Genomic DNA, 144,179 nt, shown 5'->3' on the forward strand with positions numbered 1-144,179 from the left:
ACGAGGAACAAACTGAAATGGAACACTGAGCCATTAGACATTCTGTCACCGTGACAGATGATTTTGAATGTAGAGACCGTCAATCACCTTCAGACAGCAGTTTGGAAATGCCCCACAACACAGCTAAACTCTTCCAGTTTCCATATGTTTGACTGGCTTTTATTTAAAGTCGTAGAGTGTGTGTGTTGTGGTAGCAGTAGCAACTTGATTACACCATGCAACGTCTAGTTCTCTGTGAGACGCAATGGATCAAAATGTGTTAATGTCAATTTAGAACCTGACACAGACCTCGAAGTCGTGGCGAAAAAAACAAAATGTATGGCATTGTACAAGGCGTGTTACATCAGAAAAAACACTGTATCAAACAACAAAACAGGGACCCTCTCTTGCAACTGATAGTCTGTGGGATATGGTGGTACTACAATACAGGCAATGAAACTTTACACTACTTTGATCACTGGCCACCTGCTCCAATGAATCAATACCTGTAGATTCAATAGGATCACCACATATGCTCGATGCCGGCATGCAGACGGTGTTTGTTTTCGATTTATTGGAAGACAGATGCGATGTAAATCTTATCGAGTTCTCTGTCGGATGAAGTTAGTGAAGCTTTTATACACACATTAAAAAAAGTTTTGCATCACCTCGGTTCCGGATCCTGTACGGAAAATTGGAAGAGAGATCAACATATACATCATTTCCGCCCTTTTTATTGCTGATGAAAACCACACATTGCATGTTTTACCACCGTACAGCGATACCTTCAGAGGCGGTGGTCCCAATTTGCTATACATACAGATACCTCTAAAACCCAGTAGTACATACTCTTGCATTGATGCATGCCTGTATTCGTCATGGCATACCATCCACAAGTTCATCAAGGCACTGTTGGTCCAGATTGTCCCACTCCTCAATGGCAATTCGGCATAGATCCCTCAGAGTGGTTGGTGGGTCACGTTGTCCATAAACAGCCCTTCTCAATCTATCCCAGGCATGTTCGACATAGTTCATGTCTGGAGAACATGTCATTATCGTGAAGGAAGTTATTCACAAGATGTGCACAATGGGGGCACCAATTGTCATCCCTGAAGATAAATGCATCACCAATACACTGCTGATACGGTTGCACTATCTGTCGGAGGATGGCATTCACGTATTGTACAGCCTTGACGGCACCTTTTATGTACAGCACTGCATGGGGATGTGGTCGCAAAGATCCACCTGACCATGGACATCATCAGGAGTGAAGTTGGGCATCAAACAGCCTATTGCGCACAGTTTGAGCGGTAACACGACGTTCTGTGGCTGCACGAAAAGTATTATTCAATATGGTGGAGTTGCTGTCAGGCTTCCTCTGAGCAATAATCCGTAGGTGGCGGTCATCCACTGCAATAGCAGCCCTTGGGCAGCCTGAGCGAGGCATGTCATTGACTGTTGCTGTCTCTCTGTATCTCCTCCATATCCGAACATCGCTTTGGTTCAGTCCGAGAAGCCTGCACAGTTCTCTTGTTGAGAGCCCTTCCTGGCACTAAGTAACAATGCAGACGTGATCAAACCGTGGTACTGGCCATCTAGGCATGGTTGAACTAGAGACGACATGAGCCCTGTACCTACTTTGTGGTGGAATGACGAACTGGTTGGCTGTCGGACCCCCCCTGTCTAATAGGCGCTGCTCATGCATGGCTGTTTCCATCTTTGCGTGGGTTTAGTGACATCACTGAACAGTCAAAGGGACTGTCTGTGATACAATATTCACATTCAACGTTTATCTTCAGGAGCTCTGGGAACTGGGGTGATGCAAAGCTTTTTTGATGTGTGTAGTTCCTAATTTTTCATGTTGGATGGTACAGAATAACGTTGATAGACTGTTTGGGTGATAGACGAGAATGGACCTTGAGGTTTGAACTGTCTTTTATACTACCTAGTGTTGCAGGAGTGAGGTTCATTTGGTGCTGACCTTACACGCGGTACATGGTTGGCAGAGGTATGACGAAATGTTCCTATTTCCACCGAGTGGTCAAACCACAGTCCTGTCGCATTAACTCAGCTCTCACTGTTTCTACACAGTCTGCAGGATGGGGTAGATATAGTGATCTCAAACTTCTACTCAGTTCCGACTTAAATTGGAATGGTCACATGTGCAAGGCTGCAGGGATGGCAGGGCAGAGACTGAGGGGCAATTACAAGATACGGAGTCCTGACAGCTTATTGCTATGGACTCGACCATGTTTTAAGATTGTCATGTTTAGTGCTTCTCAATTAATCACATGGGCTCTGCCTTGCAGTAGTATTTACTGTTGTCTCTATTCTATCACACAATTGAACCTTCCTCCCTCCTGAGTGTAGTGGAGAGAACCAATTTAGGAATCCAATAGTACTTTTCAAAACCCCATCAAGTTTCTGATAGTTTTATTGCGCGCACGGATGCATTCGGGTATGGGTCTCTTTCCTGGCTTGTGCCGACGGGGACTTCGCTGTAGACGGCGAATGGTGCGTGCCTCGAGATCGCTACTTTGTGTGATCAATAGTATTTTTTTTTTTCACCAGATATGTTTAGCGGAAGGTTGTGGTGGAGGAGTGTGTTTGTGATCTCAAATGCTGGAGCGTACAAGACCTCGAATATATTTAGCTCTACACTATGTGGTAGAAATTTCATTTCTTGATTTGCATAATGTTTGAGTGTGATACTTAAATGCTGAAAATACGTTTTATTATGAAGAAGAATCAGCATAAGACTGAGGTGAGTGTTTTAAGCGATCTGTGACTGGTGTAAATTGTTAAATGGCCATGCGGTCTGTGGTGCCTTGTCACGGTTTCGCACCACTGCCCCTTTCAGAGGTTCGAGTCCTCCCTCGGGAATAGTTGTGTGTGTGTGTGTGTGTGTGTGTGTGTGTGTGTGTGTGTGTGTGTGTGTGTGTGTGTGTGTGTGTGTTGTCATTAGCATAAGTTAGTTTAAGTTAGATTAAGTGGTGTGTAGGCTTAGGGACCGATGACCTCAGCAATTTGGTCCCGTAAGACCTAACCATAAATTTCCAAATTTTTTTTTTAACCAATTAATTTGAAAAGGTAGTGCAAAATTGCCTATTTCACTCCATTTTTGATATCGAAATTGTATCAGCTCTCCTTTTGCCCCCAGCCTTAGCCAGTAGGAACATGTACACATCTTTCTCCATGTTTCTGGACATTGGTCCACACAGGCAATCAGGGAATGGCCTCTGTAGAAAGACAGAGTCAGGAATAGGTGGAATTAAATAGGTCTAGTACCTCATCCGTCATGTCAGGCATATCTGGTAAAAATTTGGTCTCCTTCAAATGTATAACATTGGATTATATGGTACCTCAATTTAAGGCAGCATTTTGGGGGGGGGGGGGGAGCATCTTTTTCTTTGTAATTTATTTAATAACCCTAAGCAGGTTCAAAAATATTCAAAATTTGTTTAGAAAGTGTGCTGCATTACCTGATATAAAAAAACAAAAATCTGTGAAACATACACATTATAAACAGTGCCTCAAAGAAATAGGTGTTGATTTTTACACAACATTGAGCCGGAAAAGTACCCTGTATCCTTAAACAATATTTCATACACTGCAATCAATTTCCTGACAAATTCTTTAACTAAATAAATAAATTATATTTCATACACTGCCCTTAATAAACAAACAATATTCCACACAATGTATAAATTGTTTAAACAATCATCCGGGCTGTCCGGTAGACTGGCCCTCGTCGTCAGTCCACCGGGTGGATTCGATCCGGGGCCTGTGCACCTACCAGAGTCCAGGAAGCAGCGCATTAGCGCTCTTGGCTACCCTGGTAGGTATGAGACAGGATGACTGACTGCTATTAAATGGTCTATTTTATGCTGTCACCCCTAGAGGTCAGAGTAGAACAGTTAACCGTGTTTTGTTTTACCGCGCAGCGAAATTCAAGTTGAGACAATGTGTTTTTGCGATAGTGATATGCATATATGCAGATGGCCGTAGTATCGCGTACACATGGAATAAAAGGGCAGTGCATTGGCAGAGCTGCAGTTCATACTCAGGTAATTCATGTGAAATGGTTTCCGACGTGATTATGGCCGAACGACGGGATATAACAGGCTGAATGCAGAATGGTAGTTGGGCCAAGGACAAATGGGGCATTCCATTTTGGAAATTGTGTGGGAATTCAATATTCTGAGATCCACTGAGTCAAGAGTGTGCCGAGAATAGCCAAATTTCGGGCATTTTCTCTAACCATGGACAATGCAGTGGTCGCCGGCCTTCACATAAAGACAGAGCAACAGCATTTGCGAAGCGATGTTAGTGCTAACAGACAAGCAACACTGCATGAAGTAACTTCAGAAACCAATATGGGACCTTCAAAGAATGTATTTTAGGACAGTGTGGTCAAATGTGGAGCTAACAGGCTATGGCAGCAGTTGACCAACGCGAGTACGTTCGCTAATAGCACAACATCGCCTGCGGCGCCTATCCTGGGCTCATGACCACATCGACTGGACCGTTGATACGGCACTGTGCAAGCTAGTTGTGGCTCCAAAATGATGGCGAATGTGTTTATATGGAATGGACTGGCTTCTTTAGTCCAACTGAACTGGTCATTGACTGGAAATTGTTATGTTCGGCTACTTTGAGACTGTCTGCAGCCATTGATGCATAGACTTCATGTTCTCAAACAAAGACTGAATTTTTATGGATGATAATGCACTATGTCAGAACATTCTCAGCAATTCAAGTGAATAATTTGGCCATCCAGGTTGCCCGACATGAATCCCATCGAATATTTATGGAACATAATCGAGGGGTCAGTTCATGCACAAACTCCTGCTCTGGTAACACTTTCGCAATTATGGATGCCCACAGAGGCAGCATGGCTCAAAATTTCTGCACGGAACAATGACTTGCCGAGTCCATGACATATCAAACTGCTGCACCACACCAGGCAAAAGGAGGTCCAACACGATGTTAGGAGGTACCTCACTGTATAAGCAAACACGTGGATTAGCACAGCTGTCACCAGGTGATAAGCCAGCAATGGCTAGAACTTTTCTTCCCCTTCTGTGCGCTGTAATGAGGTCTAGTTTTCCTACGATATAGGCTTCCAGTGAGCAAAAACTAACTTCATGGGGAAATTATTCCATCACCTTTTCAACCATCTTTTGACTACTGTCTGTGTTTTAAGTCTTAGTTTTTCCGTGACTATTAATTTGTTTGAGACAATGCACTTACTCACTTGACTATTATATTATAGTGCTTAATCTTTAAGTAATTGTAAGTCAGCGTTGAAAGTTTTGTAAGGAGGATGGCCCAGGTGCAAGTCTACTTGTATTTCGTGAAGAGTTTAAGTTTTAATTAAGATTTTGAGGTGTCTAAAGGTTCCCTCTCTCATCTATTGTATACGTCTGTCATTTGATGATATTAGGCTATTTGCATCACTCAGCTTTGTTGTAGAATTTTGATGTTATTTCCCATGTAGATATCTAGTGTTGACAAGGATTTTGTTTTGCCTTTCAAAAGAATGCATTACGTTTGCCATTTATTTTTTATTTATTTTTTTTTACAATGCTACCTTTTGCAAGCTTACTTTGAGTGTTCCATTTTGTTGTAAAACCCACATTGTGCAAAACCTCTTTGCTGTGTCTATTCTGTTCGTCTTACTGATCAATGGACCGTTACATTTTGAACTTTCATCTGACTTTTTAAATTTATGTTCCACTCCTCTGCAGAGGAGCTAATTCCATTGTCAGTTTGGAAACATTTATTTGCGTTATTTCCACTCTAGGCACCACTCTTAAGGGTTAATAGCAGTTTTGCATTTTTAATTCTTATGTCCAGTGAACAGACCGTTTCCCTTCAGTCAAAAATTTTCCTAGCTATGCCCAGTTAAATTAATACGAATTTTTTCCTTAAGTACGTGTTTTACACAGCATACAAGTATGTAGTCCAAATTACAGTACTTAGGTATTGAAATTTTCGTTTTGAAGTGTCTGTTGTGGTTTTTATGAGGACAACAAATTCCTAAAACAGATGGCCAGCATTTTTGGAACCTTTTATGTGCTGAAAGTCAACACAGAGATGCACTCTGTCATCCTATTTCTGTTTCAAATTTAAAACAACTACTGTACCAACAATTTTAACTAAGCCGTCTTAAAACTAGTTTTTTCCCATACAAAAGTTAAGATTCTTTCATATATAAACTTTGGTGTCACTCTGTGCCGATTGTTATCGGTGTTTAACCTGTCACACAGGGTTGTCTTACTCTGTTTTTAAGCGTACTTAGCGTCATACTGCTGGAACCCATCACCTGCTCTGCTTAAAAAACATACTTAGCTCGCTTTATTTTCCCTCTCCTACAGCATTCCTGCATCTTCATTCTTCTCCCCCTGCGCTCTGCGGAACCTACTCCTCAGCTCAGGTATAATGTGGTTTCTTGACTGAAAATGAATTAATGCAATTTTTCTTTCCACTATTAAGTACACTGGTTTTCCACTTCCAGGTCATTTTCCACTTTTATCTTGTGGAGATTTATCTTCTTTCAAGAAATTGCACACATGCATTATTCAGTCACTGCAGACACCCAAAACACTTTGGAAGGCAGTTTAACAAATCTGAAACCTACATTCAGAGCCTGATAATCACTGAACATACCACTGTCCTTTTGATTTCTTCCTCTCAACTTTCTTATTGTTACTGGTTGGCATAGATGAGTTTAACATGTCAGCTTTAACACACCATTGTCATGGCAATAAATTCATTAACATTATAATTTTAGAATGTTAATGCATTTATTGCCATGACAAGGGTGTGTTGTGTTATCATTTCATCCTCCTCATCAGCCACAAGTCACCCAATGTGATGCCGACTGAAATAAGACTTGCACTTGGCACCTGAACCCAAATGGGGCCTCCCGGCCATCAATGCCATATGATCATTTCATTTCATAATTTTAGATTTACCCCATAAAGTAGAAACAAAAATTGCTTACAGAACGATAAACTTTTTAAAAGAGCATGCCTGAGATTAAAATAAAATACACAAGTCATTTAATTCTAAATTCGACATTTTACTACCCTAAATTCTACAGAAAAGGCATGAACAAAGAATTATAATACAACATTCAGTAATAAACAAGAAGGGGGTGGGAGAGCAGGTAGCAATGTGTCAATACCTAAAACATAATTGAACATGGATGTTCTGGCTTTCAAAACTTTCACATTTTGGACGACTGATGGTTTAGATCTTCATCATAAATCAACACCCTGTATCATTTACAAATCAACGAGTTATGATTCACCCACATCTTTTTCTCAAGCGGTTTATTTTATTTACCGCATGTATCTGTATTAAATTACCTTACAGGTGTTATTACAAGTTTTCAAGTTTTGTACAATTTGTGACACGTTCAATGTATGCATTCCTTTGCCCATGATCATTTTTGCATATTAAGGAAATTCCTTCAAGTTAGCGTCATTGGCTAGGTCATGGAAGATACTTTCAGACATTAATACAAAACTACTGTAGATATTGTGGCAAAACAATATACACTGTATAGTGTTTGAGGAACATCTTATCACTTACCAACATTTTACTGACTTAAGTACTTGCAAATGGAACGTTATCACCAGCAGCAAGGCAGCAAACATAACATTACACAACAGAAATAATCTATACTTCATTCATCATAAGAATAAATCTGATGTAAACAGACACAAATGCAACAATTTGTCAGCAGCCGTAGCTCTCTTACACTGGCGTTGTTCGCTCTTCGAAGTAGGTCCAACTTGTGCATTGGAAATCTTATTACTATGTCACTGTAAAAGAAACTAAGACATTCTGATTTATTAACAGCCATCAATGTCTTTTCTGAATCGCACTTTAGCTATGCAATTTTTACTTCAAAAATCAGGTACAGTCACAGTCTCTGTAAGCACTACTTGTGCTCTGATTGTATAATCGTTCGTATGTACCGTGGAAATGGGTTACACTGCTTCTTGCTTCATAGTGAAATGTGTACGGAACACCGTTAATGGCTAGAAACTAGTAGCTCTTAATGTTTTTCACAAGATTACAGAGAAAATCCATCCGACGTTTTTTGTGAAACACTATGTAATAAATATAAGGGACAGTAATTTAATATATGTGTGGTGTATTCAGTAGCGCCATAGCTGGCAGCAGATCAAAACCTGTTGTGGTCTACAACTTTTTTTTCAGTTTGAATACCTAAATCATTTAAATATGAAATTCATCAAATATAGGGTACTTAACTCATCATTAACCATCATTTTTTCCAAGAAAAATGCATGTCTTATTTTCTAATTACTAAGGACTAGAAAAATTTGCATTTTGCAATAAATGCAAAATAGATGTGAACTCTGCCTCAAACTGTGAAAACACAAAATTATGTAATCAACTGTTTCATAGTGAAATGAAACCACATGAGCTATTTATCAGAGATAGTTCGAAATAGTTTTATTTTCTGCGTATAATACGGGTAATGTAAGCCATTACTGGTTTTAAATCATCTGGCAAAGCCCAATTTTGGAAGGTAATGAGCGCAAGAACGTACTTGCAAAATGAAGTGTATGAACTCAAGTATGTATCAATGCGCTCAATGATCTGATGGCATGCCAATTGTGGGCGGTTGAATGGTCTGTTTAAGGCACATGTCACGTAATGCAATGTAGTACTCAGTGATGGGACCTAGCATTTTACAAGAAAGAAACATATACATTTGTTACCTATAGCTCGAAAGATAGTATAATGTGGACAGTTTTAACGTGGCAAATTAGGTGGCGGATGTTTTGAACTGTAGTTGCATCTAATACCGCTAGAGATTGGGCCTGAACTACATCGTTAACAATACTCTGCTCACTTCAACAATCCACTGCACGATAGCCGTCCCCAAATGCTTTGTGTTGAGTGTTTCCCATTGTTTTCTTTTCTTCTTTTGAAATAGGTGAAGTGACTAATCCTGGTCCATCAAGTCTTCCAATTACAACCTTTACAACACCAGAAGAGATTGGGCCATCCCTGTGACAATGTGCCAGTTCTGTTGGAGGGTGCTGCCCAGTGAAATGGAGGCGGGGCTTGTTTCCCTGCACCAGCACTCCTCATTTGGTGAGCAACATTCTGTTCTGTTTACGCTTGCGGCCATCTGTGACTATAGCCTGTAACTCCTGCCCACTGCGCTATAGTGACTGGGAAACAAAATCTGTAACATTTTTTGATGTCACTGGAATTCTTCCCCTAATGCTAAAATCGAGTTGCTGTTCTTTCAGTTCTATTTCTAAGCTAAGTATTAGCCAGTTCTAGCCGTGGGATTGTCAAGCAGGACAACAGCCAGTTTTGAAAGCTTAAATACACCCAAACGAAGAAAGCAAAGGTCATTTCAGAAGAAAAATGTGTAAGTTTTTGCAAAAACAGACATTCCAGTCAAAAAGTTCCCTATCAGCACTTTTTTCAATAGTAGTTTTAAAGAACTAATAATTTAATCTTCATCCATGTAGCACAACAGCCTTTTAAATTTGTGCCTCTAATCATTTACAAACAAAGAAAACAGTTGCAAATCTCGACAAAAATATACGCGAATTTTGCAAAACATAGGTGCTACATTTTCTGGTCCCTACTAATTACATAGCACATGCAAAATTCTGGTTTTCATTGCAAATGCACAATCTTAATTATCGATATTTTATGAAAGATTTTTAAATATTGTTGAAGTTAAGAAAAAAAGAATCACAAATTTTTTTGGAGAAAAATGAAAAATCAGATATTCTTTGTTTGAATATGCCCATTGTTTTGTAGGACAGATGTGGTCTCTCACAAGCCCGAGTGATAAGCATAATTGAAACATGGAAAACAGCAATTTTCATATCAACTACCACACTGTACAAATGCTGCATTTTAACAGTTGTCACCTTCACACTGCAATCTGGACTAAATAGAATTGATCTGGAGTTCAGTTAACAGATTTGTTGCAAAAAATAAGGTATTTAAGCTGCCAAATGTACTAGAATTAATTCACGAAGCTACTTGACACGTTGCTACCAAATGATGGCGAAATGCAGAACAGAAAGTCATAGAAGAGGAGTAGGAGGACATGGGGACTTTTTGGTGGCCTGAGATTCTGTTGCTGATCACCTGATCATCAATGTAGCAGTACTGTATTCCTTGGATTTCGATATGGAGGGAGTTCAAGATTACCAGGCAACTGACAGTAATACCTTCAGTGGCTTCAATATTTAACTACATCGTTAACTCCCATCAGAATGCTTTTACACCATACATAGCTCAAGGAGAAAAATTACCCTTGTTAAAGTAAGGAATTTTCATCACTCTTGTTTTTAATTACAATACTATGTTTGCTAAGATCGTGAGCATGTTATGTGTTCCATCAGATCACATAAGATGCGTATTGCTCGAGTTTTACCATTATTTCCTTCTGTTTTAAAATTAAATGACATTCAAAGCTACATTGTTCTCTGCTCATCTTTTTTTACATCTTTACTGCAACTGTTCACATCACTGCAGGTTAGTTAGACCAGGTGGCTGGGCAGTGCTGTCCATGTTAAATGTGCCAGTAAAGCTGTTGTCGCGTATTATCACCGAGTTGATGTATGCGTAACACGCAGCATATAATGTATCCTCATTATTGTACTCTACTGTACTTTAGACAGCTTGGATTCAATTCCACGTGAAACGAAATCCAATGAAGTTCCAGCAAATGTGGAAGAATACATAGTGTATTGTTTACATGAGGTTTATTCTTATGATGAATGTCGTATAGTACAATTAAACGCACAACAGTACGTTTTGCAAACATCTGTTTTCTTCTCGTAGAAGGCTGCAACCTACAAGCCAACCAGTCCAAATACTAATAATGTCCTCAAGCAACAATAACTTAACAGACTCGCAATAGTTTCATATAAATTGTAGCGCAACACAACAGGGCACCATTTATTATTGCCCACAAGATTTAACACACAACTGATCAGTCTCTAAAGATTAAATAATAAAAAAAAAAGAATGCATGAATGGTCAGTTCCTCCTGCAAACTTTGTGATTAATATCCGCCAGTCACACGAAGAATGCTCCAAATCCAAATGTTTTCCTCATAGCATCCCAGTAGTACCGATTCCAGTTTTCTTTAGTAGTATCCATTTCACTGAAAACAAAATAGTAACATTAATTCAGCCACCAAAGTAGTAGGTGACTCAACTTTTACAGCTAAGGTCTTTCATTATAGAAACTAGAACCAAAGTTATTACTAGAAATGAGAAGGTAGATACGAAACGATTTAAAACATAGTTTGTACCACACAATAGGCAATTAATTCTTGTGCAACATGTTATTTTCAGGAATCCCTTTAACTAAAAGTAGAATATTTGGAAAAAAAAATGAATTTTACTCTTGAATACTTGGGGATTTATTAACCATGAATAGTATGAAGCAAGAAGTGAATATACAGTGAAGTGACTGAAGACCAATTATAAAGTACTTTTACTGTTTGTCAGGTTTCATTATTTGAGCAGTCTCACATATCATACCCAAAATCACACATTTCAAAACCAAAAGTTTTATCTACTTAAGCCAGTCCACACTATCATATCTGCAATATCTTCAGTTACAGAAGATTTTCGTTCAATAGTGGGAGAAGTGTTGCATAGACAGCCCATATTTCATTTCAGTCTTCTACTTGTCATAAAAATAAACAAAGTACATGAAATCAAATTAACACTGCTTTCAAAGTTGCAAATCAGTTTTTATTTAAAAAACTTTTGGTTGGGAATGAAAAACCTTTAAGGCTGAGGAGCCCTTCTGTCAGTGTCACTGCTTCCACTGCAAAAATGCAAATTCTAGTCTCACAAAATGGGCTGGAATTTACACCACAATCTCACAAACCATGAAGCTAAAGATTATATAGTCAAAACAAAATAAGCCTGAAAGAAGTAGAGGACGATGTGGTATAATCTAATTGGATTGGATTGGAGTGATGGAGTTAAAGCGATCAAACTATCATGTTATGAGTCCATTCATTCTATATTCATCAAGCCAGGAAGAGTCCTCAGAGAGAAAGGACACCCAAGACAAATCCTGATGAAACTGACTGATCAAGATTCAATAATACCAAGAGGCAGAAGAAAGTAGAAGTGAGAGAGGGGTAAAAGGGCGAATTTGGGCAAGTTGCTCCACCCAGAAAGCAGGTTGAGGTCCTCAGGGCATGTTATGCAATGGGAGACACACCCTCTGCATCCAACCATCTTCTCCCTCCATTAGCACAAGAAAGCTAGCAACGCAGACAAGTTCATAAAATCTCAACAAGGAGAACAATGGGGATGAGACATTTAACCAATGGCAGATGTAAAAGAATAAGAAGAATAACTAGGATGAGCAGGAACCATGCTGGAGCACCAAGCAAGAGCAGCCATCCCCCCCCCCCCCCCCCCCCCCACCGGGTCACAGGAGGTGACAAGATACCTCTTTAATCCCTCAAGTGGCTGATGGGGCTAATGTGGCCTACCTCACAGAGGAGAGTGGAAACCACCTACATAAGTAACACACAAAACCAGATCAGCTGCTCTGGCGTCATCCAGTAGCACCCGGAGACAGCGTGTCAGCAAGCTTAATATTCTACCAGAAGGTGGTCAAATCCAGAAGGCTGTGGGCCACCATCAGATAGGCACTGCATCAACAATGGGGTCTATTCCTTGTGAGGAGCACAAAGGGAAGACTGCCACATGTCATGGTCATGGTCCCCTTTATTGCTTGCAGTTTGTTCAGAGAAACTGGGCACACCAATTTGTGTTCCAAGCCTCAAAAAACTGATGGCTAGAGTTGGCCATAGGTCTGATTCCATCATCTCCAAAGTTGGCATTCCGATAGCTAACTGGTCAGCATGTTCGTTCCCTGGAATTCCAACGTGACCTGAGGACCAGAAAAAGACAAGCAACCATCCAGTTTGATGGATATCAGGAAGGAGATTCTGGATAACGAAACTATGGGTTTTGAGGGTAGCACTGGTCAATAGTCTGAAGACTACTCTGGGAGTCACTGCTGATTAAGAACATCTTGCCTGTTCAAGAACGAACAAGACTGAGGGCTCGAGTGAGGGCCACCAATTCTGTGGTGAATACAGTGCATCCATTCAAGCAGGGAGCATAGTCTACTGCAACCCGCATGTAGGCAAAACCAGTTCATCCATTGACCTTAGAGCCTTCAGTGTATTACCAGTTCTGAACCCAGAAAATCATGAAGAATGGCCAGGAACAGACAATGAAAAACCATGGTATTAGCAGTGTGTTCAGTCAAAAGGGCAGGTTGAGCCACATCCCAGGACATTTGGGCTTAAGTGACTGTTCCAAGACAAAAGATGACAGTGGGGGAAGTTATTTCAGAGTAGAGAAATTGTATGCTAACTTCGATCATGACTCGGGTTGAGTCTCTACAATGCTGCAAGCAATGCCGAGACATATGCCACATTCACAATAACAGAGATGGGACAGGATCAGATCCTTGTAAAGTCTCAAACATATACTGCTGTCTGCCTATGGCCAGCAACATGTGGCTCCTTCAGTCACTGAATGGTCTCCGGTTGCAGATCCGCAGACTCCAGAAGGAAAGAGTCCTGAGGGACTCCTTCCTGATGAGGGATACTGAAGGTGTGTTGCTTCTCAAACTGGGGCTTAACGGTAGTAGGAAGGTCGCCAACCACCAGGGAAGCGAGGTAGGTGAACAGCCCCAAGGGTCAGATGTAGAAGGCGCAGAAGGGTGAGGGTACTGTCACGAGATATGATGACATTGTCATAGATGTAGCAAATGTCATGTCCATACATATAGTATGCAAACAATCATATTTCTTCCTAATCTCCTGAAAAGGTGGAGAGTCAAGAGCCTAATGTTCTTGGGAGGCTCTATGGACGACAGACTGCAGGGCTGTGCAGCCACAAGCAGAAAAAAGTCTGAGCCACTTCATTTACAAGCCACTTACCTTGGTGCCATCCACTCCAAATGGAGGCTCTCTCCACAAGCGTCACACAACCACATCAATGGCTATGTGACCAGATACCCACTGCATGGAGTCCCGACAGGCACATACTCCTTGGCATATGCAGGGAGTTACCTGTGCGGACACCAACTGCGCGATCTCCACATAGTAAGATGGGTACCACCATTAAGGTATTTAATCCCCACAACAGAATGACTACCATGTATTACTCCTGCCAGAAAAGAAGGATAAAAAGGCAGAAAGGCACAAAAAGTGGAATGTACACCACATTCAGCACCCTTCCCTGCACAAACTGCACTTCTGTAAAATATGGAAGAGGAATGGTAGGTCAAACTCCCCAAAGGAGAAAATGTAGTGAAGGATTGAAGTGCTGTATGAAGTAAGTGAATGTCTAAAATCATAAACCAAATCCAAACATGGTTGGTACCGAGTAGACCATCCAAAGGAGTGTCAGAGGGGAACAAATTGTAGTAGGAGAATGAACATGCAGCTCAAAAAGGGAAGTAGTGCTGCATGGGGCAGAGTCCTGTGACAGTCAAGCACTTGCCCATAAAAAAGATATGTGGATCCCATGGGAGGGGAGGGGAGGGGAGGGGGGGGGGTTATTATCTGAAATGAATAGTGTTGAGGGGGAGGCAGAGGGGGAGGGGGAGGGGGAGAGTAGCAGCAGCAGCAGCAGCCGCAGGAGCAGCAGTATTCCACTTTGAGAAAACTGTAATTTTTTCATAAGAAATGCCCCATGTGCCAATACATCATTGCACATCACAGTTATATGCATATGTTCAAGAACTATGACGCTTTCAACAAAGCATTCCATTTTAATGGATGTAACCCAAAAAGGCAGGAGCAATTCACCATCTTGTGATGGTTGAACACCTAGCCTTTTTCTTCAAGGTTACAATTATATTGTCTCATTCACCAGTCATTTCTTCTGAATACATTTTTTAGATATTTGAGCTTGCTATTCAGGTAGGATTTGCTGGACATTACTTTAGTTCCACATATCAACATATTTGAAACTGCTCTCTTCTGGAGTGGATGACAAGAACTCTGCACAACTACATATGTTTAGACTGAGTATACTTTCAAACAAGATGGGAGTGTGTACACACAGTATAACCCCACTTTTATGTTCCCAGAATTAACATTTTACCACTGTTTACAACATTTTTTATCGGTTCCGTCAAATTTCCTATGCCCACAATGTTAATTTGCATCTGATTTTGCATCAAAATATTTATAATTTTCCCGCGATTTATGCATTACGAAAAAATGTTTGTGGAGAAAATATGATGCTGGTATAATGTTGGCCGTGCAGTAGTGTTTATAAATATTAAGAGGTTAAGTTTCTTGACACCAGGGTACTCCATTCAGAGGATTTGAACAGGTAAACGAGTAAACTTTGTAACAATTTGTGCCGTATCTCCCGCCACTGCCAAGCTGTAGGTGGCGTGGTGGCTGATGGGAGTAACTAGGTTCGTTCGAATCAAGGTATCATGACCAATCAACCATTTTCAAACTGTCTCCAATGCGCAAATGCACTTTCTTGATTGTTGTGATCATCGTGACACCTTTGTCGAACCATATTCAGCGCATTTTGGCATATGGCCACGTGGAGCGGTAGTTGACTCTGTCCTTCACTTTGTGTTGCTCAAATGTTTTTAGTGTAAACACATCGCCAGTTACGTATTGTATTCATGCTGAGCAAAATGTGTTTCGAGAATTTATTCTCATTGTCAAGTGTAGTATTTACGTATGCATTTTTTCTGATGTTACACAAACAAACAATTGTGTATATATATATATATATATATATATATATATATATATATATATATATATAGTCTTCTCCGTAACTGATGAGGCACAGTACCTGATAATCTCAAAAAGGTGAGTACAGTGCAAGAGACGCAGAACAACTACATATTCAAACACTATACAAAATACTTTTTTACATATTTGCACCTGACAATGAGAAAAATTCTCGAAACGCGTCGTGCTAAGCATGAAAAAATATGTAACTAGTGCAGTATTTCATTATTTAAATAATGAATGACAGCTGCAGGCTTTCCAAAAGCATCGATTATGACATTTGAAATTAAGTCAAATGTTTCCACTTCCCAGACAGTTATCAATTCCAGTTACATCAGCGGTTTTTATTAGCTAACAAACCTTTATTGGATAATAAAAAAAAAGTCCCTGACAAGTCTTTTGATGCCTGTTATGTACATATATCATACATAAAGTGCAAGGAGGGTATCACATACACAACTTTTACAGCTTAAAACTTTATTTCCCGCATTTCACACCATTTTCTTGAAGTCTCTTGAAAAGTGTAAAAGTGGGGTTTCACTGTATATTCCTTCACCACAGATCACGATAATCTTGTGTAAAGTATGTCAGCTCATTAGTCTCTACAAGATCTCTACAAGACATCGTCATTATGTAATTCAGCTGATTACTGAGGATACAACACTGCCCACAGCCAGCATCTGAGTACGACAATGGAAAATGCTTAAGGTATCATTTCGATCTAATGTGACAACAATATAAACATTTTAGGCACGAAAAATATTCATATAATGGAAACACTTTATGGAATCAAACTGACAGAAAGAGGCAACACCTCGACAATTTGTAACAGCGATGGACCATATTACCATTTGTAATCAGAATAAATGATTGACAGAGTTATTAAAGTGCACCAGAAGGCATTTTAATTATGCCAAAATGAACACAACAACCATAGTGGGATATTAGTGACAAAATCTAAATTGAGCACCATTCAAGCACTGTTACTAAAGATGTCAAGCGAAGACTGACATAACATGTCAAATGCTGCAGGATAATTCTGTAGACCATCGTTTGGTAGAATAGACACCCTACAAGAAATAAAAACCACCAAGTTGCTTTATATGGTGGCAGAATCGCCACCACCGCCACCGCCACCAATAATAATAATAATAATAATAATAATAATAATAATAATAACAACAACAATAATAATAACCTTTCTGGCACATCCTCCTGTACCAGTTTCACCTCCGTACAGTCCGACAGCTCCTCTATGTCCATTGTGACGTCAGAGAAATGACCATCGGGCCATCCCTTGAACCTCCATTTCTGACAGATTTTAGCATTAGGAACCTGTGAACACACATCAGTTCCATAAAATAATATGGCATAATGGCAATGCAACTGTTTCCTTTGCATTGCACCTGTATTAGCCTGCACAACAATGTTTCATTAAAATTATTTTCTCAACAAATGCAGTAGAAGTTCAACAATCTGAAAATTAACAGAAGACGAATAATATTTAGTTACACATTCACTGCACTAATGCCACCCTCCAACTGCCAAATTATGCCTGGAAATTAGCAGCACTGCAAGTGGGTGTATGTTAAATTTCATTTTATTTAACAATGATTTGCCCGGAAGTCTAATGTGTTAGTACAATTATCACAAAAATTTACTTGTAGAACAAAGCAATGCTTGACCAGACAAATCTTTAAATATGCTATTTTATTACAAACAGTACTAGAACATGAGCATTTGAAAATATCAGTACAGTAACACATGTATGACAACTATATAATGATTGCATGGCTCATTCATGAACATGTTGGCAGTTGGGGAAGGAGGATGGGGGAAGAGAGAGTGTGTGTGTGTGTGTGTGTGTGTGTGTGTGTGTGTGTGTGTGTGTGGGAGGGGGCGTAAATGAAACTTTATGAAAAATATTTATTTTGTAAGCTCACAATTGCAGTATCGTACATGGACTGTTTAAACAGCAACTTGAAACTGGATTCCCTATTTTTCAAGCATTTGAGCTTTATGGGAAGAGACTTTAAAATATTGTTATCTGCAAACTTGTCATTGGTGCAAAAGAGGTGTTAATTCTTTGTGAATGTCATGCACGTGTCTGTGGTGTCTCGTGGACATTTGCACTTCTTCCATAGAGAGTAGGGTGAATTATAAATTGTGTATTGTGAAGCAGTGTTAACTATTCCAAACTAATTAAATTTGTGAAAGTGAGAAATTCCCCTAACAAATAATTACCAACATATAATGGACCGTACATAAACAAAATGATGTCTTTTAGACTTCTGGTTACCAATGCAACCAAGTAGTCAAAGGCCAAAACCAGCAAAGTTCAGTTCTAGCAATGTGTAAAGAATATGATGTTCCAGTTTGCAGTCCTAACAATTAGTGAATACCCATATCATGCAATATTTGTTGGGGGTGTCTAATCCAAGAAGTGTAGACTGGGACACCTATGGATTCACTGCAGGTGATATAGACATTGTTGTGAAGTACTTAAACAGATTTTCCAAAAATTGTCTTTAACCACTAGTTAGACAACCCATACCCATTGAAAATATTTTAGACCTTGTAGCTATGAACAGACCTTACCTTAACAGTGTCAGTATAGAAAAAGGGGTTAGTGAGTGTGATGATATACTGACAATTTTTACTAGTTAATAAATCCATCAAGAAGGCTAGGAGGGTATTTATGCTAGAAAATGCAGATATGCAGTAGTTAACATTCCACTTAGACAATGAATTGACATCATTTAATTCGAATATGACAGATGTAGAGGAATTATGGGCAAAGTTTAAACTGATTTTAAATTGTGCTTTGGAGATGCATGCGCCAAGCAAATGGCTTAATGACGGAAAAGACTTACTCTGGTGTAATAATGCTGAGGAAGCAGCTAGTGTTGAGCTCTCAGTTCAAAAATGAATGCGCAGCTGTCAACTGGCAAAGCGTGCAACAATCGTGATTACAATTTTGGACCAAACATCAATATCTCTAGTCAGACTCATGCAAACCAAAGTGAACCAAACATACATATCACTAGACACTCTCATAGGAACCAAAATCTGGCCAAACATAAGCATCACGAATCTAACTTGTGAGATAAACACTTGTCAGTTACAATTGCGGATTAATTCTTAGCATTATATTTCAAGAACTGGTTTCAGTTTGTTAAATCAACATTACAAATCAAGTGTACTAGTGGTTTTGTACTATGATTTTTGAAGAAAAATTTAAAAAATCATTACAGAATGTTAAGAGAGGAGCACTTACATGGTCAGTGATGTTTAATCCAGTGACATGACTGTAGAAAATAAGAAGCATGCAAAACCCTTTGTTATAGGCAACAGTAGGGAAGAGGAAAATTGGATACCTAAATCCTGTGTATTGTGGATTTGGCAGTAAGCAAAACCCACATAAATGATTTGGAAATATTCCGAGACTCTTGGCATAAAAGTATCCATTTCAAATTACTTAACTGAACACATAGGATTATTAGAACCATTTTCTGTTCTGTTTGATGACAAAATTTTGGGAAATACTAATTACAGAAACAAATCATTTTACCTGTCATGTAATAGACAACAAATGGAAAAAACAGAAAGTGGATGACACTTGGTACCCTGTTACCTTCAACAAAATAAAGGCTTACCATGCACTGTGCATTTTGATGAAGTCATAAAAACCATGACCATGACCGGCTTCAGATTTTTCTTTACAAATCCATCTTCAGATGGCAGTTACAAGCATTCTAAGTTGGATCTAGTTTTGTTTTTGTTATTCATTTGCTGCACTGGGAATGTATTGGTCTAAAAGCCTTGTAGTAGAAATGCTGATTTTTAAAAAGTTCATGACTTACATTTTTGCAGAAAACAAAACAGCTGACTAGTGGCTGGCATCGAAAGTCAGTACTTGAGACAGGATTTGTCGACCTTTGGAATGAGAAATTTACCCACTACATGAAAATGACAGTATAGACGAATTCTTGATGAAATAGTAAGAAGGGCACAGCCAGGTTCCTGCTCTGGTCTTATTTTATTCCAGCTTGTGCTCTGTCTGCTATAAACTTTTTGACAAGATGTTAGTCACCAATATTTTTATGGTGTCTGTTGTTCGTTAGGTAACGCACTGAACACTTAAATCACAAAGAGGAAGTAGGAAGTAATGTCGGAAGCAATAAACTGCAAATTGTATCTATTGTTTGATATTGAAGAGTTACTCATTGAGGTCCCTCGTGTTGTATTTTGGATCTCTTGAATGTTTCTGATTTGACCTTCCCACAGTGGAGTATAAAATTACTATGTCTGCTGATGGCACTAGCACGGTGTCTGAAAAATTTGGCAGCTACAGTAAATACCCAGAGGAATTAAGTGACATTGTCAACCCCTTGCTATTCTATTTAATTAGACGAAATCCATGCTCAAGCTGTTGGAGATTACACATGTGAAACGGGCCGGAGTGACTGGCGAGACAGTTGCAATACAAGCAGACATACAGATTCCTGTGATGTAGACACACACTTAGGTCTCAAAATATAAACATAAATACAAATTTTTATATGCAAACAGTACTTTAATAGAATATAATCTTCTTGGGGTTCTTCATGTGTGACTTCTTCAGGAGGAACGTAATAACAAGATGCCAAAAAGTAGATAAAAAATTTAATTACGGCAAGAAATGTTCCCCTGGTATGAATTTCTAATAGGAAAATACCTACAACTCTTAAACATTAGTAGAGGTGTTTCCTTATTTGACTGTTGTTTTAATGATAATGTACATACTTGAACAGAACCACATCAGACATTTTATATATATATGCTTTGAGTATTTTTCTTGCGATTGGAAAAGAGGTTAACGTCTGATTTTAACACTCAATTTCACCCATTTCCTCATTGTATTAAAGGACATGTTTGGGCTCCCTTGCTGTTCTAAACTCTTTGATATGTTTATAATTTATAAAAAACAGCTACCAGCCACATGTATGGTTTAAAAAGGTTTATTATCTTCAGACCATGACCGGCTTCAGATTTTTCTTTACAAATCCATCTTCAGATGGCAGTTACAAGCATTCTAAGTTGGACCTAGTTTTGTTTTTGTTATTCATTTGCTGCACTGGGAAAGAAAAGAGATATTTTTGTTGTCATATCGGTAATGGTATTTTTACAAAAGATTTACTTCTTTTACAAAATCTAATTGCTCATGAGATAGTTTTTTTGTTTTAAACTTAGTAAACGTGCAGGTTAGTGTACCTACGAGCTATGTAGTTCTGCCTGACGAAATATTTGTGCGTTTATGTTTTCGAACGCAAGCTTAATACACTTTTCAATATGCACTATGTGAGTGCTATTCCAGTCAATGGACGTCACTTTCAACCTCATCATCTTAATTACACACACAGCACACACGAATAATGTTTACAAAACGTGGCCCAGCTTCATATTACAAATGAGAACAATATTTGCAAAGAGCTTACAGTCATAACGATGTTAACTTACAGATGCTGTATAGTCGATATAGGTACAGTAAAATATTGCTTTGCTATTGTATGAAATTAATCTAAAATGGAATAAATAAAATTACATACAAATAAGATTACAAACATTATGTGTAGTACAGAAATACTGTGTGTTGCTAATTAGTTGTTACAATTTTAGGAGATAAATTCTAATATATGACATAATAAGCAATGCACATGTTTTCATTATGCAATGTTTCAATGACACATAAGCAGTTTTTGGGGGCCTTTATATTGAATGTTTTTTATGGAATATTAGGCTTAAGTTATTTTAAAAAAGTGAAAGCTTCTTCAAAGTTATTTAGGAAGGGGGTGTTAACTGACACTGTCTGTTCATTCAGAATGAGATCAGGGAACCTGTTTTTATGTGTATGAATCTCAATCTCCTCTAAGAGATTCAATGTGAAACCCTTGTCTTTGAGGTGTAATATCTGCAGGTTGTTTTCTATATTCTCAACTGTATGATTGTTTTCTGCAAGATGGGTGGCAAAAGCAGATTTGCTTAGGTTTTTCAGAAGTAGGGCATCAAGGTGTTCCTTGAATCTTGTTTCAAAAGCTGTACCTGTTTGGCCAATGTAGAATTTAGGACAGTTGTTACACTTGAGTTTATAAATTCCAGATCTTTTATGGGGTATGCTATTATGTGGAAGTGAGTGTATGACTCTTTGTTGGAGTTTGTTATTGGTAGAGAAACTGATTTTGACATTCTTCTTCTTGAATAGGTTGGAAATTTTGTATGAAAGTGGGCCTATATATGGTAGGGCTACATATTTTACTGATTTTTTGTCTTTCATAATTATTGTGGCTGTTGCTTGTTGCAAAGACTTATTGCTAGCAATTTTTTCTTTTGTTTTTTGAGAGAGTGTGTCTATGATTGAAACATCATAGCCATTATTTTGGGCAATTGATTTGATTATGCTGATTTCTTTGTGCTGTTCAGTGGGGGTGAGGGGGACTTTATGCATACGATGTAGCATTGACCGGAAATTAGCCATCTTATGTTGGTTCGGGTGGCAGGATGTGTTATTGATGGTAACATCTGTGGTTGTTGGTTTTTGAAAGATACCAAAATGGTGTTTGTTATTTATGTTTGATATTTTGAGATCCACAAAATTGATGCTATTATTTATTTCATGCTTCACTGTGAATTTGATGTTGTGTAATTTGTTCAGATCTTCAGCTAAGGTATCAATTTCGCTGCTGTTACCATCAAAAAGTAATAGAGTGTCATCTACGTATCTCTTGTAGTAAATTATTTTACTGTTCATTTGGTTATTGGGTGAGAAGAACTTTTGCTCAAGATGGTTAATGTAAATATCAGCTAATAATGGAGCAAGACTGCTACCCATTGCAAGGCCATCATTTTGTTTATAGACTTTATTATTGAAGGTGAAGTAATTATTAGACAAGACGAGTGTGAGGATCTCTATTAACTCATATTTCTGGTAGATTGATCTTTTTGTGTTTTAAGAGGTTACTTTTTATTATGTTAATTGTTTCATCTACTGCGATGTTAGTGTATAGGTTTACAATATCTAGTGAGGCAAATCTAGCTGTCGGTGGTATGTGGATGTCTTTGATATGTTCTACAAGGTCCACTGTGTTTTTAACTGTATAACTATGTTCGAACATGTAGTAGGTGGTAAGGAGATCCTTCACTTTTCTGCTTATGTAGTATGCTGGGCTGTTTCTTGAGTTCACAACAGGGCGTATGGGGGAATTTTCTTTGTGGATCTTAGGCTGTGACCGAAGGTTCGGTGCAGTTGGATTCATGGTAATGCAGTCCCGAATTTCATATTTATTTAAGAGGGATTCAAAACTGTTGAGTAATTTACGAAGTTTAGCTTGAAATTTTGCTGTGGGCTCTGATTCTAGTTCTGTGAAATTATTGGACTGAAAAAATTCTACAGTTTTTTCAATGTATTCCGATTCATACAAAACAACAACTGAATTTCCTTTATCAGCCTTTACCATGAGAGCTTTGTTAGCAGTAAGTTTATCATTGATATCTTTAAGAATTTTTTGTTCATTATTAATTATATTATTTTTTGAAAGCACGTGTTTAGTGATGAGTTTGTTGGCTTTAAATGCCTACGCATTTTTCTCATTGGACTTAAGTTTGGCAGTGTCACATGCCAGTTTTGTAGCTGCTATTAGGTCTTTTATGTTCTTATTAATTAATCTTGGGGTAATATTATGCTTTAAGCCTTTATCTAAGAGGTTAAGTTCATTGGGATTGAAAGAAATATCTGTTGTGTTTACCACTCTGTTATAGAATATGTGCAATTGAGTGTTAAAATCAGACGTTTACCTCTTTTCCAATCACAAGAAAAATACTCAAAGCATTATATATATTTTTAAATGTCTGATGTGGCTCTGTTCAAGTATGTACATTATCATTAAAACAACAGTCAAATAAGGAAACACCTCTACTAATGTTTAAGAGTTGTAGGTATTTTCCTATTAGAAATTCATACCAGGGGAACATTTCTTGCCGTAATTAAATTTTTTATCTACTTTTTGGCATCTTGTTATTACGTTCCTCCTGAAGAACCCCAAGAAGATTATATTCTATTAAAGTACTGTTTGCATACAAAAATTTGTATTTATGTTTATATTTTGAGACCTAAGTGTGGGTCTACATCACAGGAATCTGTATGTCTGCTTGTATTGCAACTGTCTCGCCAGTCTCCGGCCCGTTTCACATGTGTAATCTCCAACAGCTTGAGCATGGATTTCGTCTAATTAAATAGAATAGCAAGGGGTTGACAATGTCACTTAATTCCTCTGGGTATTTACTGTAGCTGCCAAATTTTTCAGACACCGTGCTAGTGCCATCAGCAGACATAGTAATTTTATACTCCACTGTGGGCAGATCCTTAGCACAAATCAGAAACATTCAAGAGATCCAAAATACAACACGAGGGACCTTAATGAGTAACTCTTCAATATCAAACAATAGATACAATTTGAAGTTTAATGCTTCCGACATTACTTCCTACTTCCTCTTTGTGATTTAAGTGTTCAGTGCGTTACCTAACGAACAACCGACACCATAAAAATATTGGTGACTAACATCTTGTCAAAAAGTTTATAGCAGACAGAGCACAAGCTGGAATAAAATAAGACCAGAGCAGGAACCTGGCTGTGCCCTTTTGAAAGAAAAAACATTCCGGCATTTGCCTTCACTTTAACATATATCCACTGTCTCAGAGAGCGTATCTGGTCAATGATACTGAGTAACTGTTTCATTAAGATCTATGCACTCTTCTGTTTACCATTCATTTCAATATTATTAATATTAAGGGTGATATTGTAGGCCATCAGAAAACAACGTCAGTCTCACTCCCTAACACATTTCACGTAACTTCGATTTTGTATTCTTAATTTCGTTCAACAAAGAAAGTTCTTATCTAATTTAAATTACTTTGTTCAGAATTTTATACCTGTGTTTGTATATGTTAACTTTGTCTGGGTTATTTCAAGCTTTTGATTCAATATACCATAGAATATTTTGGTGCCTACTGTAATCCAGATTCTTTTTGCAATCCAACTCTATTACCCAATCCAACTCTATTACCCAATCCAACTCTATTACCCAATCCAACTCTATTACCCAATCCAACTCTATTACCCAATCCAACTCTATTACCCAATCCAACTCTATTACCCAATCCAACTCTATTACCCAATCCAACTCTATTACCCAATCCAACTCTATTACCCAATCCAACTCTATTACCCAATCCAACTCTATTACCCAATCCAACTCTATTACCCAATGTCACTCTATTACCCAATGTCACTCTATTACCCAATGTCACTCTATTACCCAATGTCACTCTATTACCCAATGTCACTCTATTACCCAATGTCACTCTATTACCCAATGTCACTCTATTACCCAATGTCACTCTATTACCCAATGTGATTCTATTACTCAATGTGACTATTACTCAATGTGATGAATTTAGAATAGGAATAATATTCTAAGTGAATACGCTCCCTGTCTGATAGCTAAGGGCACTGCTTGTCTCACACGCTGAACGTTGTTCTGTGTTCTGACCAACATTGGATGTCTTTTAGCCTCTTGTTTTAATGTTGAATCAGTTGATCTGAAGTTCTTTACCACAAACTTGATCATGTTACAGGATGGAATTTGTCCCCTGCTACTCACATGACAATGTCTGCGAAACTGTGTGACAACAGTATAACTGCCACTTTTCAAATATGTCTCAATGATGAACACTCGATGCTCACTGGACCACTTCTCTAAGGCAACAAACTGCCTTGAGCAACCTTGACAACACCATGCTTCCCATCACCCTCGTCCATGTGACTGCCTACTGTGCACAAATGAAAACTCAGGTATTTCTGCTGCTCACAGTACACGACACACACAAGCCTTCCCCGAGAATCAGTCTACCTATTAATGACAACAATGTCAATATCCCCCAGAAGTTCCCGAGACTGGCCTGAACGTAGACAGAAGCAAGAAAGGGACTTTAATTTAAATATATAGATACTTATTCTTTACTAAGGTTTCAGTGACATTGTAATTCTGTCAGACAGCAAAGGACTTGGAAGAGCAGTTGAACTGAATGGACAGTGTCTTGAAAGGAGGTTATAAGATGAACATCAACAAAATCAAAACGAGGATAATGGAATGTAGTCGAATTAAGTCGGGTTATGCTGAGGGAATTAGATTAGGAAATGAGACACTTAAAGTAGTAAAGGAGTTTTGCTATTTGGGGAGCAAAATAACTGACGATGGTCAAAGTAGAGAGGATATAAAATGTAGACTGGCAATGGCAAGGAAAGCGTTTCTGAAGAAGAAAAATTTGTTAACATCGAGTATAGATTTAAATGTCAGGAAGTCGTTTCGGAAAGTATTTGTATGGAGTGTAGCCATGTATGGAAGTGAAACATGGACAATAAATAGCTTGGACAAAAAGAGAATAGAGGCTTTCAAAATGTGGTGCTACAGAAGAATGCTGAAGATTAGATGGGTAGATCACGTAACTAATGAGGAGGTATTGAATAGAATTGGGGAGAAGAGGAGTTTGTGGCACAACTTGACTAGAAGAAGAGATCGGTTGGTAGGACATGTTCTGAGGCATCAAGGGATCACCAATTTAGTATTGGAGGGCAGCGTGGAGGGTAAAAATCGTAGAGGGAGACCAAGAGATGAATACACTAAGCAGATTCAGAAGGATGTAGGCTGCAGTAGGTACTGGGAGATGAAGAAGCTTGCACAGGATAGAGTAGCATGGAGAGCTGCATCAAACCAGTCTCAGGACTGAAGACAGCAACAAGGTTTCAATGCGTTTTGTACACACTGTCTAGTAACTCGACACTTGCCCATCACATCACTCAAATACTATCTTTAATGGCAGTAATACTGTTTATTTCATATTTATCTAAACAGGCACCACCACCACCACCACCACCACCACCACCACCACCACCACCACCACCACCAAGGGTGAGGAAATCCAGAACTGTCCCATGGGCACAGACACCAACAAGCACCCATCAAGCTCATTCATCGATAGGCACACGTAGTACAGGCTTCCTGCTAAGCACGGTTTCTGCACACGCGTGACACTCTTGCTGACTGTAAGCATATCAGCAGTTTGCCTACTACTGCCCGTAGGCACCCTAGCTGGAACAGCATGATTTAGGGCATGACCTGTTTACAAATTGCAATGAAAATTATTTTGATATGAGGGAAGCATTCAGTTATCTACACATTCTAGTAAAAATGTCATACTTCAAGTAGTTTCCCAAGTAAGGAAGTGCGACATTTCAGAATAAGCCATAATACAGGTAAACTACTGTAACACAGTTGGTCTACACAAACCTATATAGGCAAAAATTTAAATTTAATTATGAAGGACCAAAACAGTACAGTTGATGTGCAGGAATTCTGTCTTACATCAACATAAAAACCTCTTGTAATATTGGTAGAATAATATTAACAGACATTTATTTTCAAACAATCTTACCAACTCCAAAAATTCTCCATGTATGTTTCCACCAAAGAGCTCGAACTTTCCACCAGGTTTCATTTCCATCACAACAGGACCATTGGTGAAAGCCTGTACTAGCTGTAACAATTAAAAAAATGTCAGAACAGCAGATTATAATTTTACTTCAAAGCTAACCAATGGTACATTTTTTACCTCAATATTTGTGAGAGCATTGTAAACTTCTTCCTTCCTGCACTGGAGCTTCACAGACATTGTCAAAGTAGTTGTGCTCAGTTTCTTTGATGACCCTTCTTTGCTTGGACTGTCCATTTTAACCTGAAAATTATTAGATATATTCGACCACATTACAGTACTGAAACTGTATTTCAATTTTTTTATATTTACTGCAATTACCCAAATAAATCTAGATAACACAAAAAACCACAGTACCTTGCTTTTGAAACCAGCAGTTAAGCTAGCAAGGCTGTCTTGTTTTGTTGCTTGCTCATCTTCTTTCTTTGGCAGTATCATGCCCTTAGCAAATTCTGTGGAAATTTAAAGGACTATAAGTTTGAACATTTATTTTATAAATATGTGATACAAAACTCTTGATACAATACTGATAACACAGTCTTACCTTCCCTTAATGCTTTTATATATTTTGCCAACTGACTTCGAATAACATCCCTTGCATCTTTGGCGATAAGTTCCTTCAGTCTGTCAGCCTCCACACTGCGAGTTCTTACACTGAAGTCTACCTGTAAGTTTAACAGTGAACTACAATGTTAACCAAGTCTGGGATGATAATTCAAATCAATTGCTGGCCAACATTTAAAGTGCCACAGACTAATGCTAGGACTTTTAATTAAATGTGTGCAAGACTAGTGTACTTTCAGTTACAAAACAGTTGTTTAAAATAATAATGGTCATATGGAAAGAAGCACAAAATTCTGAGAACCAGCTGAAAAATGAAAGTACATTTAAATTTGAGACAAGAACCTATTTCTGCCTGAAATAATATTTAGTCATTAAAGGAGCTCTCTTTAGAGTAGCGAGAAATGGCATGTGGAGCATCACATGCCTGCACAAATGCAGAACTTCTTACATGCAAATCCAGGTGGGTCATGGGACATTTGAGTCAGTTAAGACTTTGGCAGTAGCATATATATAATGAGACGGATAAAATTGTCAAGTTCTAGCGAAGTGACACATTGTTTCTTTAGCTGTACGGCATGTCTGTTCAAAGCGATACCACATAAATGGCATACAGCAGGTGAGACAGTTTGAGACTCAGCACTCTTTCACTTGCCAATCTCTGCAATCAATAGTGAAGTTGGACTGAACGGGTGGGAAGGGGAGAGGAGGGGGGGGGGGGGTGTATATAGATAGGCACTATAACTGACAAAACCAAGTATAACAGCAGTGTCTGACTGAAAACAGTGGGGTAGGAGGAAAATTATTGTTTACCAGTACTGTTCAATCGAAATGATTCTAGCATCCAACTGACAGGCAAATTGAGAAAATTTCTATCTTCCCACAAATTAATGGTTTAAGTGGTTGGAAAGCAAATTACACAGTTTGGTGGATGTGGATGAAACAGATTAAGAAACTATTTAAGCTCATACTGACACCATGTTCTTGCTGCCTGTGAGGGATAGTTTCAATTTCACAAAGGCATAACAAAAATTGCAGCTGATGACAGTGCCTCCAGAGTGCAGACCGATTATGAAAAAGTCTTTTCAAAGGCAAGGGCTTTGAAGTGTTGTGTAGTGATTGGTTTAAACTAAAAATGGGGACTTAATGACCAAGCCTTGATCCAAGTAAGAAATTATATTTTCACACAAGAGGTGGTTTCCTTCAACTATCTTAAGCAGCCTAGAGAGTAAATAAAATGACACACATAATAAGACTACAAAATTATTTATTTATCCATGTGAAAAGCATCAGACTTCGGTACACAAGATAAGACTACATAATGATAGCAAATGACACAAAGGTTGTGTCCAAATGTAGATGGAGACGGGGAAAAGCACGATTGTGTGTGCTGTGAATGTGTTAGAAGTTCACATGATCCAGATAACTCATGCTGATTTTCATGACCAAAAATCTCTCAAACAGTATTAAAATATTTTCCTGGCACATTGAAACTATGTGCCAGACCAGAACTCAAACCAGGGTCTTTTGCCTTTCACAGGTAAGTGCACTACTAACTGACCTATCCAAGGAGGACTCAAGACCTGCCCCCATAGCCTTACTTTCATCAGTTCGACTTCTGCCACTTTCCGAAAGGCAAAGGCCACATTCGAGTCCCAGGTCTGTACACAGTAACAATATGCCAGGAAAGTGCAAAATTAGGGCATATTCTGTTCCAAAGTGAAAATTCACTATTGAACATTAAAATAAATGGATGTGAAAGTTAAAACTGTGGAGTGAACTGGGATTCAAACTCTGACACCTGCCTTTCAGAGCAGTGCACCACCAGTTTCATCATTTGAGCACATTTCCCAGACCAACTGAAAACTTCACCATCTCCCAGGCTCCTCCCATTTAATTCAGAACTCTGTATTGACTTCTCCACAGTGCTGTGACTAGGGCCACGAGCAAGGCTACAGTGCAGGGTTTTGGCTTACCCACAACTCAACTCAGGGTTGTCGCTAACAATTATTCTAATGTGAATAATTTCTGTACTTGTATGTGAAAGTCTTAGCTTTCAGATCTTCATACCATAACAATTCACTTTGTGTACGTTTGTATTAATAAAACAAAGTAGTGTGTTGACCGATTTAATTTTTGACACAATGTTGCATTCAAATATGCACATTAAATCCATTTCATTTCTTTCCAGTTGAGTGTTGTCTGTGTTTTCGCACAGAAAGCGTCAAAAAACCCGATATCATGGCTTGGATTTCACAGAAGCACCATCTTCATTAAGTGCTTTGTCTTGCAATGTGTGGCAAGTTGTTGGCACCACAACAACTAATCAGTCCATCAAAGCAAAATTTGACATAACTGCTCAAGAACCCAATCATACGGCTGAAATGATTTACAGCCCTCGTTGTTGTTGTTGTTGTCGTCGTCTTCTGTCCAAAGACTGGTTTGATGCACCTCTCCACGCTACTATGTTCTATGCCTGCTCATATCCAAATAACTACTGCAACTTACACCCTTTCGAATCTGATTACTGTATTCATCTCTTGGGCTTCCTCTATAAATTACAAATTTTACAACCCTACCTCCCCCCCCCCCCTCTCCCGCCCCAAAATCCTCCAATACTAAATTGGTGATCCCTTAATGTCTAAGAATGTGTCTTGTCAACCAATCCCTTCTTCTAGCTAGGTTGTGATATGATTTTTTTTTTTCCCTCTCCAGTACCACCTCATCAGTTACATAATCTACCCATTCAATCTTCAGCATTTCCTGCAGCACCACATTCCAAAAGATTCTATTCTCTTCTTGCCTCAACTGCTTATTGTCCATATTTCACTTCCATACATAGCTCCACTCCCCACTAATACTTTCAGAAAAGACTTCTTAACACTTAAATCTATATTCGATGTCCACAAATTTCTCTTCTTCAGAAACGCTTTTCTTGCCATTGCCAGTCTACATTCTACCAGTGGAAAAATGCTCCCATCAGAGCACAAGAAAGGCAAATATGCCCTTACTATTAAAAGACAGATTGAAAAGTGCGTACCAACTGCCTCATTCTACCTTCCTCAACGCGTTTAAAAATTTTTACAAAAATATTGGCATGCAAACATTCACAAAATTTTTAACATGTGTCACCTCTCACTCTCACACACTAGTCGATCACTGGAAGTCTCTCACGCTCATCCACTCTTAATTGCTCAGTCAATCTCACTCATTCGGCCCAACTCATTCTCATATTCTCTTTGTGGCTCTCCAACTGTCACTGCCTCTTGTCTCTCAGCCACAGTTGCTTTCATTCTGTCCTTGTACTACAGTCTCCTCTCACTGTCACTGCCTCTCTCTCATTATCTCTTAGTGTTAATATCTTACTCACTGCTACTGGCTTCTCTCTCTCTCTCTCTCTCTCTCTCTCTCTCTCTCTCTCTCTCCCCCCCTCCCCCACCCCACCCCACCCCGTTGTCATATACTCTGTCATGTACTCTGTGCAGGGTTTATATGCCGAAAAGGAAAAAAATTCCCGGATTTTTCCCAGATTTCCCAGTAAAAAATACACTTTTTCTGTGTTAAGTAAAATATACTTTCCCTCAGAACTGGGAAACTTATCAGTCCTTTGAATGGTTAAATGGTTAAGGTGTTATTCATTGGTGTATAATTTTCCCGCACTTTAGAAAAACGTTTTGGAAAAATCTGATGTGTGGCAACATTTTTCTGCATATTTTCATATTACAAAGGCGTAAATTTGAATTCCATGCAACACCGGTTATTTAACACGGCAACTCCAGCCTTCCTCCACAGATTCCGGAGTGATGATTGGCGGCTGTTGGCGATCTCTGACTGGTGGATGGTGATATCATAATGTGACCATCTGCGCCAGAAAAAGGCTTGTGCGTGTGTGTAGTTCGTGGCTGAATGAATGTTTGGCAGGAACGACTCTAGCGCCGGCTGGCGGAACGCGCCAGCACTAAGTTGTAGGCGCTGCTTAACTCTGCTGCGGTAGCCGACCGTTGTGTTTCTGCGGCTGTGCGCGCCATGGCAATTACAGTCAAAATTGCATTAGAAGGAAATTGGATTTTAAAAGGCCAAATTTGTCGACGTTATGCGACCCAAACTTAGAAAATGGTTTGGACTTGCTATCCTTATAGGGATTGTAAAAAAAGCAAGGACTGATTACTTGTCAACAAATCCATTGATAGACACACTGATATTTCGCAAAATTATGTCCCCACAACCGATTCAGACAAATATCATTTTTACATTTTTCCGACAACAACAATAAACCGGCTTTTCAAAGTGAAATTCGTAATTGATTATTTTTCCAAAAAGTTTAAAGAAACATTTAATCTAAGTCAAAACATCTCAATTGATGAAGTAATGACACCATGGTGTGGACAGTTAAATTTTAAAGTTTACAATCTGTCGAAAATTACGAAATACGGAATACTCATTCAGATGCTGTGCGATTTGAGTGGCATCGCCGCTACATGGAAAATTATTATAACAGTGTAGAACTTGCAGAGAAGTTACTTGAAAAGAAAATTCGAGTTTGTGGTACAATGCGGCAAAATAGTGGATTTCCGGAAAAATTAAAGTGCGCAAAAGTCAATGTGTTTGAAGCTTGTCATCAACAGAAAGGTGACAAGCGGCTGGCGACAAGCCAAGTAATCCAAATTAGCGCTGCCAGCGCCAAGCGAATAAATTTGTACGAGAAATGCAGCCGGCAAAGTGTTAAGTAGTGTGAAAACACAAATAGGTAAAGTTAATGGTTTAAATTAATATACATAGTGTAGATAGAAGAAAAGCTACACATTTACTTATAATATTTGTCTTTCTTGCTTATGTTACACTTTAAGATACATCACCCAAATGTGCCAGTAAAATTTTAAATGACATGTCTGGTCTTCTGGGCTCTAAATTCTTCTAAGTGACTGGTCCTCAAAGTGTTAAGTTTTATATGATAGTCACAACACTCTGCGATTTAAGAAATTCATCGTACATTCTCACACATAACAATTCATCTTGCGTAAAAGGAAATTTACTTTAAAAGTAACACTTTTCAAACCACTATTCGCAATATTTTCCTGCTACCTGTTAGAAATACGTTTGTTTTAACAGTTCCTAGAGAGCGTCAGAAACCAAGTGTTACCACGCGTGTGAAAAGAGGAGAATATTTGCCTTTTTTGTGCTCCAACAGGAGCATTTTTTCTGTTGCTTCCCTTCTTTTCCCTGCCACAGCAGGGAATTTCGCTAACAGGAAAAGAACTTTACGGGCCTGTAAAATTTTTATATTTTACTTATATGAAACTCAAATAACACAGAACTAATTTTACACTTTAGACTGGATTTTATATGCAAAAAAAATTTGGCATGTGTTTCAGCACTACAATGTGGAGTTCCCAGAACTGTTCTGATGATAACAGAGACATTTTACATCATATTTCACTATACTACATCACTTTATAAACTACCCCTTTGCCTCACACTGCATTTTATATGCATATTTTATGTGCATACGTAGCGTAACTTTGAACCTCTGTATCTCTGAAATGGATAGAGATATCTAGAGAATTTTCAAGGCTGTTAAAGACCAGAATGTTAGAAATACATCATAAATATTACAGCCATTTGCTGTGCACAGCCGTCTTGGAACCTGCGACTTGGGTATGGCCCACTACTGACAGAAAAAGAAGTGAAAAATGCTTTTTCTGGTGTTTTCTCAGGAACTGCCCATGAATTTCTGCAAAGGGTATATCTGTCAGTTTATTTAAATCATGGGTATACCCCTCTTCAACCAAGTTATTTAATTTTTACATGCATGAATAGGGTAACTTTGAACCTCTATATTTGGCAAAGGGATACAGATGTCACAAATATTATCAAGGTTTTTCTAGATCAGGATCTTAGATATACATTTTGAAAATTTCAGCCATTTGCTGTGCATAGCCATATCTTGGAATCCTCGGTTAGGCTTTGATCCACTGGTGACGACCCTCTTTGGGGTTTGCTCTATTTGCGTAAGCAGGAGGAAGTATGTAATATTGCTACTATGACCCTGTAACGTCAAGCAGTTATTAAAACAATCACTCTGTTGGGTATACAAATGATCCCTAGCCGAAGGGCTATCCAAAATACATGACCCTGCCTTTTTATCACCAATGGATCCAAGATATCAGCACCAGAACATCAAATTTTTATGCACAGTGTTTTGAAAAGTACTGCTAAGTGTGATGCTCCATGTATCCCAATACCCTCTCTACTTTGGCCATCATCAGTTATTTTGTTCCCCAAACAGCAAAACTCTTCTACTTTAAGTGTGTCATTTTCCTAATCCAATTCCCTCAGCATCAACTATGGGAAGATATAACCGTCATTTGACTATGATACACTTTATTACATGATCTAGATTTCAGCCTTGGGCCATTCTTAAGTGTCAAAAATGTCAAAAACCATCTGACCTGTGTTCCACATAAAACTAGGTCATGTAATAATGCGTACCATACAGTCAAATGGCAGTTAGATCTTAAGTTTTATACAGCTAGCTCCACATGAAGGAATAAATCATTATTTTTACTAAATTCCATTACCTTTGTTTTGCTTTTGCTTATGCCCATCTTACATACTCCTTGCAAGATACTGTCCACTCTGTTCTTCCAAGTCCTTTGCTGTCTCTGACCGAATTACAATGTCACTGGCAAATCAAGGTTTTTATTTATTTTCCCTAAACTTTAATTCCTACTCCAAATTTTTCTTTGGTTTCCTTTACTGCTAGCTCAATATACTAAGTGAAGAACATTATGGATAGGCTACAACCCTATCTCACTCCCTTCTCAACCACTGCTTCCCCTTCATGCCCCTTGACTCATAACTGCCATCTTGTTTCTGTACAAATTGTAATTAGCCTTCCACTCCCTGTATTTTACCCCTGCCACCTTTACAATTTGAAAGAGTATTCCAGTCAACATTGTCAAAAACATTCTCTAAGCCTGCAAATGCTACAAATGTAGGTTTGCCTTTCCTTAACCTGTCTTAACGTGAGTCATATTGTCAGTATTGCATTGTGTGTTCCTACATTTCTCTGAAATCCGAACTGATCTTTCTCAAAGTTGGCTTCTAGCAGTTTTTCCATTCTTCAGAAAACAATTAGTGTTGTTATTGTACACGATTTATTAAACTGATAGTCTGCGCCAGATGGACGAGTTTCGTCATGGCTAGCTGTCCTGAGGCTAACCATAGTTCTCACAGAAAGCTGTATACTCCTGGGGCCTTGTTTTGGCTTAGTACCTCCAATGCTGTCAAATTATTCTCTCAGTATCTTATCTCCCACCTCATCTTCATCTACCTCCTCTTCTGTTTCTAAAATCCTGCCCTCAAATTCAACTGTTCATCGAATAAAACACCCTGAAACTCCTTCCAGAACAAAAGATAACATTTGACACCACCATATAAGCTGCGGCCAACCAATCTCGTGAACTGCACTTTTTGGACACCCAAAGTACTAGAAAAACTTACGTTTTGGCTAAAACATGTTCCAATGGCCATACTGTATTAGCTCTTGGCTCTTCAGGCACTGCTACCATGCTGATGGAAGGAGGCTAAAAGCACATTTGAATATTAAACTGTCACTAAACATGCAATTCACAGAAAACCCAACATATAACATTTCAAAAACACACACAACATTTCGAAAACACACACAACATTTCGAAAACACACACAACATTTCGAAAACACACACAACATTTCGAAAACACACACAACATTTCGAAAACACACACAACATTTCGAAAACACACACAACATTTCGAAAACACACACAACATTTCGAAAACACACACAACATTTCGAAAACACACACAACATTTCGAAAACACACACAACATTTCGAAAACACACACAACATTTCGAAAACACACACAACATTTCGAAAACACACACAACATTTCGAAAACACACACAACATTTCGAAAACACACACAACATTTCGAAAACACACACAACATTTCGAAAACACACACAACATTTCGAAAACACACACAACATTTCGAAAACACACACAACATTTCGAAAACACACACAACATTTCGAAAACACACACAACATTTCGAAAACACACACAACATTTCGAAAACACACACAACATTTCGAAAACACACACAACATTTCGAAAACACACACAACATTTCGAAAACACACACAACATTTCGAAAACACACACAACATTTCGAAAACACACACAACATTTCGAAAACACATATAACATTTCGAAAACACATATAACATTTCGAAAACATCAGGAACGAGAAAGGTTCTTCAGGCATGCCAATCATTGTATGGGATGAATGTACAATGGCTCACAAGAGGTCACTGGAATCATCAGTCGATACACTGAACGACTTGGGAAATAATCAGGTTCCATTTGGTGGAGCATTGGCATTACTATCCAGTGATTTCAGGCAGACGTTTCCAGTCATTGTCATGTCCAATTATGCCTCACACAATACCAGCTGATAAATTGCATGCCTCCTTGAAATATTCAACTTTCTGGAGTGCAGCGAAAAAAATGCATTTAATAACAAATATGAGAGTTTATCTTCAAACATTTTGAAGATAATTACTCAAGGTCAGTAACGGCACAGAACCTGTAACTCCAGAAATAGGAAACATCACCTTCCCATCTACTTTCTGCAACATAATGAATTCCAAAGCGCCAAAATGAATTATCAAAAATCACACATGGCTGAGTGAAGAAATATTCTAGTGGCTAAACAATGTGGACTTCTAAACAGAATTGCAGGTGAAATAGTGATGCACAACTCCATTGGCTTTCTAGTGAGCTAAAGTGAAGTAGTGAATTTTTCACAGCAATTTCTTAATTCTTTCTCTGTTTCCAGATCACCATCGCACATCTGAATTTGAAAATTGGAGTACCAATTATATTACTCTGAAACTTCAATTAGCCGAAGTTACGCAATGGCACCCAATTAGCAGTTAAAATTTTATGAACAATCCAACTGAGGCAACAATTCTGAGTGCATCTCATAAGGGTGAAGACATACTACTTCCACGAATACCACTCATTCTAAACAACATGGCATTCGAGTTCAAACGAGTCCAATTTTCAATATGTCTTGTGTTCACCATGACTATTAATGAAACACAAGGGCTCTCTTTGCAAATGCGCAGTATGAATTTTAAAAAAATTGCTTCTCTCATTGGTAAATATATGTCACATGCTGAGTCTGTAAACCATGTAATCTTTATGTTTATGTAGAAAATAAATAAACAAAAAATTGTCAAACCACTTTTTTTTTACAATAAAAAATGATTTTCTGAGAAAACATTCTTTTTCCTTCCTTTCCTTTCCTTCCACACAGTCACAGTAACTTAAGACAGGATATTGAACTGAATGATGTGCTTTCACAGTGAATTTGTCTTCACTGCGTTTAGGTAGCTTTTAATAGTTCAGCCTCAGGTAACACAAATCATTCATTACCAGTCCTGACTTGTTAGCAGGTTTGCTTTTAAAAAAGAATATAGTGAAAAAACTACATTTTACAAATGAGTTACTGTGTAACATTCAAGTACATGTAGTTTTGAACAGAAATTAGTTTTATTTTGCAATATAGTTTCCTAATGCTGTATTTTTTTTTCTTTTAAAAAATGTGTGATTACTTGCTACGAAGATGGAACTGGTAATGATACCACATTTGTTTGACCTGAGACTGAAATGTTACAATAGAAACTGTTTAGATGTCTGTTATTGTGTTCCCCTCAAGTAGAATGACTAGTTCGTGTTGAGGCTTTGAATCAATAGGGGAAGCATGCTCAGATGGTGTAATTTGTAGTGCACATTTCAAGAAATTTGGGGATCTAGATTTGCATCCCACAGTGGCACACAGTTTTAACTTATCACATACAACCTCCATAGCAAATACTCTGCTTGGTTTAAATGTATTTATTTTAATCCTAAAACTGAAAATACTTTTACTCGGTTTTAAAATGTACATCAAACAAACTTTTGCACTACTTATCAGCATACCAATTTGTAAATTTAAGCTTCCTGCATGTAAAATTATCAATACCTGAGAAACTACAAATGTGAAATCTAAGCAGTGCTATTACCTGTAGACCCTGCTATGAATCACATCTCTCATCACAGATCTTCAAGCAAAATATTTATGTCAACTACTACTGACCATAAAAACATTTTTAACATACATCAAAAATGCTTTTAAATAGTTCTCACACTTCATCATCAATAAAATGTCAAAAAACTCAACATTATTATAAATATAAAACTTACATCAACTTCTGATGCATCATACTCTTCGCTCAAATTAGGAATTTCTGCCGTGCCTTCTATTTCTGTCTTCTTTGAATCAAGAAGACAACCTTTCCATTTTAGCTTCAATTCCCATTCATAAAAAAATATTAATTTCCCTTTTCTGTTGTTTGCTACTGCTTCTCCCTCACATTTCTCCACCTCTGTTATACAACATTTAGCTGTGAAATAAATAAAACTTTACTGACGTCTTGCTGCTCATTTGGCTACACATACAAATGTTCGACATTAAGATAAAAATAAGTAGCACATAACTTTTGATACCTTGTGTTACAGCAGAGGTATCACAAATTTTAATTATTTTAAGATAGCTGAAAGAGGGGGGGGGGGGAGGAGGGGGAGGAGGAAGAGGAGGGGGAAGAGAAGAGAGAGAGAGAGAGAGAGAGAGAGAGAGAGAGAGAGAGAGAGAGAGAGGCAGGCAGGGATCTTTTGCTTACAAGGGAGAGAGCACAAAGAAAGCATAATAAGGATCCAGTCCAGTAGTTGCCTAAACTGGTTTAGGTATAATAGCAAAGATTTAGATGTGTGTTCAAATGGGGAAGTCAGTCACACTCTCCATAAATGGAACTGAAACCTTACTTGGTTTCAACACTAGATCTGAACAAAATCTAATAAATAAAGCTTTAGAGCAATAAAAAGCTTACCACAGTTAGATTTTCAGTTGAAGACCATTTCAGGTACAGTTTTATATTTTCTTTCTTACACTGATCAACTGAAACGTCAAGCCTTCCCTAACTAATACGAGCCTTAAGTTTCCTAACCATGTAATACTGTAAGTACAGTATTTTGGTGGATACCACATAACAGAAATTGAATACTACACTTTAATTATTCAATAATATCATTGAATGGCAGCAGAAGCACTTTCTTTCATGACAGAAAAATGATAATTTGCATAATTTCTTACAGTAATGAGAGCAGAGAGATTGTGAGGTACTGCTGTTTATTATTTGTGGCAACTTCTTACTCATCTACATCTACATCCATACTCCGCAATCCACCATACGGTGCATGGTGGAGGGTACTTCGTACCACAACTAGCATCATCTCTCCCTGTTCCACTCCCAAACAGAATGAGGAAAAAATGACTTCCTGTATGCCTCTGTACGAGCCCTAATCAGCATAAAGAGTCTTTTCCCCCTTTGGTGTAGGAAGCACAGTTGCAACATTGCATATGTTGTGTCCTATGTTTTCATACTAAGACATGCCAATATTTTATCAGTATATGCCACTATTTATGATACCAGAACAAAATGAAATGAATACTTCCACTATTTGGGGCACAAAAGGAGTACAGCTTCTCTGCAACATGGAAACAACTGCTGTGGGGCTGACAGACAACTTTTTCAAAAATCCCTTCATTAGGAGAAAAATGAAAGACAACAGGAAAATGAAACAGTAAAATGAATCTGTTCCTGGATCGAAAGGAACACTGAGTACAGAAGTAATAAAGGACATCCAGTAAAGTTTAAAATTTCAGCATACTACTAACAAACAGCTGTTGATAACAGACAGTTTCCAGTACAATAACTGAGGAGGGGAAGGAACAGGGAAGCAAGGAAATTCATGATGAGAATGTAGAAGCCAAGAGAGAAAAATACTAGTGTCAATGAAGACAAAGAGAATGGCAACAGCTGTAAAGCTGATGTTATCATCTCTCAACATTTAGAATGCTGGTATTGGGAGGAGGAAATGCCATGTTCCCGCTGTTATATTTCACAGTGTTCTCTGTAAGCAATAATTAAAAGGTGCAGAAAGTATCATGCTCACCCATAACCCAGCCGTTGTATGTCAAATACAGGAAAACATTTGCTGTCCAACTGATGCATCACATGTTGCAGCTCATCCTATTGTTAATTAAACAGTGTGGATCATCCACCACCTTTCATCTCTTCTGAAGGAAGATTTGGGTTTAACGTCCTTTTGACAATGACATCACTGGAGACAGAACACGCTCAGATAGAACTGGAGTTAGGTATAGGAAATCGAAAATGTCCTTTTCAAAGAAACCATCCTGACAACTTAACAGATTGAAGGAAACTACATCAAATCTAAATGTGGATAAGTGGACAGGGATATGGACTCTTGCTCCTTCTGAATTAGAGTAATTCTGCAAAGGGACTTCACAAAGCAAGTTACACATTATTAAGTGAATTAACTTTTACTGAATGCTGCACTACACTTCAAAGTGACAAATACACGATGCTGTTTTTCAACTTAGTCACAAAGTATCTGTAAGCAAAGGACTGCATGTTCTACCAATCACTCAATTCCTCATTCATTCACACAAATCTGCTCCATGGTCACAGAAGCATTAGGTGAGCCTTCCCAAAATCTCTTCTCCCTCATACACACTTTCAACTTGTCAAAAAGATTGTGCAAGATCTGGGCTTCCCAACTGGCAACACCCACATCTGTGTGGCCTTGTAATGAAATGGCGCCAACAATTTGACCAAATGGAAGCAATACTACATTTGGCCCAAATACAGGCAGAATTTCACAGTGGATCTGTGTGTAATTTTGACAGAAAGAATCTTACTGTCCCATGTACTTCAACTTTGGAGCATGTTTCCAGCTGCCACATCATTTCATTTGTACTTTATGATGCATCTGTTAACCATTATGTAGCAGAAATGTTTCTGCAGAAAACTCTAAAAATATACTCTTCTAACAATAAACCACTCTTGTTGCACAATGCTCTTAGTGTGGGACAAGGGTAACTTACTTTCTGAAATCAAAATTATGGGGGGGGAAAAAAAAACAACAACTCTCACACCTAACCACTGCCTCTGGCTGCCAGAAAAAGCACTCGTGTGTGTGTGTGTGTGTGTGTGTGTGTGTGTGGGCGCGCGCGCGCGCGCGCACGCACACACACACGCACACACACACACGCGCGAGTTGAGCTTGCATGAAAATGGGTGTGTGTTGTCTACTTCCTAAGAAGGCCTTTTGGCTTACATAATGAGTAGCAATCTGTCTTCTTAAAAAGACTAATTATTCCATCCTGGATTTCCCACTGTTTTACTTTTTGAAGTCCCTATACATGACCACTGCACCACTTCAACACAGCATTTTTTTCCCCACACAATCCAACACTCATTGCTTTTTACAAACCAAATTAATACAGCAAGATAGGTTGGTTTAAATACCTAAAGGCAAACTATAAAGTCAGCTTTGAAAAACGAGTGATCTTCAAACAGTGCCAAAATGAATAACTTACAAGTAGATATCCTTGGTGCAACAAAGCAGCTAACTCAATAAAGGCAAAACTTCTGATCCAGACTGTATACTAATTAGGTGCCTTTCAGAATATGCCAATACAATAGGTCCACACTTAGCCATCATATACAACCATTTGCTTGACAAAAGACCTGTACCTAGAGACTACAAAGTTTAGCAAGTCTCACTAATACTCAGGGAAGAGCACAGGAATAATCCGCTGAATGACAGAAACCTGTCACAGACGTCTATTTGCAGTAGGATTTTGGAATACGTTCTAAGAAAAATAGGTATTAAGCAACTTCTCATCTAATTGCATGCCTACAGAGTATCATCTCAGTTGTGTGACTGGATTTGTGATTTCCTGTTGGAGAGGACACAGTTCGTAATAACTGACGAAGTCATCAAGCAAAATGGAAGCAATATCTCCTGTTCCCCAAGGAAGTGTTATAGGTCCTCTGCTGTTCCTGATATACATAAACAACTTATGAGAACCTGTGCAACCCTCTTATATGATGATGTCATTTACCATTATATGATGCTGTCATTTACCATGTAGTGAAGTCTTCAGAAGATCGCCGGCCGAGGTGGCCAAGCGGTTCTAGGCACTACAGTCCGGAACCGCGCGACCGCTACGGTCACAGGTTCGAATCCTGCCTCGGACATGGATGTGTGTGATGTTCTTAGGTTAGTTAGGTTTAAGTAGTTCTAAGTTCTAGGGGACTGATGACCTCAGAAGTTAAGTCCCATAGTTCTCAGAGCCATTTGAACCATTCAGGAGATCAAAATTGCTTGCAAAATAATTTGGACAACATATCTGTATGGCACGAGAAGTGGAAATTGAACTTAAATAATGAAAAGTGTGAGGTCATCCGTATGAGTACTAAAAGGAGTAAATTGAATTACAATTAAAATGCATGACAAATCACACAAACCTGAAGGCTGTAAATTCAACTAAATACCTAGAAATTATCATTACAAACAACAAATTGGAACCATCATATAGATAACGTTGCAGGGAAGGTGAAACAAAGATTGTGTTTTATTCGCAGAACCTTTACAAGATGCAACAGATATACTACAGATATTGCCTACACCACTGATATGATTTGCAAGTTGGGGTGGCAACATTTAAAACAAAGACTTTTTTGTTGTGGTCAGATTTTTTCACAAAATTTCAAGCTCCAACTTTATCTTCCAAATGAGAAATATTTTGTCGATGCCCATTCACATAGGAAGAAGTTACCATTGTTACAAAATGAGAAATCAGAGCTCACATGGAAAGATTTAGATGTTTATTTTTCCGCACTATCATAGTGGTTCAATGAACCCTCTACAGGCTCTTGAGGGTGAAATGCAGAGCAGTCACGTAGATGCAGATTATAACCGAGATTTGCCCACTGGAAGAAAAGTTTCGCAATACCTCCATTTGGTAGTGGTGTGACTGACAGTACAGTTTTACATGATGCCTCATTCCCAAAGGAGCAAATAGTGTAATTTTTTTTCCTGTAAACTAAGTGAGCTAATGGAAGCATTTTGTGAATATTATGGATAGAATCAAGATCTATGACACAGCCACAGGAAATTACTTACACAGAACAGTGAACTGAAAGCATCTATACAAGGTGTAGGACATGTACAGGTGGAGTTAGAGAAGCGACAGGAAGTGTATGGGTAAAGGTTCTTCCAGAATCAGAGCAGAGGCAGAAGATGTACTCCACAACTCACTCTTCCCTTTTTGCACCAACGCCATGAGAAGATAATATAAAGGAAAAAGGCAGTAATGTATTATGAATGACAAGAACAAATAACACAGATTTCAAGTACTGGGAGGTAAAGATCTGGGTGAGGAAAGGAAGAACTCCCAACGCAGGTCTCTTACTCTAATTGTTGGTGTTTCCTCATTTTCTAATGGATCATAAGAGGATAGTAATTAGGGTTCTCGGAAAGTAGCACATAACAATAATGTAATTAAAAGTTCTTAACAACATATCTTAAGATGTAAAACTTGCTTCTACAAATCCTACCAACAGGGTGCGCAGAAATCTCCGGTCACAAAGTGGACTCAGCAACAGCCAGGATCCAGTAGGTCTAAAACAGAAGGTGCTTCTGCCCCATAAGACACAAATCCATCATGTAATCAAGTCAAAATTAAAGACTGGTAAAATTTTACAAGGACCAGTAGATATCCTCTCCAATAACGATCTCCACGTAAGAGTAGGAAATTTAATTTACACTTACAGGTTGTTTCCATCCATGTTACTTGCAGTAACTATGTCAGTTTATTGTCAAACATCAGTGCTAAGAAGTAAGTCTTTCACGACTTTCAGTCACCGATTACTCAGATATAATTCAGTGTATGGGTGCGCAGACTGAATTCTGCAGAAGTTTGCATGGGATTCTTAGTTGCAAAACAATACCCATATCCTTACAAATGGCCCTTTAAAAATTACATTCTGCTGGGCATGGCAACTTAAAATTTCAATAAAGACAGAAGCTCGCAACAAATGAGGCCAATAATACATTCAATCCCACAATAGCAGCAATTCCATTTATGGCAATTGCTAAGAGGGTTGGGTTCTAGGTAAAACCCTGTAGAACCCCCCACCCCTTCAATACATATACATATTTATTGTATAGGACAATACAAACTCTTAAACTGGAAATAGTAATGGGAACTTTTTTTTTTTAATTAAAAGTTAGTGGAATACCTCAGAAACACAATTATGTAATGAACCTGAAATGCAAGACTGTCACCTGGAGTCAAGTAAGTGCAAAGGTCTCCTTGACACAGGACTACAGTCTAAGGTTGTGGATCTGAACATTCAAGCTCTGCACAGCAATGGGAAAAGCATTTGTTGTTTACACACAGTAACAGAATTGGATGGACCATTGGCTCCAGAAGGTTGCCTAAGATAGAAATTAAACTGAATAGTCTGCAGCTTTTCTTTTTTATCAAGTTCCAATATTGGTAAAATAATACCTTTTGTCCACAGGGTAAAGAAAAACTCCCTCTTGCTTCATCTTGTGAAAAAACATCATATGTTTCCAGAATGAGATTTTCACTCTGCAGCGGAGTGTGCGCTGATATGAAACTTCCTGGCAGATTAAGGCAAAGATCCCGAGTTCGAGTCTCGGTCGGGCACACAGTTTAAATCTGCCAGGAAGTTTTAACATCATATGTTGTTTGCTGGTCATTTAAGTGGTTAAGCATTTGAGCTTGGGAAGATATCTTTGCACTCTGCTAGTCCACAGTTGAATCAATCTATAAAACGGTTGTCATGTGTTAAAGCTACAATACTACATTCTGTTAGAAAGTGGCGGCAAGTAAAATCTTGTTGCAAGTGATATTTCATCATAGTACACGGATAACAATTGGGTTGTATTGAAAGGATTGAAGTACTGCTCAGTTGTCCAAACCCTCAGGTATTCTGGCTGGTGAATATTGTCATTGATGTTTCAGTTTTGCCCACACCTAGGCAGTTGCTGTATGTGTATTCATTGTTCACCGAGTCAAGATATTGTTACCAAGAATCGCACTTCCATTAATTTAATAATATGCTTTTACTCTTAGTCATTTATATCAAATATTATTAGTGGAGGGACCTCTTCATCACTTTACTGCTCTGTCTGTTTCTGACAGTCTCAGTTATTTCTGGAGAACATCAGGCTACGAACTTGGACCGGGAAGGTCCGGAAGACTAGCATATTATATTATCTGTTGAATGAGTAATCAAATTTGTTGTTTCTTGCACTATCATGTCAATATCCATTTCTTGAAATATCACGATACAGGCTTCTGAGGAGTGGGTTTCCCAACTGGCTGTTCACAGGGACCACCTCAATGGATATGTGGGGGTCTAGTGATCGTCATTGCTCCACAAAATATTGAGGTAGAGAGATGCTCAGTGTTTGGGGAAAGATTCCAGCTATTAAGCACTCCTCATAGTGAATCCCAGCATAATGAAACCACATCCAGTAGTAGTAGTAGTGTTGTTGTGGTCTTCAGTCCTGAGACTGGTTTGATGCAGCTCTCCATGCTACTCTATCCTGTGCAAGCTTCTTCATCTCCCAGTACCTACTGCAACCTACATCCTTCTGAATCTGCTTAGTGTATTGATCTCTTGGTCTCCCTCTACGATTTTTACCCTCCACGCTGCCCTCCAATGCTAAATTTGTGATCCCTTGATGCCTCAAAACATGTCCTACCAACCGGTCCCTTCTTCTAGTCAAGTTGTGCCACAAACTTCTCTTCTCCCCAATCCTATTCAATACCTCCTCATTAGTTACGTGATCTACCCACCTTATCTTCAGCATTCTTCTGTAGCACCACATTTCGAAAGCTTCTATTCTCTTCTTGTCCAAACTAGTTATCGTCCATGTTTCACTTCCATACATGGCTACACTCCATACAAATACTTTCAGAAACGACTTCCTGACACCTAAATCTATACTCTATGTTAACAAATTACTCTTCTTGAGAAACGCTTTCCTTGCCATTGCCAGTCTACATTTTATATCCTCTCTACTTCGACCATCATCGGTTATTTTACTCCCTAAATAGCAAAACTCCTTTACTACTTTAAGTGTCTCATTTCCTAATCTAATTCCCTCAGCATCACCCGACTTAATTTGACTACATTCCATTATCCTCGTTTTGCTTTTGTTGATGTTCATCTTATATCCTCCTTTCAAGACACTGTCCATTCCGTTCAACTGCTCTTCCAAGTCCTTTGCTGTCTCTGACAGAATTACAATGTCATCGGCGAACCTCAAAGTTTTTACTTCTTCTCCATGAATTTTAATACCTACTCCGAATTTTTCTTTTGTTTCCTTTACTGCTTGCTCAATATACAGATTGAATAACATCGGGGAGAGGCTACAACCCTGTCTCACTCCTTTCCCAACCACTGCTTCCATTTCATGCCCCTCGACTCTTACAACTGCCATCTGGTTTCTGTACAAATTGTAAATAGCCTTTCGCTCCCTGTATTTTACCCCTGCCACCTTCAGAATTTGAAAGAGAGTATTCCAGTTAACATTGTCAAAAGCTTTCTCTAAGTCTACAAATGCTAGAAACGTAGGTTTGCCTTTTCTTAATCTTTCTTCTAAGATAAGTCGTAAGGTTAGTATTGCCTCACGTGTTCCAACATTTCTACGGAATCCAAACTGATCTTCCCCGAGGTCAGCTTCTACCAGTTTTTCCATTCGTCTGTAAAGAATTCGCGTTAGTATTTTGCAGCTGTGACTTATTAAACTGATAGTTCGGTAATTTTCACATCTGTCAACACCTGCTTTCTTTGGGATTGGAATTATTATATTCTTCTTGAAGTCTGAGGGTATTTCGCCTGTCTCATACATCGTGCTCACCAGATGGTAGAGTTTTGTCATGACTGGCTCTCCCGAGGCCATCAGTAGTTCTAGTGGAATGTTGTCTATTCCCGGGGTCTTGTTTCGACTCAGGTCTTTCAGTGCTCTGTCAAACTCTTCACGCAGTATCTTATCTCCCATTTCGTCTTCATCTACATCCTCTTCCATTTCCATAATATTGTCCTCAAGAACATCGCCCTTGTATAAACCCTCTATATACTCCTTCCACCTTTCTGCCTTCCCTTCTTTGCTTAGAACTGGGTTTCCATCTGAGCTCTTGATATTCATACAAGTGGTTCTCTTCTCTCCAAAGGTCTCTTTAATTTTCCTGTAGGCAGTATCTATCTTACCCCTAGTGAGACAAGCCTCTACATCCTTACATTTGTCCTCTAGCCATCCCTGCTTAGCCATTTTGCACTTCCTGTCGATTTCATTTTTGAGACGTTTGTATTCCTTTTTGCCTCCTTCATTTACTGCATTTTTATATTTTCTCCTTTCATCAATTAAATTCAATATTTCTTCTGTTACCCAAGGATTTCTATTAGCCCTCGTCTTTTTACCTACTTGATCGTCTGCTGCCTTCACCACTTCATCCCTCAGAGCTACCCATTCTTCTTCTACTGTATTTCTTTCCCCCATTCCTGTCAATTGTTCCCTTATGCTCTCCCTGAAACTCTCTACAACCTCTGGTTCTTTCAGTTTATCCAGGTCCCATCTCCTTAAATTCCCACCTTTTTGCAGTTTCTTCAGTTTCAATCTGCAGTTCATAACCAATAGATTGTGGTCAGAATCCACATCTGCCCCAGGAAATGTCTTACAATTTAAAACCTGGTTCCTAAATCTCTGTCTTACCATTATATAATCTATCTGAAACCTGTCAGTATCTCCTGGCTTCTTCCATGTATACAGCCTCCTTTCATGATTCTTGAACCAAGTGTTAGCTATGATTAAGTTATGCTCTGTGCAAAATTCTACAAGGCGGCTTCCTCTTTCATTCCTTCCCCCCAATCCATATTCACCTACTATGTTTCCTTCTCTCCCTTTTCCTACTGACGAATTCCAGTCACCCATGACTATTAAATTTTCGTCTCCCTTCACTACCTTAATAATTTCTTTTATCTCATCATACATTTCATCTATTTCTTCATCATCTGCAGAGCTAGTTGGCATATAAACTTGTACTACTGTAGTAGGCATGGGCTTTGTGTCTATCTTGGCCACAATAATGCGTTCACTATGCTGTTTGTAGTAGCTAACCCGCACTCCTATTTTTTTATTCATTATTAAACCTACTCCTGCATTACCCCTATTTGATTTTGTATTTATAACCCTGTAATCACCTGACCAAAAGTCTTGTTCCTCCTGTAGTGGCCCGTGTTATAGCTACAGTGGGAGTGCATCAGGAGTAAACTGCAAGTTGCATGCTTATTACTTTGGCTGGGATAATGGCACAAATTTGTTTCTAAGGATTTCCTGGAGATAGTGTTTGTAAGGTGTCATAATGACCTATGGCTACAAAACATTGTACACAATGTACCTTTCACAAAATCGTTTAGTGATGCAGGTGCTAAAAATTATTTCCTCAATGGTGGATATGAAGCACCACAAGAAGTTCTAAGGACAGAGAGATACATTGTAGCATTTCTCATGTAACAGATTGGTAGGTGTCTGTGAGAAGCTGTCAAAAATTTAAGGATTTATTGGCTAATCACCATGCACAGTTGCTTAAAATTACAAGTGAAAAAGTCTGATGGCACAAGATGGGGTTGAAAAGTGAAGGACCAGAGACAGCTCACCCATTCCTACACATTTAGCACAATACAAAGCATGGATATGATTTTGGAAGACCACCACCAAGTATACTTGGTAAGTCTGTCATATTGAAAGTACATACATCAGCAAGCCAGCAGTGACATTTTCCAGCAATGGCAAGAGTCCATCATGTGAAAGCTGCAACTAGCAGGTGTCTGTTACGAGGCTTCTTGCGCTACAACAATGATCTCTAAAGGGCAGAATATCACAGCTGAAACCAGTAATTGTAATAGGAAAGCAGTAATTATTGTCCAATAAATAAAATATTGAAAGAGGATAAGTTTTCACTCACAGCATTCTGACATGCCAATTACAATATATTTAACAATCAGTAAACATGTCCAGTTAGGCAGAATATACCATACCAGTACTTGTGGTACACAGGGGTTCACAGGAGGCAGCACGAATATTAGTTTGTTTGGATGAATGGAGGAATGATCGGTTGGGGGTTATGGAACTACAGCAAGGTCGGCAATCTCTCTGTCAAAGGATAGTTCATCCAGAGTTAGTGACATCTGCCAGAAATATGATCAGATGATGATGATGATGATGATGATGATGATGATGATGTGTGTAGGAGTAGTAAAAGCACAGAAGGTAATATTGATGCCAGAACTAAGAAATAATTGACAGAAAAGAAAAAGTGTATTAATCAGATTGTAGAATGAAGTCTTTCACGACCGGGTGACATGGCTGTTGATATACTTTCCGGGATGTGAGGTCGTGGTCCAAGAACTTTTCTGCTCCTTACGTTTCGTCCAGGACTGCGCTGGACTTCCTCAGAGGCGCTGCTTCACAGTCGGCAAGACTCAGCAGAGCAGCGCCTATGAGGAAGTCCAGCGCAGTCCTGGACGAAACGTAAGGAGCAGAAAAGTTCTTGGACCACGACCTCACATCCCGGAATGTATTAATCAGGCCAGTACATAGGTCAGAGCTGACAAGAGGTCATCTGTGGCAAGATAAGTCCCACCCACATGCGACCCCCCCACCCACCATGCCAATCCAATTAAGGGCAAAGAGAGTTGCAAAGTAAAAAATGCTTTCTACACAGGAGATTTCTACCAGTAAAAATGGTATTTAAAATAAGAATAAAAGTGCAACTGGTGCTGTTTTTTTATTCCAAATCAATACTACAGCCTGCATCGTCATGCTCCATATGCTGGAATAAAACTAAAAATGAGAAGACTAAAAACTTAACAGACATTACATGACCTGTAAATAATAAAAAAAGTGAGAGAAATAATGAAAGCAACAGGTGGGTGGCACCTGGCAACTATCACCAAGGGCTCCGCTCACAATAGGAGCCATCCTTCCTGCAGCTGTCCCACCACTAAGCCATTATAGTCAAAACTAATAGAAAGGAACAGCACCCACTACTCAGCGGAGTGTTACCCCTAAAATAGAATATAAGGAGTGTGGAGGTGAAAGGGGAAAACTGCATTTAATGCAATTCAAACAGTAAAAGGGGGATGACAGAGGCAGATGGGAAAGGAGGTAAGAGTCGAGGTTCCCCAGACCCAGCATTCAAAGGGAGATGCCTCAACCACCTTGCCCCTGCTCTGAAGTTGGTTTAAAATGTTACATCTGAGAAGAAAAACAATTTTCATGGGTAAAACAGAACTAGTTCAACTGTGTGTGATTTGTCCACCAATATTAGAGGCAAAGAATCTCTAAGAACATGCTTCACGTGGAGGGCCAAAAGAAGAGGCAATTTCAGAGGAATATGTGAGACTAAGGCTCTGCAACCACAACACAGGGATGGCTCATTACATAAAATAAAACTATGGGTTACTCTGGTAGGACCGGCGTGGAGGCAACTTATGGCCGTTGATTCTTCCCAGAAGTAACTTAAGGAGGACTGCCATGCAGCAATTGTCTCCTTGATAGTATGGAGTTTATTAGAGGGGGAAAGTGGCACACCAAATGTGGTCCAGGGATCATGAAAGTGAATGTTTGACAATGAATGCTTCTCTAGCCAAATGGTTGGCCAGTTCATTCCCAGGGATACTCTCATGATTTGGGAGACAGATAATGGCAACTGAGCAGGCAGTTTGACTAAGGTACAAGATAAGGTCGTGAATAGCAGATATCACAGTCAGACAAGAGCAACAGCGATCAATAGCCTGGAAATTGTTCATGGAATCACTAAAAATTAAAATGCAATTGATGGAGGGCCTTTCTTTTTAAACATATAACTGTTAGTGGCTATAAGTTCTGCCATAAAAATACTAAACAGTCCCAACAACAAGTGATGTTCCCTACTGCCTTGACACAAAAGCACATCCTGTCCTCTCCATGGTTTTAGGAATGTCAGTGTAAATGATGGTAGTACCCTGATACTCCTGAAATGAGAGGGACAGACATAGGGGCAACAAACTTTATAACCTTGAAATAGATCAATCCTAACTCATGCTCTGGGTATTTACCATGGAGTGGTGTGACAGAAAACATGGGGAGCTTATTCTGAGGAGGTTAGGCGGAGGTCCCAGCAGAGGTCCTCGAGGTTCATTCCAACTGGTAATTCCACCACAGGGCAGATGTCGTGGGTCGATGTCACTCGTATGCAAAAGCAGTCTACTAAGTTGGACGGTTAGAAAATCGTTGGATGGTGATTGCACGAGTGAACAAGAGTTGGTGCAGACAGAACTGAAGAAGGAAGACACACTTTTAGCAAGGGCACACTCTACAGGACTATTCCAGAATGTGCCAGATTTACTCCACAATGACCAACTGGGGCAAACGACTTCAAAGCTGAAGATTGTTAAACCATAAACCTGCCCAACATAGTAAAATCTGAATGAGACCAGGTTCTGGTAAATATGGAAGAGAGTAAACACAATCCACTCAAGAGGTGTGGGCAAGGAATCTGGCAGCTTTAAGCTTTCACACACAGCTAGCCTTTTGTTGAATATATGGCAGCCAAATAAGCTTTTTATCAACGAAGAGTCCAAAAACTCAGGATTGTGTAAAAACGCCCATGCACTGGATCCGTAAATAGAGTCTTGTTATGACAAATGCGTGACCTGCATTTTTCCAGGAGATAATTGGAAACCATAAGGAAAGATCCAAGCAGAGGCTCTTCGGATGGCTCCTCAAAGCTGGTATCCAGTCAAAACTACAAAGGAATACCTACATCAAATGCCAAATTCACTGACGTACAGTGCTGAGTGGCGAGTAGCCTGATGATCACTAGCCCATCTATAGACACAACTATGGATTCAGTTGGTTTGAGATCGCAGGAACGTCTGCGATGAATTCACTGAGCTATGGTCCAACCCCAATGGCAGTGCGAAGAATTGCAGTGAGTGTCACTGCTGAAGTTAGAAAGCCAAACTCTCAAATCCCTGGGTAACCAAATCAATGGACAAATGATTCCTTGGGAAACTGAAGCTATTTATATAAACTCCATGACACAAATCATAAAAGAATTGTTATGATGAAAAGTTACACTTTCAGCAGGTTGGTTGGTTGGATTAAAAGAGGGGGGAAAGGGACCAGACTACAAGGTCATCAGTCCCTTGTTCCGAATAAAACAATGCCACAAGTGTGAGAATAAAACAAACGAGACTGACAACTCAAAACAGAAGGGAAAAAAAAAAAAAAATCACAAAAACTATGAAGGGCAACAAACATGTAAATGGACTAAAAGGGACAAGAAAACCACAGACACCCAAGAAAGGGCATGAAGAAATTAAAACAAAGCAGATTAACATGGCTGGCTGACCATGAGAATAAAAAAGGAGAAGCCAGCCACTCTGCAACACATTAAAACCTCCACCCTAGAAGCACTAGGGTGGAGGACACAGAGGGACAAAGAACATGCACTAAAACTTAGATCAAATGATAAAACCCACCCTCACAAATAAAGAGACAATGATGTGTCAGACAAACTTGTGACAACAAGTCCGGTAACCCAAGACTTTATCGCTGGGCAGTCAAAGTGGGACAGTGCACCAGAATATGGTCCACTACGAACCGGGCACCACACCGACATTCAGGTGGGTCTTCACAGCGCAGGAGGTAACTGTGGGTCGCCCACCAAGTGTGCCCAATGTGGAACCGGCAGATGACAACTGATTCCCTGCGAAAGGCCCACATGGAAGACTTCTACACATTCATAGTCCCCTTAATGACACGCAGTTTGTTGTGTGTACTGTTATGCCATTCCGTCTCCCGAAGCCGCAAAACCCTACAAGCGTACGTCAAAATGCAGGTCAGGTTCAGAGATGCCCATCTGCAGAAGCAGTTTCCGCGTAGCCGGTCGGCAAGATCACTGCCTGGGATGCCGACATGTCCTGGGGTCCACGAAAACACCACTGAACGATGGGACCGGTCCAGGGCATAGATGGACTCCTGGATAAACGCTACCAAAGGATGGCGAGGGTAGCACTTGTCAATAGCTCGTAGGCTGCTCAAGGAGTCAGTACACAGAAGAAACGATTCCCTGGGGCATGAACGGATATACTGAAGTGCACGAGAGATGACCATGAGCTCTGCAGTGAATACACTGCAGTCCTAGGGCAAGGAATGCTGTTCAAAATGGCCTCTGTGGACATAGACAAAGCCAACAAGACCATCAGCCATCGAGCCATCTGTGTAAGCCACTTCAGAGCCCCGGAACACGTCAAGAATCTAGAGGAAGTGACAGTGGAGAGCGATAGGAGTAACTGACTGCTTAGGGTCATGCGTAAGGTTCAGACGAATCTGTGGCCTAGGTGTACACCATGGAGGAGTAAGCAAATGGACCTGGATGGGAGGTGGTAAAGGGAAGGACTCCAGTTCCGACAGAAGGGATCACACACGATCCGCAATCATTAGCCCTGACCTGGGCCGCCGATAGGGGAGATGAAATGCCGCAGGTGGAAAAAGGAGACTGTAATTTGGATGGTCAGGAGAACTATGAATGTGTGCAATGTAACTGGCGAGCAGTTGTGCATGTCGGATCCGCAATGGAGGGACTCTGACCTTCACATGGATGCTGGCCACCAGACTTGTCCTAAAAGCTCCTGTCGCTAGGTGAATGAGACAATGGTGCACTGGGTCGAGTACATGCAACACTGAGGGCATCGCCAAACCATACATCCACTCCCATAGTCAAGGGGGAATTGAACAAGGGCTTTGTAGAGCTGCAGTAGAGTAGAGCAATCTGCACTCCAGTTGGTGTTGCTCAAACAGTGGAGGGCATTGAGGTGCTGCCAGCACTTCTGCTTAAGCTGCAAAGGTGAGGTAGCCCAGTCAATCAGGCATCGAAAACAAGTCCTAAGAATCAATGTCTCCACTACAGTGAGTGGATAGTCATGAAGGTAAAGGTCTGGTTGCAGATGAACAGTACGATGCCGACAGAAGTGCATGACCCACGACTTAGCGGCCGAAAACTGGAAGCCGTGGGCGAGAGCCCATGACTGCGCTTTGTGGATGGCTGCCTATAGGCACCGCTCAGCAACACCAGTTCTGGTGGAGCAGAATGAAATGCAGAAGTCATCTGCATACAGAGAGGGTGAAATGAACAGCCCTACAGCTGCTGCTAGACTGTTAATGGCCACTAAAAATAGTGATACACTCAATACAGAGCCCTGCGGGACCCCATTCTCCTGGATTGGGAGGGTGGGAGGGAGGGGGGTGGGGACACGACTATGGGAGGCACCAACGTTGACATGGAAAGTACAGAGCGACAGGAAATTCTGGATAAAAATCGGGAGCAGGCCTCCGAGGCCCCACCCGTATAATGTGGCAAGGATATGGTGTCGCCAGGTGGTGTCATACGCTTTGCGTTGATCAAAAAAGACAGCAACAAGGTGTTTGGCATCTGGAAAAGGCTGTTGGGATGGCAGACTCGAGGGACACAAGATTATTAGTGGTATAGTGCCCCTGGCGGAAGCTGCCCTGACCTGGAGCCAGTAGGCCACGTGACTCCAGGACCCAACCCAACCGCCAACACACTATACATTTCAGCAACTTACAAACAACATTGGTGAGGTTGATGGGCCGATAGCTATCTACATCAAGCGGGTTTTGCCAGGTTTGAGCCCGGAATGATGTTGCTCTCCTGCCAGTGTGATAGAAAGACGCCATCGCACCACATCTGGTTGAAGATGGCGAGATGACGCTCTTAGCCAGATGAGAGATGTTTCATCATCTGACTGTGGATCCAATTCAGCCCAGGAGCTGTCTCTGGGCAATGTGCAATTACACTATGGAGCTCCCACTCCGTAAACGGGACATTATGGGGTTCACTGTGGCATGTAATGAACGAGAGGACTTTCCTTTCCATCCGCTGTTTGGGGGTGCGCAAGGCTGGGGGTGTAGTTCTCTGACGCAGAGGCTCGAGCATAGAGCTCAGAGAAGTGCACAGCAATTACATTTGCATCAGTAGAGAGCATGCCATTGATGTTAACACCAGGGACACCTGTTAGGGTCTGGTAGCCAAAAAGACGTCTGATCTTTGTCCAGACTTGGGAAGGTGACGTATGGCACCCAATGGTTGAGACTTACATCTCCCAACACTCCTGTTTCCATCATTTTATAAGCAGGACCACGGGCATGGAGCTGCTTAAGAGCTATTATGTGCTCTAGGTAAGGGTTCCACTTATGTCACTGTAGACCTTGCCAACACTCTTTAATTGCCTCAGACTTCCGGCGACCACCAAGGGACTGTCTTTCGCCGGGGTGATGAGGAAGGGAGGGCGGGGGGGGGGGGGGGGGGGCACAATAAAGAGCAAGGGATCCCGTTTTCTGGCACAGAAACGATTGTAGTAGTCACCTGCTCAACTGTCACATCTACGTTACCATGTAGGGCAGAATCAACTGTGACAGCAGAGGTGAAAGTTTCCCAGTCTGCCTTGTTTATAGCCCATCTGGGCAGGCGTCCATGGGCCTGATGCCGGGGTAATGACAGGAAGATGGCGAAGTGGTCACTATGACACAGGTCGTCATGTGCTCTCCAGTCCTGGGCTGCAAATTGATAAATCAATGGCCGAGTAATTACCATGAGCCACACTGAAATGTGTGGCAGCCCCAGTATTTAAGAGGCAGAGATCGAACTGAGACAGTAAAGTTTCAGCATCTTTGCCTCTGCCAGTAAGCATAGTGTCACAATTCAAGAGGTTGTGGGCGTTAAAATCTCCCAAAAGTAGGAAAGGTTTAGGGAATTGATCAATCAGTGCAGTTGATACATTCGGGGGTACCACACCATCTGTAGGAAGATATACATTGCAGACAGTTATTTCCTGCATCGTCTGTATTCTGACACCCACAGCTTCAAGAGGGGTTTGAATGGGCACAGATTCCCTACAGAAAGTGTTTAGGACATAAATGCAAACTCCACCTGATACACTATTGTAGTAGCTACAGTTCCTGTAATATTCCTTATAGCCACAGATGGCAGGAGTCCGCATTGCTGGGAACCAGGTTTCCTGGAGGGCAATGCAGAAACCAGGTGTAAAGCTTAACAGTTGCCGTAGCTCAGCCTGGCGGTGGAAAAAAACTGCTGCAATTCCACTGGATGACAACATCGAGAGATTAGGAAGGCTTGGAACATTCAATGAGGCAGTCTATGCCTCAAGGTCACCTGCTGCCACCGACTCTTTTGCCTTAGCAGTCCATATCCACTGTGTCTGAGGGTCTGGTGAGACCTAGGTCCTCAGTGGACTCCAGAATCTCCACCCCATCCTCAGACGCAGAACTTGTAGGTTGGGGTGGTGTGGGTGCCACCGCAAGTTCCTTGTTCTTATGGGTCTTCTTTTTCGATCTCTCGAGCTGTTCCTTGGGTTTCCCTGGCTGGGAGGACTTCACTGAATCAGTCTCCAGGACTGAGGATGAGTGTGAAGCCCTATGACCCACTGCTTTTGGGGGTCTTCAGTTACTGGCGAGTGTCATCTTTCCCACTAGCAGAAACCTGGGAAGGGAGTGGCCCAAGGGACCCCTTTCTAGCAAGAGGAGCTGAAGAAGCCTTACGCTTCACTGGCTCAGAAGTGGGGACTGAAATCCCCGATGGTTGAGAGGGGGGGGGGGGAGTGTTGCTCCCCAAAGTAGATGGTGCTGTAGTAACAGGAAGGGAAGTGCCCCCACCATCAAGGGGGCAGGTGTAGCCTCCCGGTTCTCAGAGGCGACAGGAATTCGAGGAACTGATAGGGCAAGAACTGTTCTCGTAGCGTCAGTGTATGAGGTAGTCATAGCCACAGGATGTAGGTGCTCAAACTTCCTCTTAGCCTCAGTGTAGGTCAGTCGGTCCAGGGCCTTATATTCCATGATTTTCCTCTCTTTCTGTAAAATCCTGCAGTCGGGTGAGCATGGTGAATGATGCTCTCCGCAGTTGACACAGATTGGAGGCGGGGCACATGGAGTATTGGGATGCGATGGACGTCCACAATCTCGACAGGTGGGGCTGGAAGTACAGTGGGAAGACGTCTTCCAGCACTTAAATAACTGCATCAGGGGAGGGATATATGGCTTGACGTCACAATGGTAGACCATCACCTTGACCTACTCGGGCAACGTGTCGCCCTCTAAGGCCAAAATGAAGGCACTGGTGGCAACCTGATTATTCCTCGGACCCCGATGGATGTGCTGGACGAAATGAACACCTCGCCACTCTAAATTGGTGCGCAGCTCCCCATCAGACTGCAATCCCTGAGGAATATAATACCGTGGACTGTATTTGAGCTCTTATGGGGCGTGTTGGTAACAAACATCCCCCAACTTGCCCCAAGCCTGTGACTTGACAGAGGACAAGCCCCCCACCTCCCCAAACTTGTCCTCCAAATGCTCCACAAAAAACTGAGGCTTCATGGACATGAAAGACTCCCCATCAACTCCCATACATATGAGGTACTGGGGCAATTAAGCTTCACTGCCATCCTTAGCCTGGCATTCCTCCCATGGTGTGGCCAGGGAGGGGAACAACTTGAGGTCTTATTGTCAGAAGAAGCTGAGTAGCACATTGACTGTAGTGTAGTGGTTATGATACTAGACTGTTGTATGGAGGGAAGCGAGTTCAAAACTCACCTGAACTGTAAAATTTTAATCTATATATTCGGGTCGAGGACATTCTAGAAGTATCCACAAATGTCAAGAATCATTTCACTGGAATGATCTGTAACTATATATATACCGTATGTGTTCTGGCCGGAGGCAGTTCGCTCCGCACTCTTGTATGTGCAAGTGCTGAATACCCCTTCGTTAAGTGAAGTTAGTGTTTGTCATTCATCTAATTACACCTTCTTCTATGTGACATTATTCCTTAGCATTAAAGTTAGACTTTGCCCGCTTAGTGACTGCTGGCGGCAGATCACCAGCAAGAGATGATGTACTACACTTCATGACCTGTCATCCGCCCTGATACCACCCACTCTGACCAGGGGACCTCACTACGGGTGCCATCCAGCTGCAGCAAAGGCCTCCTGGCAGGATGGCCATTGCTGGGAGTCCTGATGCCCCAGGGGGTGGCCATCTACTCCTTGGCATACGAGGGGAGTTAATGGTGCAGGCATCAGCAGAGCGATCCCTGTGTAGTCAGGGGACTACAACCAACAGGGTACATGGCATCCCCACCACAATGGACTGGCTACCGTGCTGATATGAAGTACAAATAAGTCCATGGTCATCATCGGCACAGAAAGTGACACCACATAGTGCATGGTGGAAAATGCATCCAGTAAGGTGTCCTCACCCAAGAGATGGAGAATGGGCAGGACTGCAATACGATGAAGAGAAAGTGGGCTGAAGATCTCATTGCACAATGAACACAATGCACCATGTAAGGTGCCCTTCCCCAATTGGCTCGCTCTTCGGGAAAATTTGGAAAAATAAAGATCAAACCCTACAGGGGACCATCACATAATGGCCCAAACATGTGAGATTCCTAATAGTCACCCCTTACAACAGGCAGGAATACCTCGGGCCTATTCTAACCCCCGGACCCACAGGGGGACACACTCAGCAGGAATGTCACTCTATGAAGCTCAAGATCTATGTAAAATATTTCTCATGCATGCATTACATCCAGCCGACCCTTCATTTGATCTTTTTCATGAACAAAAACTGGATCTATAAATGAAGAATGACGTTACTTGTGTTGGATACTCACCAAGTGCATTTTCAATTTTCAGACCTGTCAACAATTCCTTGAGTTTATCAACAGACCACTGGCAGGCATTCTTTTCTGTCCTAGACAAAGAAAAAAGAAATTTAATTAAATTACATGATACTGTTTTCTTCTTCATGTTTTATGAAACTTCAGCTTTGGCAAGAAGACTGTTGAGAGGAAGTACTAGATGCATGTCAATAGCATTCCACTAAATGGTTCTAAAATTAGATGTGGTACCAGGCAACAATGCTTATGTATGTCAGACCAGTCAACAAAGACCCAAAGATGTCTAATGGGGGGGAATTCATGTGGTACAGATTTTTGTGAAGTGGTTTTATGAACATACTAAAAAATGATGTTAGAAAGGACTCCACTCACAGCTGGTGAAATTATTGATCATTAAAACACGACCGGTTTCACAGCTTTAAGCCACATCATCAAATAAACCCACATGGTAAAAAGCAAAGTACAGTGTCACCACTTTTTGCAGATATTAAAATTAGTAAAGGAATGTCAAATATACTCTCTATGTTTTTAAAGATCATAGGCATACCCATTGCTCCAGGTCAAAATTTACTTTTCACAGAATATCGTCAATACTATGGTGAGTGATAGGTAAAGAAGTAGTGCCCCATTCATAAACATTTGCCTGCATCTAAAAAGAAAAAAGGAAATATTTTATAGTGAGCAATTTTTTTTTTTTTTTTTTTTTTTTTTTTTTTTTTTTTTTTTTTTTTTTTTTTTGAAAGAGGCTAGATTGGTTATAAAGAATTGTCACTGCTAACGATTAGTCATAGCACAGGCAAATTACAATGTGGAAAGGATCAGGTGGCAGTGTCTTACCAATATGACAACAGGGCAAGGCAAAAGCGGACCACGCGAATGACAGAGAGACTAGCTGGCTGGTGAAACTGAAGCTATTCATGCAGACAGTGTTACAAGTGAGAATATTATGTAATGAAATTCTATCCTCGCTTGTAAAGGTAGCAACCCAGCACTCCTAGTCATAAGCATATGACGTCACACTGTCCACATGGATAGCTTCTGTTCTGCTAGCCAGTTAGTCTCTCTGTCACTCGTGCGGGCCACTTTTGCCTTGCCCTGCACTATGTTGCCCTGCTGTCATACTGCCACCCGATTCTGATTCTTTCCACACTGTAATATGCCTGTGCCATGACTAATCATGTTAGCAGTGACAATTCTTTATCACCTATCTGGCTTCTTTTTTTAAAAAATTTATCGGCCACTCACTATAAAATATTTTTGTTTTCTTTTTAGATGCAGGCAAATTTTAAAGACTGGGGGACTTCTTTACCTTTCGCTCACCATAGTATTGGCGATATTCCCTGAATAGCAAATTTTGACTTGGAGCAATGGGTACAATGGGTATGCCTACGATCTTTTAACATTGTGAGTATATTTTAGACATTGCTTTACTAATTTTAATATCCACAAAAAGTGGTGACACTGTACTTCGCGTTTTACCACATAGGTTCACCTGATGATGTGGCTTAAAACTGTGAAACTCGTCATGTTTTAATAAACAACAGCTTTACCAGCTGTGAGTGGAGTTTTTCCTAACATCGTGCCTTTCAACAGATGTTGCTGCCCCGAGTGTAAAATAGTTTGTCATACTAAAAATCCTGACCAGTGGGGTTTGAAGGTGAGGGTGGGCATTTAAACATGTTTTTCTTTACTAACTCAGACTGCAGCTCCTAGAAAAAATTTGCCCCAGTACAAAATTAAACTAATTAAATTTCCTACAAAAATGCTCTATTCTGTTTTCTCTACAACTAGTAGTTTCCACATTACAGGGAATGCAAAATATCGCAGATTATTAAAAATAGTTTTTTAATGCTATAAAATTAATGTTTATTTTTAAATTAGTCAATGAAAAACAAATATTAAATATGTGAGCCACATTTAAGTACAGCAGAATCTATTAGGGGATAATTATTTTGTGGATGGGCAGGGGGAAGCTGAAGGGTAGACACATGAGGAAAGGCACGTCATCAGATTGAGCTCGTGCACTTTCACTCCTTTGTAAGTCTGCTAACTGGAAAGCAGGCAAGTCCACTCCCTTTACCCAACTGCAAGACATTTCACAGACTTGCACACACACACTTCCACAGCTCGCCTTGTGACTCACTGGCAACACTATGAGGAGGCAATCTTTGAGGGGGATTAATCATTTTCTGCAAAATCTGTTAACAAAATGCTGAATACAGGTATTACTTCCTAATAAGAGTAACGCAAGAAAAGGACATGTGCAGATTTTATGTAAATCTCCACATGCTGTTCTACAATGCTAGAGGGGAAGTTGATTCTTAGTTGTCCTGTTCAGCAATTTTAGCACTTTCTGGGAAATATTCACAGAACCACAAAGGTAAAGGAAATAGAAATCTACACACATTTGACAAAATATCCTAATAAAACCTCAAAGAAACATTCAGAACAGTATACAATCCTAAATTTTACGTTAGATGTAATACGATTTTCATCAGAGATATAAATTTTATAGTGAACTGCATATCTAGTACACAAATCAAAAATGTAAAAACCAGCCACAAATATGGCAAAAGTATATCATATTTTAGAAATAACATAAAATTGTGTAATATATGTAAAAAATAATATAACCAAAAGTTATACATTAGCAGGTACATATAGATAAATTTCCTGAAAATAGCTTTATTTTATTTAGATACCACTAGTGAATGAACTATTGCTTGAAACTAGTAGCAGAAAATAAAATCTAATGAAGCAGCTCTGGTGGATATTATTACAACAGTATGTATTTCATGCAATTTGTTGAGGCTGCAAAATAGCATACACAAGAGATTCTCTCCACATTGGACAGCTAATCGTCCACATGTTCCAACATACTAGCACTACAGCTACAATAATCAACCAGCCAATCAACCCACCCATCCACCCACCCTTCTCCACATGACACCAATTAATAACTATTTTAATCTTCAGTCTCTTTGCAATCAACTTTGAGCTCCTCTAATTTCATGTCAGAATATATTTCTGTAATGACTTACTGTACACCAAATTGAGATGAATAGGAAAGGAGATGACTAATAGTAATACAACGCACCCTGCACCATGCACCACTCTGTGTCTTGTGGAGTTATGTATGTAGACGTAGCATCAACTGATAGTTTCCCTCCAAGCTTTTCTCTTCCACAAAAGGTGACTTTAGCGACATCAGGTAAGGATTTTTAAGTTCAGAGCCTGCTCTAAGAATTTCTACTTACATAACCAAAACATAACAATGTCTTTGAAATGTCCTACACTAACTCATTGTTTTGTCTTCCAATCTTCGAAGTAATAACTTTAATGGGGTACCGAGATTTTTATGAAAGTTTTCATCTTAAATTTGTTAAAAGCAGGCAATTTTGCTTCATGCAGAAGGGTTTCCTCATCAATCTATATACATCACATAATTTAAAAAAAAACATGGCCACAGAGAGCAAGTGAGCTCTAATTCTATATCAGGAAGAGTGGGGGTCCTGCTTGTACAATGTAATACACAGTTTGTCAGATTAGAAAACATGACTAGTTTGACCCAGTTCGAACATCAATTCTAAATTATGCACCACCGGGTTGTCACACTGGCCAGCAAAAGTATGTAGATATTTTGGCACTATTGTCAACGAAAATGCCAAGCTGGATCCCTAACTAAATTTCAAATACAACACACAGAAACACAACAAAATCTACACTATCCACAGCCTAAACAACATTCACAACTTTCCCTTTTACAATGTGGTGCCAAATATGGCAGCCACTAAAGGAGAAACCATGGAAGAAAGAAGGTTGGACAAACGTGGCAGAGAGACTACTAAAGAAATGGATAGCCAAGTTAATAAGCACTAAATTTTTTTAACCTGTTAACTACATGGGTGGGGTCCGAGTAAACCCCAAGAGACTTTGTTTATAGTTTCTATTGTTGGCAGACTACAGATTCACCATTTTAGGTATTCACAGTGTGCTGCATAGGCTTGTGACATGGATGTGTACCCTGCTCTCAACAGTAAGTATCTGTTTCACATTGTTGCATTTCTGTAGATCGCACACGTGCTTTTATGTAGTAATTATTTACAATACACTAATACAGTAATTTGCTTTTATTACAGTATATTTATAATAATGGCTCACTATCTGTGATGAGGATATTTAACAACTGTTAGGAGGCAATGACTCAGAAGGTGAAGACATAGAAAGAAATAACCAAGAAGAAGAAAGATTAGCAGTTGATGACATCAGCAATCATGATTCAATAAACAGTGAACACCTTTCTGGTCAGAGATCTAGCAAAGTGAAGGCTCTTCTTCTAATGAAGAAAAAGAAGAAGAAAGCCCACGAAACTATTTTTACAGTAAGTACAGAAATAAAAATGAGTAAATCTGCCTCACGTACATCTTTTGTGCAATAGCACAATATTGTATGACAGTTCACTTGATTGAAAACACCTGCTGCTTGTAAAAATGAAATGTCACCAATAGATAGTTGGGTACTATTATTTACCAATGAGGTGATTGACGCTATCCTGCACTAAACTAACAAAAAAACTTGGACAAATATTCAACTTTATTATTACGGTCATATCATGCTAAAAACATTGATTGCTTTGAGTTACAGGCTTACCTTGAATAACTTCTGTTTATTTCAATATTCAAGTCAAATCATGAAGATGTTACATCCCTATGATATGAGATATTTTACAAGGTGTAATGGGAAAAAACTGTTTTTATTCATTCATTTTAATGTAACCTTTGATATCAGTACACAAGAGAGAAAATCCACAAATAAATTGGCCTTGACAAGAAATTTTTGGAGAGAGTATTAGCAATTGCAGCACAAACTATTCTTGTTCAGAATATTTGTGTGTTGTTGAAATGTTGGTAAAATTTCAAGGGAGGTGCTCATTCAGACTGTTTAACCTGTAAAATATGGCATGAAAATGCAGTGCATTTGCAATACGAAAACTCCTTACTTATATAATGTGTTTATATATTCTGGAAAACCACTTACCTAAAGAAAAATCCCTTTCATAGTGACAACGCAGGATGTGTTAAAAACTTGCATCGCCATTTTATGGAACTAACAGAAATATTACTGGAAACAGTTTATTCACTCATTTGAGTTAGTAGACGAATTATTAAACTGAGGACTAACATACGTGGGTATATGTACAAAAAAAAACTGGAAATTCCTCTTGAGTTTTTGCCTAATAAAAGAACACACTGATTCATCAACACCTGGATTTGTACGAGACAAGACCTTTGTGCCATTCATTCCAAAGAAGAATAAAAGAGTAGTTTTACTATTTTCTATGCATCACAAAGTATCCATAAAACAACAATCAATGAAACTTGAAATTACAGTTTTCACAGCAAAACTAAAGAAGGGGGTTGACACCTTAGATTTGAAATGCTCAAAATTACTCTTGTTGACATAGAAAAAGAAGATGGCAGAGCACAATCTTTGCTGCTGCACTGAATATTTCTCTTGCTAATAGATATGTTCTCCCAGTCGGTTCTATTATTAATAATAATAATAATAATAATAATAATAATAATAATAGTAATAGTAATAGTAATAATAAAATACAAGCAGAAACAGATACATACAAGATGATACCACAAATGCCTGAAGTGATAATTTTGCAACATGAAGTCACCCGAGCAATTAATTCTACGCACAATTGGAAAGCCCCTGGAAATGATAAAATAGCAAATTTCTGGCTAAAGAAGTTCACCTCAACACATTCACATCTAACTAAATTATTTAACAGTTACATTGCTGACCCATACATATTCCCTGATACACTTACACATGGAATAACTTATCTGAAACCTAAAGATCAAGCAGACACAGCAAACCCAGCTAAATATCGCCCCATAACATGCCTACCAACAATCTACAAAATATTAACTTCAGTCATTACACAGAAATTAATGACACATACAACACAGAACAAAATTATAAATGAAGAACAAAAAGGCTGCTGCAAAGGAGCGCGAGGATGTAAAGAGCAACTGATAATAGATGCAGAGGTGACATATCAAGCTAAAACTAAACAAAGGTCTCTACACTACGCATACATTGATTACCAAAAAGCTTTTGATAGTGTACCCCACTCATGGTTACTACAAATATTGGAAATATACAAAGTAGATCCTAAATTGATACAGTTCCTAAACATAGTAATGAAAAACTGGAAAACCACACTTAATATACAAACAAATTCAGATAATATCACATCACAGCCAATACAGATTAAGCGTGGAATATACCAAGGAGACTCATTAAGTCCTTTCTGGTTCTGTCTTGCTCTGAACCCACTATCCAACATGCTAAATAATACAAATTATGGATACAATATTACTGGAACATACCCACACAAAATCACACATTTGCTATACATGGATGATCTAAAACTACTGGCAGCAACAAATCAACAACTCAACCAATTACTAAAGATAACAGAAGTATTCAGCAATGATATAAGTATGGCGTTTGGAACAGACAAATGTAAGAAAAATAGCATAGTCAAGGGAAAACACACTAAACAAGAAGATTACATATTGGATAACCACAGCGACTGCATAGAAGCGATGGAAAAAACGGATGCCTATAAATATCTAGGATACAGACAAAAAATAGGAATAGATAATACAAATATTAAAGAAGAACTAAAAGAAAAATATAGACAAAGACTAACAAAAATACTGAAAACAGAATTGACAGCAAGAAACAAGACCAAAGCTATAAATACTTATGCCATACCAATATTGACCTACTCATTTGGAGTAGTGAAATGGAGTAACACAGACCTAGAAGCACTCAATACACTTACACGATCACAATGCCATAAATATAGAATACATCACATACATTCAGCAACAGAAAGATTCACATTAAGCAGAAAGGAAGGAGGAAGGGGATTTATCGATATAAAAAACCTACATTATGGACAGGTAGACAATTTAAGAAAATTCTTTGTAGAACGAGCAGAAACTAGCAAAATACACAAGGCAATCACTCATATAAATACATCGGCTACACCACTGCAATTTCATAACCACTTCTACAACCCTTTAGATCACATAACATCAACAGATACGAAGAAAGTAAATTGGAAAAAGAAAACACTTCATGGCAAGCACCCGTATCATCTAACACAGCCACACATCGATCAAGACGCATCCAACACATGGCTAAGAAAAGGCAATATATACAGTGAGACAGAAGGATTCATGATTGCAATACAGGATCAAACAATAAACACCAGGTATTACAGCAAGCATATTATTAAAGATCCCAATACCACAACAGATAAATGCAGACTTTGTAAACAACAAATAGAAACAGTAGATCACATCACAAGCGGATGTACAATACTAGCAAATACAGAATACCCCAGAAGACATGACAATGTAGCAAAAATAATACATCAACAGCTTGCCTTACAACATAAACTTTTAAAACAACAAGTTCCTACATACAAGTATGCACCACAAAATGTACTGGAGAATGATGAATACAAATTATACTGGAACAGAACCATTATAACAGATAAAACAACGCCACATAACAAACCTGACATCATACTCACCAATAAAAAGAAGAAATTAACACAACTAATCGAAATATCCATACCCAATACAACAAATATACAAAAGAAAACAGGAGAAAAAATTGAAAAATACATCCAACTGGCTGAGGAAGTCAAAGACATGTGGCATCAGGATAAAGTTGACATCATACCAATTATACTATCAACTACAGGAGTCATACCACACAATATCCACCAGTACATCAATGCAATAGAGCTACATCCAAACGTATATATACAACTACAGAAATCAGTAATTATTGATACATGTTCAATTACCCGAAAGTTCCTAAATGCAATATAACACATACCATACAGTTAAAAGGAAATGACGCCTGATCAAGGTCCGCGTCACTTTTCATTTTTAACCAGACTTAACGTCTGAGAAAGTAAAGAATAGTAGTAATACTTGCATAGACTGCCAAGTAACCCACAAGTCGAAACAACAATAAAAACTATCAACACAATCATACACAACAAAGTAAATGAATATACAACTATGGAAGAGTTACAACTACTTGTTTATATAGGAGCACTCACTACACTAAATATACACACTAGGCAGAGATCAGAACCAACCAACACACACAACAAACCCACAAAACCAGCATGGCAACACAGGCTACAGATCAGAATAGAAAAACTGAGAAAGGACATCGGACAGCTAACACAATTTATAAGAAATGAAATGTCAGAAAAAAAACTAAAAACGTTAGGTAAAATCTCACAACAAGAAGCGATAGAGCAATTAGATGAGAAGAAGCAGAAATTACAAGCATTGGCCAAACGACTTAGAAGATACAAAAAAAGTGAAAATAGAAGGAAACAAAACCAAACATTCAACACAAACCAAAAGAAATTTTACCAGACAATAGATAACACACACATTAAAATAGACAATCCACCAATCATAACAGACATGGAACACTTCTGGAGCAACATATGGTCAAACCCGGTACAACATAACAGGCATGCACGGTGGATACAAGCAGTAACAGACACATACAAGATGATACCACAAATGCCTGAAGTGATAATTTTGCAACATGAAGTCACCCAAGCAATTAATTCTACTCACAATTGGAAAGCCCCTGGAAAAGATAAAATAGCAAATTTCTGGCTAAAGAAGTTCACCTCAACACATTCACATCTAACTAAATTATTTAACAGTTACATTGCAGACCCATACACATTCCCTGATACACTTACACATGGAATAACTTATCTGAAACCTAAAGATCAAGCAGACACACCAAACCCAGCAAAATATCGCCCCATAACATGCCTACCAACAATATACAAAATATTAACTTCAGTCATTACACAGAAATTAATGACACATACAACACAGAACAAAATTATAAATGAAGAACAAAAAGGCTGTTGCAAAGGAGCACGAGGATGTAAAGAGCAACTGATAATAGATGCAGAGGTGACATATCAAGCTAAAACTAAAAGGTCGCTACACTACGCATACATTGATTACCAAAAAGCTTTTGATAGTGTACCCCACTCATGGTTACTACAAATATTGGAATTATACAAAGTAGATCATAAATTGATACAGTTCCTAAACATAGTAATGAAAAATTGGAAAACCACACTTAATATCCAAACAAATTCAAATAAAATCACATCACAGCCAATACAGATTAAGCGTGCAATATACCAAGGAGATTCATTAAGTCCTTTCTGGTTCTGCCTTGCTCTGAACCCACTATACAACATGCTAAATAATACAAATTATGGATACTGTGGTGTCACCGCTAGACACCACACTTGCTAGGTGGTAACTTAAATCGGCCGCGGTCCTGTAGTACATGTCGGACCCGCGTGTCGCCACTGTGTATTCGCAAACGTAGCGCCACCACAGGGCAGGTCACAAGACACGGACATGACCTCGCCCCAGTTGTACGGACGACATAGCTTGCGACAAGACGTATCACGTCTTCCTCTCATTTGCCGAGAGACAGATTAAATAGCCTTCAGCTAGTCCATCGCTACTACCTAGCAAGGCGCCATGTGTATCATTGCTAATTGCTTACTACTATGCAAGAGATGTATTTCAACAAGAACAAGACTACATTAAAAGTTAAGTAGATGACAATCTCTCTTCTTTTCTTTATAGTTTTCATCCAGTCTCCTGTTTCAGAATTTACGCCCGTCTGCGTTAGTTTCGCGTGCACCTAGCCACTCATTGTGTCGAGACCTTAGGGAATCGACACAACAGATACAATATCACTGGAACATACCCACACAAAATCACACATTTGCTATACATGGATGATCTAAAACTACTGGCAGCAACAAATCAACAACTCAACCAATTACTAAAGATAACAGAAGTATTCAGCAATGATATAAATATGGCTTTTGGAACAGACAAATGTAAGAAAAATAGCATAGTCAAGGGAAAACACACTAAACAAGAAGATTACATATTGGATAACCACAGTGAGTGCATAGAAGCGATGGAAAAAACAGATGCCTATAAATATCTAGGATACAGACAAAAAATAGGAATAGATAATACAAATATTAAAGAAGAACTAAAAGAAAAATATAGACAAAGACTATCAAAAATACTGAAAACAGAATTGACAGCAAGAAACAAGACAAAAGCCTATGCTATACCAATATTGACCTACTCATTTGGAGTAGTGAAATGGAGTAACACAGACCTAGAAGCACTCAATACACTTACACGATCACAATGCCACAAATATAGAATACATCACATACATTCAGCAACAGAAAGATTCACATTAAGCAGAAAGGAAGGAGGAAGGGGATTTATCAACATAAAAAACCTACATTATGGACAGGTAGACAATTTAAGAAAATTCTTTATAGAACGAGCAGAAACTAGCAAAATACACAAAGCAATCACTCATATAAATACATCGGCTACACCATTGCAATTTCATAACCACTTCTACAACCCTTTAGATCACATAACATCAACAGACACGAAGAAAATAAATTGGAAAAAGAAAACACTACACGGCAAGCACCCGTATCATTTAACACAGCCACACATCGATCAAGACGCATCCAACACATGGCTAAGAAAAGGCAATATATACAGAGAGACGGAAGGATTCATGATTGCAATACAGGATCAAACAATAAAAATCGGATATTAAAGCAAGCATATTATTAAAGATCCCAATACCACAACAGATAAATGCTGACTTTGCAAACAACAAATAGAAACAGCAGATCACATCACAAGCGGATGTACAATACTAGCAAATACAGAATACACCAGAAGACATGACAATGTAGCAAAAATACTACTACAACAACAAAAACTTGCCATACAACATAAACTAATAAAACACATTCCCACATACAAGTATGCACCACAAAATGCACTAGGGAATGATGATTACAAATTATACTGGAACAGAACCATTGTAACAGATAAAACAACACCACATAACAAACCTGACATCATACTCACCAATAAAAAGAAGAAATTAACACAACTAATCGAAATATCCATACCCAATACAACAAATATACAGAAGATAACAGGAGAAAAAATTGAAAAATACATCCAACTGGCTGAGGAAGTCAAGGACATGTGGCATCAGGATAAAGTTGACATTATACCAATTATACTATCAACTACAGTAGTCATACCACACAATATCCACCAGTACATCAACGCAATACAGCTACATCGAAAGGTATATATACAACTACAAAAATCTGTAATTATTGACACATGTTCAATTCCCCGAAAGTTCCTAAATGCAATGTAACATATGCCATACAGTTAAAAGGAAGTCACACTTGATGAAGGTCCATGTCACTTTCCATTTTTAACCAGACATAACGTCTGAGAAGGAAGAAAGGAAAGAAGTAGTAGTAGGAGTAGTAGTAGTAGTAGTAGTAGTAATTATTATTATTATTATTATTATTATTATTATTATTATTATTATTATTATTATAATATCAGCCATGGACAATACATAAAATCCACTGCAATGAGTCTTGAGAGAGAAAGTTTATCAACACCTAATGCAGGTGAGTATGGTCCTAGTGTTTCTAAAACGCGAAGGTGATATTTTTGACCAAGGCCAGCAGACAAAAATAAATATGTAATACTTGCAACAACAACAACAACAACAAGAACAACAACAACAAAGTGTACTTGTAAGCTACATTCAAAGACAATCAATTATTGTTTGTCCTACAAACCCAAAGAAAATGAATGACTTTGTAGGCACATAATGTGCTGTGATTTTTCTCATTAGTTATTGTTGTTTTATAGTCTTCACTTCATTTTACGTTCCTATTCTGTTAAAAACGAAGAGTTTAATTAGGACTTAATTCTTTATTTGATTTTTATGTCATTTCATCTGAACTATAAAAATAAAAACCAAAGAGACGTGTTTTTGTAAATGACAAATTTTCTGTGAAGACTGATATTGTAAGCACAGTAAAGGATTTAAATAATAAATTTGTTGTTTTATTATGTAAATATATAAGTTTTTAAGTTATTTACAGTAATTATTTAGCAACACACCTAAACTCTGTTGGGGTACTTGTAGACTCCCCCCTCCCCTCCCCCATGTGACGACCATGTTACCAAAAACAAACGTTAAAGATTTATGTCCATTATTTTGCAGTATGTGGAATAACCGTTTTAAGTTTTGGTAGAGTGAATGACTGAACAAAAAATAAGTAACTGGCATACAAATACTGAACACAAATCTCAGTGCCACACAAACCACTAATGTACATTTGTATTGGTATGTATCTGTTAAGGAAGGTAATATCTCATTTTGTGAGAAGATGAGAAATAAAACGAAAGTACTTCAATTTTGCACAAACTAGAGAAACATTATCTTATTCAAAAACCACAGAAAACTAAAAACACACTAATAGTCTTAATTTAGAATTCATAGTGCAGGAATAATAAATTTATTGGTTTCTATCTCAAGATTCTCAAGCCTTTTATGCTATGCAGCTGTGGCACCTACGTAACAGTACTTTTCTATCAGTACACTTTAAATCAGTTTGTGAAAGAGCAAAATATACAGGAACCACCAAATTTTATGACCATTTTTCAGGTACTGCAGAGAAGCTGGAAAAAATTATCCTAAAACAGGTGTAATATACACAGTTACACAGCCAGCACAATCATACTGTACCCCACAACATAGCAAGAAGACAGGATGACAACACAAAAACTAAAGAAGCAGAAGGCCTATATGAGGTGCCAATCATAGTTCTGAACCGATGCATGAACAGAACATTAACAAACATCCATAAACACTATAAAAGTGTGTGTGTGGTGTGTTTTTCTCCACATCTCCTCCTAAACCACTGAGAACCACCTATACATCACAGTTCAGCAGATATGAGGTCATAATGATATGTGAGAAACTGCCGTGTCGTGCACAACATTTAAATTTATTACTTCTTTGCCACTAACTCTACCCAAAGCTTATTTCCCCAACAGTACCCACAAATGCTGATGAAAGTATGAAGACAAATATGCTGATGTACAACACAGTTCAAGAGAGATGACCCTATAAACAAGATATGTGAAAAAAAATGCTGCATTGTGCATTAAGTTTTAATAATATTTGTTTTGTAAATAAAACCGCCTTTTCTTGCTGCAACTTAATTTATTTTCCCCAGATGTGTTTCACTTTTTTCTTGCTCTAATGAACCATCCGTGGAATGGTTTGCTGTGATCTGTTTTTCTTCTCATCTGGTCTGGAGGTTGCACTACCACTTCATTTCAAACACATAAGCACAATTTTGTATTCTCAACTTTTCCACACTGTTCACCATGTTTCCCCTTTTTTATGGTGTACCATTACTCTTTTGCCACTCGATATAGCTATTTCCTCTGACACTGTGCTTTTAACAACATAAATATTGTAACTTGTATTTACCTTGTTGAAAGCACAGTGTCCAAAGAAATAGCTATACCAAGTGGCAAAAGAATAATAGTACACCACAAAAAAGGAGAAACATGGTGAACAGTGTGGAAAAGTTGGGAATACAAAATCATGCTTATGTGTTTGAAATAAAGTGGTAGTGCAACCTCCAGATCACATGAGAGGAAAAACAGATCACAGAAAACCATCCCACTGATGATGCCTTAGAGCAAGAAAAAGGCGAAACACATCTGGGAATAAATTAAGTTGCAGCAAGAAAAGGCAGTTTTATTTACAAAACAAGTATTTCTGGGCTTGCTGCAGAGGATGGCCACACAAGAAAACTTGTTAAGTTTTAATAAATTAATTCTTTATTACAAACACTATCCTCCCGTAGAGTCAACTTAAGGAAATCCCCGATTCCTCAGAGTGCTTTTGATAGCTTTAAACTGCGAAGCATAAACGTCTGTAGGTGGAAACGACAGCTGTCAATAGCGTTATGAAGACGTGTTGCCACAGAGACGTTTACAGAATCATGTTGTAGACATGCAAAGTAAATGCGTCCAGCATACAGAACCTGTGCACATCACATTTGTTAAATTGGATACTGTACAATACACATCTGCACATTATGAATATTTCTGTGTATGACTGTTCCATAATTTTGAAAGCATTTTCACAATTAAATGTAAATGAAATTTTTTCGATACTTCACTACAAACACAGTTCCCTTTTTGCTTTCATTTCTAATAGGAAATTCGCAAAATGAACATCTGGGCAATGCCAGATTTGTCAGCTAGTAACAAATAAGTCTTTCAGTTCAGGTACTTTTCCAGCTTACCTAAAGCACATCCAAGATGCATAAAAAAATTTTGAAAACTACAGGTCACTTTCCTCACTATCAACATTTTCAAACATAAATAATAAGAATGTACTGTGAAAGACAGGCTAAAGTGAGTTACCTGAATAAATACAACCTCCTAAATGTTGCACAGTTTGACTTCTAATATGGGCCATAACAGAGTTTACAAAAGTTTTACCGTAAATTCTCAACAGGCGTTACTGTGTTATATGCATATTTTTAGAGCTGTTGAAAGCTTTTGACACTGTTTATCACAAAATACTACTAAACAAACTAGAAATGCTAAGTACAAGAGGAATAGCTAATGAGTGGTTCCAGTCTCAAATAGAAAAATACACTCAATGGTGTGAACAAGTGCTCAGTATATGATAAATTAACACTGGAACAAAACAAACAGCATGTGCATCTGATTAAAGGGAGACAACAACACATTGAACAAAGGCTAAATCTATCACATGTGTAGCAAACAGTGTTTTAAGGGATGAATGTATATAGAATGAACATATAAAGGTAGTGGCAAAAAGAATGTCACCAGCATGTTATGCACTTAAGGTTGTAGCATCAGTGTGCAAGGGCCAGTGTGTCTTATGGCATACTATTCCTATGTACATTCAATTCTTAGCTATGGGATTCCATTCTGTTGATCAAATGCACAAAACAAAAATTTTGAAATTACAGAAAATAACTTCAGATACAAAGTAATAGCCAGACTCATTGTAAGGAAATATTTTTAAAAAAATGAGTATCCTTACTGTGTGAAGAGAATACATCTACCATGTCATAAATAGTTCTATACACAATCATGAAACAAAGGCCAGTTCGGACCTACATTTACTCAGGGAAAAAGAAAGAAACTCAACAGTATTTTCTACCACGGATTAAATTTAAGGAAATTTTGCCCAAGGAGATGAAAGAGTGAGCTCAAATACATTTATTTAAAAAGATAGTTAAAGTCAAAACGTACCTCTTAATAATGAACACTACACAAAAGATTACTTACGAAACAAATAAACTGATGACACAACATATGATAAAAATGCATTTCTTTCCATAGGAAAATCACCAAGCAAGATTGCTGGTGCACAATATTGTTGTACTGCCATTTCTCTGAGTGCAATATCTCACTTATCATGAAGGGATTCTGCCCAAGTATTTTTCAGACAAGCAGAAAGGAAGACAGACAGGTAACTACAGGCACGACAGCATGTGCACCCCCCCCCCCCCCCCCACACACACACACACACACACACACACACACACACACACACACACACACACACACACTCTCTCTCTGGCTAAACTGACAATGTGTAATTAATTTTCAAATTACTGAGCTATCTTGTTTCAAGGGGACAGTGCATTTGACGAGATAGTGGCATCTGATTCAGCTGGATAATGGCTCACGGTCAGTCTGGCCATTCTGATTTAGGTCTAGCTAAATCACTTCAGGAAAATACTAGATTGATTCCATCAACAGGGCCACAGCTGACAACCCTGTCTTCTTAATTCATATGCCTGTACATATGACTTGTTTCCATGTATTAATCTAACAAATACTGTGTTAGTGTCCATTAATCCTTTGACAATTAGATTAGTAATACTAAACCAACAATTTCATGAGATTCTCAATGTTATGAAAAGCATCTTAAATTCCTGTCTCAGTGCAATGACAACTAAGTGACTGCTTCTTTAAGAAACTTACAGAAGTCAAGGTTTTCATGCTGCTGACATACAGTATTGATTCTGAAAGGCAGTAAATTGTATGCTCTATAGCATAAATTAAAATACCACTGAAAATAAAAGGGGAAAAGGAATTGTTTGAAATTATTATAAAGTTATTTACATCAGTGTGAATCAATAGTTTAGGTCTTTGAGCCACTTTAAATACTTTTAATTAGGAATTTATTTCACTCTGCTACAACTGTTTACGATTTCTTTCTCATTAGTCTTACATTTTGCCATGTACTTTGCCATGTACTTATTATGAATTTTACTCAGGTATACATTACATTTAGAACAAAAAATGAAAAAATTAACATATGGGCAGAAACGTCTAAAGTAATTTAATCATGTCTGCAGAGACCCATACATTCTACCAACGCCCATTCTGCACATCTAAATATAAACTGCAAGGTAAGTATCCAAGTCTTCCTGTGCACTGACTTGTTTAGAAGACGCTTTTTTAAACGTTATGACTGAAATTTTCATATCTTACTGAACACTCAATAATGAATACAGAACCAATAATTAAATATATCATTGTATCACTATTAGTGAAATAAAAACTTCATGATTAAGAGAAATTACAAATTCAAGATGCAAAAACATAGAACTGTAAGCTTTTTAGTCAACTGTCTGAACAGATGTGTGCTCTCTTTAAGATTTAGTTTATTTACATAAAATGTAATTGGGAACAAAGGGCCATTTACATTATATCCTGTTCCCACTATCATTTTGCGAATGTAACTCCAAAAGCTGTCAAACATTATAAATGCTTACACAATTTTTCTAATTTAAAACATTGATTTTAAATAGGAAAAATCATTAAATATACCTCTGTGTCCCAAAGTAATTATTCATCACAGACATTAATTGCTGTTTGTTGGTGGCTCAGAACTAAGTTTAAGACTGCACAGTGGGCCACATTCTCATTCTCACTGTTATAGGTTCTTGGCAACAGCCATGCCATGAATTCTCTGACATACTGGAGCCCAACAGGTCAGTAGTCTAGCTGAATCCGGAAACATGAGCAAATTTGGTACCATTTACATTTTTGAATAATTTTTCTCCTGTACTCACTAGCTTATGAAGAGTATTAGCTTGTAATTCTGCCCTTATTCTTCAAGAATAGGTATGCATGTATCTCAATCCAGTTACACAGGCATTTCAGATATAGCTCTAAGGATATTATTTTTCAGGTGCATTTAGTTTTCTAGAATTTCTCAACAAGTTCATCATTCTTAAGGAAGAATAGGCCACTGAATTGAAATTAGTAGTTAGACATAATGAAAAACTCCATTTATGAATAACGTGTTTCACAGTGAAACGGTCTGAAGCACTTGGGGGGAGGGGGGCAGGGGGGGGGGGGGGGAATGTGGAAGCCTGTGTTACTTGGTACTTAATACATCCGTACAGCTCTCCCCAACCTCCTTTTGATGCATTATGTTCTTATAAACCCTTCTGTCTTTTATATCTGCACATAACTGTCTAGCTAGTTCTGAAAGTCATTTTTCAAGAGCAGTTTAAAACACACACACACACACACACACGGATGGGAGGGAGGGAGTAGGGCATAAATACAGAAACTAACAAAAAATTCCCCAATATCATCACACATGCAATCCATGTAATACTGGTACAGTTCACCGGAAACTTTTCTATGCACTGAAGAAGAAAAAAAAAATTTTAGAGTTATAAAAGGAAGTGTAAATATAAACACACATTCTTAGGGTCTAAGGTTTCAACATAGTGAACATAATTATGAACTATGTTCAGACTGGATTCTACAGGAATCTTGTGGACAGCAACTGTGACATAACAAAAAGTCTATCTGAAGTGAGTCATACACTCAACACACTTGTAAATGCACACATTTTTCCATGACCTTAGCACATACATAGCTTAACTGAGGGGCTGAGAGTGCAAAGAGCACAAGCGCTCGCTGAAGTAAGATGAATACATGACTGCCCGAGTTAAATGGCTGTCTACAAAATCATGAAAGTTACTATCCGCTATGTCATCCGAACAAGACACAGCAGGGCAAAAGCACCACAGCGCAAAGTTACGAGCTGGTGCCAGTGCCCTAGACTCAACACTTGCACGAATTCCACCAGCACCACAGACGGTGCTGAAGGATAAAGATATCTACTTTGCCTCAGCCAACTGCTGGCAGAGTACAATCCACCAATGACTGGTCAACAACGGACAAACGCCTACTCGGAAGATAGAAGAGCAGCCCTTGTCCAGGGCTGACAGACATGGAACGTCATTTAATGAACTCTTAGAAATGAACAGGCAGTTGTAATTGCATTTGCTATGTACTGTGAAACTTACCTATGATTATTTGCACTTAGTCATTGAGGGCCTTTTTGTGTTTTATTACATGCAGTACTGCAGACTTCATTGTTCAATAAGCCACAAAGATAAGTTAACCTTTTTAACTCACTTGTGTGACACTGTTCCTAATTTGTTGGAGTGTTTTAGAACCTTCATTCTCCTATCTTGTTACCTGACCCTGGGGCATAGCCATGTAATAGCGCAGGGAGAAATTGTCTTAGCGTTGTACTGCACCAGAATACGTTTCACGAACTCTCACACTCTGCCTACCATAACCACAGTGGCAAATCAGCCTCCACAGCAGTAGTGAATGTCTTTGCAAAACTGGCAATGAAGGTTTCCAAAACAACCTAATCATCATATATTTTTGCCTAATTGTCAGTTAGTCTTCGTACAGTAATAGGTATGGTTAGAGATTGTAGTGCCCTTGGGTTATTTTTTTAATATATTAAAAACACACATGCTCTGTGTCTTACAACTTTTTACAGTAAAACAAGTACAAGCATAGAAACATTTTATTTACTCTGCTATATTTTGAAGACATTTTGGTACACTACACAATACGTAAAGCACCGTACATGTGTGTGAGAAATTAAGGTAGAATTAATATAACAAGCTGAAACACACAGGTTAATAGCAAATATAATAGAAATACCAGAATGAATATATGTTGGTGCAATTCCAACATATACGGGAGATTATTCATAGAAACTTTCTATACTCCAGTCACTGTCAATGTCTATAGAACCATAGTCATTTCCTTCTGTGGTATCTCTTCAATGTCCTTCCTGGGGCAATACCTGCAATGCTGTACCATCGTGTTGTGCATTTTTCCTTCTTCCTCATTCCTTGCTTTGACTATGTCGTCCTCTTTTCCCACTACCTCTTCTTACACCCATGGTAACTGTTTTCTGGGAATGGGGTACATTATTATGACTCATGATGAAGTGTGGGATGTATTTCTTTATTTCCTGAAGATTTTTCCACACCTAAAATTTTATTTCAATTGCATTTTGATGCAAAAGTTGCAGAAGCGGTGTTGATGGGTGACCAATATTGGGCCTGCTAAAATCCACTTCTATAAACTCATGAAACAGTTCAGTGAATACTTTAACTACATTGTCAGAGGATTTTGCTTGCTAATTCAAATCTACCTGATATTCCTCCAGTGTATTTTGTTTCCTTTGCTATCATATCCATGGCTTTAATTTAAGAAAGCTTTTTGTTTTCATTCCCAGTAGTTATCACCTTCACTGCTTCCATCCCTTCTTGGGGAACAAATATACATTTGAAGTGCTTCTTTGCCTTTCCACAGAGACCAAAATCTATCATACTCTATATATGTGTGTGGAACTGGTGATCTACTGTGTCACTATGTTTATTTTGCTTCAAGAAGTAACCCAATAATTCAAAAAATGGTTCAAATGGCTCTGAGCACTATACGACTTAACTTCTGAGGTCATCAGTCGCCTAGAACTTAGAACTAATTAAACCTAACTAACCTAAGGACATCACACACATCCATGCCCGAGGCAGGATTCTAACCTGCGACCGTAGCGGACACACGGTTCCAGACTGAAGCGCCTAGAAACGCACAGCCACACCGGCCGGCAATAATTCAAAATAGGGTGTATTTAAAAATGTATTAAGTATTATTGTAAATACTCGTAGTAGCTAAAACATATATTAATAATAATAATACATAACTTCTGAGAAAAGAAATAATAATAATAATAATAATAATAATAATTCTGCAACATGAAGTCACCCAAGCAATTAATTCTACTCGCAATTGGAAAGCCCCTGGAAAAGATAAAATAGCAAATTTCTGGCTAAAGAAGTTCACCTCAACACATTCACATCTAACAAATAATTTAACAGTTACATTGCAGACCCATACACATTCCCTGATACACTTACACATGGAATAACTTATCTGAAACCTAAAGATCAAGCAGACACACCAAACCCAGCAAAATATCGCCCCATAACATGCCTACCAACAATATACAAAATATTAACTTCAGTCATTACACAGAAATTAATGACACATACAACACAGAACAAAATTATAAATGAAGAACAAAAAGGCTGTTGCAAAGGAGCACGAGGATGTAAAGAGCAACTGATAATAGATGCAGAGGTGACATATCAAGCTAAAACTAAACAAAGGTCACACACTAAACAAGAAGATTACATACTGGATAACCACAGCGACTGCATAGAAGCGATGGAAAAAACAGATGCCTATAAATATCTAGGATACAGACAAAAAATAGGAATAGATAATACAAATATTAAAGAAGAACTAAAAGAAAAATATAGACAAAGACTAACAAAAATACTGAAAACAGAATTGACAGCAAGAAACAAGACCAAAGCTATAAATACTTATGCCATACCAATATTGACCTACTCATTTGGAGTAGTGAAATGGAGTAACACAGACCTAGAAGCACTCAATACACTTACACAATCACAATGCCACAAATATAGAATACATCACATACATTCAGCAACAGAAAGATTCACATTAAGCAGAAAGGAAGGAGGAAGGGGATTTATCAACATAAAAAACCTACATTATGGACAGGTAGACAATTTAAGAAAATTCTTTATAGAACGAGCAGAAACTAGCAAAATACACAAAGCAATCACTCATATAAATACATCGGCTACACCATTGCAATTTCATAACCACTTCTACAACCCTTTAGATCACATAACATCAACAGACACGAAGAAAATAAATTGGAAAAAGAAAACACTACACGGCAAGCACCCGTATCATTTAACACAGCCACACATCGATCAAGACGCATCCAACACATGGCTAAGAAAAGGCAATATATACAGTGAGACGGAAGGATTCATGATTGCAATACAGGATCAAACAATAAACACCAGATATTACAGCAAGCATATTATTAAAGATCCCAATACCACAATAGATAAATGCACACTTTGCAAACAACAAATAGAAACAGTAGATCACATCACAAGTGGATGTACAATACTAGCAAATACAGAATACCCCAGAAGACATGACAATGTAGCAAAAATACTACTACAACAACAACAACTTGCCATACAACATAAACTAATAAAACACATTCCCACATACAAGTATGCACCACAAAATGTACTAGAGAATGATGATTACAAATTATACTGGAACAGAACCATTACAACAGATAAAACAACACCACATAACAAACCTGACATCATACTCACCAGTAAAAAGAAGAAATTAACACAACTAATCGAAATATCCATACCCAATACAACAAATATACAAAAGAAAACAGGGGAAAAAATTGAAAAATACATCCAACTGGCTGAGGAAGTCAAGGACATGTGGCATCAGGATAAAGTTGACATCATACCAATTATACTATCAACTACAGGAGTCATACCACACAATATCCACCAGTACATCAATGCAATACAGCTACATCCAAACTTATATATACAACTACAGAAATCAGTAATTATTGATACATGTTCAATTACCCGAAAGTTCCTAAATGCAATATAACATATACCGTACTGTTAAAAGGAAGTGACGCTTGATCAAGGTCCGTGTCACTCCGTTTTTAACTAGACTTAACGTCTGAGAAAGTGAAGAAATAATAATATCATTTCACCTGTATGCATATTCTAAATTCAGTGCAGGCATTGGCTTAGAGTTTCTACTTTATCATCACAAAATGCAGAAAATTGCTTGTATATCTTTCATTCAGAAGAGATCCACACTTTAGCTTACCAAATATGTATTTAGATCATTTCCTTATGAAATGTCACTTGCACCATTTGTACTCTCAGCCCCTCAATTCGAACTCTAGTTTGTTCGAGTTTAATTCAAACTACATAAATGCTAATGTCGTGCAATAATACGCACTTAAGAGCCTGTCGAGTCTGCATAACTCACTTCATACACACTCATGATACCTATACTGCAGCTGAAATCTAGCTCTCCAATGAAGTACAGATTCAATCAGAGCTGAATACTAACTTACTCTCTACTACATATGCTTGCTTGTCAGCCTCAATGTGTTAAACACTTGGTGGGGGGGGGGGGGGGGGTCCCATACCAGACCATTCAACCAGAGAAAAGATCACAGAAGGTACTGGGGATCAAACCCAGATCCTTCCGCATCAAAGGCCACAATGCTATCCATTCGGCTACAGCTACCACTATAGTCTGCTGTCTTAGAATGATATGAAAATATTTCACATTTCTCTTAAATCTTCACTTTTCAACCACATCAAATTTGACTTAATTCTACAAATCTACAAAAGTTATTTATTTACAGAGACACTTACCAATGCCAGTTGTTGACATTTGTTGCATCTGGTCGTTCTTCAACAATCCATCGGGGATCACCTTCACCCCACTTAGCCATTTCTGAAATAGAATGACAGTATAATGCATTCATAAGTATGAAAACTTATCTTCAATACTATGTAACTAATGAATAAACACAACAAAACTGATAAGTATCTGGACAAATCCAACCATAGTTTCTGAGAGCATGTATGAATTTGTTCTTTATCTTATCTCCAGGAACCAAGCAACCTGAAACAACCACAACAACAACAACAACAACAACAACAACAACAACCACCACCTCCTAACTGTGCTGTCTTACAATATATTTATTCACAACCGGTTTCAATCATCAATCATCTTCCTAGTGCTGGGACAAACATAAAAAAGTGAAAACTGAATATCAACACAAATTTCATTTTTGTGAAAATTATTAGCTGGAAAAAATTCTACGAAAAATATTGTGACAACTTCACACGTCATACGTGCTATTTAACCACAAAGAATGTCATAGATAACTTGCAAATGTCAGAAAAATACTTCGCCATAGTACCGCCTTCACCAAACAGAAAACATTGAAAATATGAACCCATATAACAGCAGTAAGTGCACAGCACCACTGCTCAGGCACAACACCCAGTAAGTTAATGCCCCAAGTGTTGATCAAAGAAGCTACAAGCCTGAAGTCAAACAACAAGGTCAAATATAAAGATCAAGGAACAAGTTCCAAAATATTAGTACAGTCACAGAGAAACACGCATGCACTAAAATTACAATAAAAAGAAATACAATAAAAGCAGATATACATGTATACTTTTTCACTTCATTTAAATACAATATTATTTAATACAATAGCAACATGATACCATTATAATATTACACGATATCTTGTCACATGATAAAAGCAAACCAACCATTTGGTGAAAACCACCACGTAAGAAAAGTATACATAGTCATGTACAATAATATGCAATACAATAGTCACATGATGCTGTTGCATTTCATATGATACTACAGTATCATCACATGATAAAAACAAACTGACCATTTAGTAAGTTGTTGTTTTTTTTTTTTTTTTTTTTTTTTTTTTTTTGGGGGGGGGCGCTCAACTACTGAGGTCATTAGCGCCCAGTCACTGTTGTGAGAGCACATGGAATCTGGTAAAACTCAAGGGGATGGGGGGACACCAGAAGGACCTGACAAATATGCAGATAAAATAAGTAAAAAGGTTAAATGTCTTTGGACAAGCCAGTTAAAGTTATAAAACGCAGAATACGAGCAGCTGCTCGAGCGTCATCAGCTAAAACATCCGGTAAAGTAGATGGCAGGGACAGGACAACACGAAATTGACTAAAACAGGGACACGACAATAAAACATGGCGCACTGTTAATGCCTGACCACAAGGGCACTGCGGGGCTGGGTCACCGGAGAGCAGGTAGCGGTGGCTAAACCGGCAATGCCCAATCCGCAACCTGGTCAGAAGGACCTCCTCGCGCCGAGATGGTCAGGAGGATGTTGTCCAAGCAGTTGGGAGCGGTTTTACTGCCCGGAGCTTGTTTCCTTGGAGGGATGACCAAGCATCCCACCACAACGACACAAGCCTCTTACATACATCCCCACAAACTTCAGATGACGGGACACAATGGGAGGCTGGCCGAGGCAGGAGGACTGCAGCCTTGGCTGCAGCATCCGCAGCCTCATTCCCAGGCACTCCTACATGTCCGGGAACCCACAGAAAGCTGACAGAACCACCATTATCAGTGAAAGAATGGAGGGACTGCTGTATCCGTTGAATCAAGGGATGGACCGGATAGGGAGCTCCAAGGCTCTGAAGAGCACTGAGGGAATCAGAGCAGAGTACATACGATGAATGGCGGTGGCGGCGGGCATACTGAATGGCCTGATGGAGAGCAAAAAGCTCGGCCGTAAAGCTGGAACATTGGTCGAGGAGCCGGTATTTAAAGGTGGCGGCCCCGACGACAAAGGCACAGCCGACACCATCATCAGTCTTGGAGCCATCGGTGTAAATAAAGGTGTGACCGGCAAGTCGAGCACGAAGTTCGACAAACCGTGAGCAATACACTGCAGCCGGAGTACCCTCCTTCGGAAGTGAGCTGAGGTCGAGATAAATACGAACCGGAGCCTGGAGCCAAGGTGGTGTCGGGCTCTCACCCTCTCTGAAGGTGGTAGGGAGGGCAAAATCCAATTGTCACAGCAGGCGACGGAAGCGGACTCCGGGGGGCAGCAGGGCAGACACATACAACCCGTACTGACGGTCGAGAGAATCGGCGAAGAAGGACTTGTAAGAGGGGTGGTCGGGCATAGACAACAGCCGGCAGGCATACCGACACAGCAGTACGTCGCGCCGGTAGGTCAATGGTAACTCGGCAGCTTCAGCATAAAGACTCTCGACAGGACTAGTGTAGAAGGCTCCGGTCGCAAGACGTATCCCCCGATGGTGGATGGAGTTGAGCCGGCATAAGAGGGATGGCCGAGCGGACGAGTAGACGAAGCTCCCATAATCCAGCTTCGATCGGACTATGGACCGATACAAGCGAAGCAGGACAGTGCGATCCTGCTCCCCAAGATGAACCGCTAAGAACTCTGAGGACATTAAGGGAACGTGTACAACGGGCCGCCAAATAAGAGACATGTGGAGACCAACACAGTTTCCTGTCCAACGTGAGCCCTAGAAACTTAGTTGTGTCCACGAATGGGAGAACAACGGGACCGAGATGTAAGGATGGCGGAAGGAACGCTTTATATTGCCAAAAGTTGATACAAACCGTCTTCTCTTCAGAAAACCGGAAGCCATTTGCCACGCTCCATGAGTAGAGGCTGTCTAGACAACGCTGAAGGCAGCGCTCCAGGAGGCATGTTCTCTGGGCACTGCAGTAGATCGCGAAGTCATCGATAAAGAGAGAGCCTGAGACATTAGGTGGAATGCAATCCATAATTGGATTGATCGCAATGGCAAAAAAGGCTACGCTCAAGACGGAGCCCTGAGGCACTCCGTTCTCCTGGAGGAAGACGTCGGACAATACGGAACCCACACGTACCCTAAACTTTCGATCCGTTAAAAAGGAATCAATAAAATGGGGCAGGCGATCGCGTAGGCCCCACCTGTGCATAGTGCGGAGGATACCTCCTCTCCAACAGGTATCATAAGCCTTCTCCAAGTCGAAGAACACGGCTACCGTTTGGCGCCTTCGCAAAAAGTTGTTCATGATGAATGTCGACAAGGTCACAAGGTGGTCAACAGCGGAGCGGCGGCGACGAAAGCCGCATTGGACATTAGTAAGTAACCGTCGAGATTCAAGAATCCAGACTAACCGAGCATTAACCATGCGCTCCATCACCTTACAGACACAGCTTTTAAGAGAAATGGGGCGGTAACTAGAAGGAAGGTGTCTATCCTTCCCGGGTTTGGGTATAGGAACAACAACGGCGTCACGCCAACGCATGGGGACTTGACCTTCGGTCCAGACGCGATTGTAGGTACGAAGAAGGAAGCTTTTGCCCGCCGGAGAAAGGTGTGCCAGCATCTGAACGTGAATGGCATCTGGCCCCGGAGCAGAGGACCGGGACAGTGCAAGCGCACGTTCGAGTTCCCGCATAGTAAAGAGGGCATTATAAGTTTCCAGATTTAGCGAGTGGAAGGAAGGTCGCCGAGCCTCTTCTGCCTCTTTCCTGGGAAGAAAGGCAGGATGGTAATGGGCGGAGCTTGAAACCTCCGCGAAAAAGCGGCCAAAGGCGTTGGAGACAGCCACAGGATCAACAAGGACCTCATTACCTGAGGTCAGGCCAGGTACCGAGGAGTGGGCCTTAGTGCCCGACAGCCGGCGCAGGCTACCCCAAACGACGGAAGAGGGAGTAAAACTGTTAAAGGAGCTGGTGAAAGAGGCCCAACAAGCTTTTTTGCTGTCTTTGATGACTCTACGGCATTGCGCTTTGAGTCGTTTGTATCCAATACAATTCGCCAACGTAGGATGGCGGCGAAAGGTGCGTAAAGCACGTCGTCGAGCACGGATAGCGTCCCTACAAGCCTCATTCCACCAGGGGACGGAAACGCGACGTGAAGAAGAGGTAGTACGAGGAATGGAACGTTCGGCAGCATTGATGATAACAGCCGTGAGGTATTCGACCTGACTGTCACAACTGGGAAAATCGTGGTCCGGAAAGGTCGCCAGGGAGGAGTAAAGTCCCCAGTCAGCTTTAAGTATGTTCCAGCTCGAAGGACGTGGGGATGGGGTGTGGTGCAGGAGACGAACGACACAGGGGAAGTGGTCACTCGAATAGGTGTCAGAAAGGACATACCACTCGAACCGACGGGCAAGAGTGGTAGAACAGATCGAGAGGTCCAAGTGGGAGTAGGTATGAGTAGAGTCCGAGAGGAAAGTCGGGGCGCCAGTATTGAGGCAGACAAGATTGAGATGGTTGAAGACATCCGCCAAGAGTGAGCCTCTTCGACAGGATGCAGGAGAGCCCCAAAGGGGATGATGGGCATTGAAGTCGCCAAACAATAAAAACGGCGGGGGAAGCTGAACGATCAGGTGCATCATGTCAGCCCGACTAACAGCAGATGACTGTGGAGTGTAGATGGTACAAACTGAAAAAGTAAAAGCAGAAAGAGTAATGCGGACAGCTATTGCTTGGAGTGGGGTGGTCAATGGGATGGGATGGGATGGTAATAGACATCGTCCCGAATGAGCAACATGACCCCACCATGAGCTGGGACACCGTGCACAGGGGTGAGGTCATACCGCTCCGAGGTATAGTGGCTAAAGGCAATACGGTCAGTCGGGCGCAACTTGGTTTCCTGGAGTCCAAGGACGAGCCGACAGTGCAGGCGGAGGAGCAGTTCTAATTCCTCCCGATTAGATCGAATACCTCTTATGTTCCAATGAAACAACGCCATCGCTAGTCAAAAAGTTGGGGGAACGAGACGGGGGAAGAGCTGGTCACCTCGACGGCCGCGGAGGGCCAGGTTGCGAGGGAACAACGCTACAACCGACGGGAGGCGGATCCGGTTCCATCGACTCGTCGCCAGCTGCGGCCGCTGACCCTGGTTGTGTAGGAGGGGCAGCATCGTTTGCCGACGAAAGGCCAGCTGAGCGCCTGGCAGCAGAGCGTCCCGGCGAAACTGAGGACGGCTGGGAGCAGCGACTCACGGATGGAGCGTCAGACGAAACGCGCCGGGGTGGAGAGGGGGATAGAGACTTCTTCTTGGAGGCCTTCTTGGAAGGCCGAGGAGGCACAGGGATGGTGGGCTGGACCCCAAGAAGGTCCTCACGCGCGGGGTCCGTTTTGGAACGCCGGACCTCGGAAGCTGGGGTCCGGAACGTTTCCCCGATGGACGCCTGAGAAGAGGATCGCTTCTCAGGTGGCGTGGGGGCAGGAGGAGGAGGAAGGGTGGCCCCTGGGGCAGAGGGGGTGGGGGCCACGGGGGAGGAGGATTTGGAAGGGAGGGATTTGGGAGGCGGAGGCAGAGCCCCCTGATGGGCGGAGGAGGTGGAGGGGGGACAGGATAGGGGTGAGGATACTGCGGAAGGAGTGGACACAACTGAGGCAAACGAAGTGGTCAATGGCACGGGATGGAGGCAGTCATACTTCTTCCTGGCCTCAGAATAAGAGAGCCGATCCAAAGTTTTGATTTCTTGTATCTTCTTCTCCTTCTGATATGCGGCGCAGGCGAGTGGACGCCAGGACAATTAATGCACCGAGGTGGTGGGGTGCATGTATGTTCCTCACGAAGAGGACGTCCACAATCGCCACAAAGGGGCTCAGCTTCACACTGTGACGACATGTGCCCAAAGCGCAAACACCTAAAACAGCGCATAGGAGGCGGGACGTAAGGTCGCACGTCACACCGGTAGCACATCACCTTTACCTTCTCCGGGAGAACGTCCCCCTCGAAGGCGCGGATAAAGGCCCCGGTGTCGATGCGACGGTCTTTGGGGCCGCGCTGGACTCGCCGGACGAAATGCACGCCTCAGCGCTCCAGGTTGGCCCTGAGCTCCTCATCAGATTGCAGCAGGAGGTCACGATGAAAAATAACCCCCTGCGTTCTATTTAGTGCCAGATGTGGGACAATGGATACTGGGATGTCCCCTAGGCGGTCGCACGCCTGGAGCGCCGCCGACTGTGTGGCGGAGGTGGTCTTGATAAGAACGGACCCTGAACGCATCTTGCTGAGAGCCTCGATTTCCCCAAAGATGTCCTCAATGTGCTGAACAAAGAACATGGGCTTGGAGGTGGCGAATGTCCCCCCATCGGTTCGAGAACAGACCAAATAGCGGGGGAAGTACTTCGCCCCAAGCCGGCGGGCCTGTCCCTCCTCCTATGGAGTGGCCAAGGGGGAAAGGGCAGGAGAACCAGAACTAGAAACGGTACCTTTTCTTTTGAAAGACTCGGCCGCAGAGCGACCTGATACGTGTTGACGTTTCATCTGCGAAACGTCCGCCCCGATACCACCCACTCCGACCAGGGGCTCTCCCCACGGGCGCCACCCAGCCGCAGCAAGGGCCACCTGGCAGGATGACCATTGCCGGGAGTCCTGATGCCCCAAGGAGACGGGCATCTACTCCTTGGCCGACGTGGGGAGGGTGCAGCTCAGGTATCGGCAGTACGATCCCTGTGTTGTCAGGGGGCTACAACCTAGAGGGTACATGACGACCCCACCACAACGGGCTGGCTACCGTGCTGGATTTCTGGTGCCATGGAAAGTCCATCATGATCGCTGGTGCAGATGGAGATGCACTATGGGCGTAACTTGGACAACCCATCAGGCGTTTAGGCCCAATTTGAGGAATAGTGGGTATGGTTACTACGCCGGTGCAATGCTGAGTGCCAAGGTCTTAGTGCACTTAGGACCAGTGGTACACCACGTAAGGTGTCCTTCCCCAAAAGGCTCGTACTTCTGTAGAATTTTGAAAAATGGAGGTCAAACCCCAAGGGGGACCATCACATGGAAGGCCGAAACGGTTGAAACTCCTTTTAGTCGCCTCTTACGACAGGCAGGAATACCTCGGGCCTATTCTAATCCCCGGACCCGCAGGGGGGCCATTTAGTAAGACCTACATCACAAGCATTGTGAAACCTAGTGCTAAGCTTAGCCAGGTTACAGAAAACCTAGGGGCCTTGTGCAAAGATTTTGATGGTGAGGACCATGTTCTTATAGTAGAAGGAACAGGAAACAGCCTGGCTAGCAATTTGGGCTATAGTATTAGGTGTGACCTGAATGTAATAGGAACAGCAACAGCTCACACTTGTGTGTGGGTTTGTGCATGTTTTGCAGTGCCATGACCAGCCCTGGGTTAATACGGCTGTCAACCTTGTTAACAGAGAGCTGGGGGAGTTACTGTTGGCAGAAACAATCTCATATCTGTGCTGTGCCTGTTGACGCAATTGGGAGATGGGGTTACAACTAGTCATGGCCTGCACCTGAATATGAGGGGGAAGGATAGATTAGTTGATCTTGCAGACAATGTAAAAGGGGGGCTACATGCACAAAAGACAAAATACCTGTGATTACTGGAGTCAGAGGGACACATTTTTAGGTTAGAGTCAGGTTACAGACAGAGTATTGAAAGAGACTAAAACAGAACAGTGCCATAATGTCTGTAGCACTACCCAGAGAAATAAAATTTGTGTGTTTCATCAGAACATTAGAGGATTGTAAAATAAGATAGATGAGCTTCTTGTATGCCTAGAAAATGGGGTAAATTCTGAAGGTATAAATGTTGTTTATCTCTCTGAACATCATGTTAACCGCAGGGATGGAGAAGTTAAATTTAAGGGGTTATAGATTAGCGTATTATTCGTGTAGGGTCAACATGGAAAAAGGAGTTGCTACTTATATAAAAACTGGTCACAAAGTCAAAAATATTTAAACAAATAGTTTTTGTGTAGATCAGATCCTTGAAGCATGTGCTTGTGAGTTCCTACTGCAATATACTTCATATAGTAATTTTAACAATCTACAGATCCCCTCAAGGTAACTTTCAGCAATTCATGAAAAATCTAGAGGCATTATTGAGCCAAGTGTCAGACAAAAAGAAGCAGTCAGTGGTTTGTGGTGATTTTAATGTAGATTTCTTAAAAGATATGGATAGGGAAAATGAGCTAGAATCTTTGTTTGGTTGTTTCAATCTAGTATCTGTTGTAAATTTTCCAACTCGTGTGCAGCAGGATGGTAGGTCACTTATCAATAACATTTTCACAGACAGTGCTCAGGTAGAAACAATTAATGTGTACCCAGTTGTTAATGGGCTATCTGATCATAATGCACAGTTAATGGAAATAACACATATAGCACCTTACAGGTTTAAGGAAGGTTCATACAAGGCAGGGAGGCTTATTGATGCGAACAGGGTACAGAGTTTTAAGAGCAGCCTAGAAGAGGTAGAATGGGATGAAGTATACACAGAAAATGATGTTGATGTCAAATTAAATTTATTCCGCCATAAACTTGTCTCAATATTTGAGAGTTGCTTTCCTGAAATGTTAGCCAAAAAACCATTACAAAGTCAAGTAAGCCATAGATTACTAAGGGAATTAAGATGTTGTGCAAGAGGAAGAGGGAAATACATGGACAGGCCAGAATAAGTCAGGATCTGATGTTTCTTGCTTACTACAAAAGATACTGCAATATTTCAAGGAAAGTCATTAAGAAGTCGAGAAGCTTACGAGTTCTGACAGAAATTAATAATGTGGGTAATAAGATTAAAACTATATGGAATATTGTCAAACGGGAGATAGGGCAGCCTGACAGTGCACAGCATACCATAGCAATAAAGTTAAATGATGATGTGAGTGTTAAAAATACTTGCAGCTTGTGAATTATCAATCACTTTCTGAATGTAGAGCAAAAATAGGGTTAAGGGTTCAGTTGAAGAAGCAAAATAGTATGTTAGATATGTCATTCCCCAGGACTTTAGGCCTTTAGAAATAGCACCAACATCCCCCACTGAAATTAAGGGAATTATAAATATACTGAAAAACAAGAGCTCATGTGGTGTTGATGGAGTCTAACAGAATTTTGAAGTAGTGTTCTAATTTAATAAGTGGAGTCCTTAGCGATATATCTAGTGCTTAGCTGGCACAGGGAATTTTTCCAGACAGATTGAAGTACGCAATTGTCAAACCTCTTCATAAGAAAGGGGACAAGAGTGACTTAAATAATTATAGACCAATCTCATTGCTGACTTCATTTTCTAAAATATTCAAAAAAGTTATGTATTCCAGAGTAGTCTCACATTTCAGTGAAAATAATTTACTCAAGATGTCAGAGTTCGGATTCTGGAAGGGTTACTCAACTGAGAATGCTACCTACACATTTACTCATCAAATAGTACAAGCCCTAATTTTTGTGATCTTTCCAAGGCATTTGATTGTGTGGATCATGTCACACTCTTAGAAAAACTCAGGTTTTATGAAACTGAAGGCTATACACACAGTTGGTTCAAATCATACTTAAGGAACAGAAAGCAGAAAGTTGTGCTGAATAACACGAATAATGTTGGGAGGGTGGTAAATGTACAATGTCACATAACAATCCAAAGATTTGGTGAGAATGACCAGCATAATAAAAAATCTACATAGACATATAATGTCAGAACATTATGAGAAGCATTAACCTCAACAGAACATAAAAACCAAAACAACCACCAAAACAATTCCAATGTCAAGTCCACACCAAAAGTTCAAGATTAAACATATTGTAACCAACTGAGACACCAAGGCTAAAATCACTTCTAATGTTGTCCTACAGAAACAATAATTATTCATATTGCAACATGTGTTACCTTACTGTCCATTCCCAAACAATTTTATTAAAGTAATTAACCAATAATCTGAACATGGCACATGCCCAATACACGCCATATTATCCAACTGCATCAATATTAAAACCAACACTGAATTTAACTATCAGAAAATACACACACATCTGTTATCATATCCAAATAAGCCAGCTGTGAAATTATGCCTACTCCATAAAAGTGTAAGAGATTCTAAGGGGTGGCAGAGATCTACGTAAAATACGCTGTATGTCTCCATGGCCTATCTCATAGTGTATTTATATTGTTTAATATTTGACCATGTGTGCAGATCCATTATAATATTATGTATCTAATAAAAAATCTAAGGCACATGTTGAAAATAGCTAAAAAGTTTCAACATGGAAAATTTAAATGTATAAAAAAAGAGGGTGGGGTAGGGGTGTGAAGCATACACAAACCTTATATCTATGGCATCAGCAACAGCATGTATAAATGTTAATTACAACATGCATGTAAAACCATTCTAGTATTAGGTCCTAAATAACAGAAAAGGATGTCTAGGTAGAAGTTTATGTGACAAGGCTGTCACTTATGAAAATTTAAATGTAAAAAATTTGTAAATTTTGATGGGGGGGGGGTCTAGGGTAAGATAATTTAAGTACACACCAAGGAACTATGCTTTAACCATTCTGAGTAACTTATATATACAGTACATCAGTGTGTAATCATTATAATGTTGCCACTGATACACCATGAAAACAATGGAGGCCAAAGTAACACACACATTGTTAATACGATGTACTGCATACACTACTCATTAACAGCTATTTATGCTAAGACATACCATCAAAACAGTGTTAATTAAAATGTGTATAGAGCGTTGGGTGGGGAAGAATTTAAATTAAAGCTAAAATGTGTACCTCTCTGTGACTGTACTATAATATACATATATTTCTGAACTTGTTTCTTGACTTTGGCTTGTAGTTTCTTTGCTAAACACTTGTGCGTTAACCCACTGGATGATGTGCCTGAACAATAGTGCTGTGCACTTATTGCCATTACATGGTCTCATATTTTCAACATTTTCTTCTTGCTTAAGCTGACATGGTGTGAAGTATCTCCTACTGATATCTGCAAGTCAGCTATGGCATCTTTTCTGGGTAAATAGCATATATGACACACTCTTAACATTTTTCATAAGTAAATTTAATTTTTCTGACTAATAATTTTCATGGAAATTTAATTTTTGTTGATATTCACAGTTTTTGCTTTGTTTCAATTTTAATGCCAGCACTGAAGAGCAATGATCAAAACCAGTTATGAATAAATACATTTTAAAACAATACAGTATGTACCATGCATTTCTCCAAGTAACAGTCTCCTGAAAAAAAATTGTGATATATTGTCCAAGCACAGCACAAAAGGCAATAACGAGATATGAATAACAAAAACAAAAGGCTGCAATTTGCTTCATCAAACAGTGTCTTGCAGCACTTTCACTCAAGTAAAAATAAAGGTAGGAGATGTATCCAAGAAGGTGAAAGTTCTGGAAGGAAATTCCCAGTGGAACAATTACCAAACGGAAAGAAGAAAAACAAAGACGACGTACGGCACTATAACAGGAGAAAGGACAACAAACACTACAATGGACAAAACAGGGACAAAAAAACCACAGAGACACACAAGAAACAGGGAGAAGAGATTAAAAACAAAAAAGATTACCATGGCTGGCTGACCACGAGATTAAAGGAGAAGCCAGCCACTTCGAAACACATGAAAACCTCCACACTAAAATCCCTAGAGTGGAGGACAAATGATACGCATTAAAACTCAGCTCAAATGATAAAACCCACCCTCACGAATAAAATGTACAACTAAAGCTACTGTTGAGGCATTGTCACCCAACACCAAAGGTAGGGTGCTGGGAAAGTTAACAATCCACTGCAGAGCAGCTAAAAGTGGGCAGTCCAGCAAGATGTGGATGACTTATTTGGGAGCCACAGCAACAATGAGGTGGGTCCTCGTGACGCAGGAGGTAACCCTGTATAAGCCACGTATGGCCAATGCGGAGCCGACAAAGGACAACTGATTCCTTGCGAGATGCCCGCAGGGTAGACTTCCACACAGTCATAGTCTCCTTAATGACACACAGTTTGTTATGCCACTCCATCTCCCAAAGCTGAAAAACCTTGCAGCATAAGACAGATCTCAGGTCAGTTTCAGAGACACCTATCTCCAGAAGCGGTTTCCGCGTAGCCTGTCAGCAAGTTTGTTGCCTAGGATTCCGACGTGTCCTGGAGTCCACACAAACACCACTGAATGATGGGACCGGTCCAGGGCACAGATGGACTCCTGGATCGATGGTACCGAAGGATGACGAGGGTAACACTGGGCAATAGCTTGTAAGCTGCTCAGGGAGACTGAACAGAGAAGAAACAACTCACCAGAACCGGAACAGATGTACTGAAGTGCACGAGATAGGGCCACAAGCTCTGCAGTGAATACACTGCAGCCAGTGGGCAAGGAATTCTGTTCAATATAGCCTCCGCTGACATAGGTGAATCCAACATTACCATGAGCCATCAAGCTGATGGTGTAAGCAACTTCAGGGCCCCGGAACACGTCAAAAATTGAGAAAGTGACAGCCGAGAGCGGTGGGGTTAACGAGTCCTTCGAGCCATGCAAAACATCCAGACGGAGCTTCGGCAGAATTTTACACCATGGAGGTGTACATGAATGGACCTCACGTAGAGGTGGCAAAGGGAAGGTCTCCAGTTCTAATAGACGGGATCGCACATGAACCATAATCGTGAGCCCTGACCTCAGCCGCCAATGTGAGATATTAACTGCTGCAGGTGGGAAAAGGAGACGGTAATTCAGATGTGCAGGAGAACTACGAATGTGTGCAACATAACTGGCGAGCAGTTGTGCATGTCGGATCCGCAATGCAGGGACTCTGGCCTCCACCAGGACACTGGTCACCGGACTCTTTCAATAAGCTCCTGTCACTAGGTGAGCACCACAGTGGTGCACTGCGTCGAGTAAATGCAATGCTGAGGGCACCACCGAACCATAAACCAGACTCCCGTAGTCAAGGCGGGATTGAACAAGGGCTCTGTAGAGCTGCAGCAGCGTAGAGCTATCTGCACCCCAATTGGTGTTGCTCAGACAGTGGAGAACATTGAGGCTCTGCCAGCACTCTCTCTTAAGCTGACGAAGGTGAGGTAGCCAAGTCAATCAGGCATCAAAAACCAGTCCTAATAATTTATACATCTTCACTACAGTGAGTGGATCATCATTAAGATAAAGTTCTGGTTCCCGATGAACGGTACGATGCTGACCGAAGTGCAGACACATGACTACACGGCTGAAAACTGGAAGCCATAAGCTAAAGCCCACGACTGTCTTGTGAATGGCTCCCTGTAGGCGCCGCTCAGCAACACCAGTACTGGAGGAGCAATACAAAATGCAGAAGTCACCTGCTTACAGAGAAGGGGAAACCGACAGCCCTACAGCTGCTGTCAGGCTGTTAATGACCACTAAAAATAGCGACACACTCAATTCGGAGCCCTGAGGAATGCCTTTTTCCTGAATATGGGTGGAACTATGGAAGGCACCAACGTTGACACAAAAGTACGAAGCAACAGGAAGTTTCGGATAAAAATTGGGAACGGACCCCCAGAGACCCCACTCATACGATGTGGCAAGGGCATTATGTCGCCAGGTCGTGTCGTATGCTTTACATAAGTCAAGAAAGATGGCAACCAGGTGTTGGCATCTGGAAAAGGCTGTTTGGCTGGCAGACTTGAGGGACACAAGATTATCAGTGGTAGAGCAACCGTGGCAGAAGCTGCCCTGACATGGAGCCAGTAGGCCGCCTGACTCCAGGACCCAACCCAACCGCCAATGCACCATACATTCCAGCACATTACAGAGAACGTTGGCGAGGCTGATGGGCCAATAGCTATCCACATGAAGCGGATTTTTACCAGGTTTTAGCACCAGTAAGATGGTGCTCTCCCACCATTGCAATGGAAAGACACCATCGCACCAGATCCAGTTTAAGATGATGAGGAGATATTACTTGTAGTCAGACGAGAGATGTTTAATCGTCTGACTGTGACCCGATCCGGCCCAAGAGCTGTGCTGGAGAAATGAGCAAGGGTGCTGAGGAGCTCCCACTCTGTAAACGGGGCATTATAGGGTTCACTGTGGCATGTAGTGAACAAGAGGACTTTCCCTTCCATCCGCCGTTTGAGGGTGTGTCAGGCTGGGGGAGTAGTTCGATGCAGAGGTTCAAGCATAGTGCTCAGCAAAGTGCACAGCAATCACGTTTGCATTGGTACAGAGCATGCCATTGATGTTAACACCAGGGACACCTGTTAGAGTCTGGTACCCAAAAAGATGTCCGATCTTCATCCAGACTTGGGAAGGTGATGTATGGCACCCAATTGTTGAGACTTCCCTCTCTCTACACTCCTGTTTCCGTCATTTTGGTTGGTTTTGGGGTTTGATGGGGGATAAACATCGAGGTTATCAGTCCCCTTTCTGTCATTTTATAAGCAGCTGCGTAAAATCTATTATGTGCTCTAGGTAAGGGTGCCACTTATGTCGCTGTAGAGCTTGCCAACACACTAATTGCCTCAGCGACTTTTGGCGACCACCAAGGGACTGTCTTTCGCCGGGGGCGCCCTCGAGAACAAGGGATCACATTTTCAACCACAGGAATTATCGTTTTAGTGACCAGCTCAATCACAACATCGATGGCACCACGTGCGGAAGACTCACCGGTGACAACAGCAGTGAAGGCTACCCAGTCTGCCTTGTTTAAAGCCAAAGTGCGTAGGCGTCCGTGGGCATGACGCCAGGGGAGTGACAAGAAGATGGGGAAGTGGTCACTACCACACAGGTAGTCATGTGCTCCCCAGTGGATAGATAGGGGAAGTACTGGGCTGCAAATTTATAAATCAATGGCCGAGTAATTACCATGAGCCACACTGAAATGTGTGGCGGCCCCATTACTTAAAGAGGTAGAGGTAGAGTTGACAGTAAATTTTCGACATCTCTGCCACAGCCAGTAAGCATGGGGCTACCCCACAAGGGATTATGGGTGTTAAAATCTCCCAAATGTAGGAAAGGTTTAGGGAGCTGACAATCAGTGCATCCAATACGTTCAGGGGTACAGCACCATCTGGAGGAAGATATACATTGCAGACAGTTATTTCCTGCATCGTCCGTATTCCGACAGCCACAGCTTCAAGAGGGGTTTGAACAGGCACAGGTTCACTACAGAGAGAGTTTAGGACATAAATGCAAACTCCACCTGACACACTATTGTAGTCGCTACAGTTCCTGTAATATCCCTTATAGCCACGGAGGGCAGGGATCCGCATTGCCGAGAACCGTATTTCCTGGAGGGCAATGCAGAAACCAGGTGTAAAGCTGAACAGTTGCCGTAGCTCAGTCAGGTGGTGGAAAAAAACCACCACAATTCCACTGGAAGATGACGTGATTGTGAGACTGGGAAGGCATGAAACACTCAATGAGGCAGTCTACACCTCAAGGTCACCTGCAGCCACCGTCTTATTTCCTGAACAGGGTATATCCATTGTGTCTGAGGGTCTGGCGAGATCTAGGTCCTCAGTGAATGCCAAAATTTTCACCTCATCCTCAGAAGCAGCGCTTTTAGGCAGCAGTGGTGTGGGTGCCACCGCAATTCCCTTGGTCTTGGGTGTCTTCTTTCTGGATTTCTCTTGCTGATCCTTGGGTTTCTCTGGCTGGGAGGGATTCACTGATTTAATCTCCAGGATTGATGATGAGCGTGAAGCCCTACGACCAGCTGCTTTTGGGCACTTTTGCCCCTGGTGGGTGTCGTCTTTCCCACTAGCAGAAACCTGGGAATGGAGTGACACACACACACACACACACACACACACACACACACACACACACACACACACATTATATATATATATATCTCCATCCACACATATACAGACACAAGCAGACATCTTGTTTGTGTCTGTATATGTGTGGATGGATATGTGTGTGTGCGCGCGCGCGCGAGCGAGTGAGTGTATACCCGTCCTTTTTTCCCCGTAAGGTAAGTCTTTCCGCTCCCGGGATTGGAATGACTCCTTACCCTCTCCCTTAAAACCCACATCCTTTCGTCTTTCCCTCTCCTTCCCTCTTTCCTGATGAGGCAACAGTTTGTTGCGAAAGCTTGAATTTTGTGTCTGTCGACCTGCCAGCACTTTCATTTGGTAAGTCACATCATCTATATTCGAAATTCTCATCAGCTACTTCAATCTGTGCTATAGGTATTGCCAACTGCCAGTCCTGAACTATTTCCTTAGTAGTGAAATCCCCATGTTTTCATGGTTTACCAAGTGTGATAAATTTTTTTTTTTTTTTAATTTTATTTACTGGACCAATTGGTTTCTTGAAGTTTTCCAGTCCATAGTTTAAATTGTCATTATTGTTTGGCATGTATTCCCTGAAGCACATATGAACATGTTTTTTGAGGCTTGTTGAATTAAACCATTTGTTTGTGTGTTTTAGAAGCTTGTCTTGTTACTTTGTGTTCTCTCCCATGTGTACAACGACCTGCCTAAAGAGACAGGCGAGCTGGGCCTGTTGATTGTTGAAGAGTAAAAGGGCTCTTCCCGAGAGCAGCAGTTTATGTGTAATGAAAAGAAAGCTGTGTAATCCTGCTTTAAGTATGCGCCTCCAATTAAAACCATTATCTCTTGATGCATTAGTAGTTGCGTGAATGGTGGCGTAGTTTTAAAACCACGAGTTTGTTTAATGCTCCTGTGTTGAACTATTGCAGAAATTAACTCTAAAGCCAATTACTTGTAAGCTTAAATTTGTTTTAGATATTTCTATATTTAATTACAGTAATGTTTTTATGAGAAGCTTTGTCTTAAAATTTTATGCTCTGTGGTTTCTTTTTTTAAATCAGTACCAAGGAATGAAACCTGCTCAGAGAATTATATTGTAACAAAGTCAATCATGTTTGAGAATTGTGGCCTAGTCCTTTCATTAACTGAACCTTTCCTGTGCTAGTGTAGAGCTACAAAACTGGTAGCACGGCGTGGTTACTCTGGTTAAATTAATTCCTTGACACTGTGTGATTTAGGTTTAAGCTAGAATTAGCATTACCTTGAGGCCTTTGTTTAAAATTCCTTGTGTGTTTTCAGTTACCTTACCACGGCAGTTTGAAATGTGTTGGGTCTGAAATATTTGCGGAAGGAGCTGCTGCAGTATGAGTTACGTATTCGCGGCAAAGGGAATGAGGGCAACATATAGCCAAGTTGAGTCAACGGTTACGGAGCATGTTGGACAAGCCGTAAACATCATAGCAAGGGAGTTGCGGGAGAGGTAAGTACCGCATGCACTGTGTGCCTTTCCTTGCTTGGTGTTGTGAAAGAGTGTGTCAATTTGTTAGAGGGTTTCATCCCGTCCCAAGCTCAGTTATTACATCTACATGCTCTGGTAGATCATGTTGCCAATCATGTTAACGATATGCAGGTTGTTTGTAAAGATACTAAACATCTGCATGATATGCAGGTATTGTAACAGGAACTTATTCTGGGACAGAGGACCTTGTTTTCTCTTAATTGGCGGGGAAGTGAAGGGAAGGAAGGTGTAGATATTGCTAGAGGCGCGAGAGCAAGTGGAGCAGTTCGTTTATCTGAACAATTTAGTGAACTTCCGAACCCTTTGTACTACTACTACTACTACTACTACTACTACTACTTCAAGGAGTGCGTAGGTTGTCAAAGATGTGAATCATGTTAAAGAGCTTCGGTGGTTAGTTGTCAAATTACAGAACCAGGCTTGTGTATTGCAAATTCAGGAAGAATTGATATGTCAGATAATTTTTCCACTAGCCGCAGGCCAGCTGAGTCGGTTGATAATTGATGTGCTAAGCATAGGTGGCTCCTTGACTTGTCTCCAGCAGAAGATTTTAAGAGAATCTTTGGGCGAGTGAAGGCAAAAGGATCTTGATGATTATTTTTATCGGGTTTAGGCCAATGATGAGACATTATCCCATTATGTAGAAAGAGTAAAAATGGCTATGGTAGCCTTGTGTATCAAAATATCTGAAGTAGAAGTCGTGGGTAGCATCGTGGAAGGTACATGCCCACAAGATCAGTTTCTGACAGTATTTTTAGAAAGGCCACAATCGTTTTCAGAGTTAGAGACATTGGTGGTCGGAGTAGACAATTTGAAGTATTGTGATGGAAAACGTGAGAATGAGCAGCTGCTCGAAGAAGAAAACAAATGTCCGAGTTCCAGGCCAATTTTACAGGGCGTCAAGGTGATGGCCCGTGGTGCTTTAGATGTGGTAGTACAATGCATTTTGTGCATGGCTGTCCCAAACCATATGAGCATTCTATAAACAGCTAACACCAGAAGAAAATTCTGGGGGACCATCTTGGGGTTGTCGTAAAGTATGTGCGGTCGATACCTCTTGCCTGGGTATTTGTGGGTTCTGAACCTGTGTTTAGTTTGCTTGCTTAATGAATTAGTGTATAGTTACTCAATCACAAATGGTATATTAATAGAGTTTGTGCAGGTTTACCTGTCTTATAAGTAACAGAAAGTGAGTGTCGGTCCATGGCTAATAAAAAATTAGATGTTGTAGGTTGCATAAAGTGTAAACTCAGGATAGGTGTGTTTACTTGGCCTTGGCAATTTTCGATTATTCAGGGCATGACAATACCCGTATTGCTGGGGTATGATTTTCTTGTACGAACTGGTTGTTTTTTTAGACTATGCACGGAAAGAGTTTTTTTTTAATTCCGTCCTGCGGAAAAATTACAGTTGTATGACCATAAAGATAAGAACAGCGTGTACCACATACAGGGGGTGGTTTCACTTTTGACATTAGACATTTGTCTTGCAATCAGGCCTGGAAACTGTTCGACGTTCTTTACCAGTTCCTGGATGTCTTTTCAGAAAAGTTAGGGGTAACACACGAGGTGTCCTATAAGATAAGGGTGCGCGATACTAAGCCAGTTAGACAATTGCCTTATCGGCTCTCTCCACCCAAGATGAAGGAATTAGGTAAGATCGTAAGCAAGTTGTTGGAGGATGGTGTTATTAGACAATCAGTTTCACCTTATGCTTCTCCAATATTTTTGGTACCAAAGCCTAACGATACGGGGTTTACGCCAGTCATAGACCACCATTTTCTTAACCAGAAAGTGGTGTTAGAACCTGTGCCCCTCCCCGATTTACACACTTGTTTTACGTGGTTTGCAGGTGCACGTGTTTTCCGTGTTAGATTTAAATCAAGCCTACTATCAGATCCCCCTGGCTGAGGAATCTAAACCATTAACAGCTTTCTGTACTGATTATAATTTGTATGAATTCAACCGTGTACCATTTGGGTTGGCTACTGGGGCGGCAGTCCTGTCCCGCCTTTTAGACTGTGTATTTGGCGAGTTTAAATTTAAATTTGTGCACACTTACCTTGATGATGTGGTAGTCTATAGTAAGAATTTTGAGGAGCATACTGAACATCTGAAACAAGTGGTCACACGGTTAAAAGAAGCAGGTCTTACGGTGAAATCAGGCAAAGTCACTCTAGGTAAAAGTGAACTTTCCTTTCTGGGACACACTGTGTCGGAAAAGGGTATGAGGGTTGATCAATGAAGAACCAGTGCTATTCACAAGATCCCAGCACCCTGTAATAAGAAGGAAGTTGCCCGATATATTGGAATGTGCAATTTCTTTCGTCAATTTGTGCAAAATTTTGCTGGGTTGGCCACTCCTCAATCAGTTGAGAAAGAAAGGGGATAAATTTGACTGGGGTGATAGCCAGACGCTGCCTTTGAAGTGCTTAAAAGATCTCTTAGCAATGCGCCAGTGTTAGGAATTCCCGACTAATTTGCCATTTATTGTGCAGACCGATGCATCAAATGCCAGCATTGCTGCAGTTTTGTTGCAACAGCAGGAACGCGAACGCAGACCAATAGCATTTGCTTCAAGGGCACTTTCAGGTCCTGAACGCAATTACTCTGTTTATGAGTTAGAAGCATTAGCCATGTTGTTTGCTACTAAGAAATTCAAATTCTATCTTGAGCATCGGTGATTTCAGCTTGAGACTGATAATCAAGCACTGAGTTGGGTTTTGGCACGCCCACGAAAAACAGGTAGAATAGCACACTGGACTATTAGGATTTCAGCCTTCCAGTTTGATGTGGTGACATTCGAGGGTCGCAAAATCTGGTTGCTGGTGCACTTAGCCGCATGTTTGAGCAAGACTGAGAAGATTTCCACAAATAAGTTTTTCAGGCATCATTACCTGCAGATTTGGCAGAGGTGCCGGAACCTCAAGTGGTGGGGGTGGTACTAACCGAGATCCCAGCCTTGTTTAGTAACCTTAAGGAAGAGCAAGAAAGTGATCCCGAGTTAGCCGTGGTCCGAGAAGAGTTGCAAAATGGGCATTTGTTAGACGGTTATTCAATAGAGAAAGGAGTACTTTGTTATCAAGAGCAACGAGACCAGAAGGTAAGAATTTGTCTGCCGAAGGGAGTGCTACCAGCCGTATTTAAATACTACTATCAATCTGTATATGGTGGACATTTAGGTGGCAAGAAAATGCTCACCAAAATTAAAGAACATCTTACTTGGAAAGGAATGGATATCAACATTCGAAAGTTAGTCAGTGGTTGTGGAGATTGCCAACACAAAAATGGCTCTGAGCGCTATGGGACTCAACTGCTGTGGTCATAAGTCCCCTAGAACTTAGACCTACTTAAACCTAACTAACCTAAGGACAGCACACAACACCCAGCCATCACTAGGCAGAGAAAATCCCTGACCCCGCCGGGAATCTAACCCGGGAACCCGGGCGTGGGAAGCGATTGCCAACACAGGAAGCCGGATGTGGGCATGCGTAAGGGATTCTTGCAATCCACTAGGGAATTTCAACCTTTTCAGAAGCTTTTCACTGATTATGTCAGGCCACTTTCACACACTAAGAATGGGAACAGGTTTATTTTTGTGGTAGTGGATGCTCTTACCTGATTTGTCTGGTTCATTCCGAGCAGAAGTACCACCACAGATGCGAGTATCCAGCATTTATCTATTTCCACAAATTTTGTGTCCACCTTGTAGTTCGGTGAGTGACAATGCGCCGGCATTTAGTTATCGGCAATTCTGTAGGTTCTGTTTCGTGCAAGGTATTTGCCATGTGATGACTACTTCATATTATCCACAACCTTCTTTCGCAGTGCAGATTAACTGCAATTTAAAATCTGCGTTTATAATTTACCACTCTAGTGCTCCAATTAAGTGGGACCAGTCGTTGAATTGGCTGAGTCTGGCTTTTAACACCACTCAACACGAGAGCCATGGAACTACTACTGCGAAGCTACTCTTAAGTTATGAAACCCCTTGAGCAATCTTTGGTCCATAAAGGACATTCTGCCAGAGCATGTGGACCCTCACGAGCTATGGGTTAGATGGGAGGCGGCAAAAAGGAAATATAATTTTGGCACACCGCTGAGAAGAGGCGTATAATAGGGAAAGGCGTGCAATGTCAGTTGGGGCGGGCGACTGGGTTTTTGTAAAAAAATTTCTGGGGGCAGAGACACTGCAATAATGAGGCAGTAGGTAAATTAACACCCAGGTTCATTGGCCCATGTGAAGTAATTAGAGTACTCACTCCGGTCAACTTCCTGGTGAGGGGTCTGAAGACACAGAGGGAATTTCACACCCAACTGCACTAACTTTAGGTGGGCAAACTTGGGGGACCTTTACCTTAAGATGGGAGGTTGATGTGTGCACATCGACCTAGCCATTATCGATCTCACCCGGCATAAAGTTTGCCTATATAGCACGCGCCTGAGGCGAGGCACATGAATAGAGAGTGAACACGGAGCCACTAGGAGGTGTGAGGCGTGCATGCACTGTGTTTGGAAGCACACTGGGTGGCAGTATAAGCTAGCAACGCGTAGAACTGAGACTATTGGTAGTGGCGTTGGTGATTCTGATGATTGGTTGACGGGACTGAGTGGACAGCCTTGTTTCTGCTCACGACGGTATAGGAACCATGGATCGTTTTTGACCAAAATTTCAGCCTATGAACTGTGCTAACAACACGATTTAATGTATTGCTGCCTCTTGTTGCCTCATGTTGCATCATTCGAAATTCTCATCAGCTACTTCAATCTGTGCTATAGGTATTGCCAACTGCCAGTCCTGAACTATTTCCTTAGTAGTGAAATGCCCGTGTTTTCATGGTTTATCAAGTGTGATAAAATTTTTTTTTTAATTTTATTTACTGGACCAATTGGTTTCTTGAAGTTTTCCAGGCCATAGTTTAAATTGTCATTATTGTTTGGCCTGTATTCCCTGAAGCACGTATATGAACATGTTTTTTTGAGGCTTGTTGAATTAAACCATTTGTTTGTGTGTTTTAGAAGCTTGTCTTGTTACTTTGTGTTCTCTCCCATGTGTACAACGACCTGCCTAAAGAGACAGGCGAGCTGGGCCTGTTGATTGTTGGAGAGTAAAAGGGCTCTTCCCGAGCAGCGGCAGTTTGTGTGTAATGAAAAGAAAGCTGTGTAATCCTGCTTTAAGTATGCGCCCCCAATTAAAACCATTATCTCTTGATGCATTTGTAGTTGCGTGAGTGGTGGCGTAGTTTTAAAACCACGAGTTTGTTTAATGCTCCTGTGTTGAACCATTGCAGAAGTTAACTAAAGCCAATTACTTGTCAGCTTAAATCTGTTTTAGATATTTCTATATTTAATTACAGTAATGTTTTTATGAGAAGCTTTGTCTTAAAATTTTATGCTCTGTGGGGTTTTTTTTTTTTTTTTTTTTTTTTTTTTTTAAATCATTACCAAGGAACGAAACTTGCTCAGAAAGTTATATTGTAACAAAGTCAATCATGTTTGAGAATTGTGGCCTAGTCCTTTCATTAACTGAACCTTTCCTGTGCTACCATAAAGTAGCGCTACACCGGCCTCCACCATACGCTGGTCACTGGACTTGTTCCAAAAGCTCCTGTTACCAGTCTAACTCCACAGTGGTGCATTGAGTCGAGTAAATGCAACTCTGACGGCGCCGCCGAACCACAAACCAGACTCCCATAGTCAAGGCGGGACTGAACAAGGGCTCCGTAGAGCTGCAGCAGTGTAGAGCGATCTGCACCCCAGTTGGTTTTGCTCAGGCAGCGGAGCGCATTGCGGTGCTGCCAGCACTTCTGCTTCAGCTGATGAAGATGAAGCCACGTGAATTGGGTGTCTAAAACCAGTCCTAAGAATATGTCTCCACTAAAGTGAGTGGATTGTCATTAAGATAAAGTTCAGTTTCCGGATGAACAGTACGACGCCAACTGAAGTGCACGACACATGACTTCGCAGTTGAAAACTGGAAGCTGTGGGCTACAGCCCATGACTGCACCTTGTGGATAACTCCCTGTAGGTGCCGCTCACCAACATCAGTACTGGAGGAGCAGTACAAAATGCAGAAGTCGTCTGCATACAGAGAAGGTGAGACCAACGACCCAACAGCTGCTGCTAGTCCGTTAATGGCCACTAAAAAGAGAGGTAAACTCAATACAGAGCCCTGTGGGACCCCATTCTCCTGGATATGAGGAGGAACTATGGGAGGCACCAACTTGGACATGGAAACTACAGAGCGACAGGAAATTCTGGATAAAAATCGGGAGCAGGCCTCTGAGACCCCACCCGTATTATGTGGCAAGGATATGGTGTCGCCAGGTGGTGTCATAGGCTTTGTGTAAATCAAAAAAGACAGCAACAAGGTGTTGGCATCTGGAAAAGGCTGTTCGGATGGCAGACTCGAGGGACACAAGGTTATTAGAGTGCCCCTGGCGGAAGTCGCCCTGACATGGAGCCAGAAGGCCACGTGACTCCAGGACCCAACACAACTGCCGGCTTACATACATCCTAACAGCTTACAAAGAACATTGGTGAGGCTGATGAGCCAATAGCTATCCACATCAAGCAGGTTTTTACTGGGTTTTAGCACTGGGATGATTGTGCTCTCCTGCCACTGAGATGGCAAGACACCATTGCACCAGACCCGGTTGAAGATGAGATGTCACTTGTAGTCGGATGAGAGATGCTTAATCATCTGACTGTGGATCCGACCTGGCCCAGCAGCTGTGTCAAGGCAATGTTCAAGGACACTGAGGAGCACCCACTCTGTAAATGGAGCATTATAGGGTTCACTGTGACGTACACTGAACGAAGGGGCTTTCCTTTTAATCTGCCGTTTGATGGTGCAAAATCCTGGGGGATAAATCTCTGACACAGTGCTCAGCAAAGTGCTCTGAAATTGAGTTTGCGTTGGTAGGTAACACACCATTGATGTTAATGCCAGTAACACCTGACTGGGTCTGGTACCCACAAACATGTCTGATCTTCGTCCAGACTTGAGAAAGTGGCGTATGGCACCCAATGGTCGAGAGGTTCCCCTCCCAACACCACTGTGTCTGTCTTTTTATAAGCTGGTGAACGTGGGCATGGAGCCGTTTAAAAGCTATTACGTGCTCTAGGGAAGAGTGCCACTTTTGTCACTGTAGAGCTCGCCAACGCTCTTTAATGGCCTCAGCAATTTCCACTGACCACCAAGGTACTGATTTTCACCGGGGGCACCCTAAAGAACAACAGATCGTGTTTTCTGCCATAGAAATGATCGTTCTAGTGAACTGTTCAACTGCCATGTCAATGGTACCATGTGCAGGAGATTCAACAGTGACAGCAGAATTGAAATCTTCCCAGTCTGCCTTTTTTACAGTCCATCTTGGTTGACATCCAGTGGAATAGTGCTGGGGGAGTGATAGGAAGATGGGAAAGTGGTCACTACCACACAAGTCATCGTGGGCTCTCCAGTGGACGGATGGGAGAAGTCCTGTGCTGCAGAGGTATAAATCAACCGCCAAGTTCCATGAGCCAAACTGAAATGTGTGGTGTCCCCAGTATTTAAGAGGCAGAGGTCGAGTTGAGACAGGAAAGCTTCGACATCTCCATCTCAGCCAGTAAGCACAGTGCCACCCCACAAGGGGTTATGGGTATTAAAATCTCCTAAAAGTAGGAAAGGTTTAGAGAGTTGTTGAATCAGTGCAGCCAATGTGTTTAGGGATACTGCACCATCTAGAGGAAGATATACATTCAGACAGTTATTTCCTGCATCGTCCGTATTCTGACAGCCACAGCTTCAAGAGGGGTTTGAATAGGCACTGGTTCACTACAGACAGAGTTTAGGACATTTTGGAGCTGAAACTACAGCAGTGATAGTAGCACCGCTGGACAGTGGACCAGACAAACTTTGGAGGAGCAGAAAGCTCCACAATGTCAGTGACAGCAAACTTGTCTGATGTTTTGGGAGGAAGTCTAGGCTTTGGAACTGCAGCGACCCAAGTGCACTGGCACAAGCAGGTGCTAGGGTTGACACTAGCAACCTTCATTTGGGTAGCAGCATCGGTATTGTGAAGTGGTTCTTTAAGAGCAGACACAAAGGAGGTGGCAAACTTGGGGGGGGGGGGCAGCATGGCTTTATAGATCTTTTTGGCCTCATCATAAGATATGTGCTTAGTTGTTTTGATCTCTTATCTTGCTTTCTTCAAGGAAGGAGGAGATGAACAACCAACACCTTCATGAGCGATCTTACAACATTTGCCACAACTGGCTGCTCCTTTACAACCTGAGGATGTGTGCCCAAAGTACTGGCATGTAAAACAGCGGATTGGGTTAAGAAAACAAAACCACACATTGGTTGTTTGGTTTTGGGGTTTGATGGGGGCTAAACATCGAGGTCATCAGTCCCCTGTTCCAAACAGACATACTTGTAAAAGGCCTATATAGTAAAAGCGTAACCTCTGCACCCAGAGGAAGGGAACATCAAGGGGTACAGAGCTAAAATGAACACCGCAATAACACAAAATAGAGGACACTTAAAAGGAGCAGAGCAAATAATTGACTAGAGTAAAACAGATTACAGTGGTTGATAGATCAGGTAAAAGGTCAACCACTCAACTACAAACAAATAACCTCCAGCTGGAAAGCGTTTATAGGTACCAACACAACTTGTTACCATAAAAAGACACTATTTTGGTATCCACGTCACAATTAAAAGTTACTGGAGTGGGTGTAGCCTGAGAAATCATGTGAGAGTGCCCACACTAGAGTGAGTGATAAAACCCAGCTGCACGGATAAAACATAAAACTGAGTCAGCCATAGAGGCATCGTCACCTAGAATTAAAGGAAGTGCAGCTGGTGAATTAAAGGACTGCCGCAAGGGGGCTAAAAGGGGGCAGTTCATCAGAAGATGGACCACTGTCAGCCCTGCATCACAGCGACACTTGGGCGGGTTCTCACGGCGAAGGAGATAGCTGTGGGTCAACCGTGTATGTCCAATTCGGAGACGGCAGAGAACAACTGAGTCCCTACGCGTAAGACCACAGGTAGAGGAAACCAACCTTTACATGTTCTGAAAGTTTTGCACTGCTGCAAGTCCATATAAACAAGTGATTTTATGAGATTGCCATCGACCTGTTTCACTATGTTCTGTACATCAACAATGTCTTCCTGGGACCACTCAGCTTTCAGTTCTTCTCAGGGAATATTAACCAGATCCGTTTAAGTCACAGCACCTTTGCTAAAATTCAAGCTGTTGTGCAGTTCACTTTCTGTTGCATACTTCCCGAGGCACTGAGCTTTCTGGATGTTCTTCACTTGTTGGGAATTGTATGTTTCTATCAATAGGGTCTCGTTTCACAAGCACTTGGCAAATTTACAACTTCCAGTGATTTCCTCTAAACCTTTTTGTATGTTAAATGGTGAAACATTCTCAAAGCTCCCCTCTTTTTGTTTAATTACAAGAAACACATTCTGGCCACCAGCGTGTGGTCTATTACTCAGCAATGACACAGTCTATGTAATGCCCAAGTCTAGAGCACTGGCTACATGCACCCTCTTGTTTGTTTAGGTGTTGGAACCTACCAGCCGCCCACACTTTCCACTGGGGGGAGGAAGACAAGGTTTCTACAGACCCATGCTGGTCCCACGAGCAGCTAGACAGAGCTACTCCACCTAGACATAGTCGCACATGCCTAGGTAAGCCTTATACAACTAAGCTGTGGCAGGTTCCCCAGAGGTTGCCCACTAATAACTGTTCAATCTCAACAGATCTCATAATCACACAGCACACCTTGAGATTAAGGTTTTTGTAGAGGTTTCTACCATCCTCGCAATCCGGGCAGTCACGCCAAGGTGACACACAACATTTCACCGCCACACTGCACAATGGTCACTGAAGCGTGCTAAGAACCTATGGTGATAGGACTGGCAGCGCTTTCCAGTTCCCAGCTCAGGAACCCCAGGGTCACCAAACCTGTACCTAAAAAATGAATACCGAGCCCTGAGGGCTTGAAAGAAAATATCCATGGCATGCTGAGCCATCATCCAAAATTTCCTTCTTTTAAGTGAGTGCCATAGCTGTGCTACATTGCATTTAAATTACTTTTTAAGTACCAAATTTCTAAACTTCAATAATAAACTTTTTTCCCCACACCAAATATAGCCTAAACTTTCTTTTGAGGCACCCTGTATAAGAGATTGTGGGTCAATAGTCATGACTCATAGAAAAATAAATTCCTACTTGTGCGAACTACCTTTATGATATAGTAGTTACACGAAAACTCTCAAGGGCATTTACAAAACCTAGTTACATATAACCATGTTTCTGCTGAATTTAGGTTTGCACTGCAAATTAAATGCCTTTTTCCTTCAAGGTCATGTGCTACCTTTAGGACATATATTAATAAGAAATGGTACACTATTTACAACTATACACAGCTAAGCAACACAAGTTACCCAGGCCAACAAATCTGAAGTCCTCAATACCACCACATACTAACTAACAACCAAATTTACCACTTTTCAACCAAACAAAGGCCTCAGGTTACACTGCAATTCAGCCTGTCACCATACCCAAGATTTTGTATTCACATTCACTGGCTTTACCAACCCAAACTGTCACATTTCAACCTAACCTATATCTCAAGCTACACTACAGATCACACTGCCACCACAACCTACATTCTAAAAATCATACAAATGCAAAATAATTTTTTTTCTGATTTCTGTACTCTTCACATAGCACATCACATCATAGGACAAAGCCAACATGCATTATTGGTAGATTTAGTTGACTAACACTCACCACCGATGAACTTAAAATGTCACTGCCAAAAACAACATATCACAATTCACATTAACATTTCATAGAATTTTGCAACAACAATGAAATTCAGCACCTGCAGTTGCCGTACCACTCCCAGTCAAAGAGCAAACCAACTGTGAGTGGTTCAAATGGCTCTGAGCACTATGGGACTTAACTGCTGAGGCCATCAGTCCCCTAGAACTTAGAACTACTTAAACCTAACTAACCTATGGACATCACACACATCCATGCCCGAGGCAGGATTCGAACCTGCGACAGTAGCGGTCGCGCGGTTCCAAACTGTAGTGCCTAGAACTGCTCGGCCACTCCGGCCGCCAACTGTGGGTGAGACATTCTAGTCAGTATAGATGCTATTTTTGAGCCTATAATAAATCACTGTTCAACAACAGCAATTAGAAAGCACCCCCCACATTCTGGATGTGGAGAATTAACGCATTCAGTGTCTTCATAGAACACCTTATGATTTCCAGCCGCCAGATACTGCCACCGTGCAGTCTGCCCACACCATCAAATGAACTAGCTTTTCAACCCCACCACTATGGATCATTGCGTAACATCCATTCCAGATATCTAGACAACCAACCATATAAGTAAGCCAAATCAGCCCAGTCCCCACACTGATGTAGAACAACCTTACAGGCAATTCACATAGATCCCAAACATTTCAAACAGCACATATCCAACACAAATTGTCCAGGCACAGACCAGGTTGGGTCCAGCCACATGCAGCAAATTTGGGGGTGGGAGGAATCTTTTTCTCTTGTCTGACAACAATCTGGTTGTATGCAAGAACACACTATCCTTGTCAAACTCTTTCAATTTTGGATTTCCCACTATACAATGATGATTTGTGTAACCTGAAGCACTGAGTGTGTGTTCTTCAGTATAGTAACACAGACTGAACCAATGTCTTGTTTCTCAATACATATTATTACATATCTGTTTAAACCATGTCAAATGTTTTCACAAATGTCAATTAATACAAGTTATTCTCTACTTTATACTCACTATCTTATTCCACAATTGTGTTTACAATTTTGAAATGAACCACTGAGCTACAGCAAACACATTCATTGGTTTGATTAAAATCCAGTGCTGTTCCTGTGGCTAGTAATAATTTTAATGAAAATTTTCAACATTATGGAGGAAGGGACATATAAACATAGTTTTTATCCACACCTTGTCTGCTTACTTTCTCATTAAGTACAACAATTAAAGCAATGATCCTGTTTTGAGGAATTTTCTTCCTACATAGAAATTCTGTGTGTAATCATGAAAGTTGACTATGTATTGCTTTACCTCTACCTTTAGTCTTCCCTACTGAAACACCATCACCAGATAACTTTTCTGTCTCTGTTCCTTGAACAGCTTTATACACCTCAACTGGCATTTCCTTCATAATCAATGATTAAATATCTGTATTCCTGGTTCACATATGAATACTTACTGCAATATCTGCCATCTTATGTAAGTATGAGTGTACCCTACAAAAGTTCTGTATGTATTCTTTCTTGGATTGACTGAAGCTTACAGTACCACTTGGCTTCTTTGTCCAAGACTTAACGGTTGTGTTATTTGCTATCATGGCGGCACAGTGCACTTGAAATGGATTGTGGCATGAGAGTATAGGGCGGCACCCTAGTGGGGGATGTTTATGTTTCTAAATTGATTCATAGTGATATTAGTGATTCAATGGACTCCACAAGTGCTATTTGTTAGAATACTGGAAGAGCTTGTGGCAGTTAGGTAATGAGTTATTTTGATGTTGGCCGCTATGGGGAGTTTATAGGTTGGGAATTGTAAATGCAGTGTATAGTTTATGGTTGGCGGTTTAATTTTTTTTTAACAGATATGAGAACAAATTTCATAAAAAGGTCCCTGCATGCAGCAGTGGGGGACAAAATGTTTACCACATCTAAATTCCTAGGGTTATTTGGTTTAACGGCAGAGTTTGTTAAGTGTTAAGATTGTGGAAAAGATACAGGACTTACCAAAGTTGCTGCAACTCTGCCAAGAGACTACTGGCATTGCCAGAAGGATAATAGGATAATATTTGGCATTCTACCCAAGGACGGTGGGGGAGCAGGGGCACATGGGGGCTGAGGGGTTCGTGGTTTAGAAAGTTTAGACCAGATACTCAAGATATTGTGTTGTTGATATATTTTTGTTGTTCCTAGATTTGCAGGTCAGCTGACCTTGTGTGATACATTGATTTTTTAAATAGTGATACATCTATGTGTGATATGTGTGTAGATGCCTTTGTGTTTCTTGTATAACAAAACTGGTGTTAATGCAAAATTTTTATGAATTCCTAGGTTGTGATGTTAACTGTCAGTAACTAGGTTCGATTGCAAATGGTAGGTATCAGATTTTGTTACCTACATTGGTTCGTTTGAGCTACACAGATCAAGGGAATTTCCGGTTGAGCTATAGGTAAGGAAAATTTCCAATACCAATTGTTTTATTATGGTTTCAGCAATTGTTTAAATTTTTGTTTTCTTTATTATTGTGCTAGTATTTATGTTGGAACTTCTTAACTGTTAGTATTGTCTTATATTTAGTTTATCCTCATCCAAAACCACCAAATTTCAATAGTTGTCCCACTTGTTTCATTGTTTTTCTGCAGTTTAAATGTTATTCGCACTACTTATGTCCTTTTCACATGTGTAATTAGTGATATCACAGTCCCCATTTTGTACACACATTAAATAGCAGTGTCCACCATCCTGATGTCATAGGTCAAAGTTGATATGTGGTAGGGCTAGTGCAATCTTCGGTTTTGCCCTTTTTCCCATGCTTTTCAAATTGTCATTGCACCACCTTGCATCCTCTCAGACATTTCCTAATAGTTTTGTTTACTTCAGGATAGTATTCTATAAAATCCCTAATATCATGACCGAGCGTGAATGCTCTGTGGTTAAGACACTGCACTCTTCATTCTAGAGGATGGTAGTTCAAATCTCTATATGACCAATCAGATTCAGGTTTTCTGTGGTTTGCTTAAATCCTTCATGGCAAATGCCAGATTGGTACTTTTGCAAAAAACACAAATTTCCTTCCCAATTCAAGGTCATTCTAACCTTCCTCTATTCTATTATCATTTACGTTAAACTTTCACTTACACTTTAATCAAATCATTTTCTCTGTCAGATCTTTCCTGTTGCTTTCCCCCTAAATGTGTTGCCACTGGTTAAATTACATTCACTAAACATTTTCTTTTATCCACCACACACCTGCTCAATATTAATTTTCTAAAGTCCTTAATTGTAGCTAGTATATTGCCCTTTCATATAGAGGGAGCTAAAATCGTTTATGAACTTTGTAGTGGTGTTTAAATTATCAACAGAATGTGAGGATGTTACTGCACATACCTCAATCATCTTCGTATAAAATTGATTTTTTTTATGTTACTTCAATATATGTAATAAAAATCTTTGTCCCAATTTTAATTCTATTTTATCACTTCTCATGGTTCTTGCATTAACCCTTCTATATCCCAACTGATCTTACTTAAACTTTTAATTCCACAGTTAGGCCTACAAATTCTGGTTCTAACCCTTGTCCATCACACACCAACTTGACAAACAAAATCAATGAAGCATATATTCTAATCAAAGCAAGAGACTTTGATCATTCTCATTAATGTGCCTGTAAATCCCAAAGTTTATTAACCATAGTAATTAGTTGAAATTACTCATGCAACTAGCAAATGCCTTGAAGCTCATAATTTCAACAAATTTAACACGCTTAGCTCAACCAAGTTGTTCATCGTATCACTTCATAACTTTACCTGCGGATTAAATTTCACAACTTACATATCAAAGGTGTATACCCGAGTCTCCTCGGTAACAGGATTACCTACTTTGTTTTGTGGAAATGATCTTAAGTAACGCAAATCAGAACTTTTCCGCGCAAACTTTCATTCTCACATTCAAGAACTACGTGCCGCCAACAAAGACATCGTATGCTACTCTCTCTTGCAAGTCAATCAAAATTTAATTTTACCGCTTTGTGCAAGACCAATGTACGAAATACTATGTTTACGACCTCTTCCGCAGTTCCTGAAGTTATCGTTCGTGCATTAGAGAACCATTTTTTAAGAACACAGTCCTTATATAGTCTACTGTTGATACCATTTTCTAGAAAATGTTGAGGCACAGAATCAAGACCACACTTCAGACACAAATGATCACACGAATCGCAGTTACGCACTACATCTTTAAAGATCGTGAGTAACTGACAGCTCATTTCTATTAGTTCCATTTTATCGCTTCTAAAGTTTCATCAGCTACTGATTTCATGTCACAGACGTATTTTCACTCTTCTCGGCCTTGCTGCCAATTAAAGCACTATCTAAGAAGCAACACCTGCGTCTGGAAAATAAAGTTAGGTCATAAGAATACTTCTGAACTATCGTCTACATACCGAGTGACCGGTAGACGCTGAGAGGGTCCTCGAAAATTAAGAATTAGATGGCGACACAATCTATATCACAATCTGTATAGCAAACAACGAAACTCCTTCAAAAATTCTTTTCGCTAAACTACTGGCTTCACTCAGACTTTAGTACTAATTTAACAATCACTCCTGTATCTCGCAACTTCTGGAAATACAAGCTTAAATTCCAAAGATCTTCGATCTGGAGAGAAATATGTTGCCAACTTCATCATGTGAAGTAGTATTGGCACTTGCTTTCTCTGTGAGAAGTTGCTGCATCATGTTTTCAATGTTCCCATGAGTGGACAGCTGCACTATTTCTTGTCTGTGCTTGCTGCCTGTTTTCAATGTTCTAATTGCAATCTGTAATGGGTGACTATGAATTAAAAGGTATAAAATAGTACCAATAAATCACTTTTCCTATTAAAACAACTGGTATATAAATTAAAATTAAAACAATCGTGGTAAGTACTGAGCTGCTGCCTCATAATATAGCTATTCTCAATAAATCCCTAATCATAAGATCAAGTTGTCAAACCAGTCTTCTCCACTGTCACAGTATCAGTAATTTGGTGTGTGTGTGCGGTGGGGGGGGGGGGAGTTTTTTGCTGATGTTACATTCCAGTCATGGGGGCTTTCTAGCACTAGTGAACCGATTAAATTACTCAATTTACTTTCTCTTACTTTCATTTAATTTGTAGAGGTATTTGATTCAATTAAAACATGTAAGTAATTATCACACCTTAAACATATTAATTTAAGAAGTTTGTAACCTGTAAAATATGAATAATGCTAGCAACATGTTATATGTGAAAATATAATTTAATTCCTTTTCTTATAAAATGTCAAAAGTAAAGGTGATTTTAAATTTTGTTTTATTAATTTTGGAAAACATGTAATTGTAAATTTTAACATATGAGTAATTGCAATAATTCAAAAAATATTAAATAAATAAATTGCGGTTGTACACCAATCGGCTGGAAAGAGTGTACTGCAAGTTCTCAAGCAGTCTTCTCCACCCCCTTAGGGTGCAAACTGGTGAGGCTGCAATGCCTTCTCAGATCTCAACATCACCAGTGAACTGAGACAGAAGAAGATGAACTCGGCACTGGTCGAGAGCACCAAGAAGTGATGGAGGCGACTAAGACATGGGAGAACCACTGCTTCGTCCTTGGCGATGAGCAAGGTGAACCAGCAACAGCCTTCTCTCCAGTGCAGCCACAGCAGACTTCTATCCAGTGCAGCCAGAGGCCCCCACTACCAGTGAGAGTGGTGGGGAGGGAAGCCAGCTGTGGGGTGGAGATAGAAGGCAGTCACTGTCAGTGGGCAGAGAATAATAAGACATTGTGGTGGCAGTAGATGGTGCAGTGATGAGTAGCAGAGACAATGACCAATGCGCCAACATCGACACTGGACTAGAGGAAGCAGAGTCATGCTTTAGAGTAACACTCCATGCTGAGATGGAGGCCACCAGTCTCCTATTGTGGGAGGCCTACCATCGGTGGCAAAAAATGGGAGCGAGAGCAGTGCAGACAGGCATGCACAGCAGAGTCTTGATGGCCTCCCAGAACGAGGCCAATGTGATGCACAATCAGGCGATGCAAACATCCCAACCAAAGCCCCACCTGAGCATGATGATAAACCTTGCCATACAGACGACAGGAGTAGTTGAAGAAGCCAAGTTGGACAGTCGCAAGGGAGTCACCAAACCAGCGATGAACAGCCAGGAGATACAGACGACTGAATTTGTTAACAGCAATAAATACAAAAAATGGTTCAAATGGCTCTGAGCACTATGGGACTCAACTGCTGTGGTCATAAGTCCCCTAGAACTTAGAACTACTTAAACCTAACTAACCTAAGGACAGCACACAACACCCAGCCATCACGAGGCAGAGAAAATCCCTGACCCCACCGGGAATCGAACCCGGGAACCCGGGCGCAATAAATACATGTTGAACAGCAAGATACTACAGGAATCGCTGGTCAGCACAACCAGACAGATATCACCAAATGAGGCTGTGCAACAGAAACCATGAAGATGAAACACTGATGTGAGTATAACACAGCAATAGAAGATACACCAGTAGTTGGAAGTCCAACCTCCAGATAAGTTCACGCCCACACTAGGACTGATACATAGGTGGAAACAATAACAGTTCTAGCCAGGGTTTTTGGAGGATTCCTCTTGGCTGTAAGACGAATGTCAGAACTGCCCCTTCCAACTTCTCCTACAGTCTCAGTTGGGAGACATTAGTCTAATTCCCCGTCATTACCCTAACATCACATGCAAACAAATATACGTGCAAAACAGAATAACATACCCTCACCTTTAGGCTGACAAAGAGCAATACTGCAAGGTCTGGTAAGGCCCACCCTGCCGCCTCCAAGGTGGGAATGAAAAGTGCTGGAAAAAAAACTGGCCCCCTCCACTGATGGATGGCAGAAATAAGGAACATCCACCACCTAATCAATGACTCCAGAACAAAGAATCCAGACTGTAGACAGCCCCACTTCACTGTTACCCACCAGTGACTCCAATACATAACCTCTGATCCACCACCTACGTCATCATCAGACTACCAAAAGACACCACACAGCCCAAGTTTGCTTGCATCATGAGAAAATACTTCAAATAAGGGGTCTTAGATAACGTTCTGAACTGTGACCAAATACAGCAATGCTTTCTTACAGGTTGAAAGGAAAGACCACGAACACTACCTACATGTGACACTGAAATGAGCAGGATATCCTGAAGCAGAGGTGTGGCCACAAAAAATTTCTGATGATGACTGACCTCCTCCTTCTCTGCCATTCTCTGCCATTATCAAAAAAGCACCAGAGGGTACCTCAGACGAATTGGTTCTCACATCAGTTACAAGAACAAGGACTTGATGCTACAAGAGCATGGAGAACTGCCTCCAAAAAATTGCTTCTACAGAGAAGTTTCAAGTGATTATATATGACCAACCAACTGTTGACAAAATATTAGGTGACGGAGTCATAGTAGATTACAAACGAAGGCCTATGGAACCACCACATGATTCCTCCCGCCCAAGTGGCACAGTCTGGAACATGTCTATCCTTTGTATATAGGACCACGAAAGTGGACAGAATAAGCAAAAGCCGGCCTAAGTGGCCGTGCGGTTAAAGGCGCTGCAGTCTGGAACCGCAAGACCGCTACGGTCGCAGGTTCGAATCCTGCCTCGGGCATGGATGTTTGTGATGTCCTTAGGTTAGTTAGGTTTAACTAGTTCTAAGTTCTAGGGGACTAATGACCTCAGCAGTTGAGTCCCATAGTGCTCAGAGCCAATAAGCAAAATGTGCAAGGTGTGGAGGGAGCCACAGCCCATCGCAGTGCACCAGAAAAGAGAAGCTGCAGTGAGGAAAGTGCAATGGTGCCTACTCGACAGTATCCTACTAGTGCCCATGAGGCCCCAAGGTGGCTACCATCGTCGAAACCATGGCACCAATCAAGACCGTCGATGGACCAGAGCTCCTTCCACCCAGAGAGAATCTCACCAGCCGAGCAGTAGACAAGGATGATGTCATCAGGCTGTTGGCTACCATCCTGCTGGACCTGTACCTAGAAAGACGTGAGGATCCCAAAAGTTCAGTCAACACAGCAACTAAAAAGATCCTTGAGAGGGATGTGATAACAACAGAAATAAAAAACATGCTATAGTTCACAATAGCAAACACATGGGACCATGAAGAGCCCATATTCACACCACACACTGAGTGAGAAAGACATGCCCACTCAACACCACACCTCACCACATGCACCAAAAGCCACACACTGATCTACAGCAGACGCCCCCCACCCTCACCTCCACAGAACAACCCCCCCCCCCCCTCCATGGACCACTAAAAACGACGAACGAGTAAGATCATCGACACATTAATTTCCTCTTTGCCGACGTGCAAGGAGTGAGACACAAATGGCCATTACTAATGCATACATTAGAATAGGAAAACATACACTGCGGACTGTTGGAAATTTAGCTGAAAGACACCAACAAATGCGACCTTCTGAAATACAATTTCATTAAAATAGATAAAATGGTCAAGGCTGCACAGCACATATGTGCATTACGCAATAACAGCGAAAAAGATCGCCGTCCCAGCGATATTTACCAACACTGAAGCCATGGCCCTTAAGCTAACAGTCAGAAACAGAAAATCCCTTACGATATTTTGCATGTACAATCCCCCAGAGGTGCCGCTGCAGACACAATTCATACAATACATCATGACATTCGAACACTACATCCCGTTAGACACTTTAATGCAAGACACCCCATGTTATATGACAGGCTGGACAATGGAAATTTATGACAACACTTCAACCTGCCAACGACCGACTCAGTCCTTACACTGCCGTTAGATAAGCCAACCTGTATCGGATTTTACTTCATGTTTAGCCCTGACCTGAACGACACAATAGAACAACGCAGGACAGGCGACTCCATCTCCAGAGGTCACCATCTGAACTTCTTCCCCCCCCCCCTCTCCCCACAAGACGTACTGTTCTAAAATATGTTAGCACAGGCTGAGACAAATACCAAGACGTACTCACAGAAGAATTAACATTCTCCATTAGCATCAGTGATAACAACTATCTACACCACTTGGCAAACAAACTCGAACCATCCATTAAAAAAGCGGTTCTCACAGTAACAGTGGAAAACTGGACACCTTCCATCTCTCAAAAAGCACTAGATTTAATTCAAGAAAATAAACAAATTCAAAAACAACTAAGACAAACTGACAACCTCGATTTAATTAGAGAGTGGAATAGACTCAATGCACAAATAAAAAAATAATATCATTACACAGACAGTGACAATGGGATGATACCTGTAGCAGACAAAACTACAGGGACGTTGGAAAATTTTGGAAAACATTTAAAACTCTGACTGGACAACTACAGACATCCACCAGTATCATTATAATTAACAATCAGCCCATGACTGACCACCATGAACAGACTGGCCACCATGCACAGGCTGAAGCATTCAAATATGTCTTACAAGAAGATACTCTTTTCCTAATTCCAGTAAGTTTGATGACCAGTTCAGCCTCCATATCGAAACACAGCTAACGCATATTCTGGCAAACCCAACAACTGAAATGGAAGAACAAATCCAACGCAAGACATCCCGGAAATCGAAATCTCAGAGGCAATCCACTGAGAATGTAACTCTGTCCCAGGACACAATGACATAAGACGAATACACATTAAAATAGCCCCTCCACATATCCTAATCGCATCCTATCCCTCATCTTCAGCTTCTGCATGCACAATGAAACAATCCCTACCACCTGGAAGACCAGCAAGTTAGTTATGATCCGTAAACCTAACAAACCATGGACTGACCCTCACTCCGATAGACCAGTGTCCTTACTCGACGTAATAGGGGAAACCTACAAAACAATACTGACCAGCCGCCTAAAACATTTGTGGAAAACCAAGGACTACTTCCTCTTACACAAGCAAGTTTCAGACACAAACATTGGACTAACGATTCACTACCCAAACTGACTGACAGTATAGCCAAAGAATTCAACATAGGAAACTGCACACTTGCCGCATTCCTCGACATTGAACGAGCTTTCGAATATCTGTGACGACAGTGCACGCAATTTAAATTAATTAACATGGAAATTCCAGCCAAAGTAGTTAGACTAATCTAAGCCTATGTCACAAATTGGATCTGCAGGGTATACATAGCCAAAAAAAAAAAATTGGATAAATTTATCCCACAAATGGGAGTGCTACAACGTAGCATACTGTCCCCACATCTATAACATTAAACAGGGTGGATCACCTAAAACCTGCACCACAAATATTGCAGAAGTGGAATGTGCTATTGATGTGCGCTTCTCACAAAACAGATTGACAGTCAGCGGCTCGTATTGCTAGCCAATAAACAGATTGTAATAATACTTACAAAGTGTATTTTTTGTGCAAGACATGCACGTTTTTTAGATGGGACACTGCCTGTTGACATTAGCAAATTGAAAGTAGGGTAAATCAGAATGTCAGTTGTGTTTATTGCTGGATTCTAGTGCGGGTCGTTTTGCAGATATCGTATTTTTAAAATTTCCCAGACCAATACTTATAGAATAACTGTGGTAGTACAGACTAAAGAATAACACGAGTGCATACACTAGTTATGTGGATTTTGACCAGTAACAAGACAGTTGACGATCACTGGTTGTGTTCAAAATGACCACCAGCAGCGGCAACACTCGTTTCCTGTCTGGTGTGGAACAACTGCTGCACACATGCTAGCATTTCAGCAGAGATGTCTGAGCGGGCTGTAGTAATACATCATTGGGTATCATTGGATGTAGATAATATGTCCTTGTAGACAGCATCTATCAGGTTTCCCCACAGAAAAATGGCTACAGGTATCAGATCTGGGGAACAAGCTGGCAAAGGTACAAGTCGTCTGCGCCCAATCCAACTGGAAATCATTCGTGAATAGGTGCTGTACAGCGTCATGTACTACGGGCTGGACAGCCATCATGTACCATAGGTTCGTCCTCATCTGCAAGGGAGCGTCTTCTAGCGTCTCTGGAACATTGTCTGTTAGGAGGCTGCGATACTTGTGTGCATCCAGTTTTCCATGTATGAAATATAGGCCTATGTGCTAATAGTTCAGTACCTCACACCACATGTTTACTCTCCACGGATGCTGAGACTCCACCTGACAAATCCAATGGGGATTGTCAACAGACCACTAGTGCATGTTTTTGTGTTTCATGTGGTCAAAGTAGTACATGTGGTTTCATCACTGAACAAGAAACACCTGCAGTATCCTGTTTTAATGCCCATGAACAGAAGTAAAGACGATTCTCATAATCATTTCCATGTAGCTCTTGATAGAGAGAGATATGATAGCTATGGAACCTGTGTTGATGGAGAATGCATAGGATACTTGACTGACTCATGTCACTTCCTCATGTGACTGCATGGAAGTAATGTGTTGATCAACTGCAACAGCAACAAGAACATTAATTTATCCCTCTCCTGTCATCACTTATTTGCTCTTGTTATGACTTATGCCATATAGGTGTTACACTACCACTTTCACATAAATGATTAATAATTACCGAGATGGTTGACGTCTATTAGGATATCTTGCAGCATACACCGTACAAGAATGAACTTCATTCTTCCTACACTCTCCACACACCATGAGCATGTCGCCTTTTTCTGCATTGGTAAATATCATCGTCTACCCATGACGCACTGCTTGGACTGTCACCCACTAACTGACTAGTAAGTCGCATTATACTCAAGCAACACACAAGCACACTGTAAGCAAACATAACAACATTGTCCCTAGCAACTGCGCAGATTGAATGGCACAGTCAAGTGTCGCCGAGGAAACTTTTCAAAATACGATATCTCCTAAACGACTCGCACTAAAATCCCGTGGCAAACACCACTGACATGCTACTTTACCCTGTTTCAGTTTGTTAATATCAGTAGGCATTGTGTCATTTTAAAAGTGTATTTTCGCAAAAAATACTTTCTAAGTAATACTAAAGTCTGTTTATTGGCTAACAATATGATCCCCTTTCTATCCATCCAATATGTGAAAATCGTGCAACAGTAGCACTTTCCATTTCCGCAATATTTGTGCTGCAAGTTTTAGGTGATTCACCCTGTATATGGCTGACGTACCAACTGTGATGACACAGACCGATACCATAGGACATCATGCAGACGCCACTGTTACTGGTGTACTGAACTTAGGACAATTAGTATACTAAGGAAAGTATGCTCCTACCTCCTCCAATTAGAAACTTGGATGGCAAAGTGGAGAATACGACAAAGAAAAGACAGCAAAACGCCAACGACATCTGACTTACGCTATGGAACACCCCACTAAGACTGTTTGCCCCCGGTAGCTCAGTGGTCAGTGCGACAGAAATGTCAATCCTAAGGGTCCGGGTTCGATACCCGGCTGGGTCGGAAATTTTCTCCGCTCAAGGACTGGGTGTTGTGTTGTCCTAATCATCATTTCATCTCCATCGACGCGCAATTCGCCGAAGTGGCGTCAAATCGAAAGACTTGCACCCGACGAACGGTCCACCCGATGGGAGGCCCTAGTCACACGACAACACTAAGACTCAATGAGACAGCCAGATACCTCAGAGAACATGTTGACAAACATCTTAAGTGGTAGACCCACCTAACATGCCTGCTAAACAAAGCAAGACTTTGACAAAGCCTAATCAGACAGGTCTGAGGAAATACTCATATACAAGACTGCAGACACCACTGCATACTTGACTGCAGACACCTCTGCATACTTAGAAGACATACTGGTATATAAGACCTGTATTGGAATACACAGCAGCCCCCTGCGAGACATACAAGCATCAGTAGCATACAGATTATACAGTATAGAAAGGCCACTTATTCGCGGCATCACCAAATTACCCACCCTCACGTCCAGTGATGAGATAATACCAATCTACCAGAATGGAACCATTGCAAACCAGAGTGGTTAAACTCAGAGCAAAGTATGGCAATCACATACTCAGGAAAAGTACTGACATGGAAGATCTTACATCTACACATCCCAGAACAAATAGAAAACCAAAATATAAATACATCACTCTATCATGCACAATACCACGCAATCCCACAAAAACTTATCCAGAACTGGCTCCCATTCTAGAACCTATAACTACTGACAAAATAACCCCCACCCCCACACCTGAATGAAAGAGCAGATGACCAACACATACATTCACGCACACACACACACACACACACACACACACACACACACAACCATACTCACAACGCCACATAATATGACATATGAACACTCGACCCACAGCTTTGAAACTACACACACACACACACAAAACCATACTCACAACGCCATATACATATGACATATGAACACTCGACCCACAGCTTCGAAACTACACACACACACACACACACACACACACACACACACACACACACACAAAACCCTATAATCATACAAGCAAGACAAACAACCTTATACCTAAGAACATATTGTATTCATTTCAAAAACTCAGATCCAAACCCAGCTTCATTAATCACTAATGTAAATGATATAACACTTTATCAAAATCCTCAAGCTAATTTACTCACAGAAAAAAAAGTCGGCACACCAAACAGAATTAATGCAGAGTAATGAAATTTCTGGAATACATTTGACTAGGTAACATATGTAAGTGCCAGCTGGTGTGGCCGAGCGGTTCTAGGCGCTTCAGTCTGGAACCGCGCGACTGCTATGGTCGCAGGTTCGAATCCTACCTCGGGCATGGATGTATGTAATGTCCTTAGGTCAGTTAGGTTTAAGTAGTTCTAAGTCTAGGGAACTGATGACGTCAGATGTTAAGTCCCACGGTGCTCAGAGCCGTTTGAACCATTTTTGAACATATGTAAGTGATAAGCCCTGCAAGATAACAGGTTAATGTAAGGATGAGGTAGGCCATTGCAAAAGTGAACTGCTGGTGCATTAATAACCGGTGTAACTGCTAGAATGTTGATTGTAAGCATGCAAATGTGCATAAATTGTGTTGTACAGGTACCAGATGTCAGTTTGTGGGATGAAGTTCCATATCTGTTGCACTTGGCCGATCAATACAGGGTTACTTAATGCTGTATGTGCATGACGCTGGAATTTCTGTCCAGTGATGTCCCATATGTGGTTTATGGTCAAGCAGGTCAAGTCAAGGCAACATGACCACACTCTGTAAAAGGTGTTGGGTTATAGCAGCCGTATGTGGGCGAGCGTTACCCTGTTGGAAAACAACCCCTGGAATGCTGCTCATGAATGACAGCAATACAGGTCGAATCATCAGACTGACATAGAGCTTTGCAGTCAGGGGCCATGGGATAACCACGAGTATGCTCCTGCTGTCATACTAAATCAGACCCTGGACAATAACTCCAGGTGTAGATCCAGTGTGTCTAGCACACAGACAGGTTGGTCTCAGGCGCTCATCTGGCCTCCTTCTAACCAACACACAGCCACCGCTGGCACTGAGATAGAAACAGTTTTCATCAGAAAAGACAACAGACTTCCAGCCTTCCTTTCAAGGAGAACTCACTTGACAACATTGAAGTCGCAAAAGGTGGTGGTTTGAGGTCAGTGGAATGCACGCTACAGGACATTTGCTCAGAGCTATCCTTGGAGTAACTGGCTTGCAACAGTTTGTTGGGTCACTGTGGTGCCAACTGCTGCTCAAATTTCTGCTGCAGGTGCAGTACAATGTGCTAGAGCCAAACGCCAAACATGATGGTCTTCTCTCTCAGTAGTGCCACAGGGCCGTCTGCAGCCCAGTCTTCTTGGGACCGTACATCTCGTGACCACCGCTGCCTGAAATCATGTACAGTGCGTACATACCTGCCAAGGCTTTCTGCAATATCACAAAAGAAACTTACAGCTTCTCGCAGTCCTAAACACGATCTCGTTCAAACTCAGTGAGGTGCTGATAACGGCGTCTTTGTCGCCTTAAAAGCTCTCTTGACTAACACGACAGTCTCAAAGGTAACTAACGCTCACGACCGTTACAGTGTGTACTTAGAGCAAACCTGATTTGCATCCTCACAATGGCGCTATTAGCGCCACTTTTATGTGACTGGAATGAAATTTGAGAAATAGTAACATGCGTACTAATTTTCCATTGTCACACAAATCCTTCTTGTTGCTGCGATTTTTTTCCATCAGTTTACTATTAATTTAATTACATTATCTACTTATCACGATTTATCCTTATGGCTGCATAGCGTACAGACATATGTAATAGCAATCGTCACTATTAATTCAAAAATATAACATTGCTTAATTTCCAGAATTCACTCCTTCCTTCACTTCTTTTTTTCCCTTAGCTATACATGTACCATGTATAAATTCAATTTCCCTGGGTTTCTCCTTAGCTATATATGTTGCATACTACTATGTACTATCTATATATATTGCATGTCTAAAAATTATGACAACAATCTAATGAAATAACTTAAAACTAAAATTGTGCTAAAAGAATTATATACTTCTTGCAAGAAAAATGCAATAAATACAATAAGAATAAAAATTAGTTTGTGAATGACGCAGTCAGCCACAAATACTTTTTATATATTTCATTTAGTGCCATAACCGGTTTTGGGCAACCATGCCCATCATGAGATGGCTAATATTTTTAGTTACACCGATATTTTGGCCAACAGCAGGACGTCTGCTCCACAAGTTCGTAACGAAAAATATTAGCCATCTGAAGATTGGCATGGTAGCCGAAAACCAGTTACGGCACTAAAATAAAATATTTAAAAGGTATTTCTGGCTGCTTGCGTCATTAACCAACTATCATTAACGGCTGCAGAGTTCACATTATCCAACATGGATAAAACAACGTAAAAATTGTTAAAACCTATGGCTGAAAAAGGTAGTTAGCATACCCTCAAACAGCCCATTCCTCCCTCTCAGGGAAGAGCATGAAAAGTGCAAAAAAAGAAAAGAAAAAGCCTCTCGACAAGCGCAGGCAGCCGTATGGTGCACACTTGCATGTGCTTCACTAGGACTCTCTGAGTGGCTAACTCTGTTTGGCGAGGATTTCTGCTCCAAAGAAACAAAATGTCATGTGTTTTCGTGGCAAATTGTTGTGTCTTCGAAATTTTGCCATGGCAGAGTAGCCAACAAGAGACTTTCGTCTATTACTGCACAAAGGATGTGGTGGGTTGCTATGTGGCGAAGTTTCCCTTCCAGCAGCCCCACCAAGCCTACAGACTGGATTCATACTTTGACAATGAGACAGATACCATGCTCAGATCGCCAATTCACTGTTACCACATCGACTCCTTAGAGAGGACTAGGAAGTGCTTGTCAGCAGAGGATGTCATTGCTGCTCACCTGGAGTCTGAAACCACAAGCAGACTGTGGGTTCAGACAGCGCACGAGGCCTTGCCCACGAATATTCGTCGCCAGCGAGATTGTACTCAATCCAAGAGGAACAGCAAACCTTCAGATGAAGAGATGTTAATTCCTCAATACCTCCTTGCAACCAGCGGGCAGATCTACCGCAATGAAGGCGATGAGGCTATAATCTCGACTGTAAGGCAGACTGTTTGCATCCCGCCAAACAAGGTCACCGTGAGACAGAGCACTGTCACTATACCCGACATAGTAATGTCGGACAAGCCAGCCAGGTTAAGGCAAATCCGCCTACACAAGACAAGGCCATGGACATAACACAAACCTCTCAGAGACACACTGGCATTACTAATGAGAACTCCTCCCCCCACGCCAGCTCAAACAGGACACAGCAGAAGAGGAAGCTGCAGGTTGATGATTTCGTTGTTTCCTGCCAAATACACATGCCAAAGCCAAAGCTCTCGAGTGGGTACAACCAAAACTGCTGGCAAATGGAAACCAGTATTCTGGTACACGGGAAGCAGTCACAGAGGAAGATGCCATGCCACCACAGGAGAGGAAGCCGCCTCCCCCCCACCTATCATTATCGAGTGGATGTATTACAAGATCCTCTGACAGATGATTAGGAATATCGTCACCCCCAAATACATCAGAGTTGCCAGAAATTACCTGTGCTAGGTCCAAATAACGACAACTGGCCATCATCGGCAGGTGGTGGAGCTCGTGCAGAAGGAGATGCTGCATTGTTACACCCACAACGAAGAACCTCTTAAGCAGTGAAGGTGGTTTTCGGCCACCTGCCACTGAAGATAAATTTTCTGAAAACTGGAAGGTTTTCCAGTTACAGAAGGTAACTGACATCAGGGTGGCACTGGAACGTCTCCATGCAAAGGGCAGGAGGGCGCAGTGTTACTCTTGTGAAGGTATGGATCACATAGCACACTACTGCACCACGCCGGTGCAGTGCATGAAATGTGCTGGGCCACAGCAGAGAAGAGAGTGCTCCCACAAGAAAGAAGACCGCACAGTGTTGCAGCTGCAACGAGCCACATGTGGCTAGTTACAGAGGCTGCAACGTGTTGAAGAGACACAAAGCAGCTTGAAGAGTTCAGTCAGACATCAACGTCACTGACATCACTAAGGGGAAGTCACTAGCTTGGTCCCAGCAGCAGATAATTTCTGCGACTGCACCCCCAGCCACATCACGTGGGCATGGGTGTCATTCTGATCACAGCCCATCACATCTACACTGAAGGTTGCTGCTCTGAGGAAGAACGCAATCGGTGTCAAATCACTTTCGCAATCACTGAACCAACTCATGAGTTAACTTCGACACAGCTGGACGGTGTGACCGAGCGGTTCTAGACGCTACAGTCTGGAACCACGCGGCCGCTACAATCGCAGGTTCGAATCCTGCCTCGGGCTTGGATGTGTGTGATGTCCTTAGGTTAGTTAGGTTTAAGCAGTTCTAAGTTCTAGGGTACTGATGACCTCAGATGTTAAGTCCCATAGTGCTCAGAGCCATTTGAACCATTTTTGAACTTCGACACAGTAACAATGGCCCTCCAGGCTGGCGCCACAAACAAGCTGACGTACAGTGGATAACGACCAGATACATGTTATAACCATCTGCACATTTAATGTAAGGAGTTTCTGGCCACAGAAAGGCGAATTTAGCCAATTCCTATGGGGTGAGGCATTTGACATCTGTCTCATATAGAAAACATTCCTCAAACCAGGGACTAATGTGCTACCGCATTGACAGGCCAATAGCAGGGGGTGGCATGCATGGTCATCTATGTCAAAACATCATTGCTGCACCATCAAGCCATAATGCTGGCAGTTGCCACTATGGAAACCACAGAGATGGCTGTCCATACCACCACTGGAGAGAGTGTCTTCATCATGGCCTATCAGCCAAAGGGATTGCCCCAGGAAGTGGACTTCGACGTCCTGCTGTCAATTAAAGCGGGAAGCGGGGGGGGGGGGGAGGGGAGGAACTTTCCATTGCACAGAAAGGAATTCTTGCCTTACCAACGCCAGTGGGAGTCGCCTTTCTTGCACTACACACCAGAAGAGCACCATCACCCTGTGTGCTTTTGAGCCAGGTCTCCCAGAAGTGCTCCACATTGTCTCCTGAAGGGCATCGGGCAAATCAAGGCCACTATGACAAGAAACATCCTGTCGCCTGATCATGACCCTGTGATCTTCCACATGGATGTGATCGGTGCCACACTACCAGCCAGTCATCCAAGCCACTGAAGCATAGACAGTGAGCACTACTGATCAGACGTGGTAGACCTACTGGACAATGCACCTGACCCTGAGAAAGTTGGGAGCTGATGTCAAGCAGGCCTACTTCAACCACTGAATAATTCGAGCAGCAGACGCAGCCACTCTGAAGCGGTGACAATGATCTTTAGAGTTCCACACTAACTGCCGGCCCACATACTGGCGTCAATCACAGAGAAGAATCGGCTGTTTCGTGAATGGCAGCTCACCTGGTAATCAGACACGAAACACTGCATCTGCTTCATGAGGCTGGAGGGTAAGGCAGCCGTAGAGGAGCTCGGGAACTGGAACTGGTAAGATCTCGTGCCCAGACTAAACCCTGATGATGGCACCATCTGAAGAATCGTCAGAAGCTTCCTGCGCCGCCGTCAGCACATTGCGCCGATGCAAGTAGGCAACGGCCCCGTCTGCAAACCAGATTAGAAGGCCAGTATGCTGGCCAACACATTTGGGGACAAATTCACGACAGTGGCCGACACTGTTGACGAGAACCACAACCACCAGGTTGGAGAACAATGGCCCACCTTCCTGGCTGTCATACAACTGACCACAGAGGAAAAAGTCACAGCTCTACTATGGTCTCTGAACGCCAGGAGAGCAGGAGGCAGCGATGGCACCACCAACCACCTGCTGAAGAACCTTCCACCAGGGGTCCATCAGTCATTTGCCAGTATCTTCAATGAGAAACTATGGTTGGGTGTCTAAACCTCTACATGGAACCATGCAGAAGAGATGGTTATTCCGAAAACTGATAATGATCCACTCCAGGCAGCCAGCTACCGGAACATCAGCTACTCCCATCCCTCTCAAAGGTTTTCCAGAGACTTTATGCTAGGAGGCTGATGCTACACATCACATATCAGATTAACAGTTTAAGTTTTGGAGTGGCAAATCCACCTCTAATCAGCTGCTCAGACTGGTGGAACTGGCAGTGAGGGCGTTGGAAACAAAGGAGTACCTTGGGGGAGAGCACCTCAATGTCTCCCAGGCCTTTGACTCCTTGTAGCACAACAGCCTCATATACAAACTCTTTGTGCATGCAATATCAACATCACACATGGTCGTTCTTTGGTCCTACCTTGCTAGGAGAACCTTCCATGTGAGGGCAGACGACAGGTCATGCACTGACAGGAAGATATATTTAGTGGTACCACAGGGGTCGGCGCTTGGCCACTTGCTATACTCCCTGTACACTGCCAGTGCACCAAAGGTGCCACACATAGTGTTGGCTATATATGCTGATGGTATGGTGCTGTTCAACAGCAGCATGAACGTACAAACAAGAGTCACTGCCTACAACTTGGGTGTAATGGAATGGCGGTATAGGAAATTAAGTGGTGACTTAAAATTCAATGCCGACAAGAGCAAGGCAGTTGTCTCCACCGAAAGGAAGCTGCCACCAGATCTGCTGCCTGTAAACGTCATTGGAGGCACCATCCCATGGACGAAGACCAAAGGCTCATCTGGATCCCACATGTACGTTATGTCAGAAGTGGAACAATGGGGTGTCTCCTCGCCCAGTATTCACTGTTTAATTCTTAGTCATTGCTGTCGCCACACCTAACAGTGGTCAGAAAAATGTTAGATCACGTGGCTATGGTGAGGGGAAAGGCCGCTGCTTCTACGTCTAAGTCTGCAGAGGGTACAGAACTGAAGTCAAAAACTCGCTTTGCACATCCTGAGGATGTATTCAAGTCGTCTGCTGTACAAAGACACTGGAATTCCACTTTTGCGAGACAGAACCCACCAGAGTGCACATGACTTCTATGAAAAGTCAGGTCAGTCGTGATATCTGCCCATCATGGCACTGGGCCACCAAGCACACCACAGGCCAACAATATGTTGGCCTGACCTGTTGTGAGAATAATTTTCTCCACAACAGCCTGAAATGAACTCAACTCCACTTCACCAGTCCAATAACTTTATCTTTAGAAGCATGGGACAATCGTCTCCACATTACCTGAGGCCAGTCCAGCAAGTCAGATAAAACATAACACCACACCCAGATGGTCAGCAGGAATAACATTTTAACGTTTAACCTGCACTACAAAGACTAGCAACTAGCGACTCGACAAGCAGTCTCAGGAAACACCTGATGAAGATAATGAATCACATCATTGAAATATTGTGCAAGAACAACGGTGACAGCCAACATGGTGGCTGCAGTGTAACACGTGTTAAGTTCGGCTCGCGAAATTTTGTTGAATTCGAAGGTGTTCTCGCAGATGGTGTTGTCTAGTACCAGTGGAAATTGTGTAAACAACAGGCGTCTGTGCAGTAGTGCTATTTTTTTCTGTGCTCCGCCTATATCTTCGAGAAAATGGTAAACAGAAGAGTCAACAGCAGCGCGTCCAGCAGTGGGGAAGCAGCGGGTGCGGCGGGCTCGCTCTTGGCGGAAGGTGTGGCCGCGGCTCCCGGTATAACGGAGCTGGTCCGCTCTGAGGTAAACGGTGCGCTTCGCGATAAAAACAATCTCGATCTGATAACAGGCACTATATCAGATACTGTAACGGCAGCAGTATTGGCCAAAATGCGTGAACTGTTGAGGCCAATACTGCCGAAATTACAGCACTAAAAAGGTCTGTGTCTGAATACGAGAAAAAGGCACGAGAGTTGGAAGTGAAACTGTCTGCCGCAACAGACGAGCTAGAACAGTACCAAAGGCGAAATAGTCTGCGACTGTTCGGAGTGGCAGAAAATAAGGAAGAAGACACAGACAACCTGCTTATACAGGTTGCGCGTGAAAAAGGCAGACATTGACAGGAGCCATCGGGTTGGACGAAAATTACCAGGTGCTACCAAACCTCGTCCAATAATAATTAAATTTGTCTCATACCGAAAAAGGGCAGAGATCTTTACCCAGAAGAAGAAGTTAGCAAGGACAGGGCTTACAATAAGGGAAGATCTGACACGCGAACGGCTAAAGATTTTAAACAGTGCCATATCCCATTTCGGTCTTCAGAATGTGTGGACTCAGGATGGCAGAGTAATCATTAAGACAGCAGCTGGAAAGAAGACAGTCACAAACATGACAGAACTGAATAGTATTAAGTGAAGCTACTCGAGCCAAAAGTGCAAACTTAACACCATTTGCAAATTGTTACAGCCCTATACCCAGATATAGTCTTTTAATTGTATTAACTTTTTAATTATACCCATATTTGTACCTTCAACAAATTGTTTTTGTAACTGTATTTACTTTTTACTATTTTTTTGTATCTGTAACTCTAACCATTACTTAATTTTAGTTACTGCTAATACTTTTTCTCAGTTTATTCTCTTCCATTCTGTAATAGTTCTATTGCAATTATTAGTCTCTCCTTTAGTTCATTAATCACCCATCTCTTCGGTTTAAATTGTTCAAAACAAAAATCACTATCAGTATCACTTTAGCAAATTTCAATCTAACTGTAGCTTCCTAGGATAATCACTATCAGTATCACTTTAGTAAATTTCAATTTAGTTCTAGCTTCTTACGATAATCTATTAATTATTAAGCTTACTTCTCTCTGCTGGCAACATCGGCCTCTTAAATCACTCCCCTTTCTCTTATTTCCACCCTAAGCTGTTTCAAATACGCTAATGACATTTCTCCTCTTACGACATAGGATACACAGTGACACACAGCCGTCACTATTTTGGTCATATTCTCCTTGCACCGAATACCACACTAATCCATTTTCTATACTCCCGCAACCTCAGGATATCTCTTGCAGTCGCCTTTCTTTCGGCACTCGCGGAGTCACAAACAGGGCGCGCAAAGTCTCAGACAGCCCTGTGTTATGTCACTTGGCGGAAGCACCGGCCAGCGCCCCTCGCGGCAGGTAGCGCCTAACAAAGGGACAAACCAGTCTGCCACCCTACTCCACGCTGCTCAGCGGAACGCGTCAGAGCTTTTAGCAGCTCACTGCAGCATCCAATCTTTACCTGCACATTAGGAAGAACTTAGCCTCCTCTTCAACCAACTAAACTACCACGTAATCCTCTCATCCGAAACGTGGTTGAAACCACACATATCCTCTGTATCTATTCATCTCCCAGGGTACACATTTCTTAGGGCAGACAGATGAAAAAAGCGAGGTGGCGGGGTCGGCGCGTATATACGAACAGATCTCAAAGCGAAAGTCTTATGTATGTCAAACCCTGCTGAAGAAAAAGAGGCTGAATTCATGTCCATTGAAATAAATATACAAAGTCGGAAGTTCTTGATTTCCGTCGTGTACAAGCCGCCAAAAATAACCTCAATTAGTTCCTTCCAGTCGGAATTACATTCACTTCAGTGTCAATACGAACATGTCATCGTAATGGATGACTTGAACATAGACCTCCTAAGAGACACTCCCTCCGCAATAAACCTAAGAAGACTGTTTAGTTGCAATAGCATGAACATTCTTCCATTACAACCTACACACCATACGGCGCACAGTCATACTCTTATAGACGTAATCGCAACGAAACAGACTGACAAAATAAGAGATGTTGGTCAAACATCGGCCCCTGGCCTCTCAGTACATGATGTAATATTCCTGGCCTACTCTGTACAGTCCCCAAGGATAAAATCGCGTTACATAACTTGTAGGAACATGAAACGTATTGACCTTGACGCTCTAACATCCGATTGCTCAGAAATCTCATGGCATCAAATAATCAGAGAACCTACAATCGACAGCAAAATTAATGAACTTGGTGATAAACTCACTGCCCTCTATGACAAACATGCACCTGTGCGCACAATCCGTGTAAGAAAATCTCCTGCTCCATGGCTGACAGCTGAATTACGTCAAATGATGACTAATAGGGATGCTGTCCACAGGCGTTTCAAGGCAGATCCTAAACCCGAGCGTTTCGAAGAATATAGAAAACTATGGAACAGAGTGAAACAATGCATTCGCAAAGCTAAAATCAGGCACGCTCGCTCCCTTGTCTGCAGCGATCTGACGCCCACGACTCTATGGAAGAATCTCCATAGCTTGGGGGTCGGAAAGGCAAAATCGGAAACTACTTTACATGTGTCAGCTAACGAATTAAATGATTTTTTCTCTGCACCTCTGAATACCCGCACGGCTGACAATTACCGTCCACAAGAATCCCCAAACAGGATAACTAACAACGATACCTTCCATCTAAAACATGTAACAACAAATACGACAAGAAAAGCAATAATGAGAATCTCTTCTGATGCAATAGGCAACGACAGTATCGGTATAACCATGATTAAGAATGTTGCCGATATCATAGTACCTGTCTTAACTGACATATTTAATTTTTCCCTCGTGAACGGAATATACCCCACTGCATGGAAAAGAAGCATAATTCGACCCATCCCTAAGATCGAAAACCCGCATCTGCCTAGTGATTACCGACCAATTAGCATACTGCCTGCTGTTTCCAAAGCACTTGAATATATTGTTCATGACCAAATCACTGAACACTTGCATGAATTCAGCCTATATGACAAATTTCAATCCGGTTTCCATAAACATCACAGCACAAACACTTCTCTAATTAAAGTAACTGATGACCTGAAATATGCCATCGACAATCGAAAGGCAACAATATTGACGCTACTGGACTTCAGCAAAGCTTTTGACACTGTTAACTTTGACATATTGCTCAGAAAAATGCAACAGCTTAATTTCTCAGATAGTGCAATGAGATGGTTTGAAAGCTACTTAAAAGAGAGACAGCAATGTGTTGTCTGCGTAAATGAAAAATCTTCCTGGAAACATGTTTCCTCGGGAGTGGCACAAGGCTCAGTCTTAGGACCACTTTTGTTTTCTTTATATGTCAACGATATTTCGTTGGTTCTGTCCTCCTGTAAATATCATTTCTATGCCGACGACCTCCATCTCTACCTAAGCGTCAGACCTGAAGATGTAAACACTGCAATCGCTCAGATGAATGATGGTCTGTCTTCAGTAGTGACATGGGCGAAAAACCTGGGGCTTAAACTAAATGCAAAAAAGACGCAAGTAATCTTAATAGCCCATCAGAAATTAATAAGTTCAGATTTCCGCGAACGGCTACCTCCTATTCTGCTCGACGGTACTCCAATACCATATCAGAAAACAGTTAAGAACTTGGGTGTAACTTTGGATGAGCATCTCAACTGGGTGGAGAATACAGTCGCAGTGTGCCGAAAGACGTCTGCTTGTCTCTATGCTCTCAAAAAGTTTCGGAACATATTTCCACAGGACTTGAAACGCCAGCTCGTGCAAGCACTCGTTCTACCGAACCTCCACTATTGTGATGTGATTCAACAAGGCATGAGTAGTGAAAACAAAAGACAGCTAGAACTAACCATGAATGCCTGTGTGCGTTACACCTGCAACATTCGCCAATATGATCATGTTAGTGCTTCATACTCCGATCTAGGGTGGCTGCGGCCGGATAAATTGCGTGACTACCACACTCTATGTCTACTTCACCGACTCCTCGTCACGCAAGCACCCCAGTACCTTGCTTCAGAGATTAAAAACCTGTCATGCCATCACAATCGAAACACGAGGTCACTCTTATTTAGTATCCTAACTGTGCGCACTCACAAAACAAAAACTTTTGCAAACTCCTTCTCAGTTGCCGCTGTCCGCCTCTGGAACAAACTGCCCCTTACCTTGCGCAAAATTCAATCTCCTGCTGCTTTTAAGAAGAAGTTGAAGCATTTCCTACTATCATCCTCATAACGTTCTCCACAAAATTAATGTACAAGGCCAATCCTCTCATCTGTCAAATAGCAAAGCTAGCGTCTCCTATCTTGCTCCTGAGATGCCTTCCCCTTCATCTATCTCTATTAGCCACGCAATCTTCTTTTCCTTTATATTTCCTTAATTATGTTTCATCATGTCTCTCTATTCTTCTCCTCCCTTCACCATAAGTCTCCGTCATACTCCCTGCTGCTAGCACTCCTATCTAAAATCTGTCTCTTCAATAATGTCTAATTATAACAGTACTTATGATCTACGAATATAAACTCTATATGTATGTATTTTTCCAGGTGTGCCTTTCTAATTGTTTATTTCACTTTTTGTACTAGATGTAGTTTAACATGCCTACTAAAACATATGAATGTAAAATAAATAGAATGCCTGGTTAGATGTAAGAGAGGGCCTGATGGCCCTAATCTTGCCAGGTTAAATAAACCAATAAATAAATAAATAAATATTTGAAAGAACCTCCTCAATGATGTCTTTGATATTTTAAACTCGAGAATTCCTAAGAATGATAAGACTTATTCAAAGTGGCTATGGCCCTAATATTAAAAAAAAACTGGAGGACACACTAAAATGCTTCATCGAGATTTGTTCTAAAATGTGTTGTGGAAAAAAGTAATACCTGATGGGTTTGATAATTTTAGTAAACTACCTCTCCTTGGACTTCACAGTTATACAAAGAATATGGAAACATTATTCATCTTAGCTTCCAAGCTAAGTCTGTTGGGAGAATATTTTTCTAAAATTCGTGGCGTGGGCTAATTGTACAACAACCTAACACCAATCAAAGTGAAAAATAGAATGCAGATTCTAATACCGACTGGAAACATAGAGGACATTTACTTGTCAGAAAATACATCAATTATGGAGAGTACTAGTGAGGTCACATGTTTCTCCAACAGAAGAAGCTGAACAGGACTTCATGAAGTTCATCACAAGCGAGCTGTGTATTAACATAACTGGAAATATAGTAGCTGAATTGGACTGCACTATTTTCAGCGAACAAGAACTAGTTCTATTGCAGTTTCCTAGTGATGAACCAGCAACCAGTGATGACTGTGGATTCCAAGATGCAATGAAATATGTTGTGGGTTGTATGACATTTAAATGAAAACACATTGACAGTTCCTTAGCTTCAGTCTCACAGAAACTTCTTCCACATTCAAGATATATCACTGGTAATAACTAGATGTTGATCTCATGGGCGACATGTAGTAAAGTATGATGGAGAGATGTAAAAGTTAATTTCTAAAATAACCTCGAGGTTTCCTGAAATGCATCACAAATTGGTTTCTCTTCATTAGAGTATGAAATCTAAACACAAAAACTAAAGCAGAAAACTTAAAAAAACTTGCCGCAAAGAAAAATGTTCGTCATCTTCCTGAGCTACACTGAGTATTTATTAAAGTATTAAGATCGTAACATGTTCTAGCTCTTAATGTTAAGTCTTTGAAGAAGGCTATTATTAAATGGGTTGAGTCGTCATCTTCCTGTTCTACAATGGGCATTTATGAATGCAGTAAGACGTTCTAGCACTTAATATTCTTTGAAGATGCCTATTATTATATAAGTGTCTATTTCTTATAATTTTAGATCTAATCGGTGTTTATAACGTGTATCACCACTTAACAACACACAGTTCATGAGACTGGTGTTACACTTTCGCGGTAGATCAGTATTCCTCATGACATCATATGCGTTATCCAACAGAGTGCGTCCCCCCAGAATGGCCTACTTAATTGTTTCTAGTTGCCTTCATCCTCGATTTGCCAGTCAAGTGAGAAGCAGATCGATGTGGCTGAACAGGAAAGTGCCGACTTCAGTATCGAATAGTAAATACTATCACCATGCAAACGTTGCTGTCGATATTCGTCGTTCAAGCTTATTATTTAAGTCCGTAAACACTGTGGACACTTCAAAATTGTACATGCTACTTTACATGGCGTCGCTACGATAGCGAGCAAATAAAATAACGAAACCGACAGGTCTACATCTAAACTCCGCAAGCCACCTTGTGATGTGTGACGGAGAGTACTTCTGGTACGACTACCTCTTACGTTCTTTTCTGTTCCCTTCACAAACAGTGCATGGGAAAAATGATTGTTGGTTACACTCCGTATGACATCCGATTTCACTGACTTTTCGTGATCCCTTTGCGAGGTTTCTGTGATGCTGCCCAACTCTTCTTGGAACATAAGCTCTCGAAATTTCGACAGTAAACCGTTCTGACACCTCGTTGTAGCGTCAGCCACTTTGTTGAGTATCTCTTATTGTTCTCATTATAAATAAATGATCTCTTGACGAAATGTGCCATTTTCTGTTCGATCTCCTCCATCTTGTCTGCTGCTCCAACTTGGGGGAATCAGTTGAATGAGTGTTTTGTAAGCCACTTCTTTTGTGGATGAATTACACTTCCATACGTTTCTTCCAATGAATCTCAATCTGGCATCTGCAGTTCCTTCTATCTGTTGTATGTGGTCATTTCACTTTAGGTCTCTTACTACTGTAAAATGGAGGAGGAGGGGATGGCTTTGAGACACTTTTTTGAGTCTTTTTGTGTAAACCAGACAAAAATGATTCCACCTCAGATATATTTACTACTATGTGCATTTACACTCTTCAGTTATATAATAACATATGAGCAAAAACTAAATACTAAAGCGTGACCTAATTATAAATAATGATTGTCACATTTTCACTTCGTAATGTGGGGTGACTTTGTGATAGTTCATTTCCTGTACTAAAACTAATTAGGAAAACACACTAACAATGCAACCCCATGAAACTTTATTTTAACATCAGGTATGTATTATCGTCCAGAGACCGCAGTGCCACACCAAAAGCAGCAACACGAATTAATACCGCCGACATTAGTGATAACAGTGCTCCCACACTGAGGCCTATACTGTGTCGAGGAATAAGAGTTCTGCACAGTGCGTGGACTCATCTGAAGGAGTCAACATTATAGTATAGGATCAACATCATAGTTAAAGTTTATGATAGACTTGATCATTTACATGTTGAACATTGTACTGCAAGAGAGCAGTTTGTTAATCTGTACATCAGAAGTGTGGTATCGTCCAGGTGCCACACCAAAGGCAGCAACACGAATTAATACCACTGACATTAGTCATAACAGTGCTCTCACACTGAGGTCAATACTGTGTCGAGGAACAAGAGTTCTGCACAGTGCGTGGACTCATCTGAAGGAGTCAACATTATAGTATAGGATCAACATCATAGTTAAAGTTTATGATAGACTTGATCATTTACATTTGGAACATTGTAGAGCAAAAGAGCAGTTTGTTAATCTGTGCATCAAATGAAGCATAATAGTCAATAGAAAGTTGTAACTTATCGAATAATCCTACGGCAAAGATGTGTGTCAAAGTTAAGAAACTCTTTTATTCATTTATGTTATAAAATGAACTAATATTTTGTATGTTATAGTGTGATGTGTCAGCTCATCGAGCAATCAAAGAACCCACAGCTGTGGTTGGACAAAAGTACCTTCACCTCATAACATCAAGGAACAAGTAAAAATATAAAAACTAATTTTAAATACCAGGCTTTGATAAAATAATACCTATTGTTTCAGGCATTGTAGTTAACAGCTTAACAATTAATCTAAACCAGTCACATGAAAAAGAACTCAGTTGTTTATTTTTTTGGTGGGTTTATGCTGTAGAAAACTTCTTCTGCACTGTAAAAAATGGAATCAGGCTTTGATGGCCATTTCCAACTCTTCTTAGATCACTCCAAAACAGAAATAAAGAAATCACCATTCTTTCTCTTGATAACCTTCCCAGGGAACAAATTACCCTCATAATAGTCAACAATATAATTTCCAACTGAAAAGTCTATTACTTTCTTCAACTACAAATGATTCCTGATTTTCATTGTTTGTTCCTCCAGAACAGTCATCAGGATCAGAGAACTGTCCAGGCAAAAACTCCAAATTAGTTTCATTGAAATCCTGTAAAGAAAATGTCTCACTGACATCAGTTTCCCCATCCGGCTGACTCTTTCTTCTTATCTGCTGCTTCCTTCTCATTCCTTGTTCCTTAGTACAAGTTGTAAGGTCTCTCTCAGTTTTGTTGTTTTTGTTGTTTTCCACATTTAAAACATCTGATGTTCCAATGCTCCTCCATGCTAAAACATGTAACTTCTCACATCTTTCCCTTTCTCTTGTCTCATTTTGCTTTCTTTTATTTATCTCTGCAAGAAATGAGGTTTGCCATATCACCAAAATTATTGTCTAGGCTAGCTTTAAGAAGCCCTGATAAAACTTTTTTGTTTGTTTAGCGTAAAAATTCCAGTTTTGAGAAAACGAGACATTAGATTTTTTTCGGTTCGATTCCATGGCTGCCATAAGCTTCTCTAATACACCAGAAAATTCATCCTTGGGAATAGATAAGCATCTGCTTCCTGAAACTGTCGTTTTCCATTAAATAAGAATTACCCTACAATGTTTTCTCAAAGGCAAAAAAAAAAAAAAACATCAAGAGGTTGTAGCAGGTGGTTGTATGTGGTTAAAATGGCTCTGAGCACTATGCGACTTAACTTCTGAGGTCATCAGTCGCCTAGAACTTAGAAATAATTAAACCTAAATAACCTAAGAATTCGATCCTGCGACCGTAGCGGTCGCTCGGTTTCAGACTGTAGCGCCTAGAACCGCACGGCCACTCCGGCCGGCAGTTGTATGTGGTGAAAGGGCTATAAATTTGATTTCACCCTGACATACTGGCAGCACTTCCATTTTGATGTGGGAACTCAAATTATCTTCAGTTCATACTTTGACACCCTTTTGTTTCTTCAAAATAGGCAATATGAGAGAAATGAACCAATCTTCACAAACCTGGAATCAAACGACCCAGATTTGATTCTATGATACCTAGACTCATTTGATACACACTCGGTCCAAGTGGACCAAATCTTTCCTGCTTTATAGTTAATATATCAAGGTGCTAGATTGCCTGTAGCCTTCCCACAAAACATCAAAGTTGTGCAACCATTTGATGAGTTTCAAATTTGCTAAGGGCACTTGCAGCCTCGCTGTGTGATAACCGTATTGTTTCCTGGGTCGTCGACGAGATTTGTTTCGGCGTAGTTCCAAATTTGTTCTGGAGATACACCAGCAATCTCCTTGTCTAGGTTTGAAAAGAAATCACTAATTACTTTGAGGCCCTTGAATAAATAATATTTTTCGATGTTCTTTGGAAAATGCAATCTGTGTGACGCTTCATAAAGGATTATAGCCAATCTCTGCCAGCAAAATTATTTTGAAAAGCAGGTACTTTTCACACTATTGCATCCAGATAGCACTTACCAACACAGCAAAGATCGAAAGATGTTATTGGAAAGCCGTAAGTAGACATGGAAAAGGCATGTACCACAAATACCAATTTCTCATTGTCTGTAAAAACTCGCTCATCGCCTGGTATTTTGACTGGTAGTATTGACATTGCAAGTGGAGCATTCCAGACCTCTTTTGTCTTCATCCACAATGTGTTCTTATGAACGTTATGTGAGTATATTAATGACCTGTCAGAAGCTTACCTCAGTGATAGCTGTTTGTCCAAAACATGTTTGAAAACTTCTGGGAGAGATTAATCAGTGTAGTTGCGATAAGAACGAGCCACAATCCTTCTTACATACACAGAGGTAATGAAAGTCATGGGACACCTCCTAATATCATATCGGACCTCCTTTTGCCTGGTGTAGCGCAGCAACTCTGCATGCCATGGGCTCAGCAAGCCTTTCGAAGCCCCTGCAGAAATAATGAGCCAAGCTGCCTCTATAACCATCCATATTTGCGAAAGTGTTGGCAGTGCAGAATTTTCTGCACGAACTGACCTTTCGATCATGTCCCATAAATGTTTGATGAAATTCATGTTGGGAGATCTGGGTGGCCAAACCATTTGCTTGAAATGTCCAGAATGTCTGTCATACGAATGACGAACAACTGTGGCTCGCTGGCATGGCGCCACTGTGTTGTCCATGGTGAGAGGTGATATTGAATTCCCTAATGATTTACGAAATGCTTGTCCCATGTATCTAGCTCCAAGTACCATACTGTGTTCAGTGTTTGTTAATTTCCGTCGTGCAGCCATAATAAATCAGAAGGCTTTTCACACGAATCACCCAAGTACAACTGCTCCACCAATGGACTGCCCTTTTATACCTTGGGTACATGATACTACCACCATCTGTGCATGTATATATCACTGTCTCGGTTTTTGTCACCTCAGTGTACGATCTGGGCATACTAGACAATCTTACTGTGCTAACGCAGTTGGCTCAACTGACGATAAACTGAAAAAAAATATTAGAAAAGAAACATTGTAGGGTGACATTGCGACAATCTGCACCTGTCACGTAACCCCCATCAATCTTTGAAATCTTGGATATGCCTGCATAACTTTAAAACAAATGAATGTATTGAAGTTTTTTAAACGTCAAATGCTTGCAAACAAACGTGGTTATTTAGATAGTTACTGGCAGAAACGTTAGGAAGTAGATTGAATATTGTGCGACACAAAGTTTGTGTGTTTTCGCTTCAGATAAAAGCACTTTGTTTTAACTAAAACACTGACGACCCTATATTTGCATATACGTTGGGAGAGATACTGTGGCTGTACACCTTTCAGAGATATACTTTGGATGAAACACCTGCGTGAGGCCATACTGGATTTCAGAATTTTGACAACACCTTGGACTGGATACGTCCGCAGCTCGTGGTCTCACGGTGGCGTTCTCGCTTCTCGAGCACGGTGTCCCAGGCTCGATTCCCGGCGGGTCAGGTATTTTCACCTGCCACAGGATGACTGGGTGTTGTTGTGTCGTCCTCATCATCATCATTCATCCCCATTACGGCCGGAGGAAGGCAACGGCAAACTACCTCATTTTGGACCTTGCCTAGAACGGCGTTGCGGGTCTCCCGCATCGTTCCCCTCCGATCTGTCAAGCAGCATGGGAATTCATTTCCACTCAACTAAATATGGTAGCTTCTGCGAACTACGTCACTTCCCATGTTTTGTTGTCGCTAAAGTCTTGTTATTGGATTTCGTCAACTCCGTATTTGGTGTGTTTTATACAGGGTGATTCAAAAAGAATTACACAACTTTAAAAATGTGTATTTAATGAAAGAAACATAATATAACCTTCTGTTATACATCATTACAAAGAGTATTTAAAAAGGTTTTTTTTTCACTCAAAAACAAGTTCAGAGATGTTCAATATGGCCCCCTCCAGACACACGAGCAATATCAACCCGATACTCCAACTCGTTCCACACTCTCTGTAGCATATCAGGCGTAACAGTTTGGATAGCTGCTGTTATTTCTCGTTTCAAATCATCAATGGTGGCTGGGAGAGGTGGCCGAAACACCATATCACTAACATACCCCCATAAGAAAAAATCGCAGGGGGTAAGATCACGGCTTCTTGGAGGCCAGTGATGAAGTGCTCTGTCACGGGCTGCCTGGCGGCCGATCCATCGCCTCGGGTAGTTGACGTTCAGGTTTCATAACTAACCTTTTTCGTAGGACTCTCCATACAGTTGATTGTGGAATTTGCAGCTCTCTGCTAGCTCTGCGAGTCGATTTTCCTGGGCTGCGAACAAATGCTTGCTGGATGCGTGCTACATTTTCATCACTCGTTCTCGGCCGTCCAGAACTTTTCCCTTTGCACAAACACCCATTCTCTGTAAACTGTTTACACCAACGTTTAATACACCACCTATCAGGAGGTTTAACACCATACTTCGTTCGAAATGCACGCTGAACAACTGTCGTCGATTCACTTCTGCCGTACTCAATAACACAAAAAGCTTTCTGTTGAGCGGTCGCCATCTTAGCATCAACTGACGCTACGCCTAGTCAACAGCGCCTCAAGCGAACAAATGTACAACTAAATGAAACTTTATAGCTCCCTTAATTCGCCGACAGATAGTGCTTAGCTCTGCCTTTTGTCGTTGCAGAGTTTTAAATTCCTAAAGCTGTGGTATTCTTTTTGAATCACCCTGTATTATAACCACTTCGCCCTATAAATGAATTCTGTTCCAGGACACTGAGAATCTCTCGAAAAGATACAATTTAATGATAAGAAATGTCAGATAATTATTTATTGACGTCTAAAGGTTTCAGGAGTTTTTACAAATTAAGCTTGAAGCACAGAAATGCGAGTGACTATTCAAAACACGTTGGTAAGAATAAACTATAGCTCATCATGAGAACAAAAAACATAAATAGTCTCACACAAGAGAAAGCATTAAAGGGTGACTTAGTCTTACTGTCAGTCGCTTATGACGTATAACAGGAAATTTACAAGATAATAATTTTAGAAGAATTCTTTTCCAAACGAGAACATCTTCACATAAAGCACATATGCAGACAAAACATATTCTGGCACTTGTGTAGGCATAGTTCTGCTGGTGTTTTGGTTTTTTTCAAGAGCAAAGGAAGAAGTTTACTTTGCTGACAGGGAATTGTAATTTTTCGCACAAATTAGGCCATACTTCAAGCAATCAGCATACCTATGTAGTGTTTGGGCTTCTTAAGTACTTTTCGTACTGTTACCGCAATGTAAATAACGATATAAGGTGGGCAGGTTGTTACTTTCAAAGAAGGTAATATTTTCCAAATTTGCAGTGAATGGACCAGCCGAACATTTAAATAGTTTCTGCTTTAATTCGTTTGCTAGAATGGCTGCCGCAGTCACGACGATACGTCGACAACAGAGACATCTGTAGTTGCTTTCGCGAAAGACACAACGTATCTCTGAAAGGAGAGCCTCTGTACTTGTGACGTATATACAAATCACGGCCGAGTGTACAATAAAGGCACGCAAAACACTGTAGCAGCCATGACAGTTCGCTTAGAATTGCATGTCATGAACTATAGATAGCAGCACTTCCCAATCATCTGACACAGTCATTCCTAGCCCAGGAGCAAGCACAAAAATGGCGCAATATTTAAACTAGTCGAAATAGTTTACTTGTCACAGGGTCACCCCAATTTAATGTACATCGTTAATACAGATTTTAAATAATAGCAGCCCTATAACATTCCCTTGCAGTACAGTACTCCAGAAATGATCTTTACGTTTGCCTGTTTTGTTATGTTAAGAACGACGTGTTGAGTTCCGTCTCCAAGGAAGTCCTGCATACAATCACAAATTTGGTCCGATACTTGGTAAGCTCCTATTTTGTTCATT

The 144,179-nt window shown here is 40.8% G+C and overlaps 1 protein-coding gene across 1 annotated transcript; it reads right to left on the reverse strand.

The window, feature by feature from the left end:
* Positions 1 to 7,045: 7,045 nt before the first annotated feature.
* LOC126248482 (activator of 90 kDa heat shock protein ATPase homolog 1) lies at positions 7,046 to 114,219 on the reverse strand. The gene is made up of 10 exons (XM_049949500.1): positions 114,014 to 114,219; positions 81,564 to 81,645; positions 58,787 to 58,866; positions 38,263 to 38,462; positions 27,949 to 28,069; positions 27,762 to 27,856; positions 27,525 to 27,647; positions 27,348 to 27,449; positions 17,019 to 17,155; positions 7,046 to 11,167 (listed from the first exon to the last, which is right to left on the reverse strand). Exons 2-10 carry the CDS (start codon positions 81,641 to 81,643, stop codon positions 11,080 to 11,082), a joined length of 1,026 nt encoding a protein of 341 aa, XP_049805457.1. The 5' UTR covers positions 81,644 to 81,645; positions 114,014 to 114,219; the 3' UTR covers positions 7,046 to 11,079.
* Positions 114,220 to 144,179: the final 29,960 nt, after the last annotated feature.

Source organism: Schistocerca nitens, chromosome 3 (genome assembly GCF_023898315.1).
Source record: "Schistocerca nitens isolate TAMUIC-IGC-003100 chromosome 3, iqSchNite1.1, whole genome shotgun sequence".
In the NCBI taxonomy this organism is placed as follows: Eukaryota; Metazoa; Arthropoda; class Insecta; order Orthoptera; family Acrididae; genus Schistocerca; species Schistocerca nitens.

What these genes read in the sequence shown, in the direction of transcription:
- LOC126248482 (XM_049949500.1), bottom strand. Translation starts at nt 81,643, where the DNA reads ATGGCTAAGTGGGGTGAAGGTGATCCCCGATGGATTGTTGAAGAACGA. An exon ending in AATGTCAACAACTGGCATTG is followed by an intron (nt 58,867 to 81,563) that starts GTAAGTGTCTCT and finishes TTCTTTGTCTAG; the next exon opens with GACAGAAAAGAATGCCTGCC. An exon ending in TATAAAAGCATTAAGGGAAG is followed by an intron (nt 27,857 to 27,948) that starts GTAAGACTGTGT and finishes AAATTTCCACAG; the next exon opens with AATTTGCTAAGGGCATGATA.